The 102,000-nt window shown below is 38.9% G+C and overlaps 1 protein-coding gene, 1 non-coding gene and 1 pseudogene across 7 annotated transcripts; 2 read left to right on the plus strand and 1 right to left on the minus strand.

Moving 5' to 3' along the window:
- Positions 1 to 2,779: 2,779 nt before the first annotated feature.
- On the plus strand, positions 2,780 to 96,134 carry CEP70 (centrosomal protein 70). Of its 6 annotated transcripts, none has more exons than XM_060099620.1 (18): positions 2,804 to 2,846; positions 4,772 to 4,868; positions 34,748 to 34,873; positions 37,468 to 37,558; positions 37,674 to 37,806; positions 38,377 to 38,557; positions 44,802 to 44,971; positions 50,054 to 50,110; positions 60,429 to 60,510; positions 60,616 to 60,704; positions 62,139 to 62,213; positions 70,995 to 71,100; positions 89,307 to 89,477; positions 91,289 to 91,435; positions 91,617 to 91,785; positions 91,949 to 92,063; positions 93,078 to 93,157; positions 95,462 to 96,134. In XM_060099620.1, exons 2-18 carry the CDS (start codon positions 4,860 to 4,862, stop codon positions 95,521 to 95,523), a joined length of 1,863 nt encoding a protein of 620 aa, XP_059955603.1. In that variant the 5' UTR covers positions 2,804 to 2,846; positions 4,772 to 4,859; the 3' UTR covers positions 95,524 to 96,134. The 6 variants fall into 6 exon arrangements, with proteins under 6 accessions (XP_059955608.1, XP_059955603.1, XP_059955606.1 ...); XM_060099621.1 differs by having other exon boundaries at positions 2,810 to 2,846; positions 4,647 to 4,868; XM_060099622.1 differs by having other exon boundaries at positions 2,814 to 2,846; positions 4,778 to 4,868.
- LOC132491364 (TM2 domain-containing protein 1-like) lies at positions 65,576 to 66,142 on the plus strand (annotated as a pseudogene).
- LOC132491517 (U6 spliceosomal RNA) lies at positions 83,394 to 83,500 on the minus strand. The gene has a single exon (XR_009532726.1). It is a non-coding gene; the product is annotated as a U6 spliceosomal RNA (small nuclear RNA).
- Positions 96,135 to 102,000: the final 5,866 nt, after the last annotated feature.

Here is a 102,000-nt window from a genome sequence, read left to right on the forward strand (position 1 = left end):
ACTGCATCAAACAAGTCCAAAGTCTATCTTGCCCCTGGACTTCCTGTTATGTGAGATAATCCATTTCCTTATTGCTTAAGAAGACAGTTTGAATCAGATTTTCTATTCTATTTGCAGGCCAAATAACCCTAATTGACCAATGATGTTTGGCCTCCTAGCTATAATTAGGGCAGCTACACTCAGAAAAGTGGGTAAGTCACCCTATTAGCCTGGAAAAGTCAAGCAGTGAGACTCTTTGTGTTCCAAGTGTTGAAAATGAAAATCTGCCAACCAGGCTAGTGTGAATAGCTAAGTATGGAAAGAGCAGGGGGTGGCGGTGGGGTGAGGACATGTTTGCATGGGGCAGACACAGAGATCAAACTCACGGTGGCTCCAGCTGCCTGGAAGAAGGCTGAGTATAGGCCTGAAAGTTGAACCCTAAAAGCTGTGACCCTGAGACCTCCTTGTGAGAGACACCATGCCCTCCATGGAGATCCCTGTTGGCCATTGTGGGACCTGCTGTGCTACAGACTTGCATCCTTTGACCAATTGGAAAGTACAGGTTGCCAACAGTGACATCGTGTGGCTATAAGATGCAATGACAAAGGCCACCAGGCCTTCCCTTCAGGTGTGTCACAGATGGATTTTCCTTTGGGAATTTTTGGATCGCTTAACCTGCTATGAGTTTTTGAAAAAGGTGGGCAGGGGCCCTATTTGTAGATTCTGAATTTACTAAAGTGATACAGAGAGGATTGAGATGATTTCCTTTTGTGGAGAAAAAGAACACTGATCATATTTGTACACTGTGGAGCCCCCCCCCCCCCTTTTTTTTTTTTACAGTTTTTACTTATATATCAGGATGCAAGAAAGTTAGGCTTGAAAAGACCCAAACAAAAGCCTTTCCATTTTATACTCTTTTTGAAAACTCATCTATGATTCCCCATCGCCTCCAGGACAAAGTCCCAGCTCCTTAGCACACCTGCTAAAGGGCTTCCTCCTCTGATTCTCCAATGATGCAACATACTCCTCAGCTTCCTCAGGAAGCCCATTATATTGGCCAATGCTTTGGGAGTTAGGTTTTTGGGGAGGGCAGATATGAGCTGTACCAAAGGAGTCCAGGTTTAATTACAGAAAAAAAAAAAAAGTAAGGTTTACTGAGCACTTGTGAACTAGGCATTATAATAACGTGCTTTGGAGTTATAATCTTAATTTGCACATGAAGTTTTCTCTAAATACTGATAGAGACAAACGGCCAAAGTAGGTGATTAAATAGTTAATTCCACTAGGGGATTGTAAGGAAAAAGTATGGGAGACCCCTGTAAGTTAATGATCACTCAAGAAAGCAGGCTTGCTTAGCAACAAAACCATGCAACAGAAGCATGACTTGCCCCAAAACAAAACAGTGGTGGCATGAGACACACATCCTGCCCAGTGAGGTCAGTAAATTAATGATTCCTACGACGTGCTTCTCTGTGCACACTAAAAACAAAAATATAAGGAAAAGGTGACATTATACTGAAACCCGAGATGATTTATCATATTTTAGTATATGTTACTGCCTTTTTGCTCATTTCCACTGCACCATGACAGTCCCAGTTCGACCATGTGGGGACAAGAAAACTCCTCCACCTGATGTGGAGGTGGAACTGATGATGGAAGCTTGATATCTACTCAAGAATGAGGAAGAAGGTGGTCTTCTTTTTTTTTGATTATAAAACTGTAGCCCACTAAGTTCTCAGAGCGGCATTCCCTTGCCCACCGGCTTTTAAGCCTCACAAGCGTCCTACTCGAATAAAACACTTCTGATCTATCACTTTGCCTCTCAATGAATTCTTTCTGTGCTGAGACATAAAGAACAGCAGGTCCTTGAACCCCCTCTCCCTCCACGCATTCCTTCGGTTTCAGTACCTTTCCTATCTGTATTGCTGGGGAACTCTTCACCATTCAGAATCATTCTTCTTATGCATCTCTCTAGGTTTGTAGTTCTCGACTTTGGCTGCACATTGGAATCACCTGGGGAGCTTTACAAACTACCAATGCCTGGGTCCTACCCAGCAGATTCTGATATGCTTAACTTGGGGTCTGAACATTGTTTTCAAAGCTCCCTAGGTGATTCTAATGTGCAGCCAGGGTTGAGACGCACTGGTCGAGGAAGACTTCAGGGACCGAGGTAAATCCTCCTTTTCTTTCCCTTCTGTGCCCTAGACACCTTTCTCTGATCATGCCTATCACACTGCACCTTAATTTCAGGGTGTATACCTATCTCCCTAACTAGATTTTGAACATCTCCAGCCAGACACTTTTGCATTTTTGGAGCTCTATGTATGGCCTCACACTTCGTGGAGATTTGGAAAACGTTTAATGGGAGGGTAAAACGTCATCAACAAACACTTATTTGCGTCCTCCAAATGCCAGGCGCTGCACCGCTCAGCCAGGTCTGCAGCCGCCACGTGGCCCGGACCTCACTTTCACCGACAGCCTCAAACGTAAATTTCTGAAGTCTTCCTGACAAATGAGGATCCAGGTAAGTGAGAGAGACAACTTGAGCCAGAGCCTATTTTCAGCTGCAATGGAAGTGCGCAGGCGCAGACGACAAAACCAGCCCCGCACACACACAGGTCTAAGTCAAAGTTAGGCCCCACCCCCAGAAGCGGAGCCAACCAGAGGGCGCGGGGCAGGCCCAGCCTCCCCGGGCGGTCCGAGAAAATCGCCCCGGCGTTTAAGCCAGAGCACAGGCAGGCCGCTCGACGCGCTCGGGCTCGATTGGCCGGCCTCCCACGGCGTGGTAACGGTGCAGAGGCGGGGCCGGAGGCCGCTGAGCCGGCGGGGCTGGGCGCGCAGTTGGAGGGCGGCGGCGGCTGAGGAAGGTGAGCGGCTCTCGGGGTGCACAGAGGCGGCGTCTGGAGCCCCTGTCAGAGGAACCCCGGGCACTGACCACACCTGCGCCCTGCGAGTGGTCAGACTGACCCTTGCTGGGGTTCCCAGAGAGGAGCAATGAAAATCCCAGTGTAAAGGCCGGGGGGAGCGGGGTGACCTGAGAAACCTGGTTCAAGTCTGGCTTCCCGCCCTTTGTGATCTTTGGCTTCCCATTTAACGTCTCAGCGCCTCAGTTTCTTCAGTTGTAGGACACAGCTGGTAATTCTTGCCCTACATGGTGGTTGAGAAGGTTAAATGAGTCAGTGAGTGTGAAGCGTGGAATGATTGCCGGCGCAGCCTGGATTCTGGATAGGTTGTAGTTACTCCGTTCGCAAGCGTCCACTAGGGCCGACCCCCTCCACTTTGCAGTTGTCAAGGTGTCTGAGAACGTCGCTTGGCTAGTGAAGGCTCGTAGCAAAAGGTGGGGGCTCCGCGGACGGGTAGAGTAGGTATCTCCTCCGGTTTATTAGGCCCATTTCAGAATCGGAGGGGCCTCATTATGCGGAGCCTAATTTGATTTTATTAAGAAAATCAATGAGGTGAAAATATTGCAGGGCTAAGAGACCCGTAACACGCAGACCAAACAGGTTTTTGTACCACTTTATTTTCTAACCGTAATAATGTTAAAACACTGGGCACGCATTACCTCTATTGGTTTCATTCCTCTGTATGAGGTTTTGTTTTGTTGTGTTGTTTTACTTTTGGTATTGCCAAGTAGACGCGGGCCTTCCCCGCCCCACTTTGGGGAAGAGGTGGCTGACTAGGGTTTTGCCCGCAGCTTCTGCTTGGAGGCGTGTTCTGACCCTTTATGTAACCTCTCGCAGGGCAGAATGATTTGGTTGAGATGAGATCCAGTGCTAATTCCGTTTCCTTATTTGCGGTAGATTCAGTTCTTTTTAGGAACGTTAAACAGCATGTTGGCATATTTTTGGAATAGAGCTTTTGCATTTAATAGACAATAGAGACCTTGAAAGCATTGGATGTTCCATTTATTACAGTAAAGTGACATATGTACTTTTGAGAAAGCTAATTGCACATTTTGATGTGACTCACTTGAGAAAGAACAGCTACTGGCCATGCTTTATCTCCAGTTTTTTTCCCCCCAAAGTAGTGAAAAATAATTACATTTTAATTTATGGTGCATGTTACAGGGGCTTCAGACCTATAAAGGGCAAGTTACCAAAGGACTCTTGGGAGACCTCAGTGCAAGGAGATAGAAATGTGTTTTGCTTCTCTGCACTTGGCTTTCTATGCCATGTACAAATGAACTCCAACCCTGCAACTCCTATTCTCACAGTCTTACTTTAGGTGTGTTGTGTCACTGATTAAAGCAAGCTGCACCTTCTGCTTTGGCTTTGGGAAGCATTGGGTCTCTTCTGACTCAGAGTTCCAGACCTATGTCCTGTTACAGCTTGTAGTGGGGTAAAGGCAGCTGCAAACTATTGGCACATTAATTTCACAGTATGGACTCCTGAAAAGGAGGGCTTGGTCACAGGTGAAATTGTGAAAGTTGTTCTCCCTGCCTTTGCTTTTTGTGTTCAGTGGTATTGTCTATCTGAGAGTACCCCTGCCAATGAGAATTATTCTACCTTTGAAGCCAGAATCAGAATTGATGCTAGATGATGATAGAATTGGACTCCCAGCTAAATGTTTCAACAGAGCAGGGACAGGAAAGATAAGGGGAAGGAAGACAAGGGTGAAGGCACGTGGTGGTGAGCATCAGAGTCCATTAGCTAATTCAGTTGTTCCAGTTTCTGTTTAGTGGTTGCCACCAGTACGACGGATGCCTGTTCTGGGAATAACACATGACCATTCTTACTAGGAGATGAACTTTGTAAGATTTGGGTCTCTTTTTCTTTTTGAAACTTAAATGAAGATCCAGTTTCAGATATGGGTGTCACTGAGTGATCATTTCATTGAGATCAACTTGAATGACCAGGTGAAAAGTGCAAGAGGAATGTGCCATGACTGAGGTATGTCTAATGTGACAGATAACTCTCTCTGGATGTTGAGAGACTGTGGAAAGGATCTACTAATTATGGAATACTATATGTATATTTCCTTTTGACCTCCTCATAATCCTGTCAGATACTTTAATTTTTTTTTTGGCCACCCCCACCACAGCATGTGGGAATCTTAGTTCCCCAACCAGGGATCGAACCCATGCCCCTGCATTGGAAGTTCAGAGTCTTAACCACTGAACTGCCAGGGAAGTCCCTCCTATCAGATTTTTTAAACTCAGTTAAGGAAACTGAAGCCCAGAGTGGTTAAATAACTTTTTAAGATAACACAGATAGCTGGTCACCAACTCTGATCACCACTTCTGTCCTGTGTGCCAGGCACTGTTCTATTTGTCCTTTCTATATTAACTTTCCTAATCTTCACAAGAACCTATGATCTAAGTACTTTTATTATCTTCATTTTATGATAAGGAAATTGAGGCACAGAGAGGTGAGTACTTTCTTGGTTGTGTGGCAGAATCCATGATTCGAACCTAGGCATTCTGGCTATACCAGCCTTCTTTTAGTTAGTATTTCCTTTCCTTTTGCTTTTATTGTTATTTAACAAAATCTTTTTATTAAAAAATGAATTTTTATTATGAAGTCAAACAAAAGAGCATACATAGAAATGTGTAGCTTAATGAATTACTAAAAGACGATACCACCCAGGTCAGGGTGAAGAACCATGCTAGCTGTGTTAAGGCTTTGCTCCATCCCAATTACAACTACTTGTGTACTCCCATTAGTAGCCATTCTTCTGACTTTTATAGTAGTTGCTTCCTTGTGTTAAAAAAAGTTTTTTCATAAATCTGTATTCTTCAGCACTATAATGCAGTCTTGTCATTAAATTTAAAAAAAATCTCTTTTAATCTGTAGGTTTTCTCCCTATTACTTTCTTTTCTTACAATTTATCTGATGAAGAACTTGGGTCATTTGACCTGTATATCCTACAGTCTGGATTTTGCAGATTGCACACTCATGTACAGTTAATTATGTTCCTCTGCCCTGGGTAATTCCCATATATTGGTAGCTGGATCCAAGACTGGATCAGACTCAGATTCAATCCCTTTGGTAATTCTCTAGGTGGTGTTTGCCAAGACCATAGGAGGTGTGGAATGTCTCATTGTTTCTCTTCTTGTTGATACTTGATGCCTATATCTGTTCATTGAAGGTTGCAAAATAGTGGTATTCTAATTCTATCATGGCTTTTTAACTTATTAGTTGGAATATTAGTCCTCTGTGTATCGTTTGAATATGCAGCAGTACAATTCCTTTAGGAAAGGCAGCATAAGTGTTTGATTCTATCCATTTATTTACCAATTTTTGAGAAAGTGAATCGGTTTTTTATCTTCTGAAGACAATTTTTTTGTTTTGTTTTTGAGACAATTCTTTTTAAAAATCTAATATAAGTATGAGGTCATGAATTGAAACATTTTATGTGTTTCAGTTCATTGCAAATATCATTATTATCAAAGCTCATGTGGTCTCATCTTTGGCTGGGGGGAACCTATTCAAGTCTATCCTTTTGATACGACCCTACTAGTCTTTAATAGCTTCCTTGTTGTCTGATATCTTAAATCAATTCTGTCCCAAATCTGAAATCATCATTTCTTCAAGAAACTCTGTTTTTTTAAAGAAGGAAATAGCATTTCAAGATCATAATCTGTATTCTAGGGGATACTGAGTCAGTCACTGTTTGAGGCCTTTCAGTAGACAGGTAGATATAAGTATCCTAGCTTTATCTGTAGTTGCACACAGAACTCTTTTCATCTTGTAAAGCTGAAACATTATACCTGTTAAACAATAACTCACCATCCCCCCAAGACCCTGGCAACCACCATTCTACTTTCTGTATAAGTGGAATCATACAGCATTTGTTTTTTTGTGATTAGCTAATGTCCTTAAAGTTCATCCATGTTGTAACGTATGTAAATATTTCCTTCCTGTTTAAGGCTGAATAATATTCCATTGTATGGATATACCATATATTGCTTATCCATTCATCTCTTGATGGAACTTGGGTTGCTTCCACATTTTAGCTATTGTGAATGCTGCTGTGAACATGGATGTACAAATATCTCTTCAAGACCCTGCTTTCAATTCTTTTGAATATACCCAGAAGTAGAATTGCTGAATCATAAGGGCAATTCTACATTTAGTTTTTTGAAGAACCACCATGCTATTTTTCACAGCAACTATACCATTTGACATTCCTACCAACAGTGCACAAGGGTTTCAATTTCTCCACATACTCACCAACATCCTCACTATCTGTTTTTTTTGATAGTAGTCCTCCTAATGGGTATGAGGTGGTATCTCATTGTAGTTTTGATTTGCATTTACCTATTGGGTAGTGATATTGAAATCGTTTTATGTGTTTATGGGCATTTTTATATATTCTTTAGATAAGTGCAAGTTCCTTGCCCATTTTTTAATCAGAATTTTTGTTGTTGAGTTTCGGGAATTCTCTATATATTCTGGATATTAATCCCTTATCACAAATGATTTGCAAATATTTTCTCCCATTACATGGATTGCCTTTTTACTCTGTTGACAGCTTTTTTATTTTTTTATTTTTTTATTTTACAAATTTAATCAGTTATACATATACATATGTTCCCCTATCCCCTCCCTTTTGCGTCTCCCTCCCGCCCTGCCTATCCCACCCCTCCAGGCGGTCACAAAGCACCGAGCTGATCTCCCTGTGCTATGCGGCTGCTTCCCACTAGCTATCTACCTTATGTTTGGTAGTGTATATATGTCCATGCCTCTCTCTCACTTCGTCACAGCTTACCCTTCCCCCTCCCCATATCCTCAAGGCCATGCTCCAGTAGGTCTGTGTCTTTATTCCTGTCTTACCCCTATGTTCTTCATGACATTTTTTTCCTTAAATTCCATATATATGTGTTAGCATACAGTATTTGTTTTTCTCTTTCTGACTTACATCACTCTGTATGACAGACTCTAGGTCCATCCACCTCACTACAAATAGACAGCTTTTTTCCTTGACAATATGTTTTGCTGCACAAAAGTTTTAAATTTTTGTGAAGTCCATTTTGTCTGTTTTTACTTTTGTTGCCTGTACCTTTGATGCCATATCCACGAAATCATTGCCAAATCCAGGATTGTGAAGCTTTTACCCTATTTTCTTCTAAGAGTTTTATAGTTTTGGCTCTTATATTTAGATCTTTGATCCATTTTGAGTTAATTTTTGTGTATGGTCTTAAGTAAGGATCCAACTTCATTCTTTTTTTTTTTTTTTTTTTTTGCGGTACGCGGGCCTCTCACTGTTGTGGCCTCTCCCATTGCGGAGCACAGGCTCCAGACGTGTAGGCTCAGCGGCCATGGCTCACGGGCCCAGCCACTCCGTGACATGTGGGATCTTCCCAGACCGGGGCATGAACCCGTGTCCCCTGCATCGGCAGGTGGACTCTCAACCACTGCGCCACCAGGGAAGCCCCAACTTCATTCTTTTTACAGTTTTCCCAGAAGAGGAAGAGACTGACCATTCCCCTTTGGATTTTTGGTACTCTTGTTGAAAACCATTTGACAATAAATGTGGGGAATTATATCTGGGCTCTTTATTCTCCTCCATTGGTCTATATGCCAATACCACTATGTTTTGATTTTTGTAGCTTTGCAGTGAGTTTTAAAAGCAGGAAGTGTGACTTCTTCAGCTTCTTTCTTCTTTTTCAAGATTGTATTGGCTATTGAGGGTCCCTTGAGATTCCCTATGTATTTTAGGATGGGTTCTCTATTTCTGCAAAAAATGTCATTGGAATTTTGCTGGGGATTACAGTGAATCTGCAGATTGCTTTAGTTAGTATTGATGTCTTAATATTAAGTCTATGATCCATGAACATAGGATATATTCCCATTTATTTATATCTGTTTAATTTCTTTGAACAGTGTTTTGTACTTTTCATTGTACAAGGCTTTCACTTCCTTGGTTAAGTTTACTGCCGTTTTTATTCATTTTTATGCTGTTGTAAATGGAGTTGTTAATTTCCTTTTTGGGTTATTCATTGTTAGTGTGTAGAAATGCACTGATTTTTATATGTTGATTTTTGTATCCTGCTACTTTGCTGAATTCATTTATTCTAACAGTTTTCTGTGTGTGTGTGTGTGTGTGTGTGTGTGTGTGTGTGTGTATTCTTTAGGGTTTTCTACATATAAAATCATATCATCTGCACATAGAGGTAATTTTACTCCTTCCTTTCCAATTTGGATGCCTTTTATTTCTATTTCTTGCTTAATTGCTTTGTGAGAACTTCCAATTCTACATGGAATAAAAAGACCTTTACACAGAAAACTATAAAACACTGATGAAAGAAATCAAAGATGACACAAACAGATGGAGAAATGTACTATGTTCTTGGATTGGAATAATCAATATTGTGAAAATGACTGTACTACCCAAAGCAATCTACAGATTCATTGCAATCCCTATCACATTACCAACGGCCTTCTTCACAGAATTAGATCAAAAAATTTTACAATTTGTATGGAAACACAAAAGACCCTGAATAGCCAAAGCAATCTTGAGAAAGAAAAACAGAGCTGGAGGAATCAGGCTCTCCAACTTCAGACTATACTACAAAGCTACAGTAATCAAGACAGTATGGTAGTGGCACAAAAACAGAACTATAGATCAATGGTACAGGATAGAAAGCCCAGAGATAAACCCATGCACCTATGGTCACCTAATCTATGACAGAGGAGGCAAGAATATACAGTGGAGAAAAGACAGCCTCTTCAATAATTGGTGCTGGGAAAACTGGACAGCTACATGTAAAAGAATGAAATTAGAGCACCATACCTAATGCCATACACAGAAGTTTTCAAAATGGATTAAAGACCTAAATAGACCAGACACTATAAAACTCTTAGAGGAAAACATAGGAAAAACACTCTGACATAAACCACAGCAAGATCTTTTTTGACCCACGTCCTAGAGTAATGAAAATAAAAACAAAAATAAACAAATGGGACCTAATTAAACTTAAAAAGCTTTTGCACAGCAAAGGAAACCATAAACAAGACAAAAAGACAACCCTCAGAATGGGAAAAAATATTTGCAAACGAAGCAACTGACAAAGGATTAATCTCCGAAATATACAAACAGCTCATGGAGCTCAATATCAAAAAAACAAACAACCCAATCAAAAATTGGGCAGAAGACCTAAATAGACATTTCTCCAAAGGAGACATACAGATGGCCAAGAGGCACGTGAAAAGATGGTCAGCGTCACTAAATTATTAGAGAAATGCAAATCAAAACTACAATGAGGTATCACCTCACACCAGTCAGAATGGCCATCATCAAAAAATCTAAAAACAGTAAATGCTGGAGAGGGTGTGGAGAAAAGGGAACCCTCTTGCACTGTTGGTGGGAATGTAAATTGATACAGCCACTATGGAGAACAGTATGGAGGTGGCTTAAAAAACTAAATATAGGACTACCATATGATCCAGCAATCCTGCTCCTGGGCATATACCCTGAGAAAACCATAATTCAAAATGACACATGTACCCCAATGTTCATTGCAGCACTATTTACAATAGCCAGGACATGGAAACAACCTAAGTGTCCAATGACAGATGAATGGATATAGAAGATGTAGTACTTATATACAATGGAATGTTAGCCATAAAAAGGAACGAAATTGGGTCATTTTTGGAGATGTGGGTGGACCTAGAGTCTGTCAACCAGAGTTAAGTAAGTCAGAAAGAGAAAAACAAATATCGTATATTAACTCATATATGTGGAATCCAGAAAAATGGTACAAATGAACCTATTTCCAGGGCAGAAATAGCGATGCAGATGTAGAGAATGGACATGTGGACGTGGTTGGGGGGAAGGGCAGGGTGGGACGAATCGGGAGATTAGGATTGACATAAATACACTACCATGTGTAAAATAGATAGCTAGTGGGGACCTGTTGTATAGCACAGGGAGCTCAGCTCCATGCTCTGTGATGACCTGGATGGGTGGGAATGGGGTGGAGTGGGAGGGAGGTCCAAGAGGGAGGGAATATATGTATACATATAGCTGATTCACTGTGTTGTACACCAGAAACTAACACAACATTGTAATGCAATTATACTCCAAAAAAAAAAAAAAGTGGTGAATGTGTACATCCTTGCCTTGTTCCTCATCTTGGAAAGCTTTCAGTCTTTCACCATTGAGTATGATGTTTGCTGTAGCTTTTTTATATATAGCTTTTATTTTGTTGAGCTAGTTTCCTTCTATTCCTAGTGTGTTGAGTATTTTTATCATGAAAGGGTGTTGGGTTTTGTCAAATGCTTTTTCTGCATCAGTTGAGATGATGTTTTTTTTTCCTTCATTCCATTAATGTAATGTAATACATTGATTTCTTTTCATATGTTGAACTATTCCAACATTCCAACTATAACTCCCACTTGGAAATGGTGTGTAATACTTTTAATACGCTGCTGAATTTGGTTTACTAGTATTTTGTTGAGGATTTTTGCATTGATGCGTGTAAGGAATATTAGTCTTTAGTTTTCTTTTCTTGTATTGTCTTTGTCTGGTTTTGATATTAGGGTAATGCTAACCTCCAGGAATGAGTTAGGAAGTGTTCCCTCCTCTTTAATTTTTTGGAAAAGTTTGAGAAGGATTGCTAGTAGTTCTTTAAATGTTTTGGTAGAATTTCTCGGTGAAGCCACCAGGTCCAAGGCTTTTCTTTGTTTGGAGTCTTTTGATTACTGATGCAATCTCCTTACTAGTTATAGGTGGTACTGAGATTTTCTATTTCTTTGTGATTCAGTCTTGGTAAGTTTTGTGTTTCTAGGAATTTATCCATTTCATTTTGGTTGTCTAATTTGTTGGCATACCATTGTTCATAGTATTGTTTTATACTTTAAATTTCTGTATAATTGATAGTAATGTCCCCACTTTCATTTCTGATTTTAATAATTTGAATCTTCTCTTTTTTCTGTTCATCTAGCTAAACATTTGTCATTTTTATTGATCTTTTCAGCTGTCTTTCATTGACTTCCTCTATTGCTTTCCTATTCTCTATTTCCTTTGTTTCTGCTCTAATTAATCTTTATTATTTTCTTTCCTTTGCTAGCTTTGGGTTTAGTTTGTTATTCTTTCTCTAGTTTCTTAAGTTGTAAAGTTAGGTTGTTAATTTGAGACCTTTCACATTTTTTAATGTAAACTTTTATAGCTATAAATTTTCCCCTTAGCACTGCTTTCACTGTGTCCCGTAAGTTTTGTGTTTTCATTCTCATTAATATCTTTTTTTTTTTAAATTTAGGGGTGAAGTGTTTCTATATTTACTTTATTTATTTATTTATTTTTTATTAGTTTCTGCTTTATAACAAAGTGAATCAGTCATACATATACATCTGTTCCCACATCCCTTCCCTCATGCATCTCCCTCCCTCCCACCCTCCCCATCCCACCCCTCCAGGTGGTCACAAAGCACCGAGCTGATCTCCCTGTGCTCTGCGGCTGCTTCCCACTATATATCTACCTTACGTTTGGTAGTGTATATATGTCCATGCCTCTCTTTCGCTTTGTCACAGCTTACCCTTCCCCCTCCCCATATCCTCAAGTCCATTTTCAAGTAGGTCTGTGTCTTTATTCCCGTTTTACCCCTAGGTTCTTCATGACATTTTTTTTTAAAATTCCATATATATGTGTTAGCATACGGTATTTGTCTTTCTATTTCTGACTTACTTCACTCTGTATGACAGACTCTAGGTCCATCCACCTCATTACAAATAGCTCAGTTTCGTTTCTTTTTATGGCTGAGTAATATTCCATTGTATATATGTGCCACATCTTCTTTATCCATTCATCCGATGATGGACACTTAGGTTGTTTCCAGCTCCGGGCTATTGTGCAAGTTTCTTTTTTTTTGTTTGTTTGTTTGTTTGTTTTGTTTTGCGGTACGTGGGCCTCTCACTGCTGTGGCCTCTCCCATTGCAGAGCACAGGCTCTGGATGCGCAGGCTCAGCGGCCATGGCTCACTGGCCCAGCCGCTCCATGGCATGTGGGATCTTCCCGGACCGGGGCACGAACCCGTGTCCCCTGCATCGGCAGGCGGACTCTCAACCACTGCGCCACCAGGGAAGCCCCCGGGCTATTGTGAATAGAACTGCAATGAACATTTTGGTACATGTTGCTTTTTGAATTATGGTTTTCTCAGGGTATATGCCCAGTAGTGGGATTGCTGGGTCATATGGTAGTTCTATTTTTAGTTTTTTAAGGAACCTCCATTCTGTTCTCCATAGTGGCTGTACCAATTCACATTCCCACCAGCAGTGCAAGAGTGTTCCCTTTTCTCCACACCCTCTCCAGCATTTATTGTTTCTAGATTTCTTGATGATGGCCATTCTGACTGGTGTGAGATGATATCTCATTGTAGTTTTGATTTGCATTTCTCTAATGATTAATGATGTTGAGCATTCTTTCATGTGTTTGTTGGCAGTCTGTATATCTTCTTTGAAGAAATGCCTATTTAAGTCTTCTGCCCATTTTTGGATTGGGTTGTTTGTTTTTTTGCTATTGAGCTGCATGAGCTGTTTATAAATTTTGGAGATTAATCCTTTGTCAGTTGCTTCATTTGCAAATATTTTCTCCCATTCTGAGGGTTGTCTTTTCATCTTTTTTATAGTTTCCTTTGCTCTGCAAAAGCTTTTCAGTTTCATTAAGTTCATCATTTTATTTTTGGTTTTCTTTCCATTTCTCTAGGAGGTGGGTCCAAAAGGATCTTGCTGTGATTTATGTCATAGAGTGTTCTGCCTATGTTTTCCTCTAAGAGTTTGATAGTTTCTGGCCTTACATTTAGGTCTTTAATCCATTTTGAGCTTATTTTTGTGTATGGTGTTAGGGAATGATCTAATCTCATACTTTTACGTGTCCCTGTCCAGTTTTCCCAGCACCACTTATTGAAGAGACTGTCCTTTCTCCACTGTACATTCCTGCCTCCTTTATCAAAGATAAGGTGACCATATGTGCGTGGATTTATCTCTGGGCTTTCTATCCTGTTCCATTGATCTATCTTGCTGTTTTTGTGCCAGTACCACACTGTCTTGATTACTGTAGCTTTGTAGTATAGTCTGAAGTCAGGGAGCCTGATTCCTCCAGCTCCGTTTTTCGTTCTCAAGATTGCTTTGGCTATTCGGGGTCTTTTGTGTTTCTATACAAATTGTGAAATTTTTTTGTTCTTGTTCTGTGAAAAATGCCAGTGGTAGTTTGATAGGGATTGCATTGAATCTGTAGATTGCTTTGGGTAGTAGAGTCATTTTCACAATGTTGATTCTTCCAATCCAAGAACATGGTACATCTCTCCATCTATTTGTATCATCTTTAATTTCTTTCATCAGTGTCTTATAATTTTCTGCATACAGGTCTTTTGTCTCCTTAGGTAGGTTTATTCCTAAATATTTTATTCTTTTTGTTGCAGTGGTACATGGGAGTGTTTCCTTGATTTCACTTTCAGATTTTTCATCATTAGTGTACAGGAATGCCAGAGATTTCTGTGCATTAATTTTGTATCCTGCTACTTTACCAAATTCATTGATTAGCTCTAGTAGTTTTCTGGTAGCATCTTTAGGATTCTCTATGTATAGTATCATGTCATCTGCAAACAGTGACAGCTTTACTTCTTCTTTTCCGATTTGGATTCCTTTTATTTCCTTTTCTTCTCTGATTGCTGTGACTAAAACTTCCAAAACTAAGTTGAATAAGAGTGGTGAGAGTGGGCAGCCTTGTCTTGTTCCTGATCTTAGTGGAAATGGTTTCAGTTTTTCACCATTGAGGACAGTGTTGGCTGTGGGTTTGTCATATATGGCCTTTATTATGTTGAGGAAAGTTCCCTCTATGCCTACTTTCTGCAGGGTTTTTATCATAAATGGGTGTTGAATTTTGTTGAAAACTTTCTCTGCATCTATTAAGATGATCATATGGTTTTTCTCCTTCAACTTGTTAATATGGTGTATCACATTGATTGATTTGCGTATATTGAAGAATCCTTGCATTCGTGGAATAAACCCCACTTGATTATGGTGTATGATCCTTTTAATGTGCTGTTGGATTCTGTTTGCTAGTATTTTGTTGAGGATTTTTGCATCTATGTTCATCAGTGATATTGGCCTGTAGTTTTCTTTCTTTCTGACATCCTTGCCTGGTTTTGGTATCAAGGTGATGGTGGCCTCATAGAATGAGTTTGGGAGTGTTCCTTCCTCTGAAATTGTTTGGAAGAGTTTGAGAAGGATGGGTGTTAGCTCTTCTCTAAATGTTTGATAGAATTCGCCTGTGAAGCCATCTGGTCCTGGGCTTTAGTTTGTTGGAAGATTTTTAATCACAGTTTCAATTTCAGTGCTTGTGATTGGTCTATTCATATTTTCTATTTCTTCCTGAGTCAGTCTTGGCAGGTTGTGCATTTCTAAGAATTTGTCCATTTCTTCCAGGTTGTCCATTTTATTGGCATAGAGTTGCTTGTAGTAATCTCTCATGGTCTTTTGTATTTCTGCAGGGTCAGTTGTTACTTCTCCTTTTTCATTTCTAATTCTATTGATTTGAGTCTTCTCCCTTTTTTTCTTGATGAGTCTGGCCAATGGTTTGTCTATTTTGTTTATCTTCTTAAAGAACTAGCTTTTAGTTTTATTGATCTTTGCTATCGTTTCCTTCATTTCTTTTTCATTTATTTCTGATCTGATCTTTATGATTTCTTTCCTTCTACTAGCTTTGGGGGTTTTTTGTTCTTCTTTCTCTAATTGCTTTAGATGCAGGGTCAGGTTGTTTGCTCGAGATGTTTCCTGTTTCTTAAGGTGGGATTGTATTGCTATAAACTTCCCCCTTAGAACTGCTTTTGCTGCGTCCCATAGGTTTTGGGTCGTCGTGTCTCCATTGTCATTTGTTTCTAGGTATTTTTTAATTTCCTCTTTGATTTCTTCAGTGATCACTTCGTTATTGAGTAGTGTATTGTTTAGCCTCCATGTGTTTGTATTTTTTACAGATCTTTTCCTGTAATTGATGTCTAGTCTCATAGCATTGTGGTCGGAAAAGATACTTGATACAATTTCAATTTTCTTAAATTTACCAAGGCTTGATTTGTGACCCAAGATATGATCTATCCTGGAGAATGTTCCATGAGCACTTGAGAAAAATGTGTATTCTGTTGTTTTTGGATGGAATGTCCTATAAATATCAATTAAGTCCATCTTGTTTAATGTATCATTTAAAGCTTGTGTTTCCTTATTTATTTTCATTTTGGATGATCTGTCCATTGGTGAAAGTGGGGTGTTAAAGTCCCCTACTATGATTGTGTTACTGTCGATTTCCCCTTTTATGGCTGTTAGTATTTGCCTTATGTATTGAGGTGCTCCTATGTTGGGTGCATAAATATTTACAATTGTTATATCTTCTTCTTGGATCGATCCCTTGATCATTATGTAGTATCCTTCTTTGTCTCTTCTAATAGTCTTTATTTTAAAGTCTATTTTGTCTGATATAAGAATTGCTACTCCAGCTTTCTTTTGATTTCCATTTGCATGGAATATCTTTTTCCATCCCCTTACTTTCAATCTGTATGTGTCTCTAGGTCTGAAGTGGGTCTCTTGTAGACAGCATATATATGGGTCTTGTTTTTGTATCCATTCAGCCAATCTGTGTCTTTTGGTGGGAGCATTTAGTCCACTTACATTTAAGGTAATTATTGATATGTATGTTCCTATTCCCATTTCCTTAACTGCTTTGGGTTCGTTATTGTAGGTATATTCCTTCTGTTGTGTTTCTTGCCTAGAGAAGTTCCTTTAGCATTTGTTGTAAAGCTGGTTTGGTGGTGCTGAACTCTCTCAGCTTTTGCTTGTCTGTAAAGGTTTTAATTTCTCCATCAAATCTGAATGAGATCCTTGCTGGGTAGAGTAATCTTGGTTGCAGGTTTCTCTCCTTCATCACTTTAATTATGTCCTGCCACCCCCTTCTGGCTTGTAGAGTTTCTGCTGAGAGATCAGCTGTTAACCTGCTGGGGATTCCCTTGTGTGTTATTTGTTTTTTTTCCCTTGCTGCTTTTAATATGATTTCTTTGTGTTTAATTTTTGACAGTTTGATTAATATGTGTTTTGGCGTATTTCTCCTTGGATTTATTCTGTATGGGACTCTCTGTGCCTCCTGGACTTGATTAACTATTTCCTTTCCCATATTAGGGAAGTTTTCAACTATAATCTCTTCAAATATTTTCTCAGTCCCTTTCTTTTTCTCTTCTTCTTCTGGAACCCCTATAATTCAAATGTTGGTGCGTTTAATGTTTTCCCAGCGGTCTCTGAGACTGTCCTCTGTTCTTTTCATTCTTTTTTCTTTATTTTGCTGTGCAGCAGTTATTTCCACTATTTTATCTTCCACCTCACTTATCCGTTCTTCTGCCTCAGTTATTCTGCTATTGATCCCATCTAGAGTATTTTTCATTTCATTTATTGTGTTTTTAATCGATGCTTGATTCATCTTTAGTTCTTCTAGGTCCTTGTTAACTGTTTCTTGCATTTTGTCTATTTCCAAGATTTTGGATCTTGGAAATAGAATCTTGGATCATCTTTAATATCATTATTCTGAATTCTTTTTCAGGTAGACTGCCTATTACCTCTTCATTTGTTAGGTCTGGTAGGTTTTTATCTTGCTCCTTCACCTGCTGTGTGTTTTTCTGTCTTCTCATTTTGCTTATGTTACTGTGTTTGGGGTCTCCTTTTTGCAGGCTGCAGATTCGTAGTTCCTGTTGTTTTTGGTGTCTGTCCCCAGTGGCCAAGGTTGTTTCAGTAGGTTGTGTGGGCTTCCTGGTGGGGGGGACTAGAGCCTGTGTTCTGGTGGTTGAGGCTCGATCTTGTCTTTCTGGTGGGCAGGTCCACATCTGGTGGTGTGTTTTGGGGTGCCTGTGGCCTTATTATGTTTTTAGGCAGCCTCTCTGTTAATGGTTGGGGTTGTGTTCCTGCCTTGCTAGTTGCTTGGCATAGGGTGACCAGCACTGTAGTTTGCTGGTCGTTGACTGAACCTGGGTGCTGGTGTTGAGATCGAGATCTCTGGGAGATTTTCGCTACTTGATATTATGTGGAGCCTGGAGGTCTCTTGTGGACCCGTGTCCTGAAGTTGGCTCTCCCACTTCAGAGGCACAGCACTGACTCCTGGCTGCAGCACCAAGAGCCTTTCATCTACCCGGCTCAGAATAAAAGGGGGAAAAAGTAGAAAGAAAGAATTAGTAGAAGAAAGAAAGAGAGAAAGAAAGGAAGAAGGAAAGAAAGGAAGGAAGGAAGGAAGAAAGGAGGGAGGGAGGAAGGATGGAAAGAAAGAAAGAAAGGAGGGAGAGAGGGAGGAATGAAAGAAAAAGGAAGAGTGAATGGAAGAAGGGAGGGAGGAAGGAAGGAAAGAAAGAAAGACAGGAGGGAGGGAGGGAGGAAGGAAAGAAAAAGAAAGTGAAAGGAAGAGGGGTGGGAGGGAGGGAGGAAGGAAAGAAAGACAGGAAGGAGGGAGGAAGGAAAGAAAAAGAAAGAGTGAAAGGAAGAAGGGAGGGAGGGAGGAACGAAAGAAAGAGAGAAAGAAGGAAAGGAGGGGCGGAGGGAGGGAGGGAGGAAGGGAAGGTAGGAAAAAAAGAAAGAGCAGGTAAAGTAAAATAGAATAAAGTATGAAATATAGTAGCGTTATTAAAATTTAAAAGTAATTATTGAAAAAAAAAACGGACCGATAGAACCCTGGGACATATGGTGGAAGCAAAGCTATACAGAGAGAATCTTACACAGAAGAATACACATGCACATTCACAAAAGGAGAGCAGGGGGAAAAATCAAAAATCTTGCTCTCCAAGTCCACCTCCTCAATTTGGGTTACTTCGTTGTAAAAAGAGGAAAAGGGAGAGAAGTCTGAAATCTTGCTAAGTCCACCTCCTTAATTTGGGATAATTCGTTGTAAAAAGAGGAAAAGGGGGGAAAGTCTTAAATCTTGTCCTCAAAGTCCCCTTCCTCAATTTGGGATGACTCGCTGTCTATTCATGCACTCCACAGACGCAGGGCACATCAAGTGGACCGTGGAGCTTTAATCCGCTGCCTCCGAGGCTGCACAGAGAGATTTCCCTGTCTCTGCTCCCACAGCTCCCGGGTCTCAGCCTTGGACCGGCCCCGCCTCTGCGCGTAGGTCGCCGGAGGGCGTCCGTTCTTCGCTCAAACAGGACGGGTTTAAAGGAGCCGCTGATTCGGGGGCTCTGGCTCACTCAGGCAGAGGGGAGGGAGGGGCGCGCAGTGTGGGGCGGGCCTGCGGCGGCAGAGACCGGCGTGACGTTGCACCAGACCGAAGCGCTCCGTTTGCTTTCCCAGGAAAGCCGTCCCCGGGTTCCGGGACCCCGGCAGTGGCGGGGTGCACAGGCCCCCCGGAAGGCGGGGCGGACAGTGACCCGCGCTCGCACACAGGCCCCGCGGCGCCGGCAGCAGCAGCAGCCCCAGCGTCCCACGCCCGTCTCCGGGGTCCGCGCCTTTAGCCGCGGCTCGCTCCCGTCTCCGGCGCTTCCCCAAGCAGCCCTCTTAATGCCCTCTCCTCGCGCACCAGGAAACAAAAGGGAAGAAAAAGCCTCTTGCCTCTTCGGCAGCTCCAGACCCTTTCCCTGGACTCCCTCCGGGCTAGCCGTGGTGCACTAACCCCTTCAGGCTCTCTTCCTGCCGCCAGCCCCAGTCCTCTCCCTGCGCTCCGACTGAAACCCGATACCCGAGCCTCAGCTCCCAGCCTCGCCCGCCCCGGCGGCCGAGCAGACAAGCCTCTCGGGCTGGTGTGTGCCTGAGGGCACCGATCCTCTGTGCCGGAATCTCTCCGCTTTGCCCTCCGCACCCCTGTTGCTGTGCTCTCCTCCGCTACTCCGAAGCTTTCCCCCTCCGCCACCTGCAGTCTCCGCCCGCGAAGGGGCTTCTAGTGTGTGGAAACCTTTCCTCCTTCACGGCTCCCTCCCACTGGTGCAGGTCCCGTCCCTATCCTATTGTCTCTGTTTATTCTTTTTTTCTTTTGCCCTATCCAGGTATGTGGGGAGTTTCTTGCCTTTTGGGGGGTCTGAGGTCTTCTGTCAGCGTTCAGTAGGTGTTCTGTAGGAGTTGTTCCACGTGTAGATGAATTTCTGATGTATCTGTGGGGAGGAAGGTGATCTCCGTGTCTTACTCTTCCGCCATCTTCCCAGGGTCCCCCCATTTTCATTAATATCTTAAGTATTTTCTAATTTCTCTTGTGATTTCTTCTTTCATCCATTGGTTATTTACAAATGTTTGTTTAATTTTTATAAATTTATGAATTTTTGTTTTATTTATGTTATTGATTTCTAACTTCATCCATTTGTGGTGACTTAGTCTGTGGCCTAACATATAGTCTATCCTGGAAAATGTTCCATGTGCACTTGGAAGACTGTGTATTCTGTAGTTGTTGGGTAGAGTGTTGTTGTTGTTGTTGTTGTTTTTGGCCACACCACGCAGCTTGTGGGATCTTAGTTCCCTGACCAGGGATCAAACCCGTGCTCACTGCAGTGGAAGCACAGAGTCCTAACCACTGGACCACCAGGGAATTCCCCAGAGTGTTTTTATAAATCTATTAGATCTGGTTGGTTTACTGTGTCACATCCTGTTTTGTTACTTTTCTTCCTGTTTCATTACTTTTCTTCTATCTGGTTGTTCTATCTATTATTGAGAATGGGGTGTTAAAGTCTCCAACTACTATTGTAGAACTCTTTCTTCCTTCAGTTCTGTCCAATTTTACTTCATATGTTTTAGTGATCTGTTATTAAGTGCGTAAGTGTTTGTAACTGTTATATATTCTTGCTGTATTGAATCTTTTATTAATATGTAATGTCCTTCTTTGTCTCTAGTAACCTTTTTTGATTTAAAGTCTATTTTGTCTGATACTAATATAGCTACCCTTGCTTTCTCTTGGTTATTATTTTCATGGAATATCTTTTACCATCCTTTCACTTTTCAACGTCTTTGTGTTGCTGGATCTAAAGTGGGTCCTGTTTTAGATACATGTAGTTGGATTTCTTAAATTCATTCTGCCATTCTCTCAGGAGTTTAACCCATTTACATTTAAAATGATTACTCACAGGGATTATTTCTGTCATTTTGCTATTGTTTGTAATATCTTATGGCTTTTTTTCCCCCTCATTTCCTGTATTACTGTCTTTTGGTGTTTAGTTGATTTTTTTGTAGTGAAATGTTTTTCTCTTCACTTTTCTCATTTCCTTTTCTATATATTTTATCACTGTTTTCTTTGCAGTTACCATGGAGATTACATTTAACATTATAAATTATAACACTCCCCCACCTCTTTTAGTTGTCGATGTTGCACAATTACATCTTTATACATGTGTGCCCCAAAACATAAATTAATAATTATTTTAAATTAATTTAGTCTCATTTATTTTTTATTTATCTTTATTTTTGGCTGCATTGGATTTTCGTTGCTGTGCGCGGGCTTTCTGTAGTTGCGAAGAGTGGGGGCTACTCATCATTGCAGTGCGCAGGATTCTCCTTGCAGTGGCTTCTTTTGTTGCAGAGCACAGGCTCTAGGTGTGCGGGCTTCAGTAGTTGTGGCTCACAGGCTCTAGAGTGCAGACTCAGTATTTGTGGTGCACGGGCTTAGTTGCTCCGCGGCATGTGAAATCTTCCCAGACCAGGGCTCGAACCCATGTCCCCTGCATTGGCAGGCAGATTCTTAACCACTGCACCACCAGGGAAGACCCTAGTCTCCTAAATTAGGTGGAAAATGAGATGTGACATTACATACCAAAGTTACAATAATATTAGCTTTTAGACTAATGATTGTTTTTTAAAAAATTATCTGTTTCTTAACACAATATTGACTGGAGACTTATTAATGTGTCTTTTGTTACCCAAATGTTATTGACTGGAGATGTATCAATATGTTTTTAGAGAGTGATACAATTTAACATCACTGTGCCAAGCTGTTAGAACTTAAAATTGATCAAAGGTTCTTTTTACAACTTATGATTGTCATTATCATTCACATTTTGCTCCTTTAGGTTTTTGTTCCAATCTTGTGTATATTATAAATGCAATTTTATTATGGTAAAATTTTCAAAAATGACGCGTCATGAAATTTTGAGTGAAGAAGAATTTTTCAATGAATTTATGCAGATTCTTTCTCTGATTTTCCAAGTGACGTATATACTAGTGTCACAGAAGATGATAGTCTAAATCAGGACCATATTCTGAAGAACTATGTGAATATTAGGCCAACGAAAAGGCAAAAAACCTTAGTGATTGATTCTGATACAGAAAGTGAAAATGAAGCTCATGGTGCTGGAGAATGCTCCTTTGCTTCTACAGAAGAGTGGATTGAAGACAACATTTCACGAAAATTAGAAGACTTACAGATGTGTCAGGTGTAACTATTGAGTGTAATAACCTGCAAAGTGTTAGTGAAATAACAGAATTAATTTTTGGTAACTACTTTTTCGAGTTAGTCACTTCTCAGACAAACTTGTATCACCAACAGAATGAAAAATCATATAAAAAGTGTGGTAAAGCTTCAAAATGGACTGATGTAACTGATAGTGACATGAAGAAGTTTCTTGGATTAATAATTTTGGTGGGGCAAATAAGAAAGTCACACTGGAAAGAATATTGGTTGATTGATCCCTTACTTTGAAACACCTATCTTTCCAAAGATTATGATGAGAAGAAGGTTTGAACAAATAATGACGTTTCTTCACTTGAACGATAACCCAGAAACTCCACTTCCTGCAGACAGAATTTCAAAAGTTAAACCTCTTTTGGATTATTTTCTACCAAAATTTCAATCGATCTATAATACCCAAACAAGAGCTATCACTTGATGAGGCAATCATAAAGTGGAGAGGATGGCTCAGTTTCAAAACCTATAATCCCGGAAAACTTACAAAATATGAAATTTTGGTCAGGATGGTTAGTGAAAGTGAAATCGGATATCTGTGCAACCTTGAGATTTACACAGGTGAAGGAAAGAAACTGCAAGAAACAATATTATGGGTCCTACAACCTTATCTTGATTTATGGCACCATATTTACTAAGACAATTATTACAACAGTGTGTCCACATCTGAAATATTGTTGAAAAGTAAAACCAGAGTTTGTGGGACCATAGGAGAGAATTGTGGTCTACCAAATGAATTAAAGGAGAAATCTAAAAATCTACAGGGGGAGAAATGACATTCTTACAGAAGGGAGAAGTGATTCTTATATGGAAAGACAAGAAGCTAGTCCGCATGGTGACAACTATTCATGGTGCCTCCATAACATCTACAGGAAAGGAAGACAGGAGGACTGGCCATCAGATAAGTAAGCCTACTTGTGTATTAGAGTATAACGTATGAACATAGTTGATTGATCCAATCAATATCTGGCAAACTTCAGTATCCTCTGGAAAACTTGAAAATGGTGTAAGAAAGTGGGTTTCTATTTGAGTAATTGCAGTTTATTCAGTGCATTTAAAATTTATTGTAGCCTTAAGGCACAGAATAAAATTACTTACAAGCAGTTTTTGTTAGCAGTAACTAGAGAATGGGTAACTGACCATTCTGGTGAATGTAGTGGTAGTCCTGCGCCTGGTCCTTCTTGTGGCATTTCTAAAGGAGTCCCTGCACAAAGATCCACCTTGTCAACTCTCAGGTAAAATAAAAGAACATATCCTAGAGGAAATAATCCCCACAGGACTAAAAAAAAAAATGCTACCAGAAAGTGTAGAGTCTGCTCTTCCAGGGGAAAGTGCAATGAAACATGGTGTATTTGTAATAAATGTTCTGTTCCCCTGCACAGAGGTGCCTGCTAAACTCCCTGTCACACTCTAACGAAATAATAGAATGCTTTAGTAAGACATGTACAAAGTTTCAAATAAATACATTAAGTGCAAAAAAAGTTGTTGATATTTACTCAAACACGGGTGTTTCTGTATTCACTTGCATAACAAATTGATGGCCACAGACGTTAGTTTCTACAAAAATCCCCTGGTCAGTAATGTGTTAAATCATGTAGAAAACAAAAAGTGGAGTTACACATCTTTGTCATAATAATAGTAGCTTTTATAATTGCCCATGTATTTACCATGCCATTTACTTTTGCTGAGAGCTTTAGTTTTTCATATGGCTTCAATTTACTGTCTAGTGTCCTTTGATTTCAACCTGAAAGACTCCCTTTACCATTTCTTGTAGGGCAGGTCTAATGGTAACGAACTACTTCAGCTTTTGTTTATCTGAGAATGTCTTAATTTTGTTCTGTCTTTTGAAGGACAGTTTTGCCAGATATGGGATTCTTGATCGACAATTTCTTTCTTTCAGCACTTTGAATGTATCATCTCACTACCTTCTGGACTCCAAAGTTTCTGTTGAGAAATATGCTGGTAATCTTATTGATGATTCCTTGTACGTGATATGTCACTTCTCCCTTGCTGCTTTCAAGATTCTCTCTTTGTCTGTGTCTTTCAAAAGTTTGATTATAATACTTCCTGGTGTAGGTCTCTCTGAGTTTACCTTTCTTGGAGTTTGTTGAGCTTCTTGAATATACATATTTGTATCTTTCAACAAATTTGGGAAGTTTTCAGCCATCATTTCTTTAAATATTCTCTCTGCCACTCTCCCTTTTCTCCTTCTAGGACTCCCACAGTTTGTATGTTGGCCTGCTTGATGGTGTCTCACAGGTCCTTTAGGCACTGTTCACTTTTTAAAAAATATATTTATATATTTATTTATTTATTTGGCTGTGTCGGATCTGTTTTTTTCTCTTTTACATGTTTATTGTAGTATAATTGCTTCACAATGGTGTGTTAGTTTCTGCTTTATAACAAAGTGAATCAGTTATACATATACATCTGTTCCCATATCCCTTCCCTCTTGTGTCTCCCTCCCTCCTACCCTCCCTATCCCACCCCTCCAGGCAGTCACAAAGCACCGATCTGATCTCCCTGTGCTATGCATTTGGCTGTGTCGGGTCTTAGCTGCGGCAAGTGGGATCTTTTGTTGCAGTGTACGGGCTCTTCTTTGCAGTATGCAGGCTTGTGGCATTTGGGCTTCTCTCTAGTTGTGGTGCGTGGGCTCCAAAGCACCGTGGGCTCTGTAGTTGTGGCACTTTGGCTCTCTAGTTGCGGCACGCAGGCTTAGTTGCCCTGCAGCATGTGGGATCTTAGTTCCCTGACCAGAGATAGAACCAGCATCCCCTGTACTGCAAGATGGATTCTTTTTTTTTTTTAAATTAAAAAAATGTATTTATTTATTTTTTGGCTGCATTGGGTCTCTGTTGCTGCACGCGGGCTTTCTCTAGTTGGGGCAAGTGGTGGCTACTCTTTGTTGTGGTGCATGGGCTTCTCATTGCGGTGACTTCTTGCAGAGCACAGGCTCTAGGCTTGCGGGCTTCAGTTGTTGCAGCACATGGGCTCAGTAGTTGTGGTGCATGGGCCTAGTTGCTCCGTGGTATGTGGGATATTCCCAGACCAGGGATTGAACCTGTGTCCCCTGCATTAGCAGGTGGATTCTTCACCACTGTGCCACCAGGGAAGTCCCTGAAAGGTGGATTCTTAACCACTGGACCATCAGGGAAGTCCCACACTGTTCAAGTTTATTCAGTCTTTTTTTTTTCTGTTCCTTAGACTCGATAATTTCTATTGTCTTATTGTCACATTTACTGATTCTTTCTTTTGCCTGTTCAAATTGCCTTTGAATGGCTCTAGCGAATTTTTCATTTCAGTTATTGTACTTTTCAACGCCAGAATTTTTTTTGATTTCTTTTTAGGTTTCCCATCTCTTTATTGATATTTCCATTTTGTTCATATATTTTCTCTTCATTTTTCTCCACATCTTCCTTTAGTTCTTTGAATCTTTTTAAGAGGGTTGTTTTACAATCTTTGTCTAGTAGTTCTGCCATCAGCTCTTTTTTTTCAGGGACAGTTTCTGTAGACTTGTTTTTTTCCTTCGAATGGGCCATACTTTTCCGATTCTTTGTACCCCTTATTTTTTGTGGAAAACTGAACATCTCACTCTAATAATTTGGTATGTCTGCACATAAGGTTCTCTCCCTTCACCAGGGTTTTCTGGGTTTTGTGTTTGTTTGTTTGTTTGTCTGTTTTAAATCGTCATGGCTGTCTGTCTGCTGAGGATCAGCCTGAGGTATAAACGTAAGGTCTTTTTTTAGCCTACACCTTACTTGGGCATGTGCACTGACTTTCTAATTTCCCATATGTGCATTTCCTTTTATTTTTTTGAATTATTATTATTATTATTATTATTATTATTTTTTTTTTTCCTTTTTGCGTTATGTGGGCCTCTCACTGTTGTGGCCTCTCCCGTTGCGGAGCACAGGCTCCGGATGCGCAGGCCCAGCGGCCATAGCTCACGGGCCCAGCCGCTCCGCGGCACATGGGATCCTCCCAGACCGGGGCACGAACCCGTATCCCCTGCATCGGCAGGCGGACTCTCAACCACTGCGCCACCAGGGAGGCCCTGAATTATTATTTTTAAAATTTTGTCTGCATTGGGTCTTCATTGCTGCATGTGTGGTTTCTCTAGTTGCAGTGAGTGGGACCTACTCTTTGTTGTGCTGTGTGGGCTTCTCAATTGGTGGTGGCTTCTGTTGTGGAGCACGGGCTCTAGGTGCATGGGTTTCAGTATTTTTAGCATGTGGGCTTAGTAGTTGTGGTGTGTGGGCTCCAGGGCATGCTGGCTTCAGTAGTTGTGGTGCCTGGGCTCGGTACTTGTGGCTCGTGGGCTCTAGAGTGCAGGCTCAGCAGTTGGGGTGCATGGGCTTAGTTGCTCCACGGCATGTGGGATCTCCCCAGGCCAGGTATCAAACCCATGTTCCCTGCACTGGCAGGCGGATTCTTAACCACTGTGCTACCAGGGACGTCCCTGCATTTGCTTTTAAATGTCCTAGTTTTTACATGTATGGTTTCAAAAAGGGGAAAAGAGAAGAATGAAGAGAAGAAAAGGACAATGTTCCTTTAAATCCCCTGTAAGTCACTTTAACCAGCGTGAGAGGAGCTTATAACAATGGGAGGAAATACAATGAGACCCCTGCCTCTTTTTCTGCTCCTCTGAGATCAGAAGCAGCAATCAGTCAGATCACAGAACCCCAGAATTTAGAGGACAAGGTCCTTTTTGCCCACCCTGACTCACACAAACTGGGTATAACCTGCTCCTGGTACATTGTGCACAGCTGCCTGCCTTAAAGCTGAGGGTGGGGAATAGGTAACTTTTACCCTGCTGAGAGGTGAAATAGACTGAAATTAACCACAAATCATCATTTAATCCTTTAGTGGAATTTGCAAGCCTCAATAGACTCAGAGTTCCAAAATAGTTAAAATAAGACAGATTATGCCAGTGAAGTTTTTTTCTAGTTGGGGAGACTCATTCCTGATGCTTCCTACTCTGCCATCTTCCCAGAATCATCTCTTCCTGATCTTGAAGAATTGGATGATTTCAGGTTTGGAGCAGAACTGAGACCACATAAGCTTCAATAATAATAGTGAACTGAAATCCATAAAATATGTTTAAATTCATGACCTCATACTGATATTAGATTAAAAAATTTTTTTTACAGTAGGTCCTTGTTGGTTATCTGTTTTAAATATAGCAGTGTATTCATGTCAGTCCCAAACTCCCAATCTATCCCTGCCCCCCCAACCATAAGTTCATTCTCTAAGTCCATGAGTCTCTTTCTGTTTTGCAAATAAGTTCATTTGTATCATTTTTTTTAGATTCCACATATAAGTGGTATCATATGATATTTGTCTTTCTCTGTTGGACTTACCTTCACTAAGTATGATAATCTCCACGTCCATCCATATTGCTGCAAGCAGCATTATTTCATTCTTTTTAATGGCTGAGTAATATTCCATTTTATATATACCACATCTTATTTATTGATGGACATTTAGATTTTCTTCCATGTCTTGGCCATTGTAAACAGTGCTGCAATGAACACTGGGGTGTATGTATCTTTTCGAACTGTGTTTTTCTGCAGATATATGCCCAGGAGGGGAAATGCTGGATCATATGATAGCTCTATATTTTAGCTTTTTAAGGAACCTCCATACTGTTCCCCACAGTGGCTGTATCAATTTACATTCCCACCAACAGTGTAGGAGGGTTCCCCTTTCTCCACACTCTCTCCAGCATTTATTGTTTGTACATTTTTTTACACCTTTATTGGAGTATAATTGCTTTACAATGGTGTGTTAGTTTCTGCTTTATAACAAAGTGAATCAGTTACACATATACATATGTTCCCATATCTCTTCCCTCTTGCGTCTCCCTCCCTCCCACCCTCCCTATCCCACCCGTCTAGGTGGTCACAAAGCATCGAGCTGATCTTCCTGTGCTATGTGGCTGCTTCTCACTAGCTAGCTATTTTACGTTTGGTAGTGTATATATGTCCATGCCACTCTCTCACTTTGTCACATCTTACCCTTCCCCCTCCCCATATCCTCAAGTCCATTCTCTAGTAGGTCTGTGTCTTTATTCCCATCTTACCCCTAGGTTCTTCATGACAGTTTTTTTTCTTAGATTCCATATATATGTGTTAGCATATGATATTTGTGTTTCTCTTTCTGACTTACTTCACTCTGTATGACAGACCCTAGGTCCATCCACCTCACTACAAACAACTCAATTTTGTTTCTTTTTATGGCTGAGTAATATTCCATTGCATATATGTGCCACATCTTCTTTATCCATTCATCCGATGATGGACACTTAGGTTGCTTCCATCTCCTGGCTATTGTAAATAGAGCTGCAATGAACATTTTGGTACATGACTCTTTTTGAATTATGGTTTTCTCAGGGTATATGCCCAGTAGTGGGATTGCTGGGTCATATGGTAGTTCTATTTGTAGTTTTTTAAGGAACCTCCATACTGTTCTCCATAGTGGCTGTGCCAGTTCACATTCCCACCAGCAGTGCAAGAGTGTTCCCTTTTCTCCACACCCTCTCCAGCATTTATTGTTTGTAGATTTTTTGATGATGGCCATTCTGACTGGTGTGAGATGATATCTCATTGTAGTTTTGATTTGCATTTCTCTAATGATTAATGATGTTGAGCATTCTTTCATGTGTTTGTTGGCAGTCTGTATATCTTCTTTGGAGAAATGTCTATTTAGGTCTTCTGCCCATTTTTGGATTGGGTTGTTTGTTTTTTTGTTATTGAGCTGCATGAGCTGCTTGTAAATTTTGGAGATTAATCCTTTGTCAGTTGCTTCATTTGCAAATATTTTGTCCCATTCTGAGGGTTGTCTTTTGGTCTTGTTTATGGTTTCCTTTGCTGTGCAAAAGCTTTGAAGTTTCATTAGGTCCCATTTGTTTATTTTTGTTTTTATTTCCATTTCTCTAAGAGGTGGGTCCAAAAGGATCTTGCCGTGATTTATGTCATAGAGTGTTCTGCCTATGTTTTCCTCTAAGAGTTTGATAGTTTCTGGCCTTACATTTAGGTCTTTAATCCATTTTGAGCTTGTTTTTGTGTATGGTGTTAGGGAGTGTTCTAATCTCATACTTTTACATGTACCTGTCCAGTTTTCCCAGCACCACTTATTGAAGAGGCTGTCCTTTCTCCACTGTACATTCCTGCCTCCTTTATCAAAGGTAAGGTCACCATAGGTGCGTGGGTTTATCTCTGGGCTTTCTATCCTGTTCTATTGATCTATCTTTCTGTTTTTGTGCCAGTACCATACTGTCTTGATTACTGTAGCTTTGTAGTATAGTCTGAAGTCAGGGAGCCTGATTCCTCCAGCTCCGTTTCTCATTCTCAAGACTGCTTTGGCTATTTGGGGTCTTTTATGTTTGTGTACAAATTGTGAAATTTTTTATTCTGATTCTGTGAAAAATGCCAGTGGTAGTTTGATAGGGATTGCATTGAATCTGTAGATTGTTTTGGGTAGTAGAGTCATTTTCACAATGTTGATTCTTCCAATCCAAGAACATGGTATGTCTCTCCATCTATTTGTATCACCTTTAATTTCTTTCATCAGTGTCTTATAATTTTCTGCATACAGGTCTTTTGTCTCCTTAGGTAGGTTTATTCTTAGATATTTTATTCTTTTTGTTGCAGTGGTAAATGGGAGTGTTTTCTTAATTTCACTTTCAGATTTTTTATCATTAGTGTATAGGAATGCCAGAGATTTCTGTGCATTAATTTTGTGTCTTGCTACTTTACCAAATTCATTGATTAGCTCTAGTAGTTTTCTGGTAGCATCTTTAGGATTCTCTATGTATAGTATCATGTCATCTGCAAACAGTGACGCTTTACTTCTTCTTTTCCCATTTGGATTCCTTTTATTTCCTTTTCTTCTCTGAATGCTGTGGCTAAAACTTCCAAAACTATGTTGAGTAAGAGTGGTGAGAGTGGGCAACCTTGTCTTGTTCCTGATCTTAGTGGAAATGGTTTCAGTTTTTCACCATTGAGGACGATGTTGGCTATGGGTTTGTCATATATGGCCTTTATTATGTTGAGGAAAGTTCCCTCTATGCCTACTTTCTGCAGGGTTTTTATTATAAATGGGTGTTGAATTTTGTAGAAAGCTTTCTCTGCATCTATTGAGATGATCATATGGTTTTTCTCCTTCAATTTGTTAATATGGTATATCACATTGTTTGATTTGCGTATATTGAAGAATCCTTGCATTCCTGGAATAAACCCCACTGGATCATGGTGTATGATCCTTTTAATGTGCTGTTGGATTCTGTTTGCTAGTATTTTGTTGAGGATTTTTGCATCTATATTCATCAGTGATATTGGCCTGTCGTTTGCTTTCTTTGTGACATCCTTGTCTGGTTTTGGTATCAGGGTGATGGTGGCCTCGTAGAATGAGTTTGGGAGTGTTCCTCCCTCTGCTATATTTTGGAATTGTTTGTAGATTTTTTGATGATGGCCATTCTGACTGGTGTGAGACGATATCTCATAATTTTGATTCCCATTTCTCTAATAGATAGCAGTGGTGGAATCTTTTCGGGTACCTCTTGCCCAGCTGTATGTCTTCTTCTTGTAAAAAAAAAATATATATATATATATTATTTATTTATTTATTTATCTATCTTTGGCTTCGTTGGGTCTTCATTGCTGTGCATGGGCTTTCTCTAGTTGCAGCAAGCTGGGGCTAGTCTTTGTTGCTGTGTGTGGACTTCTTATTGCAGTGGCCTCTCTTGTTGCAGAATCACGGGCACCAGGTATGCAGGCTTCAGTAGCTGTGGCACGTGGGCCCAGCAGTTGTGACGCGCCAGCGCAGTAGTGGTGGCACATGGGCTTAGCTGCTCCGCAGCATGTGAGATCTTCCCAGACCGAGGCTTGAACCCGTGTCCCCTGCATTGGCAGGCGGACTCTCAACCACTGCGTTACCAGGGAAGTCCCTGTATGTCTTCTTTGGAGAAATGTCTGTTTAGGTCTTCTGCCTATTTTTTGACTGGTTTGTTTGTTTTTTGGATATTGAGCCCCATGAGCTGTTTGTAAATTTTTGAGACTAATTCCTTGTTGGTTGCGAATATTTTCTCCCATTCTGTGGGTTGTCTTTTCATTTTGTTTGTGGCTTCCTTTGCTGTGCAAAAGGTTTTGAGTTTAATTAGGTCCCATTTGTTTATTTTTATTTCCATTACTGTAGGAGATGGATCGAAAAGATATTGCTGTAATTTATGTCAAAGGGTGTTATGCCTATGTTTTCCTCTAAGAGTTTTATGGTATCTGGTCTTACATTTAGGTCTATAATCCATTTAAATAATAATAATAATAATAATAATAATAATTGCAGTGAACTGAAATGTATAAAATATGTTTAAATTCACAACCTCATAGTAATATTAGACTTTTTTATTTATTTATTTATTTATTTTTTTGGTGCGCGGGGCTCTCACTGTTGTGGCCTCTCCCGTGTGGAGCACAGGCTCCGGACGCGCAGGCTCAGCAGCCATGGCTCACGGGCCCAGCCGCTTTGTGGCATGTGGGATCTTCCCGGACTGGGGCACGAACCCGTGTCCCCTGCATCAGCAGGCAGACTCTCAACCACTGCGCCACCAGGGAAGCCCCAATATTAGATTTTTAAAACAGGATTATCTTCAGAAGATAAGGAACCAATTCATTTTCTTGAAAATTGGTAAATCAATGGAAGCACTATTAATGTGGGACCTTCTTGACATATAAGAATGACCCAGAGGAGGAGAAGCTAGGTTTCAGAGGTGGTTTACATCTGGTTCACCCTTATTCTGAGAGTTATAGCCCATCTAGGTAACAGTTTTAAATGGGGGAGTGTCTTTGATTTTAGCATTCATTTTCACAGATTTTTCTTTGGATTTGGCAAATGCCTTCAGGGAAAAAGTGAGTTTTCATCTTCTTGATTTTTTTCCCTTGATAATTCATCATTATCTTATTAGTTCTTTAATGCTTTTAAGAAGAAGACATTTCTTTAACATAGTTTATTCAGCTTTTTTCATTGTCTTTGGAGGCAGAGTTGCCCACTCTACTATTACCAAAAAGTAGGCTACTCACCTCATGGAATTTAGTCTTATCTAGACATACTCATATAAAACTAATTACACAGATGATTAAGCTGTGTAATTTGTAGGAAAAGTCTAAGATAATATACAGTGGTATGATTAGGTAAGATCTGTTTCTTTCAGCATACTGATATATGACAATGACACCAATTATTTATAAGTTTCTATGTTTCAGGTTCTACATACTTTCTATATGTTGTCTGACTTAATTCAACCTATGAGATACAGGCATTACTATGTTTTCTCTTCTACAGATGAAGAAATCAAGGCTCAAAGATGTTGAATTTGTCCATGTCACACAGTTTAATAAATGGTTAAGCTGCTAGTCACGCAGGCCACCTGACTCTGAACTCTAAACCTTTATACTTTACTCTTTGTAGTGCTAGAAGAGCATATTAAAAAAGGACCTGATCTAGTCATGGGATCAGGGGAGATTTCCCTGAAGAAGGAAATGAGTCGAGAGCTGAAGGTCAAGTATGAGTTAACTAAGTGAAAAGGATAAGAGTGCCTAGGCTTAGAACCTGGAAGGAGATGACACTTGAAGACTTGAAAGAAGTCTGGTGTGGCTGTTAGGGAGATTGTCAGAATATGTGGCTCCACACTCTTGGGGGATTCTCTTACATTGATATTTACTCCCCATATGTCTGCTACAGATGTATTCTTCCCACTTTAAAACTGGCTGACTCCTGATGGTGATGCAGTAGGAAGAACACAGCATCACCTCTGAAGTATTCTTGCCAAAAAATACTGAACCTGAATTTAGTAAAGCCTTTAGATGTAACTTAGTTTACAAGAAATATAGGGGATGAAGAAGTATGTTAAATGATAAGAATACGATAAGCCAAATCTGAAATGTGAGTAATTCTATAAGACAAATGGCCTATTTCTTCAACAAATAAATGTCAGGTTAAAAAAAAAGAGGGTTGGGGAGATGAGTGAGATTGTTACAGATTAAAAGAAATTTAGGAATGCTATATGGATTCCTTGAATAAAAACCCCAAAAGACATTTTTAAGACATTTGGGGGAGAATTGAACATGGACTAGATATTAAGTGATAGTAAGGAATTCTTACTATAATTGGGTGTGACAGTGGTATTGAAGATATGTTTAAAAAGGGTCTGTATTTATTAGAGATGAATACTGAAATATAAGTGGGTAAGGAAGAAATGAAGCAAGTATGGAAGAATGTTGGTTATCATTGAACCTGGATTAATGAATACTTGGGTTCATTGTACTCTTTCTTTACTTTTGTGTATTTTTGAAAATTTCTCTAACGAAAAGTTTAAAATCTAGCTAAAAGGTGATAGCCGTTGAAGTTGGCTGATATTTTTGAGAAGTATCTTTATTTAAAATAAAGGTGGGAGGGGTGAACATAGTGGGTGACATAGTTGTTGGAGACCAGAATTTAAAGGGGAGAGAGTACTCTGTGATGTCAAGCAGCAAAAATGGCAGAATTTGAGAATTTGTAACATGTTACTAGGTTTAGCTGAACATGAATTATTGGTGGCTAGTAAATTGTTTAGTTGGATTTTACTACCTGAAGCAGATATAGAAGGACAGAATGGTCCTTTGCAAGAAATACTGAACTAGCAGCAGAGAGACCTACTTCTAAGGAATCCTGGGAAGATCATTTTACCTCTCTGGGTCTCAGACGGTTTTAGTATCTGATATATTGGTATAATTCTCCCAACACTCTCTCTTGCCAGCTCTGGGCAGCTATAGATTTTGGATTAAACAATTTCCGAGGTTCTCTCAAGCTCTGAGATTCCATGATGCTAATGAATGTGTGTGTGTGATTGTGCCTCTGCAAAGGAGCAATTAGATAGATATCAGAAAATCCAAGGAAATATTTTCCTACAGAGTGGCACAGTCTTAGACAACAAGAGCACGTGATGGGAGGGTAAACTTAATATAAACCTTTGTGTGTGCCATACAGAATCCATTGTTGCTAGCTTCTTAGCTACTTAATAAATAAAGACCACCTAAGAATGTGGCACGTCATTTACCCTTCAAATTAGTCCAGTGAATTGTTAGACTGGCCTGTAACTTTGGGTCAGACACAGTTCTTTTAGTTTTTTGGGGAAGCAGCTTCCAAAAAACATCAATTTATTTATTAGCATCACTTGCTTTTCATATTATCTAGTTAAAACAAATAGTTTTCTTTGTGTGTATGTATGTAAAACCCCATAATGCTTTATTTCTGGAGGAGAACATGATAAAATTCTTAAAATCAGTTTTCTTAGAAGTCATAAAAGTTTTGACACAGGAATACTTAAATTGCCTAAGAGTAGTAGCTTCTTTTAGATGTAATTTCCTTTAACACCTGTTGCACTTTTTTCTTAATTTAGGCAACTCACAATTTTTTATTGTCAACCTCTACTTCCTTTGACTCTACAAAGAAAATTGTATCTACAGCAGCCCCTAAAGCCCAGGAGTCCAGCAAATCATCAAACAGACTCATGACTGAAAAACAGGTAAACCTAAAATATTTGAAGCCAGTGTTTGTCAAAGTATATGTCAAAGAATACCACATCTACAAATGTGAAAAATCTTACTTTCAAAGGCTGCTTTAGTAAAATCATTTTGGGAAATGATGGGTTAAAGACTATTAAGTGATACCATTATTCTAAGACTTCACAATACACTAAGTCCCCTACATACGAACCTTCAATTTGCGAACTTTCAAAGATGCGAACGTGCATCTGGTACCAGCAAGGAACCAGAACCTGTGCCATCAACGTCAGACGTGAGTTAAATTGCATCTTGCCCTCCGTCTCCTATTGCTGACGATCCTTCATCTCTACCATCTCCCACCTCCTCTCTCTCCTCCAGTCAGTAACTCTTCCTGCCCGTTCACTTGATACCAGCCCCTGTATGTCAGCTGTTGTACTGTACTAGTGTATTTGTCAAGGTACTGTACTGTAAGATTAAAAATGTTTATTTTTTGTGTTTGTTTGTTTTTTATGTATTATTTGTGTGAAAAGTGTTAGAAACTTATTACAGTACAGTGCTGTATAGCCGATTGTGTTAGTTGCGTACCTAGGCTAACTTTGTTGGACTTAAGAACAAATTGGACTTATGAACACGCTGTCGGAACAGAACTTGTTTGTATGTAGGGGACTTACTGTACTATCAGTCTCCAAAAAGAGGCTTTAGTATACAGTATTTCCTACTTATTTAACACTAATCTGATGAATATTTCGTTAGACTGGTGTTCTGCAGCACATATTTTGGAAAATACCATTCTCAACTATTTTCAGAAATTGCTAACAATTGTTTTTCTTTCTCTTAAAAGAGCTATCAAGGAATGATATGTGTAACTGGGTCATTCAAAATGTGTGACATTGTTATTTATAGAGCATTTTGTTTTTATGAATCATAGTAGGCATCCACTTATATACCCACACAGAGCTTTTGGCTCCTAAGACAGATATTAGCTCCTAAGACAGATATTAGCAATAATTTTAGTTCTGTGTCATTAATCTTTGTGACCAGAAGACATAAATAAGGGAAAAGTTTGTGGGAGGGAGGAGAGTTATAGAAAGGATAAAGAAAGGGAAGAAAGTCAGCAGTCAAAAGGAAAGATTTGTTTGGCACTGAGTCATAGTGCTATCAGAGAGTCATCATAATTTGTTTTTTGTCTTGACAGATTTTTTAAAAATTGAAGTATAGTTGATTTACAGTACTATATTAGTTTCGGGTGTACAACATAGTGAATCAGTATTTTTACAGATTTTACTCCATTAAAAAATATAAGATAATGGTTATAATTCTCTAGCTATATGGTGTATCCTTGTTGTTTATCTATCTTGGTAGATTTTTTAATGTCTGAGGGGCATTTGGATGTGGAGAATATCTTTAAAAATTGTCTAGGAGGATGGGAGGGGAAAAGTCTAAATTATTAATCTTAAAGTTATGATATTTACATACTCTACACTAATGAAAATGTATAAAATATATTTTTTCAAGCATTTTAAATAGATTGAATAGTCACTCAAATTATATTTTCACAAATAAATAAGATACTTAAGGTATTTTTAAAAAGAACACAAAGTACCTCACACAGTGATTTCAAAATTGATCATTGTACTTAAATTAAGAGCCTGTTATAAAACTGTTAATATCATGGATTTAAATGTGTCATTTTAAAAAATCTCCATTTCTGTTCTTATCTGTATTTTATGTTCTTATTTTTCTTCCCATTGTTAGGTTTTTACTTATTTTAGTCTTTATTCTTTTTTAATTTAGAGAGTGGGAGTTACCCTCTCAGGTTTATGGTGTAAATACATATTTAGAATCAGCAATACAAAACTTGAGTGTCTTTCACAATGATTCTACTAGAATCAGTTACCTGGATGGGCAGACTCCTTTTCATAGTTAGTTCCTTGTATAATGGACAAGTTCTCTCTAAATTACTGGCTCTGTCAAGTCAGATATGTTTTGATTTTGTTGTGACCCTAGTCAGGGTTAAAGTGACACTTGTTTCTTAGTGACTCAACCTTTCTTTACTCTTCAATTAATATAACCTAATTTGCAGCTTTTTATTTTGATTGGGGCCTGGTCTGGTTCAGTTAAATAAAAAACCTAAGGGCGGGACTTCCCTGGTGGTCCAGTGGTTAAGACTTGGCCTTCCAATGCAGGGGGTGTGGGTTCGATCCCTGGTTGGAAGCTAAGAACCCACAAGCCTCGTGGCCAAAAAACCAAAACATAAAACAGAAACAATATTGTAACAAATTCAATAAAGACTTTAAAAACACAAAAAACAAAAACCCTAAGTTCTGCTTGTTTCACTGAAATTACAAGGTTTTTTATTTTTATTTAATTTATTCATGAAGGCCTATATATGAGTATTCTGGAATGATATAATGTAACTATCTGTGCTTCTTTGCATCCTTTTTAGTCTCTTAATTTTGTTAGAAACAAATCTGTTTTAATTTTAATCATTATATGTGTATAAAAAAGCTTTTGGAGAAAAAGTCTGTTATTCTGGAAACAAAGGAAATTATATACAAGGGTATTTCTTCACCTTACACCTTAAAGTTGATCCTTTTCTCCCTTGTAATTGTAGCGGGAAGAAGCAGAATGGGAAAGCATAAACGTGCTGTTGCTGATGCATGGCTTAAAACCTTTATGTCAAGTCAAAAGAACAGATATGGAAGGTAATCAGGCCCTATTCTTGCTTCTTAAGATAAAAATGTTCTTTTTCTGTTAAAAAATTTTTGATGTTAAATTTTTTTCCTTATCTTTATTTTTACTATGTGTATTACATTTCAGAAAATCTAGATCTCATCATTTTTGACAAACAGTCATCACAAAGGATGAGGGAGAATTTAAAAACTTTGATGGAAGAAACATCACGTCAACAGAACATTATCCAGGAGCTCATAGAAACTAATAAGCAGCTTAAGTAAGAAAATGGAAAAAAAAGATCTCTTTTGAATTGTTTGTGTACAAGTGGTATGCATTCTAAAAATAACTCCCTTGAAAAAAATCTTGAAATTTAATTTTCCATTTTGATTAAATATTAAATTAAAAATGTTTTTATTAGGTAAATCTTTTGGTAATAGCTTAGCTTAGATATGTAATGGTATCCTATATTTCTTCAGTTGGTTTGTGTTATAGGATAGAAATTTTAAGAATGCAAAGAAATTTTAGAAACTCATTGTGTTATTAGATGGATATGTTTGTTGATGTTTTATTTTTATTATTTATTTATTTTTTAAATTTTATTTATTTTTTTTTGCGGTACGCGGGCCTCTCATTGTTATGGCCTCTCCCATCGCGGAGCACAGGCTCTGGACATGCAGGCCCAGTGGCTATGGCTCATGGGCCCAGCCGCTTCGCGGCATGTGGGATCTTCCCGGAGCGGGGCACGAACCCATGTCCCCTGCATCAGCAGGCAGACTCTCAACCACTGCGCCACCAGGGAAGCCTCTATTTTTATTACTAAGGGAAGGAACTGTGTGTCTGTTATTAGAAATGAACTTCAGCTACAACACAGCCGAGCAGCAGATCAGGAACAACGAGCTAATGACTTGGAACAAATTATGGAGAGTGTGAAATCCAAAATTGGTGAAATGGAGGATGAATCCCTAAATAGGGTTTGCCAGCAACAGAATAAAATAAAAGAATTTCAAAAGGAGCATAAAGCTTTACAGGTACTGAGCTAAACATTTTCTTACATGATGGTATTAAGACAGCTTGTCAGGGTTACAGGTGACTTCCGTGTTACTTATTCAGTGGTCCTTATCTTACTTGACCTATCATTGTCGTTACCTTGAAATACTTTATTTGCTTCGTTTCCAGAACATCCTCTCTTTTGGTTTTCCTCAACCCCATTGGTTGTTTTTCAGCTCCTTTGCCGATTCTTCTCATCTTCCTAACCTCTTAGTGTTGGATTCCCCAGACCTTTCTCTTTCCTATAAATTCTAACTCCCTTGGTGATGCTCAGTCTAATTCACAGCACTTTTAAATCCATAGCACACACCTCTTCCCTTAATTTCAGACTCACATCCTGCACCCTACTTGATATCTCTACTGTATGTCTAATAGACATCTAGAACTTTTTTACATGTCTAAAACTGAGTTCCTGAATTTCCTCCCCAAACTTTCTTCTTTTAGTCTCCATTCTGGTCCAAGTCACCTTCATTTCTTTCCTGCTTCTCTCTTGGTTCCCCTACTCCCACCCTTGCCTTTTTCAATGTGCTCTCAACATAGTAGCTCAAAACACTCCAATGACTTTCCTTTTTTTTTTTTAAGAGGAAAATCAAAAACTCTTACCATGGCCTTACATGATCTGGCCCCGTGTTACCTTCTGACTTCATCTACTATACCTCTTGCATATTCTGCTCCAGCCACAATGATATTCTTGCTTTTCTTTGACATTGTCCTTGACCGTTCTCACCTCAGGGATTTTGTACATCTTGTTCTTCCTTTTCCCTCTGCCGTGCATGCTTTTTTAAAGATAGCTGCATGGTTTGTTTTCTGTCTCCTTACTCACGTGTCACATCAGAATCTCTCAGGGATTCTTTTTTTTGACTACTTTGCTTACAGTTGGCAGTCCTGTCCCCCACATATCATATTGCCTTCCGTGCTTTGTTTTATCCATAGTTCTTAGCACCATCTAACATGCTAATATACTATATACACTTCGTTTTGTTTATGTATCTCTCTGTGTTAGAACGTAAGCTCCATGAGGGCAAATATTTTTGTCTATTTTGTGTAGGGCTAAGAAAGTGTCTGCTTTATTATTAGTTGTAGATGTTCAATAAATACTTGACTTATTGAGTTAAATTTATGTAACATTTATATGGAATATACTTTGTGATTTTAAGTTGTTTTATTACTTTTTATTGAAATAACAATGTTATAACATTGAATACTTAATTTCCTAATGTAAAAAACCCCTTATTTCAAACCTCTGGTGTTTATTATGATTAAACAAAATAAATCTTTTGTAGTGATAACCAGTATTTAGTTTTATGAGACATTACAGATCCTTAGAAACATTATATCATCATAAATGCTTTTTGTCGGCACAACATCATATGCACACAGGGAGTTCAGGCTGCCTAAAAGGGACCACTACTCCTCAGGCAGCGTCTGGATGTCCCCTCAGTTTATACTGGCAGCACTGAAAGGATCTAATGAGTTAATATAAATTTCAGGAGCCAGAGAGAATCAGCCAGAGATACTAAGAAGCTCTGGCATGAGGCCGCGGGCAGTTGGCGTTCTGCCCTCATTTAGGCTGCCAGCTTGGGGTGGACAGTGCTCTATCTGCTGGTATTGATCATCATTCTGGAGAAGACACTGTCATCCTTTGATGGCCAAGTCTGTTCCTGTTATTCATCAGTCAACAAAATCTTCTACTGTTAGAACTTTACTTTTTTTTTTTAAAATAAATTTATTTATTTTATTTATTTATTTTTGGCTGTGTTGGGTCCTCATTGCTGAGTGCAGGCTTTCTCTTGTTGTGGCGAACGGGGGCTACTCTCCGTTGTGGTGCACGGGCTTCTCATTGCGGTGGCTTCTCTTGTTGCGGAGCACGGGCTCTAGGCACGCGGGCTTCAGTAGTTGTGGCACGTGGGCTCAGTAGTTGTGGCTCGCGGGCTCTAGAGTGCAGGCTCAGTAGTTGTGGCGCACGGGCTTAGTTGCTCTGCGGCATGTGGGGTCTTCCCGGACCAGGGCTCATACCCGTGTCCCCTGCATTGGCAGGCGAATTCTTTTTTTTTTTTTTTTTGTGGTACGTGGGCCTCTCACTGTTGTGGCCTCTCCCGTGGCGGAGCACAGGCTCCGGATGCGCAGGCTCAGTGGCCATGGCTCATGGGCCTAGCCGCTCTGCGGCATGTGGGATCTTCCCGGACTGGGGCACGAACCTGTGTCCCCTGCATCGGCAGGCGGACTCTCAACCACTGCGCCACCAGGGAAGCCCCGGCAGGCGGATTCTTAACCACTGTGCCACCAGGGAAGCCCAGAACTTTACATTTTTAGGTTTGCTTTGTTAGGTTGCTTTCCTCATCAACGGTACATTCAAACTCTCTTTACAGGGAGGGGGATTTTGGAAATATTTTTGTATGCATTTGTTTTTGACCTTGCTCTCAGATATAGGACCATGCGGAAACCTGAAGCTCTTTAACTCATCAACTTACTGATGTGAGAAAGCAGCCATCAGGTGGTACTGACAGAGGGAGATGAGGGCAGGGGAGAGCAGTGTTTTTTTTTTTTTTTTTTTTTTTTTTTTTTAAGGACGATGCCTATTTTTTTTTTCCAGAGAGGTTGATCTATAAAAAATCACAAAGTCAAATTATTAAAATATAAGACTTACGAATGTACCAGGGTTTTAGGCAGTTGAAAGAATAGATGCTTGAGGATTCATTGGTAAGCAGTGACTTGGAGTGGCATGTATTTTCTGTCGAGTAGTTCATCTGTTTTAAATGAATTATGGGCCATTAACTTTTTGTTTCAGGTCCCAGAGATTCGTTATGTAGCTTATAAATTGGTACAGAGGAGGTCTCATGTTCCAGTCTGCCGTGGGGGACAGACAGAATTAGGATTGGGGTGTGAAAACCTGGTGTTGGCGTAGGGTGTCTATGCTAATTTGATCAACTGAAATTAGTTGCTTGCTTGTTTGTTTTTTAAGTACCTAAAGGGTACTTTTTATGGAATGTGACAGAAATGGGCAAACCCAAGGAACTGCTGTCCCTTAGTGTTGCCTGGTTGTCCAGTTCTGTTACAGACTAGTCCTCTATTCTGTACTGTACTAGGTAATCTGTGCTTTCTTGGGGAAGGTGGAAGTGCTCCCGGAGAACAATTTCACAGTTTGAGAAGCATTTTTCTTTTTTTGGCATATGCTTGTTTCCAATTTTAGAATGGTTTAGTGCTGCATATTTTGCAGTTGAGAGAAAGGAAACATTGATTTTGTGTGTATGTGGCAAAGAGATCTAGGAAATGAACAGATGTTTGACAATAATATTTTGAAAGATTGCTGTTGAGAGATTGCTGGGGAAATGCAGAAACTAAAAGACAACATTGTATTTACAGTTTCTATGTTCTTCAGTACAGTTTCCCTTTTTCTGTACTTAGCTTCTGTGGATCAAGTTTGATAAACTTTTGGGTCCTCTAAAGATCTAAGCAGATAATTTCAGTTTTAAGTCAATGTGAACAGTATCAGGTAGTTCTCCCTCTTCTTTCTTCATAGAGAGTATATGGATCAGGAAACTGATTTTTACTATTCTTTTAGTGGTTACCTCAAAGATTAAAATATGCACTCTCTTGACTTCTCAAAATGTAATTTAATTTGTATTTTTTACCTTATTCCATGACATTGTAACCATCATAAAACAATTTTTGACACTCTCCAACTTATATTATTGTTGTATATTTCAATTCCATATTTATTTTTATTTTCTCTCCATACATGTATTTACTGCTGACAGTTGAAATAGCACAAAATACTTCCTTCCTGTTATTATTTAAACTTTTAAAAAGCAGGAAAAAAATGTAGCTCTATACTCTGTGCCCTAATTATTATGTATTGTCCAAACCATCTGGTGTAAAGCCACCAAGCTCTTTTTTACACTTCTCCACAAGTTCTTTAGCTTCATTTTTTTTTTTTTTAACTTTGTGTTGGATTCCTCTATTGACTTTAGCTTTTTAAAAATACACAGGGAGCCATGAAATTGAGTGTTTTTTAGGGCCAAATGAAAAAATAGATCTAATGTATATTAAAGTCAGCAAGATATTCCTAACACATGACTGCCTTATAAGTAACTGGTATCTAGGTAGGGAGGAAAGAGATATAGGAAGGATGGCATGGGCCGTTAAAATTGTTACTGTGCCCTCTCCAGATTCTTGGACAGCAATACCATAGAAATGAATATCGCTCCCTCAAGGTGCTTAGGCAAGCAAAGCTTTTTATTGAAAGGATAGCTTGAGCACAAGGGAGAAGGTGGAAAAGAGTGCCAACTCCTTGAGGACTTTCAGGGAAAGGGTTTTGAAGGCCGGGTGAGGGAGGGGGCTGCACAGTGCCTGATCAGCTTGTGCTCAATTCTTGCACTGGTTGGCATCAAGGTGAAGTTTCAAGTATCCTCAACCTTCTAGTTTCAACCAGTCTGGTGTCTACATGCTTGCAGTCAGCAGTTTTCCTCTGGCGGGGGTCTGCTTCCTGCAAAAATAACTTAAGAATGTGTGTCAGGCCTTTATCTGTATCTGTCAGGGAGCTGGGAGTTCAGTGGCTGTGTGGCAGATTTATAGTCCTACTTTTGTCTTTTGTAAACTATGTACATAACATCAGTGGAACAGAGATAATCTTTTATTCCTGTAGGTCTTTGGGTATTATCTCAGAGGCCCAAGCCTTTAGGCAATTTGGGTTTTTTTGTTTTGTTTTGTGTTTTTGTCGTTTTGTTATTTATTTATTTATTAGCTGCGTTGGGTCTTTGTGGCTGTGCACGGGCTTTCTCTAGTTATGGCGAGCAGGGGCCACTCTTCGTTGCGGTGCATGGCTCCTCATTGCAGTGGCTTCTCTTGTTGTGGAGCACGGGCTCTAGGCACGCAGGCTTCAGTTGTTGCAGCACACAGGCTCAGTAGTTGCAGCACACAGACCCCATCAATTGAGATGATCATGTTTTTTTTTCCTTTTATTCTGTTAATGTAGTCTATTACATTGGTTCAACGTATGAAAAACCATTTCTTGCATTCCAGGAATAAATCCCATTTGGTCATGGTGTATCATCCTTTTAATATGCTGCTGAGTTTGGTTTGCTAGTATTTTGTTGAGTTTTTGCATCATTGTTTAAGGGATATTGGTTTGTGGTTCTCTTTTTTTTGTGTTGTCTGGTTTGGGTATTAGAGTAACACTAACCTAAGAATGTCTTAGGAGAGATACAGTTGATTCTTGTATCTTGCTTTTACACCCTGCAACCTTGAAAAATTCAATCATTCTAATTTCATGGCTAATTTATAGAGGTGGAATTGGGACCCAAGTCACTTGGCTGTAAAGCTCCTGCCTGGCTTCCAAGGTGGGGCTGAGGCAGAGGATAAGTTCTGGGTATAGCTGGCGGTTACTGACAGATGGTATGGTACCAGAAGCCGAGTCTCCTTTTTCCTCTGAGGGTCTCTTAAGTCTGTGCAAACTTGACCCTATCAGCAGGTGAAAATGTGCTTAGTTATGGCATTGTCTTCTGAAAGTGGTGTGTCTTAGTATTGTGCAGGCCAGATGGGGATAGGGTTTCTCACTGAGCTTTATAAAAAGTGTATTAATAATAACAATGATGGTACTGTTGATTATGAGCTTTCTAAGGACACTGAGGGATGGAAATTATCGAATAAAGGAAAACCAGGCCGGTGATATTTCACTTAAGGCAAGAGAGTATTCAAGATTTACATTCCCTTGTATAAATCTTGGGGTACATATTATTTCTGAACAAATTCCTGGTTTCTCGGAGTTTGCAGTCTACCACATTACATGAATGCCTAAGTTGATTAAACCATCTGAAATCCTGAATTATCGTTGATCAGTTAAGAATATTAATTTTAATTCTTGGTTCTTTTTGACATCCTTAATATTGGTCTCTTTCTGATTATTATTTTCATCTAAACATATATATAAAATCATATCAGTTTTATGGAGATTGAGTTCTTTTACTTATTATGAAACCTTGAGTGCATGCAATTATAAGCTATATTTTCCCCATTTTACACTGATTTTACTTGTTATAGTTTTTGCATTTCTGACATATCAGTGTTCCTGGAGCTTACACCCACTTAAAAACAGGCTCAGTACTGAAGTTCTTGAATGAAGCAGCCTGATAGAAATTGTGAGGGTAGCTTTGTGTACAATATTGTTAGGACAGCATGTCCTTGATGTATATATCATAATTATATTTTTTGAAAAATTTCTTCCAGGAAAAATGTGAGCATTATAAGAAAAAACGAATGGAGCAACAAGAGACTATTGCTTCTTTGCAGAAGGATATCCGTAGATTAACAAAGGAGGACGAAGAGCGCATCATCACTCGAAACAGAGTGTTCTCCCGTCTCTGCAAGAGAGTCCCTCACACCATCCTGGATAAACAGTAATGTTTGCTACGTAAATTGATATGTAGCTAGAGTCATCACTTTCTTAAAAACAGATTTCATCGTGGGTGTGGTTATATCTCTTTTAAACTGGTGACGTATTCCTCTCCCTCTTCTCTGCTGTTTGTTTGTTTGTTTGTTTTAAATGTCATTAACTTTTTGAAGAAAATGGTCAGTTGTCCTGGAGAAGTACATGCTAGATTTGTCTGTTTGCTTCCTTACTATGTCATTTAATTTATTCTTCTATCTCCTGTGTTCCCTCTAAACTGGAAGTTAGAGCTAAATTCAGATGCAAGTATTTTTGGCGAAATACTTCATAGGTGGTAATTTATGCTTCTAATTATAACATATCAGGAGGCACATAATGTCTAGTTGACCTACTCTCAGGGATGATAAGATTGTTCAGGGGTTTAAATAATAACAGTCTGATCCTTCCACTATAAAATTTCTCATCATCCTTTCATCTAATGGTTTCCCCCACTGATGATCTTATTTTAAATTCTGCTATCCGTTTTTCTTCTTTTTCTTTTTTTCCCAGAAGTCTTCCATTAAAAAAAAGAACCTTTCCTTTTGAATAGGGGCTATTTGGTTGCCGTATATGGTTTGTTACAGGGAAGTGCAATGCTCAGTTCTTTCATTTTAATTCTAATTTTTTAGAGTAAGCAGTTGTTGCCCTAATGATCTCCAATGATAAGCAATACGACTTTTTGTTTGTGCCTATCTCTCTTTTTTCAAAGGTTGTTATTAACTCATGGGGTTTTAATGATCAAATTATCTTGTCTTTGGCCGGTGGGATCTTTTTCATGTTGGTATTATATCCCTTAGACCCAACTCCATTAATCTTTGTTAGATTTCTTACTTTAGGCAGAAGATACATCCTGTACATTTTTTTGCCCTAGGAGCTCTTTTGAGGAATGGAGTTAGGTATTTGTTAAAACTAACACTAAACATTTAAAATTAACTCATTTAAAATGAATTAATTAGACATTTCTCAAAAGAGCTCTGGTGTTCCTTTTAGTCAGGAATGGTTTTTAGAGACCACAGTTTGAGTGTTTAGGTTGCTTATCTTATGTTGTCATTGATTTTAGGGCTTTTTAGTGGCAAGTACCAGGAACTATATATATTTCTGAGAAAAATTTCTAACTGAAGTTAACACTACTGGTTTTTTATTTAAACTCTGATTTTACATTTGTATCGGTTTTCTTTTATGCTGAAAATCCTTATTCCTAAGAATGATATCATAATGATTTATTTGCTTTATCCTATAATATAGAAAAATAGTTTCAAAATAATACCAGTATTGTTACTAACAATAAGCCAACTGAATGAAATTTAAATTTCTTTACACTTATCTTCGACATTAATAATATATTCCACTATGGGTACAGTCAAAATATAGTGTTCTAAAATATCTTGAAATATTTCTTTTCTGTGTGTTTGTGGCACCAAATTAATATACAGTTAGGTTTACTTGTTTCAGTTTGTTTTCAGTTTTTAGGGCTGGCTTTTTAAATTTATTTACTTTTAAATATGTAAGACATTTATACAATTATAAAGTCAAAACTGTAATTATTTATATTTGGAGAAGTTTTGTTTTCATTCCCTTTCCCTTAACCTATTCCTTACTTCTCCCTATAGATAATTTTTTAGTGTTATTTTTAGCAAATACAAACTGTGGATATTATATTTCTTTGTATAAAAGATAGCACCTTGTTCTTTTCACTTAATAGTATAAACTAGTTACATTTTAACTAGTCTTATGTGTTTACATAGAAAGATTGGGGATTTTTACTAATTAGGTATGTCTGTTTTATACTATAAAAATAAGTGAAGTCACATATAAGTTAAAAACAAGTTGAAACTATAGATTGTTTCAATAATTATTTGAGAGATAATGCACACATATACATGTACACAAATGTATATACAATTTTTATCCTTTTGAAGGACGAACTAGGATAAAAATATAAATAATTAATAATTTAAATAACAAAATGTAGTTGGAGGTAGGTGTGAATAAATAGAAAAGCAAAGAAAGGAAAATAGAAGTAAGGAAGAACAAAAAGAAGGAGAGAGATAATTACAGTGGGAGAATAAGGTAAGAAGAGAGATGGAGGAAGAGGAATGAAAACAAAAACAAAATAACAGGCAATTTGAGTGAGTGAGAGGGCAAGAAAAAGGGAGAGAAGCATTGAGAAAACTTACCAAGTACCAGATGAAGTCAAGCTAATTCAGGTGTGAATTTGTCTGATGGCCTAGAGATTCTCCACTTCATTTGGTTTTTAATAAAACCAATTTTCAGTTTGAGCACAGAACTTAAAAATTGTGAATTAACCCTTATATAAAAATGCATCAGTTGTAGCCACTACAGCTATTGTCAAAAGTTACAAAGGCATTGGACAAAACAGTATGGGACATACACAGATGAGTAAAGCCATGTTTGCTGCATTAATGGACCTGATAGCTTGTTGGGTAGATAGACACATACTCAGGTAAGTAAAATAAAAGGCACATTGGTATGTGCTATAATGGTAAGGCAAACAGGATACTAACTGGGCGTGGCATAAGGAGAGCTTAGTTTCCACTGAGAAAGATGGGGATGACCAGAAAGACTTCATGAAGGAGGTAACTTGTAAACTACATTAGGAACTGTAGAATTTTTTTTTAAACACAATAAAAGAGTTTAATAAGGTGTCCAGTTTACAAAATAAATCTATAAAAATCAATAGCTTTTGTTTTACACCAATAATAACCTGGCAGAACATGTAATAGGAGGAAAATTCCATACACAGTCATAACAGTAAATATGCAATACCCAGGAACAATTCTCCTGAGGTGTGTTGAAGTCCTAAACGAATGCTTTAAAATTTATTTGCAGATGGGAAGACATATCATGTTCCTTAAAGGGAGCAGTTGATGGTAGTTTGAATTTTGTGTGTTGTAATTCTCATTACACTTTTATTAATTTGTTCTGGCATCTATATTCCCCACAATGCTGTAAGCTCAATGAAGCCAAAGACTCCGTGTCATTCCCTGCTGTGTCCTAGTGCATGTCCAAGAGGAATTGTAGAGTTTTAATAGACGTTAATGAGGAAAAGGGTCTTCTAGTTAGAGAAATATGGTGGCTGGGAAACAAAATGTATTTGGGAGTGGCAAGTAGTCCAGGTAGTCCGAGAGGTCTGGAGCGCAGGGTGCGCAAGGTGATGGTATCTCAGGAGACAGTATGGAAGGAAAGGTGTGCTGAAACTTTGAGGGCCTTCAACTCCAGGCTGAAGAGTTTAGGTTCTACCTTCTGTGTAGCAGGATTAAAAAAAAACCCCAGGATTTATGAGCAAAGAAATTAAACCCAGAGACAGACAAATTAGTGATCAGTTTTAATAGTCTAGTTGGTAGATAACAGAGGTCTATAAAGAAAAAAGAAAGGAGAGAGATACTGCAGAGATGGACAGGAATTGTCTAGACTGACTGACTGTAGATGTTGAAAGAAGGAGAGCAGTCAAAGATAGCCAGATTCCAAGCTAGGTTTGGGGAATGGGGGAGGAGGATAATGGGTTCATTTACGAACATTAGGCACTTTACGTCAGCCACAGAGAGATATCAGGCCTACAGTTAGAAAGGCTGAACTCCAGAGAACTTTAAAATTTAGAGAGACGAAGAAGAGACAGAAGAGGAGTTACGTGTGGGTGTCAGGCTAACCGAGGAACAAGAGTGTTTGAAGGAGGAGAGGGTGGTAAGAAGTGTTACATGCCACCTCGTTGGTTTGTGTTTGCCTTCGCCCTGTCTTATTTGCTCAGAATTCCCGGTTGGACACATAATAAGTCCTCTTTAAAAGTTTATTGAAGGTAGAGGTAACAGTCATTCAGGATGAATGAAGTTTGCCGTGAAGGAAAAAGATAGAAATGGAATGGTAGCATGGGGGAAGGAAGGGGTGAGAGGGCTTGTGAAGTATATAAAGGAAATTAAAGCATATTTGCAGGATAATATGAAAGCTGGTACGTGTTGGGATGGGGAAAGTTGAAGAGAAAGAATAATCCGGAAAGTTATGATATTAAAAGCTCAGTTGGTTGAATTAGCTCTGAAAAAAAGGAGATGGGTAAGTTTCCCAAGATAGGAGTGAAATACTACACATTCTTGCTTTAAAAAGAATAATATGTGAAAGTATAGTGTTATTTTATGTTTCTTTGAGGATTTTTTGAATTACAAAAGCAATATGTGCTTTTAGAAATTCAAACAATATAAAAGTATGTAAAGTAAAATGTTATAGACCTGCTTACCCCTCCTAATTTCCACATCCCAGAGATACCACTTTTAACAGTTTGGTTTTTGTCCTTCCTAGTGTTTCACAGCAATAGTGCTGTTGGCTTTTGGGTGGGACCATTCTTCATTGTGTAGGGCATGATGGGCATTCATCATGTTCATTGATGAACTTTTAAGCATCGTTGCCCCCTCCCCAACTATTCAGTGTGGCAGCCAGCACTGTCCCCTAGTTGTGGTATTATCCCTCAGTTAAGAACCCATAGAGTTCATTTTCAATACATATACAGATTCATTTATAACTATTTTCTTAAAAAAATAGAGTAATATTATACATTTGGCTATGCAACATTTTTTTAACCATATCAATTCTCATTAGGATGTACAAATTTACATTGTCTCTTCTCATGCCTCATCATTTTCTATAATATAGATATGCCATTATTTATTTAACTTTTCCCTTGATGAATATTTAGATTGTATCTGAGTTTTCACTCATAAATAATGGTGCATCAAGCAACTTTGTTCATCTTGAGTTATAGCCTTAGGCACATATTTCTGTGGGATTGATTGCTGGAGGTAGAACCGTTTGGACAATATGCATTTAATATGTTGAGATTTAATGTCTGTGGTTATTTAAAAATATATACATTAAAATTAAAATATATGGCATAGTGTGATACTTGCTTCTGGCAAAAATCACTTAAATTTTTTATAAATTTGCAGATAACCTGTATGTTTATCGCTGTAATTTGAAATTGTATAGAGAGAATAGTAAATGTTCCAATACCACATTTTGAAAATAATTCAACTTATCTGTTTTCTAGGTTGCTTTGCCTAATTGATTACTATGAATCTAAAATTAGAAAATTTCGTGAACAAAGGTACGACTAGTCCTGTATTACAATTTTTAAAGTTATTATCTAGTCATGAATTACAACAAAAATTTCTATGGGCTTTTGAAACAAATATGCTTTGGAAATCTACCTGATATATGTGTAATTTACCTAATATGTTTAACTACAAATTTCATTTTTTATAAAGATCTTCAAGACTGTACTTTACCACTTATGTTAAAGTATATTGTTGCATTTATATTAAAATATGTATATTTAATAATCACCAAAGTATAGGTCACAGAAGAAATAGTATTTTTCTTTTGTTGAAGTATTATAATTTGTTCTACTGATGTCATCTAACCACTAGATAGTTACTGAGTATATCCACAAAGTGTGTAGGGTTGGATTATCTGCCTGCCAAAGTACAGCCTAATTAGTATGCAGATTTATATGAGATAAAGATAAAATGTCATAGTGAAAAATCAAGTATATAGAGTAAAACACAGTTGTCACCTCTGATTAAAGAAATAAGGGTAAAGTTTAAAAATAATGGTCTTTGACTTACCAAAAATCGCTGAAAGATATCTAAGGCCAAATAATCTAAAGTGCTTTAATATAGTCATTAAAACAGTGGCTATTCTGTTTCATTGTTTATAAATGGAGCAGTTCTTTTAACAAATATTTGAGCACCTACTTTCTGCCAAGTTCTGTTTTTGTTACTGAACAGATAAAATAGATAAACTAGAATAAAGCAGATAAGCTCTCTGCTTTCATTAACCATACATTGTCTAGTATTCTTGCCCCAAGAGTACTGACTCCAGAAACTCAGTAGGACTGATGGCGGAGCTGTGCTGGTTGCTGATTGGGGACCTTGGGGACTCTTAGAAAAGAGCGGGATGGAGGGAGGAAGGGAAGATGAGAAAAGAACAACTAATGATAGAGCAACTCCTTGCTTTGTTCTTTTCAGAAAGTAGTATTATACCATTAACTTCAGGGGCCTTCTGATTTTCAAAAGTGTGTCTTTTAGATGGTAGGCATGGTGTTAGATAGATTCTAGAGATAGGACAAAGTTTTGTTTGTTTGTTTATCTTGGCTGCGTCAGCTCTTCCTTGCAGCATGCGGGATCTTTTTTTTCTTTTCTTTTTTTTTTTTTGGCAGCACACAGGCTCTTCATTGAGGCACGTGGGCTTCTCTCTAGTTGTGGCGTGCTGGGTTTTTTTTCTCTCTTTAGTTGTATCATGTGGGCTCCAGAGTATGTGGGCTCTCTAGTTGAGGCACGCAGACTTAGCTGCCCTGCGGCATGTGGGATCTTAGTTCCCCCACCAGGGATCGAACCTGCGTCCCCTGCATTGGAAGGCGGATTGGATTCTTTACCACTGGACCACCGGGGAAGTCCCTAGGACAACGTTTTGAACACAATTCTTAGCTTCCAGGAGTTTGCAATCTAGTAAGGGAGATTAAATGTAAACACATTAATAGTTACAAATAATATGAGACTTAAAAGACACCAAGGCATAAAGTCACAATAGAGTACTTACTAAAAACTGTACAGACAGTAAGTGATACAGGAGTCGATAACAGGAACAAATTTGTTTTAGGTGGAGTAACCAGGGAAGCCATTACAAAGCCGATGGGGGTTGTGCTTGAGGTTGAAGAATAAGTAAAATTTGGGAAAGCAGAAAGGCAAAAAAAAAAACCACTGCTTGTATGCTTTGAGCAAAAGTTCACAGATGTAAGAGAGTAGACTTTTTTATGGTACTATAAGCCAGTTTGGCTGGACTTCATACAGGACCAAGAGTGAGCTATAAATGAACAAAGAGACATCATTTGCCTTGGAAAGAAGGAAGGCGCTTTTCCCTTTGATACAGAAAAGCTGGTGATGAGGTTGTAGGTATGTGTATTAGGTGGGGTTCTAGAGAGAAACAGAACCAATAGAATGTACATTCATATGCAGAGAGAGATTTATTTTAAAGGAGTTGGTTCATGCGATTGTGAAGCTGGCAAGTCTGAAATCTTTGAGGCTGGCACGCAAGCCGGAGACCCTGGGAAGAGTTGATGCAGTGTTGAGGCTGAAGGCCACCTGAAGGCAGAATACCTCCCCTCTTGAAGATTTCAGTCTTTGCTCTTAAGGTCTTTAACTAATTGCACAAGGCCCACCCACACTATGAAGGGTAATCTGCTTTATTCAAAGTCTATTGATTTAAATATCACATCTAAAGAATACCTTATGGCCATGTCTAAACTGGTGTTTGACCAAGTAGCAGGGCACCATAGCCTAGCCTAAAATGAACAATCATAGTATGTAAGAGTAAAGAGAAGGCAAATGAATAATTTCATTTGAGAGGTTGTAAACTGTTAAGCTCACAGAATCAGGAAAATAATGAAAATGAGTAAAGCAGGTTAGGTGGGAACTGTGGCAAATTGGAGAGCTGTGTACCATCTGTCTCAAGGGGGCAGTTAAACTGTACACTCTGCGAGGAATGTGAGCCCACTGTAGCTAAATCTGCTTTTTTGAGAAGTTAGAATGTTAGGTTTATAAATGAAATCAGATTTTTAATGTTTGCAACGAAAACTCAATGCTCTACAACATATTATACGGTCCAGGCTGAATATTATTTGAAACCTTTGCTCTATATCTTTAATAAATTGTAATCTGGATTCAGGAGTTGGTTGACTTTTTTTCTGTAAAGGGCCAGACCGTATGTATTTAGGCATTTTAGTCTATATAGTCTCTCACAACTGCTCAACTCTGCTGTTGTAGCATGAAATGAGCCATAGACAATAAGTAAGTGAATTGGCATGGCTCTGTTCCATAAAACATTAATTGAAAAAAGCCTGCTAGATGTAGCCCACAGGCAACAGTTTGCTGACCACCAATCTAGATGGTGAAGAGAGAACATTTGGGATTTGTAGTAAGAGTAGAGAAGATTTAGTGTAGCCATCACTGAAATGTCTTGTGTAGAATGTGGTGTGAGAGGTTGCCTCTGAAGTTGTGCAAACTGGCATTCTCTGACTAAAAATAATAAAAGGATTGAGGCCATTGTGGGGAGTGGTGTTGAATCTGGTTGTCATGAATTTGTAGTGAAAATCTGGGATTGAGGAATGAGGACCTTGGAGGAAAGGAATTACTTTTTTGCTTAGCAATCCTATCATCACTGGTCTAGCTGAAGTGAAATATAATACTTCGGCCGGTGCAAACTACACTCAGGTCAGATACTTGGATTGAATGTCTCATTAAGGGAGAAGGATATAGGAAGAAAATAGGGGCTGCATTATACATAATGTTCTCACAGGTGGAAAATTAGAAGTCATTTATACTTTACAGTCTGCCCTGAGGAGAGTTTTTCATAGTTCATTGACTGAACAAAGTTTATCAGTCTCTTTTCTACGAGTAAATACTAACTTGATAGATTGTAGCAACTTCAAGGTAGATTTTGAGATCTACAAATAGGATATTAGTGTCACCTGAAGAAGCAGGCGTACTCTAAAAGGAGGGTGTGAGAATTAACTGACAAGTATTGTATTACTAAAAAAAGAAGGCGAAAGAGAAGGGAAAATGAAGGAAGATGGGCTATGATTTGGAGGCCTAAGTGGGATAAACAGGAAGCACAGGAGGAGGACGTATACACCTGTAGAGCTAGGGGAGCAAGACCAAAGGAAGAAGACAGATGGGACATGGGCCTCTTGCAGACGTAGAAGCCCTCTGTTTAGCACCCACTTTTTAAGGGCAGTGTTGTCCAAAGTTTTTCTCATCATGAAACACAGAAAGTGATGTTTGTGTACCACACTGGGGTCTGGCCAGTTGTCCTGAGGGCTGAGAGAGATGAATATCTTGGCACATTTGTAATCCCTTTGCACAGCACACCTATGGCACACCATCTGGACCCTCATTTTAGGGCGCAGCCTTGAGAAGGCCTCCAGAGAGCTCGTGAAAGGCAGTTTCTGAATACTATGGACTGGTATTCCTTTCTGCCTCCATACATGAGAAAACTCAGGGAAAGCAAAGGAAGCTGCAATCAAGGCAGCAGATATTTGAATACATGTGTTAAGCAGTTGGAAATCTTAGAAAACTGCAAACATGGTATAACCTCTGAAACAGAGGAAAAGTAAATTTTAAAACGATAGGCTCTCAGCTATGTTACTTTACCTACTTTTAAAAAAAAATTAATTTATTGAATTAATTTATTTTTGGCTGCATTGGGTCTTTGTTGCTGTGCGGGCTTTCTCTAGTTGTGGCGAGCAGGGGCTACTCTTCGTTGCGGTGTGCGGACTTCTCATTGCGGTGGCTTCTTTTGTTGCAGAGCACAGGTCTAGGCGTGTGGGCTTCAGTAGTTGTGGCTTGTGGGCTCTAGAGCACAGGCTCAATAGTTGTGGCTCACAGGCTTAGTTGCTCCGCAGCATGTGGGATCTTCCCGGACCAGGGCTCGAACCCGTGTCCCCTGCATTGGCAGGTGGATTCTTAACCACTGCACCATCAGTGAAGCCCCTACCTACTTTTCTTTACCCAGAAATATATATCACTGTAGATTACTATATCACTATATGGTAATATAGATTAATATTATCACTATAGATTACATGGAATATATTGCTGGCTTTTTCTATTAGTATTTCCCTGGCTTGGTAGATAGATCAAAGAGCCAAGGAAAGTAACGTAGGAATAAAACCTACAGGCCTCAGATTGAATTTCTTCTGAGATGTCAGAGACATTTGGAAAGTTACCCCAAGGAAAATAGTTCTATAATGAATTAGTAAAGTGAAGTCCCCTTGTCTAATTCCATCCTTCTTTTTAGATAGAAATTTTTAAATTGGTCTTGGGAAATGGAGGCAGGCGGATTTGAGGTTAACCTCTGACTGAACATGATTTGGATTAGGGAAGAAAATAAAACACAGAATTTCTCTAGTTTTGCTCTTTCTCTCCACCCCTAAGGAGCACGATCTTCAACACTGGGTCCCTCCTGAGGCTTCTGGAGGCCATTGGAGAAAGGGTGGGAGGAATTTGGCTGTGGGGATCCCATGTCCAAATGAGAGTTTGTGGATGCTTAGAATTATGTTTTTACTTCAAGAAAACCACAAAATCTGTCAATGCTAAATAAAGAACTACAGGAAAAGAAAGTGATGATTCTTTACTGAAACTCATTTCCCTTTAGGTCTGCATATATTTAAAATTGGTCTCCTCTACTATATTCATATATTAGGTTTCTCTTGAGAACAAGTATAGCCATAGTGGCAGGTATTTTAGAATATATATAGGGAATGATGTGAGTGCATAGGCTTTGGAGCCAGAGAGATTTCAATTTGAATCTCACTACTACTGCTAACTATTTGAGTGACTTTGAGCAAGTTAAATAACTACTCAAACTCCTCACCTGTTAAATGTGAAATAGTTTGTATAAAACATCTATCATAGTACTTGTTATATAGAGGCTACTCAGTCATCCTTATTTTAGTCACCTTTCCTAAAATGGTCATTTGTTCAAGGCTAGCATGTGTTTTAGAAGAAGGTCTGAGGGATATATTAGTACAGCTGTCTCGAATAGAAATGTAATGCAAGCCACATATATAATTTCGCATTTTCATTTAGCCAAATTGAAAAGTAAAAATAAACAATGAAATATATTTTAATATATTTTATTTAATATCCAAAATATTATCATTTCAACATGTAATCAATAACATTATTAGGTATTTCACACACTTTTTTTCATTGTAAGTCATTGAAATATGGTATATATTTAATTTACAGCACACCTCAATTTAGATACTAAATTTTCATCAGAAATATTTGATCTGTATTTAGATTTCACGAAGCCTAGTTCAAAAATAGACTTATATACTCAAATTGTTCTATACATACCTAAAAGTTTTCTAGCACCTGAATCAAGTACAGAAAACTTTTTTCCTTATTTACATCCACATTTACAAAACTGGCTCACCTTTTTTAGAATAATTGGTTTGACTGAATTAAAGATATATCTGCTTGAAAACTATACCCAACTTAAATTCACTAACTCTTCTTTCACTAACTCTTCTATTTAATTCAGAAGGGTACTGCAAAACTGAAAAGCAGCTCTAAATCAGTCAGTAGCAACAAAAAGTTCTTCAAAGTTTTCTTGTAGTTTTTACAGCCAATTTATTTATTTACTTATTTTTTTGCGGTACACGGGCCTCTCACTGCTGTGGCTTCTCCCGTTGCGGAGCACAGGCTCCGGATGTGCAGGCTCAGCGGCCATGGCTCACGGGCCCAGCCGCTCCGCGGCACGTGGGCTCTTCCCGGACCGGGGCACGAACCCGTGTCCCCTGCATCGGCAGGCGGACTCTTAACCACTGCGCCACCAGGGAAGCCCTACAGCCAATGTATATGCACTGTGGATTAAAACTAAAATCTTCTACCATAATATTAGAAAATGTGTGTAAAGTCAATACTGATTTGTGTTATGAAAAGTTTTTATTTCACTGTAAATTCTCATAACCTATTAGCTTGTCACAAATATGCTTTTCCTTTCTTTGGAGCTTCAAATGTATTTTTATTTTTAAATATTTATTTATTTATTTATTTTTGGCTGCGTCGGGTCTTAGTTGCAGCACTTGGGATCTTTCCTTGTGATGCATGGGCTTCTCTCTTGTGGCGCATGGGCTCCAGAGTGCATGAACTCTGTAGTTGTGGAGCTTCAAATTTAGCTTACTCATATGTAGAGTGATATTGGCAAGAAAACATAAACCACACTACCATTTTTGTGTTTGGTTATTGAGCATTTGGCAAGCATTTTGTTTGTTTGTTTCAAGAAAATATTGAATTCAGGTTAACAGTACAGTTAGTCTTTGTAACTCTTCCATGGCTCAACCAATAAGCATTGGCAAAAAACACAAGATTGTTAAAGTCATTTTGTTTCAGTGATTCTGCAAACTGGTATAGCATTTACACAGGTGCTGTATAATTTTAACAGCTATATTCATGACACTGTCATAGTCAGCTTCAGAAAACTGAGCACATTTCTAATATGTATTATACAGTATAACAAAGCAATGAGAAACATCAGTCTTTTGAACATTCCAGTAAATCTGGATTTTTGATGTTACAAAGCTAGAGCACCTTCCATTGTGGAAAAAAATGATTTTTTCATATCTAGCTGAAATTCTTCTTTGATAGATATGTAAAATTCAAAGACACATCATAAGTGTGATATTTTTATTTTAAGACCTCAAATTGTCAACATTTCTTGGTAAATCTGGAAGTCCTCTGAGACATAACATTCCCAAAGTGTTAATTGAGATATGATTCATCTAAAGATAAAGAAACATATTTGCAGTTTTTAAAATTAAATCAATTCATTTTTGATGTTATAAGAAAGGTCTTGTATTCTCCAGGCAGTTGTTCATGGGCTTAATTGAAGATCTTTCACTTTTTTATAAAAATAACTTTTGTTTTCTCATAATTTTCCAACAAAATTTACATAACAAATAATTTATTTCATGTAAGGACAGTTTCTGTTTTTGCACAACATTTCAAAATGTTTTATAGGTGGCCAAAATTATAAGCTCAGATTTTGCTAAAAAATGATTTTAAAAGTTTTTGTTGTATGGTTAATTTTGATTTCGGTGACTTTCATGCTTATTTGACTGTTGAGAGGAAACTTCTTCATATGTTCGTTATGTAATTGCTGAAAATGCATCCTATCCTTATCTACTTTATTATCCTAAAAGATTTTTTATATAACAACTTTTTAAAATAACAGCTTTATTGAGATATAATTCACATGCCATAAAATTCACCACTTTAAAGCGTCCAATTCAGTGATTTTAGGATATTCACAGAGTGTGTCATCATCTTCACAGTCAATTTTAGAACATGTTCATCACCCCATTGAGAAACCCCGTTGGCAATCACTCCCCGCCCTGAGCCCCTACTCTGCTGCAGCACAACATCACAAAATATACAATTCCATTTACATGGAATGTCCAGAATATGCAAGTCCATAAAGACAGAAAGTAGATGAGTGGTTGCCTAGGAATTGGATTGTAGTGGAGTAGGGACGGAGGGCAGAGAGGAGATATGGGGAGTGATTGATAATGGGTGTGGTATTTCTCGGTGGGGTGATGAACATGTTCTAAAATTGATTGTGGAGATGGTGGCACAACTTTGTGAATATCCTAAAGAGATATCTCATTGTGGTTTTGATTTGTGTTTCCCTAAGGACTAATGATGAGTGTCTTTTTATATGCTTATTGTCCATTTGCATATCTGTTTTGGAGAAATGCCTACTCACATCCTTTGCCCATTTTTTTTTTTTTTTTTTTTTTTTCTTTTTGCGGTACGCGGGCCTCTCACTGTTGTGGCCTCTCCCGTTGCGGAGCACAGGCTCCGGACGCGCAGGCCCAGCGGCCATGGCTCACGGGCCCAGCCGCTCCGCGGCATGTGGGATCTTCCCAGACCGGGGCACGAACCTGTGTCCCCTGCATCGGCAGGCGGACTCTCAACCACTGCGCCACCAGGGAAGCCCTCCTTTGCCCATTTTTAAATGGACTTTTTTGTCTTTTATTGTTGAATTGTAAGAGTTCTTTATTAATTCTGGATACAAGTTGCAAATATTTTATTTCATTCTGTGGGTTTTCTTTTTTCTCTTGATGGTGTCCTTTGAAGCTCAAGAATGTTTTAATTTTACTGAAGTCCAGTTTATCTGTTTTTTTTTCTTTTGTGTCATGAACGAACAGCTTTTCCGTTTTGTTCTGCAGCAAATTATAGTAGCATTAGGAAATTTGTGGCATACGTTCTTTCAGTCTCTTTTCTTTACTGTTCCAATTATTGTACTGTCTCAGATGTTATCATCTCCACTTGATTCTGTTAAAAATCTGTCCATAATTATTTTTTAAACTAAAAAAGTTTCATTCTTATAATTAAAATAATAACTATACCAATTATCAATTATGATTTATATAGGCATCACCATAAATATAGTATCATAACAAACACCTTACAATGTTATATTGGTACATAGGAAAAAAAATCATTCTAACTGAATCAATCCTTTGATACTGACTAGATTGGTGGTGTGTTTGTATATAGTACTACAAACCACCCACACACCCAGTGCACAACTAGGCCACAACATTAATACCTTAACATGATGCATGGTAGTGGTATGTAGTCCTAAACAATAAAGTCATGTTTAACAGAAGAATATTTTACACTGCTTCAGTTTTTAAATTTTAATTAAAATGAAATAGAATTAAAAGTCTAGCTCTTCAGTTGCATTAGCTATATTTCAAGTGCTCATTGCCCGTGTGTACCTAGTGTTTACCGTATCGGACAGCCCTGTGTTAGTGTATCAGGATTTTTAAAAACATTAATACTGATTTTCTAGTACTTCATAGCTCACAGAATGCTTTGATATCTTTTTTACTTTTAACACCAGTTCTGTGAGGTAGATGTGACAGAAATTATCTCTGTTTTATAGATGAGAAAACAAACTTTGAGAGACTGACCTACCCAAATAACACAGCTGGTTGATGGTGATGTCAAGACTTGAATCAGGGCCACTAAGTCCGTGGCCTTGTCCACTTATACTCTGCATTTTTTTAAAAAATAAATTTATTTATTTATTTTTGGCTGCATTGGGTCTTCGTTGCTGGATCTTAGTTGCTGCATGCCGGCTTTCTCTAGTTGCAGCAAGCAGGGGCTACTCTTCATTGCGGTGTGTGGGCTTCTCATTGCGGTGGCTTCTCTTGTTGTAGGGCTTGGGCTCTAGGCGCACAGGCTTCAGTAGTTGTGGCTCGCGGGCTCAGTAGTAGTGGCTCGCGGGCTCAGTAGTTTTGGCTTGTGGGCTCTAGAGCGCAGGCTCAATAGTTGTGGTGCACAGGCTTAGTTGCTCCGCAGCATGTGGGATCTTCCCAGGCCAGAGCTCAAACCCGTGTCCCCTGCATTGGCAGGCAGATTCTCAACCACTGCGCCACCAGGGAAGTCCCTGCATTTTTTGATATAAATTTTTTGGTGACCTAAAAGTACTAGAAGGAAAAACCAATATGCTTTGTTTGTTTATTCATTCAAGAAGTGTTTTTTCACCACCTCTTATGCCCCATATTTTTCTGGGCAGTGAGATACAATGGTGAACAAGACAAAGTTCTGGTCTTCATGGATCTTAGCTTCCAATTAAGGCATTAGTGAACAAATATATACTATAGTACTAGGTAGTAAGTAGTATGTTCTAATACCATTTTCTGTGAGAATAAGTAGGAAATTTAGCTTAAATTTTAGTTCATGTTTAGGTTATCAAACCCTTATTGTATTGATTTAATTTTTGTTAGCTAGATTTTTTTTCTTTGAAGATAAATTTTTCATAAATACACTGCATGTATCTTTTCATAGGCAATATAAAGAAGATGAAAGTCAGTCAGAAGAAGACTACAGAAGTCTGAGTGCTTCACCCACTTATAAAGGCCTTCTAATGGTATGGGGGCTATATGACTGATAAATACTTTTTTTATAGAGCAAAAATGATAATCTACATAATCTCCCAGGAAAGTTAACTATATTTTTTTGAAATGTGTTGCAGTCATTACAGAATCAACTCAAGGAATCGAAATCTAAGATAGATGCACTTTTAAGTGAAAAGCTGAATCTCCAAAAAGATTTGGAAACCAGGTGAGAGAAACTTGTCATTTTTATTTAACTTCCATTTAAGCATAAACTGGAATTTTGAATATTAAATAAATCATTCTGTTCCCTTTACTCTAAAACTAATGTTGGGGACCTCATACTTATTTTAGTCATTTGTCTTTCATATCATGGAAAGAGCAAAAATACATATGTAGGCAAGGGAAGTGAGAAAATAGGAAGAAGATAAAACTGGGTAGGAACTCAGAACATATTCAGTCTTATGCCAGCAGGTTTCCCTTTCCCAAATAACTTTATTTTTTATTTTAATTTTTTTTCCAAATTACTTTAGAATGTCTTATTACCTCATCATATGCCTGTGTTGTGGGAAGGGGGGAATTAAAAAGTTTAAATGGCATACAATAGAAAGGTTTATTTATGTACAGCATACTACCACAAAAGGATGGCACTCTACCTGTTAACAGAGAGTAATAAGGAATGCACACTGCTGAGACTTTTTTATTCAACAAATATTTGTTGAATACCTATTGTAAGTTAGACATGGCCTTAAGTTCTGGTATAATATATAATAAGCAAAACAAATATCTTGTTCTTGTAAATCTTATACTTTAATGGAGAGGAGACTGATACCTACAGTAAAAACCATTTCTATGAAGTTTAAAAGCCTGCCACATAATAATGTGTAAATTTATGGTTATATAAATATGAGGTGAAAATTTATAAAACATGAATAGGAAGAATGAAGAGTGAATTTCAGATAGTGGTTACCTGTGGTATGGGAAGGAGAGCAATGACAGTAATCAGGGTCACACATGGAGTTCTAAGTACATGTATAATGTTTTAGTTAAAATATTTGAAACAAATTACCATTCAACTTTGATAAAGCTTGAAGGGTGGACACAGCACTATTTGTCTTACTATTCTCTATTCTTGTCCGTACATTTGAGATAATTCACTATAAAAACAAGTAATAGATTAATAACAATAAAAATGGGTAGAAAGTTTTGAACAGGGAATACACAGAAGAAGAAACACAATAGCCAATAAATACCTCATTAGCAGTCATGAAATATTTTTTTAATTAACTAATTAATTTATTTTGGTTGCGTTGGGTCTTAGTTGCTGCATGTGGACTTAAGTAGTTGTGGCACGTGGGCTCAATAGTTGTGGCTTGCGGGCTCTAGAGCACAGACTCGGTAGTTGTGGTGCACGGGCTTAGTTGCTCCGTGGCATGTGGGATCTTCCTGGACCAGGGCTGGAACCTGTGTCCCCTGCAGTGGCAGGCAGATTCTTAGCCACTGTGCCACCAGGGAAGCCCAGCAATCATGAAATATTTTAAGAATTTTAAAGCATATTTGTGACAAGTAACAGGGTATACACTATTGTTTATTATTAAATATCTTTACGGTACAGTTTTATTAAATAAAAATAAGTGCGTTCAACATGATTTATCTTCTACAGGCCCACACAGCATGAATTAAGACTTTATAAACAACAGGTGAAGAAGCTGGAGAAAGCCCTTAAGGAAAACATCAAGTAATTATATTTTACCAAAGTTAAAAATTTATTAAGATTTTGTATCTTATTATTTATTTTTATTACCTGTCAGCTTACCTCAGAATGACCGTGGCTCAAAATTACCAGGCTGATGGGGGGAAGTGACATTAAAAAGGGATATTTCTGGTTCCACAGTTTTAAAGGTTTCTACTGTATTGGATTTGGCTGTATATGCATCTTAAATAAGAACAAGGAAAAGGTAATTGTCTGATATAATAAAAGGCAAAGATTTTAATTAGAAAGTTGTCTTTGGAAGTCATGGAGGAATTGCAAGAGAATCATTGAAATTAGAGGTGACAAGGCCCAAATTTTTGTTGGTGGTAGTTATGACATGAATAATATATAGCCTCATCGTATTTTAAAACTAAAGGTTGGGGCTTCCCTGGTGGCGCAGTGGTTGAGAGTCCGCCTGCCGATGCAGGGGACACAGGTTCGTGCCCCGGTCTGGGAAGATCCCACATGCTGCGGAGCGGCTAGGCCCGTGAGCCATGGCCGCTGAGCCTGCGTGTCCGGAGCCTGTGCTCCGCAACGCGAGAGGCCACAACAGTGAGAGGCCCGCGTACCAGAAAAAAAAAAAAAAAAACCAGAAAAACTAAAGATACCAGAATGAATGCAGTGTGCCATTCATATCCACCACCTCTCTCTTATGACTTTGAAAAGCATGTACTCAGAGGAGTTTCAAAAAGTTGGTCTTCAAACAGTGATGGTATTTTCTGAAGATTAGCTATGTGTACTCTTTGATTCAAGGGAATGGGACTTGAAGTAGTGCAGTGAGCACTGAGATGAAATATTTTAAAAATAACATGAGTTAAAATATGCATTAGATGTATTAAATCAGTTGTATTAGCGTATGTTGCTTCAATTTTCAGTGACAGCTGTTTCCTCCTTCTTACGGCAGCACATGCCACAGTGAAAGGGAAGTATTCTGGGCATCCAGGAATTGCATATGGAGTTAAATAAGGAAGGAAAACTAAAAAAGAAAAGAGAAGTGGAAGGTTTGGAAAGGTTGCATTCATTCATTCAATTAATATTTTTTCCCTTCCTACTATTGCTTGATATTTTAGGTACCTGTAGTACCTCTTCCTATCTGCTTGGCATTCTGCATACTGAAATTACAGTGGTAAATCAGATGGAAAAGGTTCTTGCTCTCATGAAGGTTATGTGAAGGGGGAAGGGCGATGAAGAAATAAATAAGACAATTTTGATATAGTATAAGTACTAAAGGTGAAATAGCGTGAGGGTTGCTATTGTATGAGTTTGGACAAGACGTGGCAGTGACATGGTCGACGGTGGTAGTAGTGGAGATAGAACTGATGGGACCTGGTGACGGATTGGGGATCCAGGCAGCTGAGGGGGGGAGAAACATCAAGACTCAACTTAAAACATCAAAACATCAAGACTAAGTTTTAGTCCCAAATAACTAGGTAGTTGTTGGGGCATTAACTGAGATAGGAAAACTGGTCAAGGAGCAGCTGGGAAAAGGAGGATGTAAGGGAGATAAAAAGTCAGAGAAGGTGTGGGGGAGGAGAACTTCTCCTCAGCCCTCTTAGGGTCTCTGGCTGGGCCTGGAAATGAAACTGACAAAGACAGATTAACATGAGAAAAGTATGTAAATGTATTTAATGTACGTTTTACCTGACCCGAGAAGAAATGAAGACTGGAAGAAACCGTTAAGCTTGAGCATTTTACTACTAGGTTTGATGAAGAGTAGAAAGTTGTGGGAAAATGTGATAGTACAAAAGGGTGTGAGCTAAGGGTAATAAACTGGGGGAAATTCAGATTCCTCGTCTTCAGAGATAAAGATGCTCCTTTCCTCTGGGTACAGGGAGGGCACCTGTTGCATGAGGGTCTTATGGTCTGCTTCAGGGGGAGAAGGGGGAGGTCAGAGAGTCCTTCCTGCTCCTGCCATTTCTCAAATTCCTTTAGCGTAAAACATTTCTTATGTCAAAGTGGCATATTTTGGGTTTTTTGTTTGTTTTTGTTTTTGGCCACACCATGCGGATTGTGGGCTCTCAGTTCCCCAACCAGGGATTGAACCTGGGCCACGGCAGTGAAGCCCGAATCCTAAGCACTAGGCCATCCCTCAAAGTGGCATATTTTGGACTGGCCTGATGCCCTTCAAAGGACTCTTAGGACTTCAATGTAAATGTATCAGTGAAGATACACACACATAAAGGCATGCACATATATTCATAGAGATATCTAGTCATTTCCTCATTATTCACAGATCGCGTATTTGTGAATTTGCCTATCTGCTAAAATTTGTTTTTAATCCCCAAATCAGTAGTGGTGGCACTTTCACAATCATTCATGGATGTGCCCAGTATACACATTTTCAGCTGCTGAACAAGGTGATGCTCTGCCCTTTTGTTTTAGCTTTCATAATGTATATAGTCATGCTTTTTGCTGTCATATGCCACTTTTATTTTTTCATTTTTTGCTTTTTGTTGGTGATTTCTCCAAGATGGTCCCAAGCATGGTACTGAAGTGCTGTGTAGTGATCTACACACAAGAAGGCTGTGATGGACCTTGCAGAGAATATACATGTGTTAGAGAAACTTCATTTAGGCATGCGTTATAGTGCTGTTCACCATGAGTCCAATGTTGATGAAACAACGATATTTAAAAAGATGTCTTTATAAACATTAACACACACAAAACAAGGTTATATATATTGATCAGTTGAGGAAAATGTGACCAGAGGCATGTAGGAACCTGATCCTGTATTTCCCCTAGCAGCAGTGGTTCAGTCTTCACTAAGTCAGTGTACATGGTGACTTTATAGAGTATAACTACCATGAATAATGAGATTTGATGCTGTATATGTTTTTTGTTATTCATTTGGGAACTGGTTTTTAGAGTGACTTCACTATTAGACTTTAAAATTGTGATTCAGAACCAATCCCTACTATATATTTCTGTTGAATTTTGAAGAAATGATTTGCATTTTGAATAAAGGATTTGTGTTTTTTAGAAGTTTACATTTGGAATTTTAAAAAATCTATCATTAATTTGTTTTTAAGTTTGGAACCTTTGTAGTATCTAGATGTGAAACAGAGAATTAGGAATGTTAGATAACTTGCCCATATCACACAGGAGGTGGTACGTGGAAGAACTTGGAAAGAAATCAGATCCATACCCAAGCATTTGGACTCTCAAGCTCACACTCTTAACCACCACACTGATAATTAAAACCAAACAGAACACCCAATGAAGAAAACTTTTTCAACGTAAAAAATTTTCAAATTTTTATTTTCTGCCAGGGCAGAGGTAGAATATTTTTTTCAAAGAACTACTGTGATGTTAGGGAAATAATCAAAAATAAAAATCTCCAGGGGGATGCGCTGGTCCCCAGCATGGCGGCCGCTTGGCCCTCCGGGCCAGTTGCTTCCGAGACTGCTGCTGCTCGGCTCCAGGCTGTCCTGTGGGCTGTGTCAGTAACCACAGGACCCTGGGGAGCTGCCGCCGGCGGCAGCGAGGACTCACTTAAGTGCGAGGACCTCAAAGTGGGACAATATATTTGTAAAGATCCAAAAATAAATGATGCTACACAAGAACCAGTTAACTGTACAAACTACACAGCTCATGTTCCATGTTTTCCAGCACCTAACATAACTTGTAAGGATTTTGGTGGCAATGAAACACATTTTAATGGAAACGAAATTGGTTTTCTTAAGCCCATATCTTTCCAAAATGTGTTTGTTAAAGTTTTACACTGTAGGATTTTGTGGAATTGGGAACCTAATTGGTTTCATTCTTATTTCAATGCAGATTGTTGGACCTTCAGATGGAAGTAGTTACATTATAGATTATTATGGAATCAGACTTACGAGACTGAGTATTACCAATGAGACATTTAGAAAAACGCAGTTATATCCATGAATATTGTTTAAAAGAAACAGATTTGAGCCTCCTTGATTTTTTTTTGTTTGTTTGTTTATTTTTACTTGTTGACAGTTTTGCTTTATTTATTTATTTATTTTTGGCTGTGTTGGGTCTTCGTTTCTGTGCGAGGGCTTTCTCTAGTTGTGGAGAGCGGGGGCCACTCTTCATCGCGGTGCGCGGGCCTCTCACTATCGCGGCCTCTCTTGTTGCGGAGCACAGGCTCCAGACGCGCAGGCTCAGTAATTTTGGCTCACGGGCCCAGTTGCTCCGCGGCATGTGGGATCTTCCCAGACCGGGGCACGAACCCGTGTCCCCTGCATCGGCAGGCAGACTCTCAACCACTGCGCCACCAGGGAAGCCCCGAGCCTCCTTGATTTTAATAGAGAACTCTCAGTGTGTAGATTTCCAGATTTTCCTTTTTCCGTCTTCACATACCACATATGGATTCTGTTTAATTTTTTGTTGTTGCTGATGCTTTTGTTTTGTTGTGTCAGTTAAAAACATATTATTCTGAGATTTATTTAATAGAAGTTGGAGATTTGTATGGTAATACAGGCTTTCTTAGGCTACTGTCTCTATGACATAGATAGCTCATTACTCTGATATTAATGTGTCTTCCAAAGGCAAGTTGCCACTTGTCCTTTTCGCTTCTGAAAAATAAAAGTATGACTTATTCAAAAAATTTTAAAAAAAAATCTCCTGTCAACCCAGTGAATCCTCTCCACATATGTAGGAAAAAAAAAGAAACAGTTTTATATAACAGTTGGAATAAATATCCAGCCAGACTGCAGTGTGCGTTAGAGGCATTCTGCTAAAGAGATTTCAAAGACCGAAAGAAATCTCACCCTTTAATATAGCCAGGCAGATATGCAGTCCATTACATGCATGGAATTGTCTTTAGCCAAAGGAAAAATGAAACGTATTGTATCTTCATGACAAGGAGGAAGTTACAATTTAGAGCCAGGAGCATAGGCTAAGCTCCAACAGGGAGAAGGAGACAAGGCACCCTCTTCCCTGATGTCCACCTTTGAAGAGATCATTCTAAGGTTCCCAAGAAAGACATTGCTATGATATAAAATTGGCAGGAGGCTTACGTAAATTTTAACAAGATCTACATACTTCTTAGGGTTTATAACTACAGGTTTTCCAAAGGAAATGCTACAAGAAAAGGAGAGGAAAGTCTCTCCCCCCAACCCTTCTTTTTAGATATTTATTTATTTATTTATTTATTTATTTATTTATTTATTTAGTTGAGGAGCACAGGCTCTAGGCTAGGTGCATGGGCTTCAGGAGTTGCAGCACGCGGGCTCTAGAGTGTAAGTTCAGTAGTTGTGGCGTACAGGCTTAGTTGCTCCGCAGCATGTGGGATCTTTCCGGACCAGGGCTTGAACCTGTGTCCCCTGTATTGGCGGGCGGATTCTTAACCATGGTGCCACCAGGGACGTCCCTCTTTGCCTTTTATAACTAGAGAAAATTAATTTTTTTCTTTAGTCTGCAGTTACCTTTCAACTAACGAGTCTTCAATATCAAATTAATTTAACATGGGAAAGCTTCTTGTTTGAGTTAATATTACAAACAAGTTGGTTATAAAATTCTGTTGCTGGGAAGTGATCAAATAGGTCTGCCAGTGCAAGATAACCAAAGGTACTACACTAATTCCATTTAATTTTTCAGCGGTATTTATATTTTGCTAGAAGGAAATAAAATCAGAATTTCATCACCCTAGTGCTGAGCTGACAGGAGTTGAGGTGGTCAGTTAGGACAATGAGCCAAAATGAAATTAACAATCAAGGCTTTATTGACTTACTGCAGTAATATAAGAAAGAGGCCAAAAGAGGACTGGCTCCTTGGTGTTCCATTTTTCCCCATAGAATGGCACCAGGTAAGGGTCAATCAGTGACATGCTGCACAGATAACTCCTGTTGTTTCATGGGCCTAGGGGAAGGGCAGGAAGTGGAAAAATACTGAGTCAGAGTGGAAAAAGTGTGTTAGTTAAGGCTCCCCCATCCATCCCCCAAAGAGAACTCCAGAACAGGAGTTGCCATGAGATTATGGAAAGGCTTCAACAGACACTGGTAAAAGCTATAAAGTGTCTGCACATAGAAACTTATCAACACAGTGTTTTAAGTTGGGAGTACAGTTTTCTGGATTTCCCGGACTCCACAAAGAAACATAGCTGTTGCTGCTAGCTATGTGGAATGGGTGTCTGCTAAGTATGTAAAGAATTAGCCATTTTAGGAGATTTTTATGGCCTTCAGGCTCTGCTCACTACTCTGGAGACTATAAAACAACCCTGGAATATTTCTGATTACAGCATATTCTGTTCAAACATGGGTTTCTAAAACACCAATTAAGTCATAATGCAATTGGAAAATAAGGGAATGATTAATAGTATAACATAGAAGTTGCATTGTTTACATGCACTTTTTTCATAGGTACAAGGAGTTAGAATAGCAGTATAGTAGACTTCAGGAAGGGGAAAGCTTTGCTAATACATAGGCATCTGCCCTTTCAGATCTATCTTAAGAAAATTTAAAATGAGAAACTGCACCCAGGGCTCCCTCCCTGACCCTCAGCATTAGACAGACTATAGGCTGGAGGCAGGTTGCACTTCTTTCCTCACCTATTTTAACCTCGGCTTCTTTGGCCAGGAGCTCCACTTCCATCTTCATAGTTTTGGCATCCTCAATCCAACATTTCTGCTCTGTTGGCTATGCATTTGTAATATCGCCTGAGGCAACCTCCAGACATACTTGAGCTGTCTAACTTATCTCCTGAGGCACCAATTATTGTTTTTGTTAGTTGTCTAGTTATAAAGCTGCATCAGTTTTAAATAGTCTGGTTGCTAACACTTACTTTTCTCCTGAACCCTGTTATTTTCACATGTGTGATTTTGCAGAATACAAAAGTTTTCAGGAGTATTATGCTGTGGCAAATATTTACTGTTAGACTAGGTGAACCAAAGTTCAATTCCCCATGAATCCCTAGCTTTTACTAATCCTTACCTTCTGTAAATTTAGAAAAACAATGGTATTAAATAAATTAATACATGTGAGTGCTTAGAAGAGTTCCTGCATAGAGAGTTTCTCAATAAATACTAATTATCGTCATCACCAGGCTCCCAATATATGTTAGTTATTATCATTATTACATTGAGGGTATCTCTTTATTCACCTAATTAATTGAATCACATTTCATTTCCCAGAGTGACTGTAAGCTAGTACATGCAATGATATATATATTCAGGTTACTATACTGGCCATTAAAATATTGTATATACATAGTATAATATTTATTAATCATACTTGCAAACAGTTCATTGATAAATTAAACTTTTCCACCTGAATGAAAGGTTAACTAACATTTAAATTCAGATATGTCAGTTTACTTGTAGTCCCACTGTAGAGCTGTTGGCTTTTCTGTGTCACTTTTGTATTCTAGACAGTATGCTCCTGGCACTGCCTTTAGGCAAAACTGTCAAATATGTGAATATGGTAAATAGATGGGAAGTCAAGTGGAAAATAGATTGTGAGGTCTCTGTGTCTATTAGAGGAAGGAGGTTGACTTTTTATCTAGAGCTAATTCTGTTTATTTTGTTTCTGGCATATGCTCACCAGAGAGCAGAGAAAAGCAGTTGAGTGAAGATCAAGGGGAATACATGTGAGTGAAGGAGATAATTGTAAGGTGGTAATAAGAGATGAGGTAAGAAAGGAGTCCGGAGGAATACTGGGTTAGGACTACCAGCATGGAGAAGTTCAAACCTAACCCAAGGAGATTGGATTTAGTTCTAAAAGTAGTGAGAAACCACGTTTTTTTTTTTTTTTTTGCGGTACACGGGCCTCTCACTGTTGTGGCCTCTCCCGTTGCAGAGCACAGGCTCCGGACACGCAGGCTCAGCGGCCATGGCTCACGGGCCCACCGCTCCGTGGTATGTGGGATCTTCCCAGACCGGGGCACAAACCCATTTCCCCTGCATCGGCAGGCGGACTCTCAACCACTGCGCCACCAGGGAAGCCCGAAGCCACTGTTTTTTAGTAGGCAAATGACACGATAGAATGTTGCTATTCTATTTTACAAACAGCAAGTAAAGCTTATTAAAGAGTCATGGAATCAGTTTAATGGGTCAGCATTCCACAGGAAACTGATAGGCATACTGGTTAATTTGAAGTGGGTTTAATAAGAGACTTTTTTCTAAGGCATGGTGGGTGGAGGAGAAATGTTTACTACAGCCTTGACTTCAGAGATATTTGGAGAAGGGCTACTAGGTGGATATACTCATGTTTTTAGGTTTCTGGACAAAGAGACTTTCCCCCAGAGTTCTGGTAGCCAGCCACCTGGGACAATGGTCTCTTGGGTTTTCATGCCCTCTTGACTGGCAGGTATCACTGTTGTCTTCTCTTTGGCACAAGAGGAGTATGAAGAAGGAAGGACCAAACTGCCTAGCTCTTGCTGCTGCAGTGCCCAAACTGCTTTCCCTACCCATTGTTTGTTGATTCCCTTACCTACAGCATCGAGCGTGGAGTACCTTGGAAGTTGCTTTCACCCTTTACTGTAGTTCCTTCCTATTCTATTTTTTGTAAGTGCTGGGGAATGGTTAGAACTTTCTTCATCCGTCTGATCCCTTTAGTTTTCAGGGATTCCTTCTATATTGTGTCTGTTAAGAGGGTCTTCTTGTTTTCCAGTGACAATGTGGCTTAAAATTTTTTTAAAAATTTATGTATGCATATATGCGTGTATGTGCATGCACATAAACACGCATATATATGGAAAGTGACAAAGCTTTTGGGAGGGTAGCTGGATCATTGGCTTATTTTATCATCTTAATCCAGTGTCTAGTAAAGCATTTTATATTATCTTGGGTTTTTTCCCCTTTAGATTACAGGATCTTATCAGTCAAAAAAAGGCTGAGGACAAAGAGGGAAAAGATGAGCCCAGCAAAGATAACCAGCAGCAGACCCTAATTGACCAGAGATACTTTCAGGTATTGAACAGTTGACAGAAAGACTGGTGTTTACAGTGAACCTTGGTTATAATCACAGTATAAAAAATGATCAATTGGTAAGGAATACTTGTATCCTTTATTTGTGTTGCTTAGCCTGTCTTGTCTTGCCATGACATGCTACTTGGTTAAAAGTTGGTAACTTGACTGAGAATTTGTCTTTCCCTTGAAAAGAGACTTTGGCCTAGTTCAAAGTAGGGTAGTGAAAAGCTGATAAGATTTTAACAGATTTTATAATACTTTTCTCTACCTGCTTAAGCCATTTCCCTTTTTATTGTTTTTGGTTTTGCTGTTGATATTATTATTATGTAAGTAAATCTATTTCTTAAGGTCCTTGTATGCTTTTTATAAATTTAGATATTTAGTCCATCTGAAATTTAATTTTCTATGTGGTATGATGTAAAGATCTAGCTTTACTTGATTTATAGACCATTTATTATTGAATAAATGAGCAAGTAAGCCTGGTAGTTTACTGACTGAACTGGGCCTGCACTCATATTTTATTGGGCCCATACAGGTTTTTTTAAACTTTGAATTAATTACTAATTTTTTTAATTAAGGGATTTTTATTTATGTCCTTATTTCTAATTTCTCTTAAAAAACCAAAGAATCTGGCAGCAAATTCTTGCATAGTTGTTATCAGCACAGAATTAGGCCTTTCCCCTGTCACATACGGGCATGTGCTCTTCAGTTAGCCACAGTCCCACCCCGTCCTTGCTTCACTCATTTATGCTCTTACCGGGCTTCTATAGGCATTTGAGTTTTCAGCTTCTAGTTGACCATTCTTTCTCTACATTACTGAATTGAAACGTATATCATATACCATATGCCCTTAGATGCATAGGTTTGTTTCTAGACTCACTAGTCTCTTCCATTTCTGTACTAATTTCTGTAGCTTTATAGTAGGTTTTTTTTTTTTTTTTTTTTGCGGTACACGGGCCTCTCACTGCTGCGGCCTTTCCCGCCGTGGAGCACAGGCTCCGGATGCACAGGCCCAGCAGCCACGGCCCACGGGCCCAGCCGCTCTGCGGCATGCGGCATCCTCCCGGACCGGGGCACGAACCTGTGTCCCCTGCATCGGCAGGCGCACTCCCAACCACTGCACCACCAGGGAAGCCCCTTTAGTAGGTTCTGATACCTTTTAAGGTAAGTGTCTTGTTATTATTCTTTTAAATTTTTTCCTTGGATATATTTTTAGCACATTTATTTTCCTGTATGAATAATTTGTCAAATTCAAAAATAGATCCCATTGAGATGAGCTGAAATTGAGTTAATGTTTTAGATTAATATTTGGAAAAATAACACATTTACAGTTTTAAAAAAATTTTATGTATTTATTTATTTGGCTGCACCAGGTCTTAGTGCGGCATGTGGGATCTTTAGTTGCGGCATGCGGGATCTTTAGTTGCGGCATGTGAGATCTTTATTGCGGCATGAGAACTCTTAGTTGCGGCATGTGGGATCTAGTTCCCTGAACAGGGATTGAACCTGGGCCCCCTGCATTGGAAGCATGGAGTCTTAGCCACTGGACCACCAGGGAAGTCACCACATTTACAGTTTTGAATCATCTCACTCAGAAATAAGTCTCTAATTTTCTTTGGGTCTTCCTTTCTAGCTTTCAGTAAAGTTTTATATATTTTTAAATTTAGCTTTTGCATATTTTTTGTTCTGTTTATTTCCTAGGTTATCTAGTTATCTTATAACTTTTATTGCTATTATGAATGGGATACTTTTCCCATTACATTTTCTAATTGATTGTTGCTGGTTCTTCGTACATCTCTGTGTTGACTTTATGTTCAGGCACCTTTGTGAAAACTGTTTTGTTTTAGATAACTCTGTTGTATCCACTATATAACTAAATTTCATTTTGTTTCTTAGATTTACTTTGAGAGGCTTTGTTCTTTTAACAGGGTAATTAAACCATTCATGGACACTGAGACCAACTTATATATCTGCTTTTATTCCTGATATCTTAATTTCTGTTTTCTATTTACATGGTTTCTTGTTCCATTCTTTTCTTTCCTGACATTTGCTAGGTGGAGATTCCTTTGCTTTTTTTTTCTCTTCAAGTAGTTAGGACAATCATCATCTTAATTCTTTTCTATTCTTGTAATGATTACCCTTAAAAACATTTTTTTTTTACCCATACCAAGAGTTTGTCAGTACCTGCAAACTCTTTCTGAGTAAGATGAGACCTGTATTGTGACTTTTCTTTCATAAATTCTAGTCTCTCTGGGAATTTTTTATTTTACCATTTATTCATTGTTAATACATCTTTTGCTGCCAATCATCAGAGCGTGGCTAAGTTATAAAGAAGAATATATACCTCTAGGAAATCTTGGGGCTTTGCTCTATCGAAAGTGCTCGACTGGGTGATTTTTGGGCACCACTATCCAGAAGTGCTGGTGTCCAGATGCATTTTCCTTTGCAATGAAGAGTTGTGCACTTCAAAAGCCTCCAAGATGGATTATTAATCCTGCTTTGCAGGAAAGGAAAACTCTCCATTCTCGGCCACTGGCCACCCCTCTCTGGAGGCCCTGCTATCGCCCAGGTGCTCCAAGCCAGAAGGGCACTTTATGGGAATGACCATGCTCTGTGGAGGGACAGAGCTGGCCCCCAGCTTCTCTTCACAGAGCCCCCTCCACTGAAGCTCCAGAAATCAAATACAGTAATTGCCAGAAGAATCACTAAAAAAAAAAAAAAAAAGTCCACCCACTAACCTCACATGCAAATGGAATAATCACTCTGGATTCCTTATTGTGAGCTGCTCTCCATACCCTGAATTACCTGTGAATTCCATCTTTTTTTCCCTTTGAATTTGCATCTCTTCAAGACACAAGATTAAAACAAAATTCACACTAAATTGGATTTTAAATGATCTTCCTTTTATTTATTCTTCATCTTTCTTATGTGGGTATGCAAGTGAGAAGACTGAGACTGGATTTTCCCAACATGCTCACTCCCTTAATCTGTCCATCTAGAGGTTTGGCTTCTACAAACCAAGGCAAGACTCCAGCATCCATGACCTTCCCTGAATTCCAAAGGGCAGTTGCTAATCAAGGGAGGAGTAGCCAACAAACCACCTGAGGCAGGATTGAAGGGGCCAGAGAAGATCATCAAGATTAGGAGACCTGAGATGAGATTAAAGGAGTGCAGGCCTGGCTCACACCCTAATCTTGTTAGAGACCCCACCTTTGAACCACTGTTATAACACCCCTGATCAAATCCTTCCAGATCAATTGCAGTGTGGAGCATAGTGCTCCAGTAGATGGGCTGCCAAGCTGAGGTGATGGGTGCAGCCGTTTCACACTAGGAACTCTCATCTGAAGAGCAGGGTGCACTTCAAGTGAAACTAGACAAGCACAAAGGAAAAGAAAAAAAGATACACAGGTGTTCCACCAGATGTGGCTCTGCCCACCAGAAGGACAAGATCCAGCCCCACCCACCAGAGCACAGGCACCAGTCCCCTCCACCAGGAAGCCTATACAAGTGACTGAACCAACCTGACCCACTGGGGGCAGACACCAAAAATAACGGGAGCTATGAACCTGCAGCCTGCGAAAAGGAGACCCCAAACACAGTAAGTTAAAATGAGAAGACAGAGAAATACGCAGCAGATGAAGGAGCAAGGTAAAAACCCACCAGACCAAACAAAGAGGAAATAGGCAGTCTACCTGAAAAAGAATTCAGAGTAATGATAGTAAAGATGGTCCAAAATCTCAGAAATAGAATGGAGAAAATACAAGAAACATTTAACAAGGACTTAGAAGAACTAAAGAGCAAATGAACAATGATGAACAACACCATAAATGAAATTAAGAATTCTCTAGAAGGAATCAATAACAGAATAACTGAGGCAGAAGAACGGATAAGTGACCTGGAAGATAAAATAGTGGAAATAACTGCCACAGAGCAGAATAAAAAAAGAATGAAAAGAATTGAAGACAGTCTCAGAGACCTCTGGGACAACATTAAACACAGCAACATTTGAATTATAGGGGCCCCAGAAGAAGAAGAGAAAAAGAAAGGGTCTGAGAAAATATTTGAAGAATGTAAAATAGCTAGCTAGTTGGAAGCAGCTGCATAGCACGGGGAGATCAGCTCGGTGCTTTGTGACCACCTAGATAGGGAGGGTTCCAGGGAGATGCAAGATGGAGGGATATGGGGATATATGTATACATATAGCTGATTCACTTTGTTATACAGCAGAAACTAACACACCATTGTAAAGCAATTATACTCCAATAAAGATATTTAAAAAACAAAAAAGAAAATATTTGAAGAGATTATAGTCAAAAACTTCCCTAACGTGGGAAAGGAAATAGTCAATCAAGTACAGGAAGGGCAGAGAGTCCCATACAGGATAAATCCAAGGAGAAACACGCCAAGACACATATTAATCAAACTATCAAAAATTAAATACAAAGAAAAAATATTAAAAGCAGCAAGAGAAAAAAAACAAATAACATACAAGGGAATCCCCATAAGGTTAACAGCTGACCTTTCAGCAGGAACTCTGCAAGCCAAAAGGGAGTGGCAGAACATATTTAAACTGATGAAAGGGAAAAACCTACAACCAAGATTACTCTACCCAGCAAGGATCTCATTCAGATTCAAAGGAGAAGTTAAAACCTTTACAGACAAGCAAAAGTTAAGAGAATTCAGCACCACCAAACCAGCTTTACAATAAATGCTAAAGGAACTTCTCTAGGCAGGAAACACAAGAAAAGGAAAAGACCTACAAAAACAAACCCAAAACAATTAAGAAAATGGTAATAGGAACATACATATTGATAATTACCTTAAATGTAAATGGATTAAATGTTCCAACCAAAAGACACAGACTGGCTGAATGGATGCAAAAACAAGACCCGTATATATCATGTCTACAAGAAACCCACTTCAGACCTAGGGACACATACAGACTGAAAGTGAGGGGAGGGAAAAAGATATTCCATGCAAATGGAAATCAAAAAAAAGCTGGAGTAGCAATACTCATATCAGACAAAATAGACTTTAAAATAAACATTATTACAAGAGACAAAGAAAGACACTACATAATGATCAAGGGATCAATCCAAGAAGAAGATATAACAATTGTAAATATTTATGCACCAAACACAGCAGCACCTCAATACATAAGCCAAGTGCTAACAGCCATAAAAGGGGACATCAACAGTAACACATTCATAGTGGGGGACTTTAACACCTCACTTACACCAATGGACAGATCATCCGGACAGAAAGTTAATACAGAAACATAAGTTTTAAATGACACAATAGACCAGATGGACTTAATTGATACTTATAGGACATTCCATCCAAAAACAACAGAATACACTTTCTTTTCAAGTACTCATAGAACATTCTCCAGGATAGATCACATCTTGAGTCACAAATCAAGCCTTGGTAAATTTAAGAATATTGAAATAGTATCAAGTATCTATTCTGACCACAACGCTATGAGACTAGATATCAATTACCGGAAAAAATACTGTAAAGAATAGTTTAATCACATGGAGGCTAAACAATACACTACTAAATAACCAAGAGATCACTGAAGAAATCAAAGAGGAAATCAAAAAATACACAGAAACAAATGACAATGAAAACACTATGACCCAAAACCTGTGGGATGCAGCAAAAGCAGTTCTAAGAAGGAAGTTTACAGCAATACAGTCCTACGTCAAGAAACAAGAAAAATCTCAAACAACCTAACCTTACACCTAAAGCAATTAGAGAAAGAAGAACAAAAAACCCCCAAAATTAGCAGAAGGAAAGAAATCATAAAGATCAGATCAGAAATCAATGAAAAAGGGCTTCCCTCGTGGCGCAGTGGTTGAGAGTCTGCCTGCCGATGCAGGGGACGCAGGTTCGTGCCCCGGTCCGGGAGGATCCCACATGCCGCAGAGTGGCTGGGCCTGTGGGCCATGGCCGCTGAGCCTGCGCGTCCGGAGCCTGTGCTCCGCAACGGGAGAGGCCACGACAGTGAGAGGCCCGCGTACTGCAAAAAAAAAAAAAAAAGAAATCAATGAAAAAGAAATGAAGGAAACAATAGCAAAGATCAGTAAAATTAAGAGCTGGTTCTTTGAGAAGATAAACAAAATTGATAAATCATTAGTCAGACTCATCAAGAAAAAAAGGGAGAAGACTCAAATCAACAGAATTTGAAATGAATAAGGAAAAGTAACAACTGACATTACAGAAATAAAAGAATCATGAGTAATTACTACAAGCAACTCTGTGCCAATAAAATGGAAAACCTGGAAGAAATGGACAAGTTCTTAGAAAAGTACAACCTTCCGAGACTGAACCAGGAAGAAATAGAAAATATAAACAGACCAATCACAAGCACTGAAATTGAGACTGTGATTAAACATCTTCGCACAAACAGAAGTCCAGGACCAGATGGCTTCACAGGCGAGTTCTATCAGACATTTAAAGAAGAGCTAACACCTATCCTTCTGAAACTCTTCCTAAATACAGCAGAGGGAGGAACACTCTGAAACTCATTCTATGAGGCCACAATCACCCTGATACCAAAACCAGACAAAGTTGTCACAAAAAAAAGAAAACTACAGGCCAATATCACTGATGAACATAGATGTAAAAATCCTCAACAGAATACTAGCAAACAGAATCCAAGAACACATTGAAAGGATCATGCACCATGATCAAGTGGGGTTTATCCCGGGAATGCAAGGATTCTTCAATATATGCAGATCAATCAATGTGATATACCATATTAACAAATTGAAGGGTAAAAACCATATGATAATCTCAATAAAAACCATATGATAATCTCAATAGATGCAGAAAAAGCTTTTGACAAAATTCAACACCCATTTATTATAAAAACTCTCCAGGGCCTCCCTGGTGGCGCAGTGGTTGAGAGTCCGCCTGCTGATGCAGGGGATACGGGTTCATGCCCCGGTCTGGGAGGATCCCATATGCCGCGGAGCGGCTGGGCCCGTGAGCCATGGCCGCTGAGCCTGCGCATCCGGAGCCTGTGCTCTGCAACGGGAGAGGCCACAGCAGTGAGAGGCCCGCATACCGCAAAAAAAAAAAAAAAAAAAAAAAAAAAAAAAAAAAAAACTCTCCAGAAAGTGGGCATAGAGGAAACCTACCTCAACATAATAAAGACCATATATGACAAACCCACAGCCAACGTTCTCAGTGGTGAGAAACTGAAACCATTTCCTCTAAGATCAGGAACAAGACAAGATTGCCCACTCTCACCACTATGATTCAACATAGTTTTGGCAGTTTAAGCTACGGCAGTCAGAGAAGAAAAAGAAATAAAAGGAATCGAAATCAGAAAAGAAGTAAAACTGTCACTGTTTACAGGTAACATACTATACATAGAGAATCCTAAAGATGCTACCAGAAAACTACTAGAGCTATCAATGAATTTGGTAAAGTAGCAGGATACAAAATTAATGCACAGAAATCTGTTGCATTCCTATAAACTAACGACGAAAAATCTGAAGGAGAAAATGAGGAAACACTCCCATTTACCACTGCAACAAAAAGGATAAGATACTAAGGAGACAAAAGATCTGTATGCAGAAAACTATAAGACACTGATGAAAGAAATTAAAGATGATAAAACAGATGGAGAGATATACCGTGTTCTTGGGTTGGAAGAATCACCATTGTGAAAATGACTATACTACCCAAAGCAATCTGCAGATTCAGTGCAATCCCTATCAAACTACCAATGGCATTTTTCACAGAACTAGAAGAAAAAATTTTAGTTTGTGTGGAAACACAAAAGACCCCAAGTAACCAAAGCAATCTTTTTCTTCTTTTTTATAAATTTATTTATTTATTTATTTATGGCAGCATTGAGTCTTCATTGCTGGGTGCGGGCTTTCTCTAGTTGTGGTGAGTGAGGGCTACTCTTTGTTGTGGTGCGTGGGCTTCCCATTGCAGTGGCTTCTCTTGTTGCAGAGCATGGGCTCTAGGTGCACGGGCTTCAGAAGTTGTGCAACGTGGCTTCAGTTGTTGTGGCACATGGGCTCAGTAGTTGTGGTTCGTGGGCGCTAGAGCGCAGGCTCAGTAGTTTTGGAGCACAGGCTTAATTGCTCTGCGGCATGTGGGATTTTCCCACATCAGGGCTCGAACCCATGTCCCCTGCATTGGCAGGCCGATTCTTAACCACTGTGTCACCAGGGAAGTCCCCCAAAGCAATCTTGAGAAAGAAAAACAGAGCTGGAGGAATCAAGCTCCCTGACTTTAGACTATACTACAAAGTGACAGTAATCAAGACAGTATGGCACTGGCACAAAAACAGAAATATATATCAATGGAACCAGGGTAGAAAGTCCAGAGATAAACCTATGAACACATGGTCACGTTATGTTTGATAAAGGAGGCAAGAATATACAATGGAGAAAAAACAGCCTCTTCAATAAGTGGTGCTGAGAAAACTGGACAGCTACATGTAAAAGAATGAAATTAGAACACTTCCTAACACCATACACAAAAATAAACTCACAGTGGATTAAAGACCTAAATGTAAGGCCAGACACTATCAAACTCTTAGAGGAAAACATAGGCAGAACACTCTATGACATAAATCACAGCAAGATCCTTTTTGACCCACCTCCTAGAGAAATGGAAATAAAAAGAAAAATAAACAAATGGGACCTAATGAAACTTCAAAGCTTTTGCTCAGCAAAGGAAACCATAAACAAGACGAAAAGACAACCCTCAGAATGGGAGAAAATATTTGCAGATGAAGCAACTGACAAAGGATTAATCTCCAAAATATACAAGCAGCTCATGCAGCTCAATATCAAAAAAACAGCCCAATCCAAATATGGGCAGAAGACCTCAATAGACATTTCTCCAAAGAAGATATACAGATTGCCAACAAACAAATGAAAGGATGCTCAACATCACTAATCATTAGAGAAATGCAAATCAAAACCACAATGACCTATCACCTCACACCAGTCAGAATGGCCATCATCAAAAAGCATACAAACAATAAATGCTGGAGAGGGTGTGGAGAAAAGGGAACCCTCTTGCACTGTTGGTGGGAAGGTAAATTGATACAGCCACTATGGAGAACAGTATGGAGGTTCCTCAAAAAACTAAAAATAGAACTACCATATGACCCAGCAATTCCACTACTGGGCATATTCCCTGAGAAAAGCATAATTCAAAAAGAGACATGTGGGCTTCCCTGGGCGCAGTGGTTGAGAGTCCGCTTGCTGATGCAGGGGACACGGGTTCGTGCCCCGGTCTGGGAAGATCCCACATGCCGCGGAGCAGCTGAGCCCGTGAGCCATGGCCACTGAGCCTACGTGTCCGGAGCCTGTGCTCCACAACGGGAGAGGCCACAACAGTGAGAGGCCTATGTACCGCAAAAAAAAAAAAAAAAAAAAAAAAAGACATGTATCACAATGTTTATTGAAGCACTGTTTACAGTTGCCAGGACATGTAAGCAACCTAAGTGTCCATCGACAGATGAATGGATAAGGAAGATGTGGCACATATATACAATGGAATATTTTCAGCCATAAAAGGAAACGAAATTGAGTTATTTGTAGTGAGGTGGATGGACCTAGAGTCTGTCTGTCATACAGAGTGAAGTAAGTCAGAAAGAGAAAAATAAATACTGTATGCTAACATATATATATATGAAATCTAAAAAAGAATGGTTGTCATGAACCTAGGGGCAGGACAGGAATAAAGATGGAGATGTAGAGAATGGACTTGAGGACACGGGGAGGGGGAAGGGTAAGCTGGGACTGAGAGAGTAGCATTGACATATATACACTACGAAATGTAAAATAGATAGCTAGTGGGAAGCAGCTGCATAGCGCAGGGAGATCAGCTTGGTGCTTTGTGACCACCTAGAGGGGTAGGATAGGGAGGGTGGGTGGGAGACGCAAGAGGGAGGAGATATGGGGATATATTTGTATGTACAGCTGATTCACTGTGTTATACAGCAGAAACTAACACAACATTGTAAAACAATTATACTCCAATAACGATGTTTAAAAAAAAAAAAGATTAAAAAGAAAAAATCCTCCTGGATTAGGACACATAGGTTTTCGAGGCAGAAGTCCAGTATGACCCCTTTGCCTGGCAAAGTAATAAAGCTATCCTTTAATACTTCAACCCCCCCCCCCAAAAAAAGAAGAAGAATACACTCTGTTGTCAATAATAATTCCGTGGAGGGGAATTAATTAATTTTTCCATTAAAGGAATGTGTTTAGGGTCTTTTTTTTTTTTTTTTTTTTTTTGCTGTGTTGGGTCTTTGTTGCTGTGCGCAGGCTTTCTGTAGTTGTGGCAAGCGGGGGCTACTCTTCGTTGTGGTGCACAGGCTTCTCATTGCGGTGGCTTCTCTTGTTGCAGAGCATGGGCTCTAGGCGCATGGGCTTCAGTAAATGTGGAGCACAGGCTCAGTAGTTGTGGCGTGCGGGCTTAGTTGCTCTGTGGCACGTGGGATCTTCCCAGACCAGGGCTCGAATTTGTGTTTTTTGTATTGGGAGGTGGCTTCTTAACCACTGAGCCACCAGGGAAGCCCTGGAATGTGTTTAAATAGAGGTGAAATGTTGAATACACTCTGTTGAACTAAGAAAATAAATAAAAAATAAAAAAGCTCCAAAATAAACATCTCAAGTCATATTACCAGGAGACCTGTGAGTTGTAGCTTGAAGTATGAGTAGGGACAAAAATTCAGTATGAAAATGGTATGTTGTCTTTATAGTTTATAATTCCCTGATATTAGGGAATTATTGGTTTTTTATTTATTTTTATTATTTTTATTTATCAAATAGCCTGGGCTTAATGGTGGAAACAAAGGAAATGGCTTTATTCTTCTCTCTTTTTTTTTAGAAGTATTTTTTTAATTTATTAATTTATTTTTGGCCACGTTGGGTCTTCGTTGTTACACGCGGGCTTTCTCTAGTTGTGGCGAGTGGGGGCTACTCTTCATTGTGGTGTGCAGGCTTCTCATTGTGGTGCCTTCTCTTTGTTGCAGAGCACAGGCTCTAAGCATGCAGGCTTCAGTAGTTATGACACGTGGGCTCAGTAGTTGTGGCTCATGGGCTCTAGGGCGCCGGCTCAGTAGTTGGTGGCGTACGGGCTTAGTTGCTCTGCGGCATGTGGGATCTTCCTGGACCAGGGGTCGAACCCTGTGTCCCCTGCATCGGCAGGCAGATTCTCAACCACTGCGCCACCAGGGAAGCCCCAACTCTTCTCTCTTTAAAGTGGTTGTTTTGAGTCTCCCTTTCCTGTCCTTGAATAATATATAAAGTAGAACTCATAGCTTTTGGCAAGGGGGTTATAGTCACATATTATACATATCAGTATATTTAAACTTCAGTCCAAGCATTGATGATGTTAGGAAATTATTGGTTTTTTATTTTATTTTTATTATTTTTTTCTTGAAGTATAGTTGATTATAATGCATTAAATTTCTGGTGTACCGCAAAGTTATTCAGTTATGTATATATCCATATATATTCTCTTTCATTATAGGTTATTACAAGATATTGAATATAGTACCGTACCCTGTACTATATGGTACAGCCTTGTTGTTTATCTATTTTATATTTAGTAGTTTGTATCTGCTAATCTGAAACTCCTTGTTTATCCCTCCCCCAACTTTCCCCTTTGATAACCATAAGTTTGTTTTGTATGTTTGTGAGTCTGTTTCTGTTTTGTAACACATTTATATCATATTTTAGCTTCCACATATAAGTGGTATCATATGATATTTGTCTTTTCTGTCTGACTTACTTCACTTAGTGTGATAATCTCTAGGTCCATCCACGTTGCTGCAAATGGTATTATTTCATTCTTTTTTATGGCTGAGTCGTATTCCATTGTGTATATATATGTACCATGTCTTCTTTATCCATTCACCTGTCGATGGACATTTAGGTTGTTTCCATGTCTTGGCTCTTGTAAATAGTGCTGCTGTGAACATTGGGGTGCATGTGTCTTTTTGAATTACAGTTTTCTCTGGATATATGCCCAAGAGTGGGATTGCTGGATCATATGGCAACTCTATTTTTAGTTTTCTGTGGAACCTCCATACTGTTCTCCATAGTGGCTGCACCACCTTACATTCCCACCAACAGTGTAGGAAGGTTTCCTTTCCTCCATACGCTCTCCAACATTTGTTATTTGTAGATTTTAATGATGGCCATTCTGACTGGCATGAGGTGGTACCTCATTGTAGTTTTTTTTTTAACATGTTTATTGGAGTATAATTGCTTTACAATGGTGTATTAGTTTCTGCTGTATAACAAACAAATATGGAACGCTTCACGAATTTGCTTGTCATCCTTGCACAGGGTCCATGCTAATCTTCTCTGTGCCGTTCCAGTTTTAGTATATGTGCTGCCGAAGGGAGCACTCATTGTAGTTTTGATGTGCATTTCTCTAACAATTAGCAGTATTGGGCATCTTTTCATGTGCCTATTGGCCATCTGTATGTCTTCTTTGGAGAAATGTCTATTTAGGTCTTCTGCCCATTTTTTGATTGGGTTGTTTGCTTTTTTGTTATTCAGTTGTATGAGCTGTTTGTATATTTTGGAAATTAAGCCCTTGTCGGTCACATCATTTGAAAATATTTTCCCTCAGTACATAGGTTGTCTGTTCATTTTGTTTATTGTTTCTTTTGCTGTGCAAAATCTTATAAGTTGATTAGGTCCCATTTGTTTATTTTTGCTTTTATTTCTATTGCCTTGGGAGACTGACCTAAGAAAACATTGCTACAATTTATGTCAGAGAATGTTTTGCCTATGTTCTCTTCTAGGAGTCTTATGGTGTCCTGTTTTATATTTAAGTCTTTTTTTTTTCTTTTTGCGGTACGCGGGCCTCTCACTGTCGTGGCCTCTTCCGTAGCGGAGCACAGGCTCCGGACGCGCAGGCTCAGCGGCCATGGCTCACGGGCCCAGCCACTCTGCGGCATGTGGGATCTTCCCGGACCAGGGCACGAACCCGTGTCCCCTGCATCGGCAGGCGGACTCTCAACCACTGGGCCACCCGGGAAGCCCTATATTTAAGTCTTTAAGCCACTTTGAGTTTATTTTTTGTTTCTGGTGTGATGGGGTGTTCTAACTTCATTGATTTACATGCAGCTCTCCAGCTTTCCCAGCACCACTTGCTGAAGAGACTTTTTTCCCTCCACTGTATATATTGCCTTCTTTGTCAAATACTGACTGTAGGTGTGTGTGGGGGAAATTATTGTTAATTTTCTTATTTATAATAATGGCATTATGACTTTGTAGAAGAATATGCCTACTTTTAAGAGATGCTTAAGTATGTATGAGAGTGAAGTGTTACCATGTCTGCAGTTTCTTCAAATGGTTCAGCTCAAAATATAGATAGAGTGAGCAAATATGGCAAAATGTTAACCATTATTGAATCTAGGTAGTGATTATATGGGTGTTTGTGATGGTTCATTTTATGTATCAACTTGACTGGGCTACAGGGTGCCCAGATATTTGGTCAAACATTATTCTGGGTTTTTCTGAGAATGTTTCTGAATGAGATGAGAAAATCTTTTTTCTCCATACCTGTCAATAAGGACCACCACTAGTGGTTTGCTTAAACTGGCAAAGCCAATCATATACCTTCACTGTCATGCCTTAGGGGTATATCAGCTCTCCAGCCCTATATCATAATTTAGTTGACAAGGATCTTGATCACCTTTCCCTTCTATAAGATATCACACTGCCCAATTACATTGATGACCTTATGCTGATTGGACCTACTGAGCAAGAAGTAGCAACTTATTGGTAAGACATTTGCATGTTAAAGGATGGGAAATAAATCTAACAAAAATTTAGGGGCCTTCTACTTCAGTGAAACTTCTAGGGCTCAAGTGGTGTGAGCATGTCAAGATCTCCCTTTAAGGTAAAGGATAAGTTATTGCTCTGGCACCTCTTACAACCAAAAACCTGGCACAACACCTAGTAGGCCTCTTTGGATTTTGGAGGTAACATGTTCCTCATGTGATGTGTTACTCCAACCCATTTACTGAGTGATCTGAAAAGGCACTAGTTTTTTGTTTTTTTTTTTTTGCGGTATGCGGGCCTCTCACTGTTGTGGCCTCTCCCGTTGCGGAGCACAGGCTCCGGACGCGCAGGCTCAGCGGCCATGGCTCACGGGCCCAGCCGCTCCGCGGCATGTGGGATCCTCCCAGACCGGGGCACGAACCCGTGTCCCCTGCATCGGCAGGCGGACTCTCAACCACTGCGCCACCAGGGAAGCCCAGGCACTAGTTTTGAGTGGGGCCCAGCACAAGAGAGGGCTCTGCATCAGTCCAGGCTGCGGTGCAAGCTGCTCTGCCATTCGGGCCGCAGGATCCAGCAGATCCGATGGGGCTTAGACTGTCATGGCAGGTAGGGATGCTGCTTGGAGCCTTTGGCGGCCCCTGTAGGTGAATCATAAGTCAGGCCCTTAGGATTTTGGAGAAAAATCCTGTCATCCTCTGCAAATAACTACTTTCCTTTTAAGTAATTACTCTTGGCCTGCTACGGGGCCTGAGTAAAAGGCTTAACGGTGGGCCACAAAGTTACCATGTGACCTGAATTACCCGTCATGAGCTGGGGGTCATCTTACCCATCAAGCCATAAAATTGGGTGAGCACAGCAGCACTCTGTCATCAAATGAAGGTGGTACATATGAAGTTGGGCCTGAGCAGGCCCTGAAGGCACAATAAATTACATGAAGCAGTGGCCAAATGCCTGTGGTTTCCCGCTCTTGCTGCCCTACCTTCTCTCCCCCAGCCTGCACCTGTGGCCTCATGGAGAGTTCCCTATGATCAATTGGCATAAGAAGGGGAGACTTAGGCCTGCTTTACAGGTGGCTCTGCATAATCTGTAGGGACCACAATAAAGTAGACGACTGCAGCACTACAGCTTCTGTCAGGGACATCCCTGAAGGAAAGTAGTGAAGGGAAATCCTCCCACTGGGCGGAACTTTAAGCAGTGTACTACCACTCCACGAGGAAGGAAAGGAAGACAATGTCTAGAATACAGGCCATCCCTTAGGGCATCTCTTAGTATTGCCATGCCTTGTGATAAAGGTCAGTGGAAAACTCCAACAGCCTGGTCTAGGCAGAAATACTAATGGCCCAGACCCTTCAGGAATGAAGATTTGGATTTACCCCAGCACGTAAAGAACCAGGACCAGCTGCGGTGCTTGCTGGAGGCAAACATAATAAAAAAAAAAAAAGGTACTGGAAGAAAGTAGTGATAAATACCAGCTGTGACCATATGATGACTTACAGAAATGAGGATTATAAGTGTCATGTGTATTTCCTCCTTATTTGGTTATGAATATGTTCACATGGGTGTATGTGTGTATGTGTATATTTGTAAATACATACATATATATATATGGCAAATATCTTTGTTCTTTTCCTGCTCTTATCCTCTTATCATATAATGACTTTATGTCATCATATTTGAGTATTGTTATTTTTATATCATAGTTTTTAAGTTACAGGGTATCAAGGAGAAGAGTAATCCTCACTTTAGGACTTTACCTCCTCTTCTGGCAAAGGGGTTAGTACATTTTTGGTTGTACACAGCACAGTTGTGTCATGTTAGGTGATCCATGATCTTGTTATTGTCTTTATTTGGAGATTAAGTATGCTTTAAGGCAAAGTGTATGGGTGCCAAGTTGACAAAGGGTGGACTCGTGATGGTTAATTTTATGTGTCAGCTTGACTAGGCCAGAGGGTGCCCAGATAATTTGGTCAAGCCTTGTTCTGGGTGTGTCTGTGAGGGTGTTTCTGGAGGAGAGTAACATTTGAAATGGTGGACTGGGTAAAGCAGAGTGCCCTCCTCGTGGTGGCTGGGTCTCATCAAGTCACTTGAAGGCCTGGGTAGACCAAAAGGGCTGAGGAAGAAGGAACTTTCTGCCTGCCTGACTGCTTTTGAGCTGGGACATCCATTTTTTTTCCTGCTTTCAAATGTTGAACCGAAACATTGGCGCTTCCTTGGTCTCAAGCTTGTGGGAATTCAGACTAGAACTATACCATTGGCTCTTCTGGGTGTCCAGCATTGCTGACTGCAGACCTCAGGACTTGTCAGCCCCTATAATTGTGTGAGCCAATTCCTTATAATAAATAAGTACACAGACATTTGCACACACACATACACATCCTATTGGTTCTGTTTCTGGTGAACACTGACTATATAATAGAGTATTTATTGTTTATATTCTTTTTATTTTCTGTATGCTTCAAAATTTCCTTGTTGAAAAATTGGGAGAAAAACTCATCCAAATCTCAGTCAAAACTTCGGTCTCTCATCCAGTTCAAGGCTTCTGCCTTATGCTTGCTTTATCTCATGTCTGACCTGCACTTCTCCAAGTAAGCCGTGTGGCAGGCGGGTGTGATCCGTGTCTCTATTCTCACTGCTCCCCTTCGCTCCTAGTACTCTGCTATATCTGGCTTCTTCCAGGTTGTCAGTGAGGGTGAATGTGGAGTGAGAACACACAGCAAAAGGGTAGAATCTTTCTCGACTGGTGCTGGTATAATCTAGCACTGGTGCCCTTTGTGTGGCTAATGACCAAATACTGCCTGTTTTTCTCTGTCACGGAATGTGTGTGTGTGTGTGTGTGTGTGTGTGTGCAGTTATTTCCTCTTACCAACTAGGGACCTTGGCAATGTACCATTCATTCTGTGGGCAATGCATTTTCCAGCTGACCTCTTATGAATCCCTCTCCTCCTCTTGTTCGAGTGACACTCCCTTAGGGTCCTCCAGCTATAGGTAGTTTTTTTTTTTTTTTTTTCTTCCATGAAAGCAAAGCTTGACTGTCTTCCAAAGTGTCCACTTGGTCACAGGGTATATTCTTACCCTACCACCATGTAAAAGGGCAGGCTTCTCTTGTTTTTTTTTTTTTGTGGTACGCGGGCTTCTCACTGTTGTGGCCTCTCCCGTTGCGGGGCACAGGCTCTGGACGCGCAGGCTCAGCGGCCATGGCTCACGGGCCCAGCCGCTCCGTGGCACGTGGGATCTTCCCGGACCGGGGCACGAACCCGTGTCCCCTGCATCGGCAGGCAGACTCTCAACCACTGCACCTCCAGGGAAGCCCAGGCTTCTCTTGTTGCTGCCTCCTCTCCTCGCTCTATTCTATCTTTGTCTTTATATGTGTATCAGTTTATTTTTGCTGTGTAACAAACCTTTCTAAAACTTAGTGACTTAAAATAACACTCCTTTAATATTACGGTGCTTGGACAGCTGGGCAGTTCTGTTGATTGCAGCTGGGCTCCCTCATGCATCTGCAATCTGGTACAAGTCAGCTCAGTGGCTCTGGAGTTGTATTAGAGTGATTGGGTTGACTGGGTTATGTGTCTTTCATCGTTCACCATCTAGCCTGGGCTGGTCCATGTGGCAGGAGAGCTCAACGGGAGAGAGCAGAAATAATCAAGGCCCCTTGAGTCTTGGGCTTCAAGCTGGCACACCATAACTTCCTTTTCTGTATGCCAAAGCAAGGCCCAAGATTCCCCCAGATTCAAGGAGTAGAAAATACTCTGCCTCTTGATGGGAGAACCTGCAGTGTCTTACTGCCAAGGGGAGAGGATGTAGGGAAGAGTAATAATTGCAGTAATTTTTGCTAACAGTCTACTACGAGGTATGGATACATACTGCTAGACATGTATGTAATCCCCCTTGGTTCACCACCACCCTCCTGGAAGGGAATTGTGCTATGACCTTCTGGCACTCAGCTAATATCAGCTCCCTGATTTCTTTTAGGAGTTCTGCTGCCCTCCTTAATCTTTGGTGTGAGACAGAGGGAGAAGAAAGACTATGTTCCTGTGCTCATTAATAATTTAATAAAGGGGAATTAATTATTTTTTTTCCATTAAAATGGAATTCAAAGTAGAGTTTAAATATAATAGAAGCAAGACATTGAAATGCATGTTCTAAACCAAACAACAGCAACAACAAAACTGCTTGTTAATAAGCATCAGAAATCAAATTCTCAGGAGACCTGTAGCTTTCTATGGGAAGAAAAGAAAAATAACACAGCATTTTTCACTCACTTGTTCTGTACAGTCCGTTGAAAGACACTTGTTTTGGTGAATCCTGTCCAATGAATCTGTAACTCGGTAATGATGTTACATTGATATGTAAAGCACTCCTTTAACATATATCACTTTGTGATAAACATTTCAACTAAAAACACTGTCTTTTTTAAAGGTATTAAGGAGCATCAATTCAATTATTCACAATCCAAGAGCTCCAGTAATAATTTATAAACAGAGCAAAGGAGGAGCCCAACATTTTAATAAAGATCTTGTTCAAGATTGTGGATTTGAGCATCTTGTTCCTATAATAGAAATGTGGGCAGATCAACTGGCTTCCTTAAAGGTAAGGGGTTGAATATTCTTTACAGGCTTTGAAAATCTGTAGGAGTCCATGGGCTTTATATACTTTTATTCTCAAGCAAAGTTTTATATTTGGTGTGCTTTTACCATAGACTTTTTCTTTATAATTGCACCTTACTGATGAAAAACGTTGGTTAATGAAAGTATCATTATGCTCTGACTTCCTGACTTTTTTTCAAATTCTGGTGGCACTTACTGTTTAATACATTTATTTGGCACTGAATGTGTTGCCTTGAGTTGCTAAAATAGATAACTGCCTTCTTACCAAATGAAAGATTAAAGATATTAATATGTGAGGTCTGGGTATTAATTGGAGAGTGTTAAGTAAGTGGAGGACTTAAATAAGAAGTTGAGAAAAGTAAAAATTTCCTGTATTTCTTTCTGTATTCTAGAGTTGCACTGTCTAATACAATAACCACTAAGCCACATGTAGCTTTTGATCACTTGAAATGTGACTAGTCCCAACTGAGATGTGCCGCAAGTATAAAAATACACACCTGGGCTTCCCTGGTGGCGCAGTGGTTGAGAGTCCGCCTGCCGATGCAGGGGACACGGGTTCGTGCCCCGATCCCGGAAGATCCCACATGCCGCGGAGCGGCTGGGCCCGCGAGCCATGGCCGCGGAGCCTGTGTGTCCGGAGCCTGTGCTCCGCAACGGGAGAGGCCACAGCAGTGAGAGGCCCGCGTACAGCAAAAAAAAAAAAAAAAAAAAAATACACACCTGATTTAGAAGACTTATTATGGAGAAAAATAGTTAAAATATTGATTATCTGTTAAATGATAATATTTTGGATATATTGGGTTAAATATATTATTAAAATCGTCACCTATTTCTTTTTACTTTTTAAAATGTGGATACTAAACAATATTACTGTGACACACATTACATTCCTTCTGGATGGCATTGTTCTAAAGGGCCAAGCACTGTGCCATGCACATAGTAGATGCTCAGTAAATATTTATTGATTGACCAGTCTTAGACTTCTAAACTTTCAGGAGCCCGGCCTCTTGTGCACAGTTTTAAATAGATTAGGACAACATATCTAGGCCAGGAAAACTAAGTAGGCTGTCATGAAAATCAAGTCGAATTACTTTAGCATCCTTTTGAATTAAAAACTTTCCTGGAGATACATACTATACCATGGATGAATCTTGAAAATATCCTAAGTGAAAGAAGCCTGTCACAAAAGGCCGCTTATTGTATGATTCCATTTTTTTTTAATGAAACGCTCAGAATAGGCAAATCCATAGAAACAGAAAGTAGATTAGTAGTTACCCAAGAACTGGGAGCAGGAGAGAACGGGGAATGACTGTAAGTGGATACAGGGTTTCTTTTTGGAGTGATGAAAATGTTCTAGAGCTGGATAATGGTAATGATTGCACATCTCTGTAAATAAGTCAAAACTACTGAATTGCACATTTAGAGAGGATGAATTTTATGGTATGTGAATTACATCTCAGTATATCTGTTATTTAAAAAATCAAGGGCAAAATGTTAAGGACAGGCTTATTTTTTTTTCATCAATAATTCAAAATAATTACTTAAATAACATATGCTACTAATAAATAACATATAATTACTTTAAACATCCAGATTCCAGATAATCAATATATATATATGTAAGGCCTGGAGAAAACTAATTTAACAGACTTTTTCTAAACTGATAATGGTATTTTAAAAAAAATAATGATGATGGTTAATATATATATTAAACCTGCTTGGATAATTATATTTTATTAGCGTTATTATGAAAACTTTAAAAATCAGTAATAGCATATTGTTTCTTTCGTAAAGGATTTGTATAAGTCCTTGAAAATACTATCTGCAGAACTGGTGCCTTGGCATAATTTAAAGAAGCAGGATGAAAATGAAGGTGTCAAAGTTGAAGATCTGTTGTTTATAGTAGATACCATGTTAGAAGAAGTGGAAAATAAGGAAAAGGTAATACTACCTAACACTTACATAAATGTTCACATTTTAATGTGCTCTTTATCTTAGAAACTAATAATGATATGGATATAGATATTCTACTAGAACTCTATTTCTCTTTTGAAAGTTTTTATTAAAGATTTGGAATAATTTTAAGATGTAAACTATCTTTTTCTTCCTCTCTTTTGGGCAGGACAGCAATATGCCAGACTTTCAAATTTTGCGAGCTATTGTTTCTCACTTCCAAAAATTATTTGATGTGCCTTCTTTAACTGGAGTCTATCCCCGAATGAATGAAGTTTATACTAGGCTTGGAGAAGTGAACAATGCTGTGAGAAACCTCCAGGAACTCTTAGAACTAGGTGATGACCCTTTGTCATTTTTGGCCCCCCATTTAAGAATTATTTTTAATAAATCAACAAAAAGTAGTTAAAAATCAAGACTAACTGAAGCATAAAGTATTTGATTTAATGATTTTGAAAACTCTCTTTTAAAATATCCTATCCTTTTATTTCTCTTTTGCAGATAGTTCATCCTCATTGTGTGTGCTGGTGAGCAGAGTTGGAAAATTGTGTAGGCTGGTTAATGAAGATGTGAATGAACAGGTTATGCAGGTATTGGGACCTGAAGACCTCCAAAGGTATTTAGTTTGAAAAGGTTGCAAAGTACCATCCAGAATGTTTGGAGTGGTAAAATTAAAGACTTCCAAAACTTCATAAGTTAATTACCTTTCCTGTTTGGAATAGCATTTTTTAAAATAACTTGACAATCTAAAATAATCTCACACCTTAGGGAGGGAGAGAATGTCAAGTATTTTCAAGATAAAAGTAGACTCTAGGGCCTATAGGTTTACATAGGGTGGGTCAGGACTCCAGCATTATTGCTATAAGCTTGTTCCCAAATTATATAAGGAGAAATTCAAACTTTATTAGCAGCTTCATGTGAATTCAGAATATATGAGTCCAATTTTTAGTACATTACCATCAATCACTGATCACTAAATAATCACTATGAGACGTGTATTATTTGATAAGAAGATGTTAAGGATTTTTTTAAAAAGCTAGGCATCTCTGACATAAAACCTAATGTTTTTTTAAAATATCAAAATGTTTTGATATTTTTTAAAATATCAAAATGTTATAGCTATACTGTTCCTCCCTTCCCCAGATTTTATACTGCAACATATGTTCTGCAAGTTTTCCAAGAACCCTTACCTGACACTTGAGTTTTCTGATACTTGATGCTTTTAAAAGGAATGTATGTCTCATTATTGGTCTTATTCTCCTTCCCACAGTTTTACTGATTACTGATACTTATTCTTAATGTTTAATAGAATACAGGATATAAAAGCCAATTCTTTTTAGAAAATGTTATAAAAGCATGGTCTCTTAAGAATCCTCAAGCTACATAAAAGTTCCTATATTAGGAATGTTATATAGATTTAACTTTAGAACAGATGATTACACTGATAATAGATTTTTTTTTAGAAAAGTGTTACTAGATGAACAAAGAGCTGAAAAAGGATGGATTGAAGTAAATGATCATTAAACTTATATTTAAATTAGCAAGACGATTTCCTTCCATTTTGAAATGTTCTATGTCCAGTGAGGTGCAAGTTGGAAATTCAGTGTAAACTGCATTTTTTCTTTTAAAGCATTATCAACAAATTGGAAGAACATGAGGAATTTTTCCCAGCATTTCAGGCATTTACTAATGATCTACTTGAAATCTTAGGTAAGATCTTTGTTGGTGGTGGTTAAATTTTGAGTCTCAAGATGTCAGTGGGTTTGAGGAAACAGTGCTCCTTAGTCACTGTATTAGTGTTTTTACCCAGAGTGGTAGAAAGTGTCTGGAAACCACTAACAGTTCTGGAAACAAACTTCTAACTTGCAGTTAAAGTTGGTTGGGATTAGTCTTCAGAACAGAGAAGCTCCTTTAAGGAGCTGGGGGCTGCCTTTGTTTTAGGACCTTAAAATGAGAAATGACATTATTCTGGCTAGGCCCAGTGTAACCTTGACTCTGTCATTGGCTAATGAGAAATGTCCTTAGAATTTATGATCTTGGAAGGTGTCTTTTTTCTTCTTCCTGCTTCTCCTTCTTTTTCTTCTCTCTTTTTTTTTTTTAAAGATAGTTCCTACTTACTGTGTTTTTTAGATATACAAATTAAATTTCCTTCTAAGGTGATGAGAAGTAATATAAAGTAAACATCTGTAGAAAGGAGATAAATTTATAAATCTGTAGAAGGGAAGAGATACATTTTACACTCTTGGTCAGATTGAGGGATTCGTCAGTAGTAATATCTCTTAAAGGGGAAAAATGTAATTAGCTTAGGAATCATAGGCAAAATAGAGACCCAATTCTCTTACTTTAAGTGTGATTATATATGGCTATAAAAATAATTTATCTTACTGTTAAGAACACTTTTTAGGGAATTCCCTGGCGGTCCAGTGGTCATTAGGACTCTGGGCTTTCACTACCGAGGGTGCAAGTTCAATCCGTGGTGGGGGAACTAAAATCCCGCAAGCTGCGCAGCGTAGCCAAAAAAACCCCCACTTTTAAAAAAGGTTAAAGCGATTTATTTATTAATGAATTCTTTTTTTTTCCATATAGCTCATTTGAAATTGAAAGTGTTTTTTTTTTGTTGTTGTTGTTGTTGTTGTTTGGGAAAATGTAATTTGAAAGTTTAACTTGAGATGTGGAATTGTATAAATGTGTTGCCTTGTATCTCAAAGAGCCTTGTTTCCTGCAATAATATGATTTTACTTGCTTTGGGGTAGCAATTAACTTAAACAATGAGTTTCTTGTCATTAATAAACATTTTAATAGGTGTGCTAGCAACACTTATTTCAGAATCCTTCTATAGCAACTTCCCCTCAGATATGATACTCAGCATGGTTCATGTAGGATCATTTGCTTCAACTCAACAGGTGTGATTTTAGAATGCGGGTCAGGGAATAACTTGACCTTTGTACCTTACCACAATGTAAGATGTGAACCAAATTCTCTGCTGTAGATTTGTCCATATTTTTTTCCTTTCCTATATTTTGATGAGTGGATTCAGACAAGAATTCTGACTGAAGTCAGGAGCTTAAAACAGCATGGGTCATGTGTTTTGGCTAAAGGAAGAACAATCAAAATCCAGCTAAACATGGAGGGAGAGAGATGGAATCCAAGGAATCATGTTTTATGTAAAGGAAGTGAGTTTATGAACAGTGAACTAGCAGAATAATCTAGAAGAAAGTGGTGAGAATTTAGAGAACCTGCCACTGGGGCTTACCTTAAGTAGGGCTGGAGTCTACATACTCAGAGAAAGGACCTTCCTTAGTGGCTAGGAGCTTCCAGATGGTGAATTCTAACTTAGGCTGGTTGGAAGAAGATAGTCTTAGGAAAAGAAGTCAAATTCGGAAAGAACCTGGCAGAGAAGAACCTGAACTATCTTGTAGGCTGGACCAGGCTAAGCTCTATAATACACTGCATCTGAGATTTTACTCTGAGACACCTCACTCCTATTAGGTAGATAGGCTTCATCCTAAAAGGTAGACCTAAGAGCCATCCTGCTAATGAGAAATCTTTATCATAGAATTAGGATAGGACTGTGTTCCAAGAGAAGAAATCCCTAAGTCCTTAGATGGGGGCCCATGAGAGAGAGTGCCTCTACTGGGGGTTTCACCATGTAGGCTCACCCATGTAGTTAAAGAAGCAGTAACATAATATCATAAATGTTGCTAGTAGGATCTGTTAATAAGAGCACACTGCTAATGAGATTAATATCAGAGTCAGAGGATGTTTTCATAGGGCAAAAAGGCAAATGCTTTTGTAGGGCAAAAAAAAACCACCCATTTTTTTGCCCTGTGAAGCATCTGTGTCTGAATCAGTGATACACTCATCACCACTATTGGAGAAAAGTTTCATGGGCATGAAAGCACTAGTGATGTTGCCTTTGTGTCTGAAGTTTGCCTTTGAATAGAGATTCTCATTTCATCTGAGCCTAACAGTGGATAAAGCTATTCTTTTATTATTATTGTTTTTCTATTACAGAAATTGATGACTTGGATGCCATTGTACCTGCAGTAAGGAAATTAAAAATACCTTCATACTGAAAACAAATCATTTTTACTGTGTAAATTGCGTTCTTAACATTCTAAATATTTTGTAGGATTGATCTTACTCTGAGACAAGGGTTATAAAATGTATATACTCTCAGAATTCACCCCCTTCTTTCTGTTGAGTCCTTCTCCATCCATATAATTTTTATTAACTTTGAGATTCTTTTATAGAAAACATTGCTAAGTTTAATTACTAAATTAACTTTAGATCCTTTAATCATTTCTTAAGCAATTCTTGAGTGCTTAAAATGTAAGATTGTTTTAAAGTACAGTGTGTAAGAGAGAAACTCAGGGAGAGATAGTGCAAGTAATAGAAAGGTTGCATCTAAGTTCAGAGTTTTTTGGCCTGGGAACAAGGAATGCCAGTGGCTGTCTTTAGTCCAGCCAGCAGGAAGCTGTTGCTTTCCTGGCAAGGAAATGGCACATTCTATTAAGATATCCCTCATGACACTTGCCCTTTCAGAGCAGAAGGAACAAAAGGAAGAAGGAAAAAAGTTTTTACCGTGTTAGGGTAGGAAATGAATTATGAGGTAAAATAGATGAGTGGATGCGAGTCTCTCATAAAGTGTCCTTTTTGCTATCTTGATGTGATGTACTTTTTACAAGGGCATGAAATCTTAAATAAAATTTTTGTTAAGAATTTCCAAACATAAGTGTTCTCAGTGACTTGACTTGTATTCCTCACCAGTAATGAGTCGTATTCTCTTACTAGGCTGAGCCTTCCTTGGGCACCCTTCCTGGTTCACCTTTGCTGCATTTTACATAAGAGTAGCTTTCTTGATGCTTTCTACTTATTCTCTGTTCTCCATATTCATTCTGTTTTTCTTAAAGGACAGGTGTTTGGCTTCACATCCGTGAGTACAGAGGCCACTTTTGGTTACTGCCACTCCCTCACCCCCTACCCCGACTTTTTTTTTTTTTTTTTTTTTTTTTGCGGTACGTGGGCCTCTCACTGTTGTGGCCTCTCCCGTTGCGGAGCACAGGCTCCGGACGCACAGGCTCAGCGGCCATGGCTCACGGGCCCAGCCGCTCCGCAGCACGTGGGATCCTCCCGGACCGGGGCACGAACCCGTGTCCCCTGTATAGGCAGGCAGACTCTCAACCACTGCGCCACCAGGGAAGCCCCCCACTTTTGTAAGTAACGGGCCTAGGGAGACTTCTCAGTTATTCTTGTTCATTGCCATGTAGAATACTGGAAAGAATTTCTGGGAAGCAGCATAGTGGAAAGCAGAGAGTAAATGTCAAGTATAGTTAATAGAAGTATAGTTAATTTACAATGTTGTGTTAGTTTCTGGTGTACAGCAAAATGATTCAGTTATAGAGATATATATGTGCGTGTATATAACATATATATACACATATATACACACACACACATTCTTTTTCATATTCTTTTCCATTATTTATTATATGACATTGAATATAGTCCCTTGTGCTATACAGTAAGACCTTGTTGTTTATCTATTTTATATATAGTAGTTTGTATCTGCTAATCCCAAACTCTTAACTTATCCCTCCCCTACCCCCTTTCCCCTCTGGTAACCGTAAGTTTGTTTTCTATGTCTGTGAGTCTGTTCATTAATAAGTTCATTTGTGTCATATTTTAGATTCCACATATGTGATATCATATTTATCTTTGTCTGACTTACTTCACTTAATATGATAATCTCTAAGTCTGTCCATGTTGCTGCAAATGGCATTATTTCATTCTTTATATGGCTGAGTAGTATTCCATTGTGTGTGTGTGTGTGTGTCTGTCTGTCTGTCTGTGTGTAACATCTTCTTTACCCATTCATCTGTCAGTGGACATTTAGGTTGCTTCCATGTCTTGGCTATTGTAGATAGTGCCGCTACGAACATTGGGGTGCATGTATCTTTTCAAATTATCATTTGCTCTGTATATATTCCTAGGAGTGGGATTGCTGGATCGTATGGCAAAATTTTAGTTTTTTAAGGAATCTCCATACTGTTCTCCATAGTGGCTGCACCAATTTACATTCCCACCAACAGTGTAGGAGGGTTCCCTTTTCTCCACACCCTCTCCAGCATTTGTTATTTGTAGACTTTTTTTTTTTGTGGTACACGGGCCTCTCACTGTTGTGGCCTCTCCTGTTGTGGAGCACAGGCTCTGGATGCGCAGGCTCAGCGGGCATGGCTCACGGGCCCAGCCACTCTGCGGCATGTGGGATCTTCCTGGACCAGGGCACGAACCTGCGTCCCCTACATCAGCAGGCGGACTCTCAACCACTGCGCCACCTGGGAAGCCCTGTAGACTTTTTAATGATGGCCATTCTGACTGGTGTGAGGTGGTACCTCATTATAGTTTTGATTTGCATGGAAGAAATATAATTTAAAAATTATGTTAATCTAAATTTTGTCAGCTAGTTTAAGAGCCTGTGGTTAACTCTTAGTTTAAAACAGAGGTTTTCAAACTCTTCCTCAGAGGCCTAGAAGTGTTTTTGGATGGCCACTGAGAAGGGACAGTGCTGTAGTAGGAAGAACATTAGGCCCTCTCTATCAGGTCTACTTTTATCCAGTTTTAATTATTTAAAATATAAGTACTGCAACCATTATTTAGCTCTTGATTTTTTACAATTTTATTGACGTATAGTTGACATACATGTATAGTTGCTCCGTGACATGTGGGATCCTCCCAGACCAGGGCTCGAACCCATGTCCCCTGCATTGGCAGGAGGATTCTTAACCACTGCACCACCAGGGAAGTCCTATTTCACTAATCTTTTTTGTGTGTTATAAATATAACACATATGCTAAGTATGACAAAAACCATAAATGTCAAGTATAATGAATGATTATAAAGTGAATACCCATGCAACAATCAAGAAACAGAACATTCACCAGCACTACAAAAGGCCTCCCCCACATACCATATGTGCCTTCCCCCATTAGCCTGACTTATGTTAATCACTTACTTGTTTTTTTAAATAGTTTTGCCAGTTTTGTGTGTACGTCTAAACCAAGATAGTTTAGTTTTGCCTATTTTTGAACTTCATAAAAATGGAATCATATTGTATATGTTCTTTTTAATTCTTCTTTTGTTCAACATTATGTTTGTACTATTCATCTGTGTTGTTGTGTGTAGGTCCAGGTCATTTGTTTTCATTGGTGTCTAGTATTCCTCTATGAATGTTCCATAATCCATTTGTCTGTTCTACTAGGGATTGGCATTTGGGTTGTTTCTAGTTCTTGGCTGTTGTGAGCTACTGCTGTGAACATTCTTGTATGTGCATCTTTGTTCGCTTGTGTGCAGGTTTCCTAGAAGCAGTATGCAAGAAGTAAAATTGCTGGGTCCTAGAGTAAAACACATCTAACCATGTGAATGGAGCCTCTGGGGTTGTATAGTGTGCAACTTTGATAGACAATGTATATTTCAACTTTAGAAGAAAATGCCAAACTCTTTTCCAAAGTGGTTGAACCAATTTATACTCCCACCATTAATGTATGAGAGTTCCCACTTTTCCATATCTTGACCAATTTTGGGTAAGTCAGATTTTTTATTTTTGCCAGTATAGTGTATAGAGCTTAGTGTGGTTTTAATGTTTATTTTCCTGATTACTAATGAAGTTAAACATCTTTTCCTTTGTTTATTGGCCATTTGTATTTATTTTTTGAAGTGCTTGTATGTATCTTTGGTTCACTTTTCTGTTGGACAGTCTGTCTTTTCCTATTGACTTGTAAGAGTTATTTATATATTCTGGACATGAGCCATTTGACAGTTATATGTGTTGCAAATGTCTTCTTCCATTCTATGTCCTCTTTCCATTTTCCTCTAGTTTCTTTTTATGAACTGACAAACTTAATTTTAATATAGAGAGTATAGTTAAAGATGTAGAGATTTAGAGTTAGTGCTCTAAGTGTCTTATGAAATCTTTCTCTAGTCACAAGTTGTAAAGTTATTCTCTTATATTATCTTATAGCTGTACACGTTTGCCTTTCACACTTAGTCTAATATACCTGCAGTTGTTTGACTTTTTTAATGTGGTATAAGTAAAGGACCATTTTTACATTTTCCGTCATAGATACCCAGTTATCTCAGAACCATTTATTGAAAAATCTATTTCCCCTCTGCTCATAGTGCTACCTCTGTCATGAATGGAATATCTGTGTGTGAATGGGTCTGTTCCTGGACTCTCTTTTCTATTCTTTTGGTCCAGTTGTCTCTCCCTGCACTAGTACCCCACTGTTTTCATTATTTTAAATTTAAAATAAACTTTGGTATCCAGTTGAAGGCTTACCACCCTTAGTGTTTCCATGTGTATTGAATCTGATTATCAAGTTACACACACACATGCACACACACTACATATTGAGATTTTTTTTTCATTAAACATAGGATCAGTGAGGAAAATCAGCATCTGTAACGTTGGGTCTTCAAACTCCAAATACAACATAGCTCTCCATCTGGTTAGATTCCCTTTAACATTTCTAATAAAGTTTCATAATTTTCCTGTAGGGATTATTGTTGGATATATTCATAGTATTTGATCTTTTATACATTTATAAATTATCTTTTTAAAATTTCATTTTCCAACTATTTCAGGAACAGAGAACTACAATTGATTTTTAAATATTAACTTTGCAGTTAGCAACCTTGCTAGAAACTCTCTGATTAGCTCTAGCAGTATATCTTTAGATTATTTTGGATTTTTATGCTCATGATCATATCATCTGTATATAACAACAGTTTTGGTCAGATATACCTGTTTTTTCTTGCCCAACTACATATGCCACAATACAGGGCTGAGCAGAAGTGGTGATAGGAAGCACCCCTTTCTTATTCCAGATTTCAAAAGGAAAGCATTTAATGTTTCACCATTAAATATGATGTTTGCTACCATTACTATAAACAAATCTAAACTACCCTTGAGTATATCTTTTTCATCCTTTTATTTTCAACACTTCTGTGTGTTTGAAGTGAACCTCTTGTAAATAGCATATAGCTGTACTTTTTATTTTCATGGAATTTGACCCCTTTGCAGGTTTTAATAGTGGGTTTATTGTGATTACAAATATATTTAGAAGTCTTTTGCCTATCTTCTTTTATATTTTCTATTTATCATATTTTTCTATGCTACTTTTTTCTTTCCTATTTTTTGGGGGGGGTATTGAATTTCTCTTTATTTTTTTTTCTTCTTCACTACTGATTTGGAAGTTTTATATTTCAGCTCTGTTGATTTTTCTATTGTTACTCTATTTTATTGGTTATCTTAAAATTTTTAATATACACTTAGTCAAGGTCAGGAGATAGAAACTACATTGCACAGGTAGCCTAACAGGAAAAATTTAAAACAAGAATGGCTAACTAGTAACGGTAGTTACCTACTAAAAGGGGAGAAAAGAAGACTCTAAGGGGTATGCAGTAGCGACTTCAGAAAGCAGATACTACCCCCAGGGATAAAGGAGAGTGAACAAGGAAGGAACTTAGAAACTTAAAAATTGCCTTCCCACTAGGCTGAGATGTAAACCCTTGAGTAGAAGTCTGGCTGCTATAGGAGCAGGCAACCAACTTGTGGCAAAGAAACTTGCCGAGGGTGCTGGATGGTGCTGAACCATGAAGGCTGTATTTATGTTTGCAAAGCCCAAGGGCGTGAGCCAAGAGTAAACTGTGGCAGTGCTTTGGTAACCGAGGATGGCCCTCACACAGCCAGGAAAAAAGCGCCTCAGTAGAAGAAAGAAAGGCCACTTCTTCCCACTCTGGCCTTGCAGTGTCTCTCCAGTGCCCTCAATTGGCAAGCCTAACCTCAAGCCCCCTGGCAAAGGAGGGGAGGCTGTGGTGTCTCTAGTATCAAAGCAGGGCAAAGATGGGTTGATTTGGAGCTGAAAGGTAACAAACTAGTAACTGCCACATACTTATAATTAATTTTTAAAATAGAAAACTATCTTTAATTTCTTAAATAAGGACTTTAAGATTCCTCTGAACCAGCTTCATGGTCCTCCTTAGATGTCAGTACTAGCATTTCAGTGCCACTGGCTTTCTGAACCCAGTATTTGCAAACATTTTTGGTTGCTTGCTTACCTGTTTACATTTCTTAAACAATCAAGACTTACGTAGGTTTACCAACATATTTTACAGATTTCTTTGCTCTCCGTTGTTTCCCATGTGCCACTTCTGCCTTAATGTTACGTTTTCCTTCTTGCTGAAATACATCTAGTGGCCATTTTTCAGTTGGTATTCCCATGTGCTTCATATTTTTAAAATTGTTTTTGTTTTTATAATTTTTGCCTGTGAGCTTCCCTTTAGTGGGAATTATCTGCTACAGTGGTCCAACATGTGCCCTAGGTGGGCATGACAACCCTAAGGGCTAGTTTTGTGGTTGCCTCTGTCAGGGCTTCACATGGTTCCAGGTTCTAAACCAATTTTCACATTAGTTTCCAGGTGTCGAGGTCTCCACACCAAGTCAACTGTGTGTAACTTCAGACCCCGTGGTCCTGTAGGAGAGAGTAGGTGAT

This window comes from Mesoplodon densirostris, chromosome 5, assembly GCF_025265405.1.
Source record: "Mesoplodon densirostris isolate mMesDen1 chromosome 5, mMesDen1 primary haplotype, whole genome shotgun sequence".
Classification (NCBI taxonomy): Eukaryota; Metazoa; Chordata; class Mammalia; order Artiodactyla; family Ziphiidae; genus Mesoplodon; species Mesoplodon densirostris.

What these genes read in the sequence shown, in the direction of transcription:
- CEP70 (XM_060099620.1), top strand. An exon ending in AGAAAATTTCGTGAACAAAG is followed by an intron (nt 50,111 to 60,428) that starts GTACGACTAGTC and finishes ATCTTTTCATAG; the next exon opens with GCAATATAAAGAAGATGAAA. An exon ending in CTTATAAAGGCCTTCTAATG is followed by an intron (nt 60,511 to 60,615) that starts GTATGGGGGCTA and finishes AATGTGTTGCAG; the next exon opens with TCATTACAGAATCAACTCAA.